At 39.5% G+C, this 126,067-nt stretch overlaps 2 protein-coding genes across 5 annotated transcripts; both read left to right on the plus strand.

Annotated features, from left to right (window-relative positions):
- The first annotated feature begins 217 nt into the window (after positions 1–217).
- On the plus strand, positions 218–95,069 carry gbe1b (glucan (1,4-alpha-), branching enzyme 1b). The gene is made up of 16 exons (XM_083914358.1): positions 218–355; positions 22,013–22,182; positions 24,704–24,819; positions 27,066–27,191; positions 28,171–28,306; positions 30,770–30,860; positions 32,040–32,249; positions 41,887–42,002; positions 44,542–44,669; positions 44,961–45,059; positions 54,139–54,249; positions 54,341–54,512; positions 67,683–67,867; positions 71,886–72,016; positions 82,407–82,524; positions 93,121–95,069. The coding sequence occupies exons 1-16, from the start codon at positions 258–260 to the stop codon at positions 93,181–93,183; spliced, it is 2,070 nt and encodes a 689-aa protein (XP_083770484.1). The 5' UTR covers positions 218–257; the 3' UTR covers positions 93,184–95,069.
- An 8,516-nt stretch (positions 95,070–103,585) lies between these two features.
- Positions 103,586–119,946, plus strand: LOC310947028 (high affinity cationic amino acid transporter 1-like). Of its 4 annotated transcripts, XM_083913652.1 has the most exons (13): positions 103,589–103,726; positions 103,827–103,999; positions 110,543–110,957; positions 111,043–111,201; positions 111,306–111,477; positions 111,571–111,704; positions 111,786–112,008; positions 113,561–113,700; positions 114,384–114,486; positions 115,067–115,263; positions 115,370–115,521; positions 117,032–117,140; positions 117,237–119,946. In XM_083913652.1, exons 3-13 carry the CDS (start codon positions 110,588–110,590, stop codon positions 117,410–117,412), a joined length of 1,935 nt encoding a protein of 644 aa, XP_083769778.1. In that variant the 5' UTR covers positions 103,589–103,726; positions 103,827–103,999; positions 110,543–110,587; the 3' UTR covers positions 117,413–119,946. The 4 variants fall into 4 exon arrangements, with proteins under 4 accessions (XP_083769777.1, XP_083769780.1, XP_083769778.1 ...); XM_083913651.1 differs by lacking the exon at positions 103,827–103,999 and having other exon boundaries at positions 103,586–103,726; XM_083913654.1 differs by lacking the exons at positions 103,827–103,999; positions 113,561–113,700 and adding an exon at positions 114,009–114,145 and having other exon boundaries at positions 103,586–103,726.
- The last annotated feature ends 6,121 nt before the right edge of the window (positions 119,947–126,067 follow it).

Below are 126,067 nucleotides of genomic sequence, written 5' to 3' on the forward strand. Positions count from 1 at the left end.
GACGCGCCAGATGCTTCCTCTGCTGTCATCTTAAAGTTACACTGTATCCGTGCACGGCACAGCACCGCACGGCTCTGCTCTCATCTCTGACCCGCTGCAAACACAGCGTGTTATGATGGGACGGGCTTGGCAGAAAGCAGCCTGATTCGTTGTCCTCTCCGGATACTAAAAAAATCTCGCACACAGTACATGCCTTTCCTCTGTTCATGTCATTGTCAGCAGCAGTCGGTGCTCGATTGCTCTCGCCTGGAGCAACGATGGCAGACCCAGAGGATAATGTTACAATTCCTGAGTTCAACAGCCTTCTCCAAATGGATCCCTATCTCAAAGCGTACGAGAAGGACTTCAAGAGGAGGTAAAATACGGCTTAAACGACGCTTATGTGCGCAGCTTGTCGCCAAAAAACAGTCCCCGGTGAAGCGGGCAGAAGCCAGGTTTACGCTGGCATCCGTGTCTTGAAATAAAAACACACAACTATTAGTTAAAAAGCGATGTTTGCAACACACCAGACAGTCGCCCTCTGTGTGACATGTAGCCTGTGAGTGGAGGTCGCACAGAGCTGCGTCCCCCCCCCTCACACATAGCAGCTATCTTTGTTTTCCCTCTTCTCGGTGTGCTGAATAACAGCGTTAAGAGGACATTCGGCTCATGTTAAATTAATGAACCGCTACCATTTTATGTGAGACGTTGCTGGAGAAGGCACGTCGTGTCTCAACTTCCCATGTTTGACAGTTCAAGAGAAGGCATGTGTTTCGCAGTCAGGTGACGTTCACGTCGCGTCGTGAGGTGGTGCTTTGAGCTGAAACGCTGTCTGATCCTCGCCCGTTGTTTTCTGCTGCTGTGGTGCGGCGCATCACTGGGGTCCAGCATCACAACAGCTTTCGCTTTCTGCAGGCATTGGTCCTCATTATAATGAGTTTTCTTTTCGTTGTGTCTGGTTGTTATCGAGGCATCAGTTATCCTAAAAAGTGTATTAAATGTGGATTTAAATCCAGAGTGGACCCTACATACCCTAGGCTACAGTTGTTGATTGGTTTGTTTTGGGGTTTTTTTCAGTGTGAAAGGCACTGGAACACAAATAACCACTCAGACATTAATTGACTATATGCTGCACTCATACCCTGCATGATTTTCTCCTTCAGCCCTGATTTGGCCTCCATACAAATGAATGATTAGGGTGGAAGTCTTAAGTAGCCGGCTTTGTATGTTTGTGTTACCAGTGATTGTGCAGAGTTTGGGGGCCAGTGCATTTATTAATCTGGGATTATGTCCAGCAAAAAGTCCAAACACATTGTTGTGCACTTGCCAAAGTGATGATGGTTGATGCTATCAAACTACACATAGAAGTAGACGCCACAATTTTATGACCCAACTAGAAATGTTTCCATGATGCATCTTCTTAATTGAGGCATATATTTATGCCAGTAATGCACAAACCAATGCGGGAAGTTCTGATAAATAATAAAACAGCCTTGTTATTATTGTCAGTGAGAGCTGCATAGGGTCTGAATGAACCAGAATCCTACTTCCGATGATAACCGCTGTGATCAAAACATTTCCTGGACTGCAAAGTATCAGATGTTGTATCAGATCTATGCACTTTACATATAGATTGGTCATTATTTTTTGCAAATTGTCTTAGTTCCATGTAATAGGATTTTGAGGAGTTTACCAAACCTATTCACTTGCCATGATTATGCTTAAATAAACTCACCCAGGAGAGAAACATATTTTAATAGACTAGGAAAGTTTAATTAACTGGACTTGAAGTTCATAAACATCTGTTTTGCTAATTATTCAATATCCATGTCATGTTTGTCACAAAATAATAGGAAATTATTGAGTGAATATTTGCTTATTGTGAACACTGAAACACATTTTTATTACAAATGTGCTTGAATCAGTGCATCACCCTGTAGTGTCCTGAAAAGACCAGACATGTCCTTCAGTGGTAAATGCATTGCCCTTGTGTCTACACTAATCTCCAAAAGTAAATAGACATCACCTAAGTCAATAGACAGCAGTCTCATACTTTTTCAGACTTTACTTTATGTTCATGTTGTTGGTTCATGTTGCAGCCAGATAAACAGGCAATATTGAAACGAAGGGGTGCGCTTTAAAAAAAATAATTGCGTAATTTAATGTAAAGTAGCAATGTAGACATGTTCTAGTCGCAATGTTAATGTCAATCATTTATTTTTCTTTAAGAGGATCCTGTTGGCTTATTTCTTGATGGGAGGCCTTATTGCTCAGAAAATGACAGTGTGGTGCTTTAAAGATTTTTTAGAAGTGTGGTTGTATGAGGTATTCAGCCATAGTCAGTGCATTACCTACAGTAGATGACGGTTAGCACACCCCCGGTGTGGAGAAGCATGTACAGGTTAGTTTTCTTGTCTTATTGTCCGACTTTGGGATTTTAAAGGGTTAGAAACTAACAAAACTAACTAACCGATCAAGACAGCAACTCCCATGTTCTGTGAGTTAAAATGACTGTTTTTGTCCATGAAGTCTGGTGGCTATGACAAGAGCATGGAAGGATTTCAGTTCTTAAGCTGAGAATATTTTGAGGTGGGCATTTTTTTAGGTGGATAACAAAACAGTTAGCTAACAAAACAGTTAGTTGCTGCCGCCCATCCACAGCAGTACATTTTTGAGCTTCTGTGTCTGTACGCGTTTTTCTACTTACCAGCAGACAGTGATAGTGATCTACAGCTCACATTGCTACGGTATCTGCTCACTTTTGGGTCATCCCCAAAACTAGGCCTTAAAACTGTGCTCAGGAGCCGTATAGTTTTATCCATTTCCATTACCATGTCAGATCTTGTCTCTAATGTAGCAGGAAAGGGACCACCTGCTTTGTATTTGAGGCATGTGAGTGCGGCTCTAGTCTTGCAGAGAGATGAGCGTGTCAGTTCCATCTCAGACACAGCTTGGGATTGCTAGGTTTCACAGAGCCCTAGATGTGTCTCAAACACCTGTCACACCAAGGAACGTTTCACATAAATTATTTTACATATAAGAGCACTGCGGTGTGAAGGTTAATTCTTGATAACCCCCTGGTGTCCTAAGCCCCAGAGCCCAAACACCACACCAAGAACACAGTCGGAGAAATCCAGAGCTCTTTCAGGCTGCTGTGTCATGCTGTGTTTCTTTACCAAGCTGAACATTGCTAGGAATTCAGCTGGCTTATCAGAAAGAGACCTATGACCACAGACTAATTCTTTAGATTTCACCACCATATCATGGCTCAAGGCTGCGGACAACTTCGGGGTGGTTGAACTTTGGTTCACACTAGATACAGCCAGTATGGGCAGACAGCTAAAGTTATTCCTGCAGGCCTCCCGTTCTGATGAGTTATTCTGGGGTTGTAGGCAGCTCTTATTTAATTTCATCAGGATGCTAGTTTCAGGATGAATGTGAAAACAACCGTTGATGGTGCATGCATGTTACAGCCCCAAGGAGCAGTGCTCTGTTGGCATGCTTCATTATTCCCCCTTCCTGTTGTGCAAGTCTGCAGGAAGCGCTGCTAGGATTTTGCAGCTTGTGGCACCATGTATCTCCTAAATTGGACCAAACGAAAGTAGGGAGCATTGGGGCTGCTGCTTATTAAGGCAAAGAGTTTTTGTAAAGATTTGAGTATGTCATCACAACTCATTTCAAACTGAAAATACAGCATTAATAAATGCAGTACTTAAAGCAGACCTAATAATCGACTTTGACGTGTTGACTACTGATCCAAGTGCTCTAACTGAAGTTAAAATACAGGAATTAAAGATAAGTGGAAAGAAGGCAATTTACAGTTCCTTTATTAATAGGAACTATAAAAATGACTGGTTTACATTTTTGAAACTACCTGTTGTATTACAGTTGTACTTCATAAGATTTTCATCTATTCAATCGCCTTTTAAGTTACTATCCATCAAAGAGTGAGTTAAAACAATGGTGATTGATTACATGACCCACTATTGAAAGCAATTCTTCTTGCCTTTTTCTGAGTATTCCAATCTGAGTGGCTGTGGCAATACTACCTCGCTAGATGTAAATAGGCCGCCATGTTAGTGACGCTGCTGACCGTGGTTGGTCTGCCGGCCCAGATGGTCAACAACACTTATGCAACATTCACGTGTAATCAGAAATCGTGAGGCTTGAAGTAAGGGCAGAAGTAGGGCTGAACAATTTGGGGAAATAATCTAATTGCAATTTTCTCCCCAATTTTGCAACTGAAATTGATTATGCGATTTAAAAAAAACTTGACTTGATCTGGTTTTTCTTTTGTTTTTTTCTTCTCCAAAAATAATCATTTTAATATGACCATCACTATATGCAACATATTTATAATTAAAGTTTATTTCCCGAAGGCTGTGCCTATTTGTTATAATTTAATTAAGAGATGCATGATTTGAGATAACACATTTATTTAACTGCTCATTACATGTTTAACTTCCACCCTTGTACAAATGTAGTAATTATAACAACTATACAACAAACAAATAAGGCTGCTGTTAAGATTAATTCTCAAATCTGAAACAAATCACACGGACAAAAGTGGCTTTTAAACAAGGTCATTGTAAGAAAAATGTGAAGTATAAACATATGGCATGTACTTTTTAAACACTGCAGAAAAAGTAACTTGAAGTGTAATTCTGGTGCAAAATCCTCCCATGGTCTTTTTGGCATTTATATACATCAAAAAAGCCATCGAGACAGTTTTTTCCAACCATCACCATCAACCATTAACGGAGAAATCCCGGAGAGTCGCTAACAGTCTGACGTGGCTAACACTAATTAGCCCAGAGTTTATTAAGAGTGTTTTGAAAGACTTACCAACTGGCCCCGGTACCAGCTCCTCTCGTAGTTAAGTCCATTCAAGTCGATTGACAAATGCAATCCAAAAGGAAGGAGTCCATTGATGATTTATTAAGTTTGTAGTATATCGGTCACCTCTTCCAGTTTATTTTGGGGACATGTAAAAAAGTGGTGGTTGATGAGGGATGGGGAATCCTCCATAGCAGTCACCGGGCGTGTTGTGGTATTCAATGGTTCCAGGTCACAGCGAAAAATGTCACTCTGTTGGCAACATAAACATTCTTCTTTGGTGCCCATGGGCTCAAAATACCCATAGGCACACCAAAAAATTGCCCCCACGACAAGACTGATAATGTTTCCTCTAGCTGTAGCCCCTTCCGGCAACACACGCCCCCACCCGCTTGCGTGATATTTTGGTGCTGCAGGGAAAGTTGCTGTCTTAGACTTTTCCTAACCTTTTACCATATATTATTTACTTATATTTCACCAAACCCCCACAAACTACAAAGTTGACATTTTTTGCTGGAATAAATCATCATTGGACTCCTTCCTTTTGGATCGCAGTTGGTAATCGACTTGAATGGACTTTACTACGAGAGGAGCTGGTACCGGGGCCAGTTGGTAAGTCTTTCTTAACACTCTTTTAAAAGAATCCAGGTTCACTAAATATGTTGTTGGTGCTTTGTTTTATGTTTAGGGACTCCTATCATTCTGCTGCAGAGGTTTGGTGTTATTTTGATCAATATTAGTGGTTTAATAGCTCACTGTACTGCCCAGAGCTAATCATTGTTAGCCACATCCAGCTGTCAGCTACTCACCTGGATTTCTCCGTTAATAGTTGATAAATGAAAAGAAAAACTGTCTCGTTGGCTTATTTAATGTATATAAGTGCTGAAAAAGACTATGGGATGATTTTGCGCTGGAAGTACACTTTTATGAATTATATATAGGCCAATCTTACTGACCCACACACACACGTTCCTCTCTCTCTCTCTGCCTCTCTCTCACTCTCTCTATCTCTCTCTATCTCTCTCTATCTCTCACACACACACACACACACACACACACACACACACACACACACACACACACACAGACACACAGACACACAGACACACAAACACACCCTCACCCATTCCCCTGTTTTGAATTGCGTTCATATGGAGTGACACTTTCCAACATTTCTATCAATGATACTTGTCTGGGGGGATTTGGCTTGCCTGGCACACCGGGTTATTGGCATTTTATTCATACAACTGTCGTACATGGCTTTCTGGTGTTTTTTTTTAGTGCTGATACAGGTTTGTAGTGTTGCCCCATAAAGTAGCAACAGTAGCACGGTATGTTCTGCACAATACCTGACGCTGCACAGCATCGTTCTTTTCAAAACCAAGGTAGTTCCACACATCTGATGTGTTGTTCCTCTTTGAGACACAGTGCTTTGAGTCTTTGCTGTATCAGTTTCCAAATGTTCTGTCGAACTTGAGGCCATTGCGCAGCAGATTAAAGTGCAGTGTGACTGATGCTTGTTGTTGGAACCGAGCGCTCCACTCGATCGTGTATAACGTGACCTGTGCGATCATGCCTTTTGTGGTTAGAAAATTGCGATTTATCATATTGCGATATTATTGCATATGCAATTAATCGCTCAGCCCTAGGCAGAAGTATAATACGAACATATACGTATTGATCTAAAAGGGTAACATATAGGGGATGGACTGGAAGTAGAGAGGTGTATGAGTTTCAATACAGTTTACTAAGAAAAAAAAGTCAACACATAGTGAACGTGATCAGGGGCCTGTTTCACAAAGCAGGTTCAAAAAACTCTGAGTCTAACCCGGAACTCTGAGTTGATCTACTCTGAGATAGGAAACTCTGAGTTTTCGGTTCCAGAACAGCAGATTTGCGTTAGGTTGATCAACTCAGAGTAGTTTGACCTGGAGTTAAGCGCGTGCACCACAAGTAAAAAAAGACAGCATCAATGGAGCCCTGATTCGACGAGTCACCATGGCAACGGGGAAGCGAAGGGCTACGCTACAACTGGAATTGGAAATATTAATGCGCTCATACAGTGAGTTTGAGCAGGTTTACACCGCTGCAGCAGCAAAAGAGAGAGAGACGGTGCGGGAGAACATTGCGGCTCGGGTCAGTGCATACGTTTAAATGTAGTCCAGTTGCAATCACAGTAATATCACAGGGGGAACTGCATGAGTGGGAGCCTATTAGTTTATTTCATTTAAGTGCAACCCCGCGGGGGCGAAGCGCAGCTTAAGATGAAACATAAAAACATTTTTCAAACAGGTAAAACCTCAGCACAGTCTCATGGTGACGCCTCATTTTGAGCATGTTTTACATCGTTAAGTAAATATTACCGTAAGTGGCTGTTTTTTATACAACATATCGATGTTGTATAAAAAACTCCCATTTGCAAAAAAAACGCAGCGCAACACACAATATCTGCTGTGATATGAGAGCATTACTGGTTGTTAATGTTGGAAATGTAAGGAGGGATGCGATGGACTGTGACATGAAAGGGTGTTGTGTGTATTCAGCCCCCTCGCATTATAGGTGATATTCTGGATCAGAAGGCTGTATAGGAGTAGTTTATATACCGGTAACCACATTAAAAGCACACACTTTTGAACCTATGAATTGCAAGAAAAGCTGGAATTATATTTAGAAACGCTAAGTCAAATACATTCAACTTGCTCAAAAGATCCATTTCATTCATTTTGTAATTATGGCTGCAGTATATTAAGGACGTCTATGCGCGGTCTGATAATCCTCTCCCGACGAATATTTAATTCTCTTTGCGAAATGCGTCACCTTCATTCACGGGATCGTTATCAAAAGGACATGCCATGGTAGTGTAAATATTCACCACTTAATATAAGTTCTAATGTAGGCCTACTGAATGATTTTTATACGTTGTATACAAAAACTCCCGTTTGCAAAAAAACGCAGCGCAACACAGAATATCTGCTGTGATATGAAACGGTACCGCTCAAAAAGAGAATTGCCTGGAAATGCAAGCACATCTATAATCAATAGTTTGATAATCATCTCCCGACGAATATTTAATTCTCTGCGCAGTAATGCTGCAGCTTCATCCACGGGATTGTTATCAGAAGGACACGCCATGGTAGTGAAATAGTCACCACCTAATATAACTTCTAATGACTGATTTTTGCAGTGATTTTCTGAAAAACAGACGGAACTATACTACGCCAAAACTCGCCCGCTGACTGAATGAATGAGGAAATCAAACACCGTGTGTGGCTGAAAGAGGGCGGAGACAGAGAGAAACTCAAGGTTTTCTGAGAAAAACCTGGTCCCGACCAGGTTAGTTTCAGAGAGCATGTTACCATGGTAACTGACCGAGAGTTTAAGTTACCTCTCTTTGTGAAACAGGCTAGAGTTACCCCTCTGTCTCTGGTTTGAGTTACCTCCCTTTGTGAAACGGAAAACTCCGAGTTTCCCTCATTTCAGGGTTAACATACTCAGAGTTTTCACTAAACCTGCTTTGTGAAACAGGCCCCAGAACAGGCTCGCTACAATAACATCTTACTGCCAAAGAGGCCACCAAAAGGAACTTATCTAAATTCTACAACTTATATGAGTTGATGTTTAAATGCACCTCCTTTTTTAAAGGTATCCTTGGCAAAGGTTATTTTCCTGTGACCTTGCTTGAGGGTTAACAAAGGTATGAGGCTAGCAAGGATATTTAGCTTTCATCAATCAGCCCATGTTCTTCTTCTTCTTTAACCTCATTAATGCACTGAAAAGAGAACATGAATGTATGGCAAGCCCTTTTGACATGTAATCAATAGGGTGGACTAGTAGTGATATAGTGTTCACTAGTTGAGATGATTTAATTTTTTTTTTTGTTTATTTCAAACATGTAACAAAATAAAAACAAACAACAAAACAATTTTGTACACATAAAGCAAACTCAATGGAAAAATTCTCATAAACAGCAAAAACAAATATTGCATGTCCAAAAAGGAAACATGTTTATGCAGTCTTAAAATTTACTAGCTTGAAGGGTGCTTTTGTAAATGTTACCCCATATCTCCACACCGTAACTCAGATATGGTAATACAAGTGAACAATACAGTGTAGAATGCTTTATTATGTTTTGCTTGCACATACTTAATGTGAAGTTCCCAGCAGATTTTGTGGTCCAATATCACATCCAGAAATGTATTTTCATATACTCTTTCTCTACAGTAGCATAGCATTATCAATCATAACTTGTATGTGAGTTTATTTTTCAGTTTCCAACAGCATCTGAGATCTCATTCAAAAGCTGCTGCAAGCTCTCCACAGAACATATAGTATTAGTGTCATCTGCGAACAAAACTAATTTCACTATGTGTAATACCATGCATATGTATATCAATAATGTACAAAATGAACAGTTTTGTCCTGGGGGACTCTACAAGTAATATTCAAACATGTAGATTTACAGTAAATGCACCTACTGTATCTTCACAAATTGTTTTAGAAATGACATTTCAACACTTTAAAAATGTTATTTTGACCAGTGACAATGTTGATTTAAGATGTATGTAAAGCATTTTTGGCATGTTACAGATATATATATCTTTATGTGTGTAAAATTGTCCAGTCAAAACCGATTTACAGATATAGTGAAGCGACAGTGCTAACCACCACATCACCGTGCCGCCCTATGTTTTCCACTGGTAAGAAATGTATTGTTGATATCAAGAGTTAACATTTTGATCAGTGAGAAATTAATTGTAGATGTCTTTTCTAATTAGATTTGCTACTAGTCAAAATTGAATCATGTTGGCTTGGATTCCTAACTAGACAAAAAGCAATTGTTGATAGCTGCTATGGATGTTAAAAAAGTTTGCCATAGTTGATAACAATATTTGAAAGTCACCTTGCTGCTGGGCCATTTAGAGGCCCTGTTGGTAAGCTGAGATCTGGAAGAGAAAAGCTTTTGTTCTCCAGGCTGCTGTAGAATGTCCTGACACCTGTGTGCTTCAGCTGTCACCATCAGTCATACACAATGCAACAGACCTGAACACTCACTCTAAATTTAGACGACCGATGCTCTAACATTGAGTGTATGAACAGGCTGCAAAGCTTGCTTTTTAAAAAGTGGATTATAATCATGACTAAACATTTTAAATTGTTACTGTAATTTAATTGAGATCAGACATCAAAAAAGAGCTAAATGTAGGTGTAGGTATCATTTAAATACTTCACATGGCCTTACTGTATCTAATACCAGTGTTTAAAGTTTTGGTGGAGGTTTTATTCCGACTGTTATAAACTAATTACAAATTTAGAATTAGGGCTGAAACAATTACTGGAGTAACTCGATTACAAAAATGTATCGAGGCAGAGATTGTTTTTTTCCCCCCTCTTACGCTTTCTGCTGCCCGTTCAGCGCAGGGATCATTGTTCCACACGGACCGTTTTTGCGGATGCACACCACTACATCCGTAAATTCACAGAATAAGTTTGGGATCATTTCACACTTAAAAAAGATGCCACAACAGTACGTCATTGATAATTCAGCGTCTGAGCCGAAAGCATCCTGTTAACACCAGTTCACCGAGCGCCGCTGTTCCGGTTTAAAGAGGGGGGTTGCCATTGTAGTTACGAATTCATTTTTTAAATAAATCAATTTTTCTTTGAAACCTGTTTGAGTAAACACGTGTGTCAGGTAGAGTTTTATGAACTACTTTGAAATGTTAGGTTACCGCACCAAATAGGCCTACCCCAGACACTGTTTTTTTGCAAAACAACGCAAATTATAATATATTTGATTATTCGATTAATCGGTAAAAATACTGCATTCGGTAGAATATTCTATTACAAAAAGATTTGATAGCTGCAGCCCTACTTAGACTTGATGAACTCTGCTTTCTCTCCCCTCACATCATGTCTGTCAAATCCAGAGCTTGTTCTGGGAGGTCAGAACGATTCTTGTGACTTACTTTATTTCTCCTCGCATTCATTCTCTTGTTGTAATTCAACCAGTTTTTTTGACTAATTGGGTCACCCAGAAACTATAACATTTCTAAAAACTTTGGAATTTGCACTATTGACAGTGACCTTAAAATGACTGTAGAACTCTCTTTTGTCGATCTCTTAATCCCCAAGTCTTTTGCACACCCCAACCAAATTATTTGGAGAATCAAATAATTAAAGGGGTTGTACACCACATTCAGAGCACTTATATAGAAGCAAACAAATACTTGCTATGTAGCAATATAGTGGAGTAATGGCTTCCTGAGCCGAGAATTAAGTTTTCAGTATTTCTTGTATAGCCCCTTTAATTATAAACATACCCCAACTCTTTTTAACAGTTCAGAATAAAGCCATCACAAAGATATTTTTCACACATGCTGCAGATTACAGCAACGTTGCAGAATGGGAAGCGAAAAGTTCCTCTTTTGCTGGAGTTAGAGTGACATCCAAAAGAATTGGCTAAAATTGACCAGACCATATTCTTAGAACTTGTGTTGACCTCAGGGAAGTTTGTTGATATGTAAAGTTTTGCAGTGGATGAAAACCGAGTTGGAGTTCCAACTATTGGTGTAGTGACACAGAAAACAAAAGACAAACATATTACAGCTCAACAGTGACTTGTTTATAATAGTCAGTTATAGGGCTTCCCCCGACTAAGAATGTTTGTGGTCGACAAGTAGTTGTGAAAATTTAAAAAATACCCCCCCAATCAGTCAACCAATAATTAAAAAAAAAATAACGGCAAAATGGGACCGGTAGTGACACAATTCACTGGAATCCCGGGTCCCGATGAGCAATGAACGTGTCGAACAACCAGCAAGGGAAAAATAACGTTTTGTTGATTTTCAAAACAAAACAATGACATCTTGTAACGGGTTTGGTTGGGACCCAATAGCAGCACAAATACAGGCAGGTATCGTTGGTAACAAACTTTATTGGTTTGATGCAGGGAATAATCAGAGTCACGCCGCTGCAGGTAGCCACAGAGGAGACTTAAGTTACACTCACTCTGAAGAGCTGAACCAGGTAACCACCAGTTAGCCACAGGAGCCGACAGGCAGAATCCAGAAGGGGACAGGCGAGGATCGTGGTCAGGGACGGAAGGCTGAGGTGGTTTCCAGGAGATCAGTCAGGCAGGATAGTCAGAGGCAGGCTGGGTCGAAACCGGGAGATCAGGCAGAGTAACGCTGGAGAGTCTGGTGCAAGCATCGAGAACAATCTGGCAATGAGTGAGTGTGGAGTTGGGGCTTAAATGCAGCCAGAGCAGAGAGCCCAGGTGAGTGGAGTTTGCTTGATGAGGGGGGTGTGTCTGATGTGCAGAGTGTGAGGCAGAGATGAACTGTGACACATATTATAAACTTCGTTCTGTGTCTGTCCTTTCAGATTAAATTACCACAGGGTCAAACTGTATACTGTAGGTTTTGATTTATTTTGAAAAGGCAGGATGCAGTTCCTAATAAAGTTTATAATTTTTTTTTCTTTTTTTGACCAAGCGACTAATGAACTCTGGTCTGACCAATGAGATTTCTGAGACTAACATTTGGTCAACTATAAGGGGGCAGCCCTAGTTAGTAATGCCGTACAGCAAGTCAATGTTCGCTCCACTTTTTGTCTCCAAACCATCCAGCCTGGACATCATGTTGCTCTGCTTCTTTTCACACTGCAGTTCTGTCTCCTGCAGGGTTTGTGTGACCTCATCTGTGACCGTCAGAAGGGAGATCTTCTTCTGTGTCTGCAGATGATCAATCTTCTGCTGCTCCTCACCATGCTTCAGAGCTGAAGTCAAGTCTCTCCAGCTGTTTCTGAGCCTCATTTCTCTGATTCAGGAGAGTGTCCCCCAGCTGTTCTGCTGTCTTAAGAACCCTCTGAGCCTCAGCTTTCTCATTAATGAGATCTTTATAAACCCACCTTCTGCAGCCCCTCCCAAACCCTAGCTTTGATTTTAATGAGAGGGTACACTAACTGATTAGCTTTCTCTTAGCTCTTCTCTTGTAGGAGAGCTTTCGTCACAGGTACCACTTTCAGTGCCTTCATATCAGTTTCAACTTCGGGTCAAACAATATTTCTACTTGTTTGTGAGTATCAACATGATCCAATTTGAATGCTAAGTCCGACTTAAGTTTTAGGGAATATTGGGCTCACTTGATAGTTTGAGAATAAGCAAAAATGTATCCCACACTGAACTGAAGGTTTTTGACCAGAGGTTGATGTCTGTCCCTTACAATTTAGCTGTAGGCAATAATATCTCAGTTGGGCAGTATGATTTTTTTTCTGCAGCATTTTTATTGATAAAGAGCAGTCACCTAAACCAAGAGATACTGTAAGAGAGCAAGGACGGCAATCTGTGACTCACATCTATAATCTCTTGCTGCTCTATTATCACAGAATAGGGTACACGACAAAACTCTTGCAATTTGTTGCTACAGGGATTAGTAGGGTATCTCTTAGCATACTACCTGACAATGAGCAGCAGTGTTTTGAGTGAAACTGAAATATTGCTTTTTTCCATTGAGCAGGGCCGGATCATGGTCCAGTGAGGCCTCTGTGCTCATGTCTTTTGGAGCCCCACCTCCCTTTTCTGGTTCTAATCTCAATGCAGAACGGCTTTTTTGACAGCTCCACACATATTTTTTGCTCAAGTAGAAACATTTCAACTTGTGCAGACACATATTCACGCCTACATGTTGCTGTGTTAGGCCTAATATTTAGTCTCTAAAACATTTAATTGTAGCAGGGTTCAAATAAGCATGTGTTGAATTGTATGTTGACACTTCCGCAGTATGCCAGTTGTGTTCGGTGACTACATTATAGTGTTTACTTGGGAAAATGAACAGCTAGCTAAAATAAAGGCATAGCCAGCTAACTGACTTGTTGGTGAATATTGTAACATGTCACAGCATATTGTAGCGTGCCAACCCGTGGCACAGTTATACAGCATTTTACACTCCGGAAGTCTTCTGGGGCCTTACATTGCACTGAGTGGTGTGTGGGCAGAATTGTTGAGCTCATATGTGAAACACCAAAGGTCATTAGGAGCCCTCATATTGTAAGTTTTGATGTGTCTGGGGGGCCCTAGTGGTTAACGCACGCTATAAGCACTCAGGGGCCTAGTGGTCAGCTTGTGCTGTGTGCACTGAGGGCTCTGGCATTCAACTTCCTTCAGAAGTCACAGACTGACCCCCTGGCAATCCAAAGCCCTGGGGTACTGGACCTACTGGCCATGCCACTGAGAATTGACAGTCAGTCTCTTTTCTTGGGTACAGTAAAGGCATGTATCATATATTATCGTTGAATGATTCTTTTTTTAAGCTGTCTTAATCAAGATTTTATATTAACAATGGATCACGTGACTATGTATGTAATAGAAGTAGCTTGTAGTGATGTTCTGGAGTGTTTCGTTATGTTTTATCTTATTCTTTTAGTTTCATAGCCGCAACCCTACTGTTCTGGTTCACTCACTGGTCTAATCAGTGCTGTTTTTAGCCACAGCAGGGCAGTTTTTTTCAGCAAAATGCTCTGATAAACCCATTGTAGGCTTCCTGCCCAACTCCAAACACCAGACAGACACAGTTAGCAACCAGCTGGTGAAGATAGTGGAGCATTTAGCAGCTGAAGAGCCAAATATTTTGTTGAGGAGTTGGCGGAGAGCAAAACAGAGCTAAAAGTGGAGTGAATGTTGGAATTTCATTAGTCAGTTGGACAGAGACATGACTCCAAATGAATGCTAATGTTGCTCCATGTCTGTTGGGTGTGTAAATAAGCATTTTTTTTGCTAACAAGTTTGCCATATCAACTTGTGTTGAACTGTCAACAAGTAGTAAAACAAATCATTAATGCAGCTGTTTGTTATTATAGAGAATGGCGAGAACTAATGTATTATAATGCAGGTGATTATTTTTAACTATGATTAAATTCAATATGCATCCAACACAGAAGTATCATGTCAGGAACAATTGATTCTCGGATGAGATTTAAGTTTCCTGTATCTTTCAGAAAAAAAGCTTTAAGAATATTTCTATAATCTTAACAGATTTTAACATTTTAGTGCTATTTAGTGGTATTCTCAATAAAGGCACTGGGACTGACAAGAATACACACAAACAAATCTCATCTCATCTCATCTCATCTTCAACCGCTTATCCGGGGTCGGGTCGCAGGGGCAGCAGCTTTAGCAGGGGACCCCAAACTTCCCTCTCCCGGGCCACATTTACCAGCTCTAACTGGGGGATCCCGAGGCGTTCCCAGGCCAGTGTGGAGATATAATCTCTCCCACTGGTCCTGGGTCTTCCCGAGGCCTCCTCCCAGCTGGACGTGCCTGGAACACCTCCCTAGGGAGGCGTCCAGGGGGCATCCTTACTAGATGCCTGAACCACCTCAACTGGCTCCTTTCAATGCAAAGGAGCAGGTGCTCTACTCCTAGTTCCTCACGGATGGCTGAACTTCTCACCCTATCTCTAAGGGAGACTCCAGCCACCCTCCTGAGAAAACCCATTTCGGCCGCTCTTACCCGCGACCCAAACAAATACTTAGAGTAACATCTGCTTTGATTTCAGAGGCATTAGTGTTGATGCTGCCTCCAATGAGCTGACATGAATACAAGTTCGTCTGGTGAGCAATGGTCTCAAAGATGTCCTCGTCAAAGAATTTGGAGAAGTTTGTTAGTGGAGTGGATAGCTCATCTGGTGCACTGAAACAACTTGGTGTAGCAGTAGACTGGTGCTCAAATTTCGTTTTTCTCCACCTATTGAAAAGGAAAAAAAATATCTGAAAAAACAGGCACACCCTTCCCCCAATCACCAATACAAACCACCAAACTATTTCTAATTTTAAACACACTACACGTCCATGAGCTAAGCTATTAGGGTGCAATACTGAACTGGATACCACAAACCTCGTTACCCAAGGTAAAAGACACAACATTTACATTTACATATAACATTTACTCTAGAATACTGAAATGTTTCTATCCAGGTATGGATCTTTTATGTATTTTGTTATTTATAAATGTGTCTTGTATTTCTGTTTTCTGCTGCTTTACACGTCTGGACCACTCAACCGTATTTAGGATGGAAGGTTATCCTCTTTACTCCAGTACATTTTTCTTACAGCTATAGTTACTTTACACATTTAACTGAATGACCTGAACATCCTCCCTCTTTTACTGTGGTTTGCTCCCTCTTCTGCCTCATCATCACTTGAGCTATCACTAAACTGGTCGCTGCTGCTGCTGCTGTTCTGACACTGGCCCTCTGTATACAATTCATCTTCCTCATCTTCACTCGTGCCCTCATCTGAATCAGATGAACCATCCGGTGGCAACACAACAGATGCCTACTCTCTCTTTCTTGTACCATAGAAAGTACTGGTAGAAATTCCCTGAGAACATATGTACACTGGTGAATTAATCAGTAATACACATTTAAGAGTAAAATGAAGTGTAATCAATATTAAACCCCTTTATATTTTTGATTATCTGTAGAGTATAGGCTTCAAAATATAAGTTTATCTGAGAGTGATTATGCCTGTTTTTATACCCCTATCTGGACAACGTATCTCCTAGGATACAGACATTCAGTGCCTGTTTATCAAAGTTCTGTTCATTATTTTTCAACAAGAATACATAAAATGATCCTTAAAGAACAATATTCTCAAAAACAAATCCCCCCCAAAACATAATTAACAAGAAAAATAACAATGCTTACCTCATGGCCAGTGTCTCTGTCCACGTAGGCTGCCATTTTGAAATTTTGACATAAAAGTATCAATTTAGTTTTGAATGCTGCCATAAAGTCACATGACCTGGGTACTTGACCCATCCCCCTGAAGACTTTTTCATGATATTCAGTGCAGATACTTAATGCCCCCCCCCCCCCCTGCAGCCTGCCAAATGTCTGTATAATCCCAAAAGAATCCTCTACATTTTAGCTTCAAGTCATAGACAAAATAGATGCTCAATATAACATAATTGGACATTACTATCAAGAGATCAGTTATTTTCCTCATGTATGTACATATTGGCCACAAAGATTGTATTTGTAGTGTCGCACTCTAAAATGCTTGTATTTCAATATTTTTTGTTTTTGTAAATGTTACATTAGTCAGCTATCATTTTAGCCAATAGCTTTCAAAATCCATCATAACCTACTAAGAAATGGGATAGTTTTACCTGAAGACAGGACGACAACAGTTATGAATTGAGCTTTAGTTCTGCTATTCTAACTCTGACTAACCCTTTATCATGAATTAAGGATAAAAAAAAGCTTGCCATATGTGATGAAATGCTCACACTCCTGAGACTTTGCAACTTGAGTTCTTTGCAGCTTGATGGGAGTGTGAGTGTTTTACGGCCAAATGTTGTCCGTGGATAACGTGCAGTCCTGTGCTAGATATTGTTGTGAACTGTAGAAAAACGGAGGGCGAGGTAGGACTTCAAATCATAATCCGAGACATCGTGATTTTTATTTATTTATTTCATTTTCTTTAACCAGGAAAGTCTCATTGAGATTAAAAATCGCTTTTACAAGAGAGTCCTGGCCAAGACAGGCAGCTGCACAGTTCTATTAGTATACAGACAATAATTTAAAATCAACAGAGAACATATAAACAGCCCCAGTCATCAAACATTAAACAAAGCATATGCAGACAGAAGAGCCCACTTCAACATCATTAAGAAGGGATTTAAATCTGTTTAGAGAAACCAGCTCCTTAAGTTTCAGTTCATTCTGCAGCCTGTTCCATGTGAAGGGAGCAGTATAACTAAAAGCCCTTTTCCCCAGTTCAGTAGGGACTTTAGGTACAGTTAGTAAGAACAAATCCTCAGAGCGGAGCTGATAAGTTCCTGTGCTTTTTCAAGTTACATACTTCTGCAGGTATGAAGGAAGAATGCAGAGGATAGACTTATAAGGATATGCCAGTGATGGAGTGTGCGGGTGTGTCACACGGTGTGTGAGGCTTTAAATCTCAGTCCACCGTGGTAGACCCTGTCAAAGACTGTAGGCATTTTGAAGATGTATTCATATATAAGACATCACCATAGTCAAACACAGACATAGACATATGCACCAACTAGTCTTTTTTGGCTTCAAAAGAAAAACAAGATTTGTTTCTAAAGTAACTAATTTTATCTTTAGTTTTTCCACAAGTTGCTGGATAGGAGGTTTAAAAGAGAGAGAGAATCATCAATTACAATTCCCAGTAATTTTTATTGAGAGACAGATTCAATCACAGAGCCCTGCAAAGTGGTAATAGGAGGGAGGTCAGAGGGCTTTGATTTAGCTTTAGTGAACAGCATGAACTTTGTCTTGTCAGAATTTAAAACGAAAATATTTAAATAACACAGGTTATGTTGCACAGTGTTAAAAGCAGTTTGGAGCTGACAGAGAGCCTCATTTGGGGTAGACAGAGTAATATATCACTGTGTTGTCAGCGTAAAAGTGAAATTTGTGTTCGGAGCTTTATGATCTAGACTTTTTATATAAATAGTAAATAATAAAGGTCCTAAAACTGATTCCTGCTAGAAGTAATACCTTCTGTTCACACACACTGGGATCTGCCTGATAGATAGTTTTTTCTGTATTGTCCATCAATAGGACGAGGTAAAAGAAGATAGATGTGGCAAGTGCCTGCATGGAGTAAAAGAAGATTGAATTGTATTGTATAAACTATATTTAAACATACTATATTATCACTATGCAACTAAACAACTATATTTCTCCTCTTAATACACAAAAACATCACTACCCAGGATTGATAACTTCATCAAATTCAAATGAAGTCACAGAGGACACCAGGCGTGGTTTCAGACAGCGTCTGTCTGATTATCAATAACAGAAAAACAATCAAACTTTTGATATTACCTATCGCTATAACTCTGTTAATGACTTTCTGAAATGAATTCTTTCTTTATTCTTTATAGGGCACAATTCATGTAATGTGTGGCCTCATCTCACCTCCTTGCTGCAATCTCAACTGTAAACCGACACAAGAGATGTGCGGTGAATACAGCAACTATACAGGATTTTGGCTTACTATTTCCTCTTGGCTAACGTTACAACCTTCTGTAACTCATTTGTTATAATCATAGGCATGCCTTTCATGCCTATTAATATTGTGGCAGAGGAGCTCTGCCCTTATGTGAATCCTCCCTTTGTCCTTCATTTCAGCATATTCTTGAAATGGTGACAAAGTGGCAAAGTAGGCATGTGGCATCATTGGTTGGACTTTAAAGGTTTATATTTGGCAAGTACTGTCTGTATCCACTATGCTCAACACAGGGAGCAGCTGCTGAGAAATCGTGCTGTTACTTCAGCCCATCATCACTAGCCCCAGGGCATTCACAGGCCAGTCTGAGCTTGGCTTCAGGGCTATAGGGGAGAGAGTGCACTTAACTCAGCAGGCTGAAAGAGGCTTTCTGTACTGGGGGGAATCTGATATGGACACCAGCTGGCTGCAGGAACTTAAGTGAGATAAATTGCAAAGTAGTTAGTCTATCCTTCTCAGTTGAAGGTAACATGCAGAGGTTTATCGCTCAAGATATGCCTGTAGCCAGACATTCTTGAGGGAATGAGGCAGGTTTGCATCCTGAGGTAGGACCTCAAAGAGATAACGTTAGCACGGAAACATTAAGATGCAGCACTGTGCACTGTTACACCGCATGTGCTGCTATATTTTAGCTAAGTTGTAAATTTGTGTAAAGTAAGAAACATTTTCAAACCCTTTCATATAGTACACAAATATTTAAATTTGGCTTAACACAAAAGGTAATTTAAAACTGACTGTTAGTAGAATGACAAGAAAAGTACTAAATATATTCTGTAAGCTTGTATTGTAACTTGATTCATTAAGCTTAGAATGCTTGTGTTTGTGAATGTTTCCATTCATCATCATTCAAAGAATTGTGATTGATCATTAGCAGGTCCTATACCTGCCTAAAATGAAAACTCCACTGCAAAATTTAACGACTATTTGAAAAACAAAGCTTGTAAACCTGTTATATTTAAGGGGAGACACTACAGGTGGGTAAAAAATGGAAAGCTTTTCAACTAACAGGTGTCACCATAGACTCCCCCCTTTGTTATTAAGACAAACTTTCTTCTGACAAAAGTCTTCTGAGATGTTGTGTTTTAGTATGCAAATAAGATATTATCTTATAAAATACGTGCTAATTTGTATACCTTTCCTGAACATATATCTGAACATTGGATAAAGCAAGGTTCAAAAGGCTCTTTTTCATTTTGTTGACGTATAGTGTCAAAGGTTTTACAGAGGAGATTTTGGATATCTCTTTATCACTCCATCAGAAAATACTGACAACAACCTAAAAAATGAATCCATTTTCACCATGTTTTTAGTAATAAATTGATCTATGAATCAGGCTATGAATGATATATGAACAAACCCCTTTGTAAAATAATTCGGAATATATATAGAAAAAAATGGAATTTTTGGTGACTATAAGTGCTACTGAAGTGGAGATGTCTGGCTTAGAAAATACCCATTTTGAGAAAATGGCCTTTAAAGATACATATTGTAAAATTCCATGCATTTTTGAAGGCACTACAGATGAATAGGGTAAAGACAATTGTTAACCATGAAACCTATCGAACTGATTACTGACATTAAGACATTTATTTTTTTGTGTTACAAGTTTTCAGAAATTTAATCTTGAATTATGCAAACAAGGCTTTATCGAATGAATACCTCCGGTATAGTCAGGAGAAACCTACAGGTAGAAATAAACATCTAAATGTGTCTTTTCGATGTTCTCTTTCTACTAGCCTAAAAGAAGATATGTTAAGAGAGCTAAATAACCCAAAACCTCAAAATTGACCAGTGCATGAAAAAATGATTTTTTTGCCTGTAGGGTCTCTCCTTCAGACACAGAAATGAGTGGAAATAATTCATTACTCTGTGAAATAGATTTCTGATTGCATTGGAACGACATGTGAGTATGACCAATGATTTTGGAAATTGCTTTCACCACTAACTGTATTGTTATAAATAGTTGTTAATGGGTGATAATTGATAACACTGACAGGGTACAATAGATGGGCTGCTTCTTCCACTAATGTTAGCATTAGTGGTAATTACTGATGAATATCTTCTTCCCCAGTCATTTTAATTTGATGACTAGTGTGTGTGTGTGTGTGTGTGTGTGTGTGTGTGTGTCTGTGTGTGTGTGTGTGTCTGTGTGTGTGTGTGTGGTGTGCGTGTGCGTGTGTGTGTGTGTGTGTGGAAGCCTGACCAGTATGGTATTTCTAAGACCAATACCGGGGGGTGGGGGGAAAAATCACAGATGACCTATATGGTGGCTGATGTAATGAATATTTAGTTGGAATATACCCTTTTCTATGTAGATTGTGAACCAATTTTGTATCAATATGATTATGTAAACGTACTCAGAAGGCTGTTTTCTTAAAGAAATAACTTTATTAAAGAATGTATAACATTAGTATACATTATGCATACAATGTATTACATTGTCAACCGATTCTGGAAATGCATAAATAAAGAATAAATAAAAATGAAATAAATGGCTAAATAAACATCATGGTCAGTATCTGCCAATTGCTGACCATTAAAGAACTACGTAATGACACAATTTCTAAACCACCCAATCATTGTTTTATTCATGTGATGTCTGTAAACAAAGTTTTCATACTGGCATATATCGGACAACCCACTAAACTACTAAACTCCTTGATTGGTACTACTACTAATACCAATCAAGACCAATATTGGACGACTGATATATCAGTCGAGGTCTACATAAATAATAATATCAATTCTAATTTGGTGGAGTCCAGTATCCATTTTGAAATGAAGACATGGTTTACCATATCTTATATTAAAAATATCACACCACATGAATATTTCACATTAATAATTCATCTTAACAAAATAGTTAAGCAGGTCTTGTGTCAATAAATCAAATCCAGTGTTTACGCTGACATTCAGCAGTCAGAAGAGAGAGATCATCAGAGAGCTGGAGAAATGGTTGTCTGAGTGCTATTGTCATTTCACCCTCCACCCACATGTAACAGCAAGACCTGAATGCAATTAATGTTCTTCAGGGGGTTGACGAAAAGCAAATACCTGCTACATCACAAACATTGCATACAGCTAACATGTTGTGTATTCATTGGTGGATTTTCCATTAAATTCATACAGTTTTGTGTGTGTTCCTTGTGGTTTGCAGGTATGAGCTGCTACAGAAGCAGCTTTTTCAGCTGGAAGAGACGGAAGGAGGCTTTGACCAGTTCACACGCAGCTACAAGACCTTCGGTGTACAGCGACAGCCTGACAACAGCCTGTCTTTTATTGAGTGGGCTCCTGCTGCAGAGGCCCTCTTCCTCACCGGTGACTTCAGTAAGTAGCCTGAGGAGAACTGTCAGCTCCTGAACAACATTTCAGCAGTGTGATGTACAGGTTGTTTCCCTAAAACTTCCACTGTGTTTTATTATCCATGCATGCATGTTCTGTGTTTAAGGGGTCACAGTTTTTACAAAATGTACCCAGTATGGATATGAACACCCTCAAATTAAAGCTAAAACTTGCCACTTTAAACCCAATAGTTATTTTTTTTTATCAGTTAATTTTAACATAATAGTGAGTATTTTTTGTTAGGAAATCTTCATTTGTTTTTGGCGCAGTAGACGTCCTCATTGTGTTTAAAAGAAGCGTGCAGCAAGCTGATAGATGAAACTATGCTTCATTCCAGTTGCATTATCACAATCAATTTGCAATGACAAATCGGATAACTAAAAAGGAAATGACACTTTAATATTGTGTTGCATACACTATTGGGACCAACAAGGAAAAAGAGATTTCACTGCTAACAGGAAGGTTGCATATCTTCAATGTGCATTAAATAAGAAATGCAACATTTCTGCACTCCTGAACACAAAGGAGACAGAAATTAAGAGAAAACGGAGAAAACTGCAGTACAAGGATATCAGCCCTTTTGATCAACCAACCTGGGAGTAGGAAATGTGGAAAATATTGATTACACTGGATAAACTTGCATACTGAAGGGGGTTCTTTTGAATGTGGTAGTGTTTGTTAATAATTTAGTAGCTGGTTATTTCATCATCGCCTGCAAAGTTGTTGAGAGAGTGCAACCTCTGTGTTTGCACTGAAATCTCTATTCCCTCTGGTCCCAACTTTGAAAGTAGTTTCAGGTTAAAGGATTTTAAGTCTTATTTTCAGTTAATATGGGCTGTTAGAGTGCAGCAAGATTATTTATTTTTGTCATTAACAAGATGAAATGAGATTTTCTCTCATCTATCAAATAGATATACAAGGTAATGCAGGCTCCCAGTGCCATTGTCTTTCCTTTATCAAATATATTAATGTATCTATTAAACATGCCAGAAGTAATATTTTACTCTCAATGGACAAGATGTAATAATAGAAAAAAATGAATAACACGAAGGATGGTGAAATAATTCAGACCTATCAACATAACTCAGATAGTATTTCCCATGCTACCACAGCACAAACACTTACCTCTATGCCACAGCCATCCTGAAGTGACACCCTGCAGGTAATGATATAGGAAAGCAAATGCTAATAGTAATACCTTCAGATTGATACTGTGTGCAAAACCGGAGATTTGCCAATTTGTTTATTGTCCCTACACATTTTTTTGTGCTAGTTAGTTCTGTTGCTGCCATTCCCTCTTTCCATATTTCTCCTGTTACTTTTCCTTTTTTAATTATCTTCCCGGGACCTTGGGCAGAAGCTCAATTCCAACATTCAATTCTGTAAGAGATTACATTTTGACACAGCTCAGTCATATTATTTGATTTCAATTTCATAGTAAATGTGGAAGCAGCCCAGCAGCCCTAGTCATGAATATGGTGCAGTTTTTTTTTTGAGGAGTTTAAGCAAAGGGAGATAAATAAATTGTGAAAAAATATGACTTGGCCTGCCTGTGAACAGTGCTGGTGTTGTGCCCGGTCACTTCTGGAGCATCTTCTGTGATTCATTTTCTATCCTGACGTTGTTTTTGCTCATGAATAGCAAGCAGATATGGATTACTGAATAAAACCGACGCCCTAAATTGACATGCCAAGGTGGCTGCTTTATAATAAATGTTTTGTGTCCCGTCAGTCAATGACAACTGGTAATGTGGTATCAGCAGGTTATGAATGCAACGCTTCTGCGTTGTTCTCTCAGAGATATAATCCATTGAGCAGTGAAGTGGCATTTTATCAGTTTTTCTTTTAGATGAGTGAGCCTGCTGCTTTTGTCACTGTTGCAAGTCACACTGGATACAAAAATAACGAGAGTGAGACAGACAGGTGTTAAAATAGTCTTTGAGAAAATAATGCGTTTTTTGAACATTAAAGCATGGAAACATGTTCTAGTAAATACCCAAAATACAAGTGTGAAACTGATAAGGAGCATGACATTGGACCTTTAAATAAAAAATATTAACAAGCATGCACAGTTGTAGTAGGGAAATCAGTCAGCATAGTACATTAAAACTATGCCAGGCTAATTTGCACATTAACAATTGTCAAGTCAAGTAAAGTCAGTTTTATTCGCATAGCCCAATACTACATATTTGCCTCAGGCAGCTTCACAGTCTTTACAGCATCGCCAAACAAGTACAAAATGTGGACATTTAAATTTCTACTTGGGGAGAGATAGAAAAAAATAATTTTTGCGACACAAATTATGTAATTTTTTTAGACTTTTCCCTAATCTTCTCATCCGTGATCACTTCATACCAGAGGATACCAAAGGGAGGAGAGATTCATGTGCCTCCCTGTCGCATCTAGGATAATGTCTTTCTTTGATCAGTGTACAGCTAATCAGAATCGATGTTATTCTGACGTGATTGAATGTATTTCCCTCTCCCTTTCCCTGTGTTTCCCTTTAGATGGCTGGGACAAATTCTCCCACCCCTATACCAAGAAAGAATTTGGCAAGTGGGAACTGATTCTACCGCCCAAGCATGACAAGACTCCAGCGGTGGATCATAACACCAAACTCAAGGTAGTGAACAAAACATCTTCATGTAGGTGTCATCTTGCTGTGGTTGTAAGGGAACTAGTCACTGTAATGTGTGAGGGAGATTCCCTGTCATGTGTGGTGTCTTTTGAACCAAGCATAATCCTGGCATGCTGCCGTCAACAACATGTCATAGTCCCAGCATGCAGAAGGTAGATTACTGTATGTACACAATCTGCACAGTAGAGGGTAGATATACCTGAGGAGCCCAACTGATAGCTTTTATTTCAGCTCCTGTCTGCAGCAGGTATCCCTCAGGACATTGTGTTGTGTTTGTCTGGTGCAAAACACACCCTGCAGTGGGTGTACATGATTGGTTTTTAGCTCTAGTAAATAATTAATCAGGGTTAAATGCAAAAGACACCCCCCCCCCTTATGCATTGTCTCCCAAGCAAACAGTGTGGATGAGACATAATTCCGCAATGAGATACGAGGTAGGGATTGGATGGCATCATGGCACCACTCTCCTTGGGACCGGGTCATCGTTGGCAGACTCCTGCGCCCTGGACAGGCTGCCCAGCTCCCATTGTCAGCGGAGGTCAGTCTAAGGACGATAAGAAGCAGATGGAAAAGCTGGCACCTGGCCTTTCCTTGTGCACCCCTGCTGCCTATGAATGGCTGTCTTGCTGTGAGCTCCACTTTAGAATTAGTTCCACAGCACTCCCTCGTGGAAGCACAAGCCTAGCTCAAATCACTCTCATGTAGCGCAGCTTGCCCTTCTATCCCCTTTGTTCAGGGCCTAATTTGTCTCCACAAAAAAGAAGTGTCCTTTTGTGGGTACAGTATACACAATAAGCTCTTCATGTTGAGAGTGTGCAAGACTTTAGAGAAGTGAACCGAGGAGTTATCTAAGAAATCAAACGCCAACTTTATTTATCCACACCTCACTTCTCGCATTTTGCCTGGCTTTCAGTTGTTTTTCCTGTTCATGCACCCCCTAAGCCTGCCTAGCACTCTGATTTTACTTTAATATTCCTAATGCTGGCCAATTTGTCTAAAGGACCGCCACTCTGTCAGCCTTTATGCCAGTCCATTTATCCAACTATCTTTTCCTAATCCTATAAACTGTGAAGCATGTCATAAGGGGAGCCAGGCAACTAACCCTCAGGTGGCCTGGCCATAATGAAAAAAGCTCAGAGGGGGGTCTGGCCAATGGCTTATAGGCAGGTGGCATTGGAACAGTCATTACTTCACAACAGTAGCTAGAATTAGTTGGGTGCTAATGCCTGTTTCTGCAGAGGACAAAACAGGGTGAACACATACTGTGGGTAACACTACAGGATCGATTTCTTGGTGGGTTTTTCCCCCCACTGTCACACCGGCTTTATCTTTTCCTATTTGACTGATGGAGGCAAAGTAACTTTTCAGTTAGATGTCCAAACTACACTTATTTGACCCCCTTCTAATCCTGAATAGCAGACATAATAGATGAGAGGCAAAGGATAATGATTTCGATTTCCTATTTTTCTAAATTGCTCCCTGGCTCAAATCCCTTCTCAAGAAGATCCAGCAAGTGGTTGTGTTAAAACCACCAGAAAAAAATATAATTACCTTTGAATCTAGATTCAACATAACAAGGATTCTGGTCAATGCTGTAGCTTTTTGTCCTCTACACCATATTACAGTGTCTACAGTGCTCTCTGGGATCACAGCATGATATGTTTAATGCTGTTAGTCTTGCATTGGCGGGCAGGGAGCTGCTTTCTGGGAGAGGGGTGGTTTTTACATTGAAACAGTGAAAAATGTTTGTCTTATTGGTTGAACAATCTGCTCCCATCTTTTCTGTGTAATGGATGTGGGGTAACAGCACAGTTGTATGATGTAAGCATTTCATGGCTGGAAGATGTAAATAAATGCTGACTTTCAAATCACCCAACCTCCAGAGTCAGAAACCTGCACATCACAGATGACCTTGAAGCCTCCATGTTATTTCTATTTTGTTATTTCTGACGAATTGTTTTCCTTTTTTTTGCAATGATGTGTTCACTTTCGCATCACTTTTTTCCATTTTACTGTAGTTTGCATACTATTATTCTTTATCCCTCCTTTCTGTAGGTTTCTAAATGAGATTTCCAATGCTACAGTGTGTGACGTGATCCATATACTGTCTGCTTATCTACTCAACATAAGTCCCCTTCCTGTCAACATATGAACAGTGACTATAGGATCCTTTTAATGTCCACTCTCGATGTCATTGTTTAAGTGCTCTTACCACTCACTTTGTTTCCCAGGTGGTAGTTCACACCAAGGAGGATGAGCGGCTGTACCGGATCTCGCCTTGGGCAAAATATGTGACAAGGGAGGATAAATCTGTCATCTATGACTGGGTTCACTGGGATCCCCCTCAGCCCTACATTGTAAGTTATCATTTTAATGTTTTAAAATCATTTTTTTTCCCCACAGTGTTTATATTCTGTTTTACTTTTTATTGATTTATTTGTCAGTTTTTATTTCAAAACAGGGAAACTCGGGGTTGTAATGTTAAGTCTGGCACCCCCATTTGAAATGGTCTAGAACCGCCACTGGGCAATGATCTGTGTGTTTCTGCAGAACCAAATGCAACAAATGGTTGGACCAATCTTTTTTTTTTGTTTGCGTGAAAACACTGAGACTTAATTTTAAAAACGTCATCTCTACTTTCCTGGTTTGATGGTTAAAAAAAGATGCAATTGATTCAAAGAAAATGTTTTATCAAGCTAATCTCCTCCGTTACGTCACTGAAACGTAATATATACTGTACATAAAATAAATTTTTATTGTTGAATGTGTGAAGTGCAGTGTGCATTGAAAGCAGCCTTACATCTCATATCCACAACTGTTTTGATCATTCTTAATGTGGGTGATTGATGCTGAGAGGGTGTGAATGTGTCTCAATGCTACATGATGCCCTCAGCACAAGTGTGTGCACAAGCAAAACAATAAGACTATTATAACCACCTTGCTTTCGTTATCGCTTGTTATTTGGCACCATTTAATTAGAAGGGCCCTCTTAGTGGCAGTATATTTGCTTTATTTACAAGTGGCTCAATCATGTTCTTCAAATAGTGGGCCCTTAAAGCCTGGTGGGTAGCCATCAGGAAATTAGTTTTATGTATGAAACAAATTTCTTTCCCATCATGTAAAACTGACAGTGTGAGTCATAGATTGCTTAATGTTTAACATGTGCAGAACCATTATCAGCATATGGGGTAAGATATTGATTTAGAGACCCAGTAAACCGACACTATGCCTTTGACCTAAAGTCTCATAATTCCCACATGTACAAATGTATTTTTAGCAATTTTTTATGGAAAAGTACTGTCATGATTTTCTATCTAATTTTGATTTCCTCTCAAGCAAATCCACCCTCGGCCAAAGAAGCCCAGGAGCCTGAGAATATACGAGGCCCATGTTGGCATCGCTTCACCTGAGGGAAAGATTGCCTCATACACCAACTTTACGACCAACGTGCTGCCTCACATAAAAGACCTGGGTAAGACATGAGACTACATAATATTATTCTCTTCCCTTTTGGTGTCCCGCTTACTGTATTTTAAGTCTGTAAGAAGTGCACAGCAATCGTCTAACTGTCAGTGAGAGCATTTGTTGACTATCTTCTCTCTCCAAGAAGAGAGAGGAAGTGTGGCATTTGTATCCACCTCCCTACACATCAAATCGGAGCCAGCAGTGTGGTTGGAAAAACAGTAGTTGAGGAGCTCAAGAGCCGTTTTTTTATGTGTCCTGTGCCATCTGTGTCAACACTGGTCCTTAACTGTTCTTCGAATAGTGGTATTTCCAGTGGCAGACCTGTCACACTCCCTGTGCACAAAGCCACATCAGCAAGTCAAGATCCTGTTTACTGGCATGACCTGAATGGATCATTGACTGTTGGACAGTGTTTTATAAAGAGGGCTCCATAGCACAAGTCACACACCGTACAGCAGTTTTGACTCCAAAACGGACAACTTCTTTCCATGATCTTGACTCAGGCAGCCAATAGAGAGAAGCTGTCTTCCTGCATGTTTTATCATTCAATAAAGCTGACACTGTACAGACTTGTACTGAGGACTAGATGATATGATGTCAAATGGATTTCATGATAAATTGTCACAATTTATTTGTTATCCATAAATTGAACCTTAAATATTCTTTATACAGCACTATCATACTGACTCACTCCTTCATTTGGATACGTTCATAACCCTCAGATATTTGGGCTTGACTCTGGGCTTATTGACTGATTGAACCTCTGGTTAAATGTCACTGTTCTGGTTAAACGGCTGTTGCAGCTATTCTCAGTTTAACTGTGAGGAGACAGTGCTAACCACCACAGCACCTTGTCGCCTTGTCGCTATTAATCGAACTGTCTTTTTTGAGAAACCGTTGTTTTCAAGACAGACTGAAAAAGATTTAACTTTTCAACAAAAAAGAAAAAACAAATGAATATGGACAAAAAAAATATGTTTTTAATTCAATCATCACTTTTTAAAAAATGATTTTGCGTCACAAATAAATTGATTGCGTGAAATACTGTACATCTTCCCCTTTATTACTGCATTTCAGGACTGGAGGACGGTGTCCATTTTGCTGTTTGTAGCTATGATTAAGATTAGTTATACTCTAATAAATATAAGTGTGCTCTAACTTGTGAGCCGCATCTTACATGTATGATACTGTGTAGCATTAACTGCGATGTAGAATTCATTTTCATAATAACTGGACTCATAATAAAGAGTTAGATTCAGATTTGACTTTTGCCTTAAGGGACAGATCCCTGTCATGGTTTGCAGTTCTGCTCACGTGAGATGTGGCATTATTTTGCATACAAATACAGCCTGATGCACCAACATTATTAAAAGGCACAGATATGACTGGCACAGCATACCAGGAGCAATCTGATAAATGCTGTTTCCTTGGTTGTGTCATCCCCTTTAGTGGGAAAGGAAACTGCCAGAGTAAATGCTGTCAAAGAATCTACCTGCTGCAGCTTAGGGTATCTGCACAATAGGATTCTCCGGGAGGCTAAACTCTACCGTCTCTTGCGACGGCTGCCTTTGCTTGCCATTTTATTTTCTTGACTGTGGAGATAGGGTATTTATAAATATAAAAAAGAGGAACTTCCTCTCACCCCAGTGCTTTGTCACACCCCTTCAGAAGCCAATGTTGTTTTTCTCTCCTTCTTGCCTAAAAAGAAGCTGCGATATAAATAAATAAATGTCATCCACACAACACTGAAAAACCACAAGGCTGCTCTCTGGAGTGCTCAGTGGCAGTTTAAAAGCCTGGTGTTCTCTTATTCATAGAAGCAGTTTTCGTGGGTCGTTTTGAAATGTTGTACATGACCCCATGACTCTGATAGCTGGTGATTCCCTGTAGCCTCAGGTTGTCTTTAGGATACCAGCGCTTGTGTCAAAAAGGAAATGCCTGGAGCTCACATATACAGTGTGACTGACATGGGTCAAATAGTATTGAGCCCTAATATTTCCAGACACTTGCTGTACCACATAAATGTGTCCAAACACACCAGAACAGTAGAGACTTATTCAAAACTTCTTGTGTCCAACAAACGAGACACATTTTTATTACTTGCGTTTTTAATTGAAGTTTGGAATATGATCTAAGCAGCTGGTGTTATTTTAAGAGGAATCATAAGAACTCTGAGAAGGTGGTAAGAATATTATTCCGTCAAATTATGACAGAAAAATGAGTCCATCCAAATAGACATGATGTAATGCTCTCAATAACAAAGAAACACCAGGATGTCAAGCTATTCTGTATCATGCTGCCTAACAAATTAAACATGCACTTGCTGATCTTACATAATGTAGTGGTTTACCCACACTAATATCAGAAATATCAGAAGTATTTACACCAGGTAGACAAGATTAGTTCATTAACTTAGCCTTGAACACTTGACATTGAGAAGAATCTTTGAAATATCTCCCTCTGTGTGCAGGCTACAACTGTATTCAGATGATGGCGATCATGGAGCACGCCTACTATGCAAGCTTTGGATATCAGATTACAAGTTTTTTTGCTGCTTCCAGGTAAATACACACTTGCTTGTTCAGTTCAAAGTATGATACAAAATGATTGCAAATCCGTTGTGTTAAAAAAGAAAAATTTTTTGCAGTCTCACATTATTTACACCGCTTTACCTGTCACTTGCGGTATCTGCCCTTTAATCCAAATAGTTTCAGAGTTTATTTGGAGGGCTGAATGAGTCACTTCACCCCATCATGAGGACAAAAGTGAGCGAGCAACTTCCCACTTTATAGAAATAGTCACCTCAAATCAAGGTTAGGAAGTCAGACACCAGCAATAATCTCTCTGTAAATACATTTGCTGTTAATCCAGAGAGTGGAGGGAGTCATAGATAAAGGCGTACTAGTCAGGAGTATTTATCTCCTCTCAGAGATTCCTCCTTCCCTGCTTAGAGTAGAGCCTAAACCCAAAGTGTAATGTATATAGTGTAATTTCACCCATGATTGATCTCTCAGTGTCATTTAAAACCTGAGCGGTCCACTACCGGGAAGTGCGGTAATACTGTCGCTATGTGTCCTGTTTTGCAAGGAAGCAGATATAATGATAGCTGGAAGGACAGACAGGACATTTTTGGACAATCTGAGGAATGTACACAATGATATGTGTGCTTGTATTTGGAGGTGTGTATACATACATACATTTTTACATACTGTGGAGTGTCAACAATGGTATTAAAGGACTGTAGAAGAGTTATAAAATTACAGAAAATCTATCAAATTACTCAATCCGACAGTGTGGTTAGAATGGATAAGGGATGGGAGATTATATACTGAAAAATATACTGCTCAAGACTTGTATTTATTTGAACCCCAAACACATTCGAGGAAAATTAAAAAATATATATTCAATGTGTGCTTTGCTCTTTCTCTTTAATCCTAGGCCTGTTGTCACTGTGATACTAATTTAAGGTAAACAAACTCAAAGCCAAGGACATTTTTGTTATTCATCACCTTGCACCGGTGACAAACCAGGTTTATTTTTGTGGGAGGGAGCAAGTAAAGGTCTATTATTTTGGTACGACATTAGAAATAGACCGAGAGGTTTATTGTTATAAGGACATTCTTCCTCTAAGGATAATTTTGACGTAAGGATTTATATTAGGGTATGTTTGAGTTACGTTTAGGCCCTGACATGGAAAGGGTTTAGGACAAATACCAATCTGTCTATGTGTGTATTTGCAGTCGGTACGGTACCCCAGAGGAGCTGAAGCAGATGATTGATGTGGCTCATTCAATGGGCATTGTGGTGCTGCTGGATGTCGTTCACAGCCATGCCTCCAAGAACACTGAGGACGGCCTGAACAGATTTGATGGCTCCGACTCATGTTTCTTCCACTCTCCTCCCAGAGGGGAGCACAGCCTTTGGGACAGCCGCCTCTTCAACTACTCCAGGTACTCACTGTCTGGTTTCACTGTTAATTTCTGTAAGCCATTTTCATGTTTTTATAAATGCACCTCTCTGCAGAATAAGAAAGATAGATTAGATACGGGATATGTTTATCAAGATTGAATGAGAAATCATGATTTATGCTACCACCTACAATTGCCTACCTCACATCAAGATGCATAATGCACATGGGAGAAGTTGGCCTTCAGGGCTTTCTGCCAGAAATCTCGTAGGTTTAGGCAGACAAAAGATAGTGGTTTGGGTTAAAATAAACCCTTTCTGGTACAAAGTACTGGTGTCTAACTTCTCACACGTATAAACAACATGGGAGTTTTCTTCTTTGTATAAAATTTCACCATTAAGTTTATTGGCTTCAAAATATGTAGATGTGTATTGATGCATATAGTTTAACGCATGATGTTCAAGTCAGTTTGATTCATTAGTTTTGCAAACCTTCATTTACATTTTCTGTTTCAAGGCGGTGGGAAAAAAACATGCTTAGTGAACACTAACAACTGCAACAACATGCAATGCCTCCACTGCAATTGTCTCCCAATCAACTGGTAGAGCAGTGGCATAGCCACAGCGGATATTCTATCAAATTCTGTCAGTATTTCAGAATAGATCAAGTATTAAAAATTTGTTTTCTAATTTTGATCTTAAATGTCATTCAGATAGCTGCATAGTGTAATGAAACCATGCTGCAATTAGTTACCAATTTACAGGAGAAGAGCAAATGTATTTGCTCTTTTCTTTGCGTTATTAACAGGGGATCTGAATTATGCTAGCACAATGTGACTCCTTTGCTTTTCTCTGTGACTTTATAGTAGGCTACTTTAGTTTTATTTAATTAAATCTGACATTCTGTTTTTTTCTGAACCTTTTAACGCTGGCCACGATAAAAAAAGAAAGTAACTGCCTACTGATTACGGCAATTTCAACTTCACATTCCGCTCAAGCTGTGGATATTAAATGCTGCTTTAAATGTAAACCTATGATATAAACTCTGTGAAAGAGATTTAAAAGGCTGCATTGAAGTATATTCATGTTTACCTTTAAAAAAATAGGCTGATAAATGAGTTCTGTGAATTTAGGGGTTCAGAATTTCCAAGCTAAATCTATAAGCAACATATGATGAAATTGATGAATGAGGCCACATGGGAGCTGCCATACCACTCTTTATATTCTCTCAGACTATCTGATACAGCGTGACGTGTTGAAGGTCAAAAGCAAGACATGATCTTAAAATGACAGATTACATCTCTTTCCAAAATGGCCATGCAGTCAGGTTCACTGTTAATCTGATATTCCTAAGGCATAGAATGGTCTATTAATGGTCAATGTAAGTTTCCTCTAATGCTCTTGATCTTTTGCCTTTTACTCATTTGGACAGACATGTGTTGAATTGTAATGCATTATGAGTAATTATTTGATGTTTCAACATTAGCAGGCTTTGGTAATATTTATATTTTCAGCGATGAGATGAAGATGAGATGAGACAAAAGTGTGAAGTGTGTAAAAACATGACGGCTGGCTCAGCTGTCACTACAAGTGTACACCAAAACTATTGATTGGTGCTGTAGGCCCTGTTAATTAAGTGTCTCTCCTCTTGCCTCTGTACCCCAAAAAATGATCCCAGTGCACATTAAAGAGGAACATGCACTGTTGAGTCTATCAAATGCCTTTTTTTAACTGGCTTTTAATAAGTGTGTGTTGGTGTGGAGCAGTTTCCAATACATTATACAATGTTTAGTGTCAGGCATGGGGCCTATAATAAGAGAACAAGCTTCTTCTTTCATTACTTATTGAACCCTCCACATATTTGAAGCACTCATTAGACACGGTGCAGACATATGCCACTACTGGGAGGCATATGAGGAGTCATTTGTAAAAGCCCAAAGGGGCTCCGCAATGTCATAGCGAGTTCATTTGTCTTCTCTGCCTCTCACAGGTTGTTTGGACGTGTCGTTTGTGTCAAGCTTTTCTGCTACTCCCTTTGGAAGGAAATGAAGCTCAGAGGCTAGCCGTGATCCTAGTGTGAATTACAGCCTGTTTTTAATCAAGCAGCCCTGCTATCAGCCATCACACTCCAACCATGATGTTCTTATTAAGCTGACAGAAGCTGACTAATATTGGCTATCGGAGCTGAAGATAAATTTTTCTTGTTTGCTGCCTCTTCTGCTCCACTTCCACTTCTGCATCTTTATCAAAGAGCACTTTTTTTTTTTTAATTTGTATATGTTTTTCTCCAGCTTTTCCTCATAAAGCATTCAGCTCATTCTGGAGAGAATGCTGTTTATTGCTGCCTGCTATCCAGTTGCTTGAGTTGCTTGCTCTGAGGCAGGTGCATCTGATTTTGAGGACACATAATGCAGATGTATACCCTTGCTGACACTATAGTTGTTGTATGTCAGGAGGTTCTTGGTATGTCTTTATTGAGACTAGCTTGTACTTTTGCTTACTTTATAATTTAGTTCAGCTGCATTCTCATGAACCCCAGACAATGTCTGACTAATCAGCTCTTTCCCCCATGTAGCAGACCACAGGAGTTTGTCCGTATCAGACACAATCTCGAAACTGGGAATACTGTGTTTGGTTACGGCAAGGGGTGGCACTTGGGCTGAGCTTGCAGGAGACAGGACATGACGCGGATTACACAGTGGTCACATAGCCAGTTTATAATTTGACCATAGAGAACGGACTCTCTTATTGTTCCTTTAGTTTATCTGATGTGGTTTGGCGTCAGCCCTTACCGATAGAAGTTCCTGAATCTCATTGTTCGCGTCTTTGTGTAAATAACCCTTCTCCATCCTTAATTGTTTGTTTTCTTCCATTATTGCGTGAGCTGTATGATAGAAACTACATCAACAAGCCCACTCACTTGCTGTGAATTCTCACCCATGGGCTCAATCGGATATTACACAGATTTTGTATCAGGGAGCTGGCAGGGTTGTCCATTTGATGTCTGATCAGACTTTCTTTAAAGGTAATAAATAATTTTGTTGAATCATCAGAGGATATTTTTATTTATCAGGATGGAAAGTTTAAATTAATGTATAAGGTGATGCACCAGACACTCAACTGCTCTTAATATGCTAAGCAGAAAGGGTATTTCTACATTATTTGTTAGCGGCTGTTTTCTTCATAAACCTTTTCAAAGAAGCCAAAGTCACCTTGAGACAGTGACCGAGTGAAAGGAGCCCATGGTTCGGTGTGTAGGGGGTTGGCAGCCAGAGAAGCAGATCAGGGCCTTCAGATGAGAGAGTTCTAAGAAGCTTGATGTGGGCTTGTTCTGTAATCCCCCCACCTCTCTCAGGATCATTTGCATCCATTTTTCAAAAATCTTTGTGTGAATTCTTAAGATATGAAAAATAGGCACAGAGCCAGGCTTTTGAAAACTCTTTTAACTCTTCATCGTGTTCTCATGCTGAGAGATCGGCCCTGTATTTGAGGACCATGGAGCAATAACTCGCTCTTTGACAAGATTATTATATGCGTGTCTTTTTTATTATGTTCAAATATTTGTTAATGATGTGTGGATGGGGCAATATAAATAGTAGAAATTTCTGTGCCTCTGTGCTGCCGTTGATCCTAAATGAATGAGGACAAAAGATAGCTTATACATTCACTAAATGAGATTAGCACCGCTTGGATTGTAAGTATATTCTATAGAGCTCAAACAAGGCAGAATCAAATAATGTAGTTTCTCTGATGTATAATACAGTGATAAATCCATTGATCAGAGTATGCTTCTTTAAAACCATCCATGTAACCCTATACTGTCACTTCCATAAAAATCAGCTTCTGCCGTATAAGTTATATTACTAAAAGCTACTGTCATGTATAATATTTAAGTCTTTGTTTCACAGCAGTTACGGATGCTGTTTTTTTTTTTTTAAGAAAATTTGTTCTATTAAAGCAAATTGTTAGAAATAATTGCAGATATTTTCTTCCTAGTCTTGCTTTTTGACAGTGTGAGATCTGTTTCCTTCTTTATCATTAGCTGTTGGACCTACAGTGTGCTAGCTTAACAGCCTTTAAATTGTGAAATTCTAAAATAACAGAGCTCTACATTAGGGAAGACCTGCTGTGAAGCAAAGAATCACCTGCTGATGAATGACAGGGGTTTATTTTAAAGAAGAGAGACTGAGAAGAAACCATCACATAAAGAAACCATAAAATTGATCTCTACCTTCCTTCAGGAATATTTATGTTTTTAGATTCTTGGGCCAACTTTGGGCTAGTTGGGACCTGGCTACTGTCGGGTCAATCAGTCAATAAACTCACATTTAAAATGTCAATTCAGTCCAAATTCAGTCATTTTCGTATTTAGGACCCATGAGCTATTTCCCTTGCTCCATCAAGTCACACAGCAAGGGGAAAAGCTGTTTTTCCCCTCTGGTGAGCTCCAGCTAATGAGTTCAGCTTAGCTGTGTGCATGGTGGCTGGTTGCAGCTGCCTGTAGTGCTTCCAGTAGGTGCTGGATCGAGTCAGTGGGTAGGAACATAGCAGCTCTGCACCTTCATGGCCCTCAGCCCCTTAAAACTATCTGACAAGTAGCTAAAGAGTACCATGGTACTAATATGTGCAAAGAGCTCTCTGTTAGCAGTCAGCCATTATATAATAATCTATCTCTTAAAGGAGATGTAGTCAACATTTAGAACATTTATATAGCAGCAAACTAAGATTAGCTATGTAAAGATATGGTGGAGTAATGACATCCTGAGAAGAAAATCAAGTCACTTTCCCTATGTGTGTGTTTGAGTCCAAGTTTGTCTAATTGTTTGTTCTGATAGGAGGTCATGTTTGCGTATGTGAGTGCCTTGTGCGTCAAAATTGAGAGCCTTATGCATTGTAGAGACCGCAGAGAAAATTCATTTTTAAGTGTTAAAGTGTGAAAATCAAATTGCTTAATGACACTGAATTTTTATGATGGCAGGAGATGTTTGTTAACCCTCTGAACTCCACAACCTGCCTTTGGGTTTGAAAGGCATATTTTCCATAAAATCTATCATAGCCAGAAACTATAAAAAACAGAAACTATTGTCAGATTTTCACGTTTACGTTTAGTTCAATATGTAAAGTATGTGGAGCCCCCATTTGTCCTCCCTAATATTGGTAACGCTTGTGGGAAAAATGTTGTGTGTATATAGCATAGAGTCTATGGTATATTGATTCCATTTTTTGTAAACTACATAATCAAAGAAATTCAACTTACTTTTTTTTTTCTAGAGTTATAGAATTATAACTCTTCTACTGCGCACAACCTTTTTTTAAGTTACTACTACTTCTAACCATGATTGTGCTCTTTTAGGACCAACAAATAGAAAAACGAGGCCACAGAAAGTAAAATGTGACTGTAGCATATAATGTCCCGAAACTGCTCTGGATTCAGCCGGTTAAGAGCCAAAATCAAGTCAGTCATTTACTCATTCAGAGTCAATGTTGCTCTTCTACATGATACTGATTATTCATTCAATATTTTGCTTGTGAATGTTTCATTTACGACTAAACTGAGCTAGCAAACCATTTTGTAACTGGAATTTCATACTAACCAATACAAATGAATTGGTGTCTGCTGTGGCTTGTTGCCCTTCTTCTACTCCACCAGCCCTGGGGACAGTTATTCCTTTACTTACACAAGACTGACTGCCAGGGGCTGGCTCATCTCAATTTGTAATCAACCGATGCCAAGTGGTTAGCGCATTGCAACACATGATAGTAATATTAGCTAGCTAGCAAACTTACTGTACAGCTATGATTCTGGAGACATGCCTATGATTTACATAATTTCTTTGTTAGTTCGGTCTTAGCACTTAAATAATTAAAGTGATTGTACATGTGAACACAGACCTTCAGAGAACTCCTGCTACTACTTAAATATGATCCACTGGAGAAAACTCCAATGCGGCAGAATTGGCCTGCCACATGGCTATTGAGTTCTGAAAGAAAGCAAGTACAAGGTGATACTAATTACAGGTTGCTAAACATACAAACTCTCACAGGCAGCAGAATGTCCCCACAGTATGCCAAGCAAAAGCAGCTACCGTAGCTGCCAGGCAGCCTGAAGAATGCCAGACAAATGGCAGGTATCTGACACAAAGCACAGCAATACAGGGGCAGTCTGTCAGGCAGCTAGATGAGAATTTACCCTGCGAGGCAGCCAGCATCACTAGACTGTCTGGAGGGCTGCTTAACAATGTGCTATACAGTATAAAGAGGTATGTCTTGTACGTTTCCAGCATAGAGCCCATATTTGCATTTTAAGACACGGGCATTGCTAATTGGCTAATTGAACCCTGTTTTACTGCACTGCGGCCAAATTGATGAATGAATGTGACAACTAAACATGATTGAAAATTCAACCTTCAGTCACAAAAGTAATAGAAGTCAGCAAGTCATATCCTTCAAGAATCTGTGGCACATATGTGTATTTAATGTACCCACAAGCAGGATGAATTATTCCATGATTGAATAAATAAATTGATCAAACCTCAACCAAGAAATGTGAATTTATTACAGGTGTCACTGCTGTCAGTTTCTCTGTCCTGGATGCATTAATGGCTTCAGGGATCAGAGAAAAAGTTTGAAATGCGTTAAATGAGGCACCTTTTTTGTCCTTTTTAGTCCGAACAAATGTACACCATCCATCAGGCTGTCGAGCATCGTTGTTTGAGCATCACACTTCTTGTGGAATGACCTGTCAGCTTCTTAAATTTATTTGGTCTTATCTGCAGCTTACCTGTGATGTTGTGAAAACAGGGACTTAAATCATTCTTTCTGCCATCATGACAAGTTGCCTTGACCCCCTATGTAAAATTGACTTCTTAAAACAGAGCATGTTTCGATATCTGCTCTGCTTGGACCAGAACACAAATACTATAATATATGTCACAGTCACGTACAGCTGGAGGAGGAAATAGGCTTTGATAAGGAGCTGCTAAGGATGAAACTGATGTGAAAGAAAGTTTATTTGAATTGACTTGTATATTGTATCAGTTTGTTCTTGCAGGTAAAACAACACTATGATAAATGACCTTACCGCACTCTACAAGCAGCAATATTAGAGCTTTACTCTATTATTGCTCCCTAACCAGGTTTCACTGTCATGGCTAATCTTTAGCATGAGGACAGTGTAATATGCAATTTGCTTTTGTATTAACACCGCAGGCCGAGTAATAACTTCATTGAACTGCATAGATAAGCAGTCCATTGCATCGGGTATAGAGATCTAACTTTCCCATTGTAATTGGACTTGATGATGAATGGCATTGTGGGTCCTAATGTGGCAGTATGGTTTCATCTTGGGCCTCTGGCTCTCACTGGCTATTATCTCCATCCCGTGAGGATACATTGTGTCTGAGCCTTTGTTGGCTCTGCGCAGTGGAGTGGAGGACCTAATCTATTTATCACAGGGTCTGCGTGACCACCCAGCCTGGCTGCTATATCGGATCATACCAGGCTCCCTTGTGCTCCTCAAGGGATGGAGGAAGTGCCGATGTAACATGCAGCTTCACACCTGTCAAACAGTGCTGAGGTGGGCATCCCTGAGGAATGGAGCACGGAAGACAGCACTTTTAAATGTATTTTTTGTGTCATGGCTTACTTAGCCAAAAATGTCTGGGATTTTGTCTTTAACATATAGAATGTAATCCTCAACATTTAGTGTTAGAACATTTAGGGGATAAATCAATTATATGATTTAAAAAGGAGGTATTATTGGTAACATGCATGGTTTATGTTAAAAAGAATTTCTGTAGTTTGAGATGTTATTGAAGCATCGTTGAAGCATGGATCTGGGACTCCTCACTGCCTCGCCAAGTTTTTGACGTGATGAAATTGCATCATAAAGCAAAAAATGTTCAACTGCCCCTCAGTGTGGTGTCACAACTGACAAAATAACTAAATGAAATTCAGTGTTTAACTTTAGACAACAGGGTCTGTCAGGTTCCGGTTTGTAAACTGCGTTTGTAGATCCTAAGGGAAGTTCCAGAAGTAAGATAACCTCATTCAGTGTCACATTTTTCATTTTTTCAAATAAGCACTTCACTCCATTTGTCTTGACAGGGACGGTAAATGTTTCTGTTTTTAGTGCATTTGATGTACACAATTTCCCACACACCCAGGCGTTGATTGATTTAAATAATAATTGCCAACTATTCTGATTATCATTAATTGTAAAAAGTAATTTCTTGTGCAAAAATGGCAGAAAATCATAGGAGCATGTTATCAGCATCACAAATATGGAGGTTTTCTGCTTTTCTATTTTATATGATATTTAACTGAATATGTTTGAGTTTTAAAATGAATCATCACCTTGGACTTTGAGAAACTGGGGTGGACAATTTTTTCTCAATTTTTTTTGACATTTATAAACGTCCACCAGGTGCCATCTAGCGACTACTCAAAACTATTTCAAGACTTCTCCACTACATTTTGATGCGATATGTTATATTCTATTGTATGCAATTGTCTGTAGACAAATTCAATATCTTGTTGAAATCATGAAAACTCCAGTATATAATAGCAAGTGCTATAGTAGATAGACTAATGACATACAGTATGAGTTCTAGGTATGGTTACATCCAGGTACACTAGACACAGTACACTAGACACATATTATTAAAGCCATTGTTAAAGCTGAGTGTACAGAGAGCATCTGAATTGTGAATTTCAGCCTAAGGAGAGGCAGCAATTCACATTTAATCACTGTCATGAATGTGTCATTCACCTCACATCCACTGCACTTTACTGCTGCCTCTGAGCATGGCATCCATGTGTACAGTGTTTGATTTGGTGCTCATTACACACACCTGTTAGAGACAACCAAATCTTGAGTTTCACTGACGTTTCCATGGCAACATGCCACTGAATAGGACGAGGTGAGGTGCGTAGTGTACTTTGCCTTGAGTGGCTGCTGTGATCCAGATGACTTTCCCAACGCTCAGTCGGAAACAGGCGCTGGGGCCATTTCTGGAATCCACCTCCTTCAGTCTGCCCCAATACAGTCCAGACAACAGGCGCAGAGAACATTTGCATGCTTTGTAGTACACCATGGGCAACAAAACCCAGCCAATTTAAACTTTTATATACAGATTATTTGTTGGTTTCACCCATTTCTTTCTGAAATATAGAGGATGGGACAGAGGAGGACACAGGAGCTTGTCATACATTGAAGATGGAAACCATAGCTAGTAGAAGCGTGTGATTTATTTCATCCTCAGGAGAGGGAACTCAATTCCCCTCATGGTGTTTGTTTACTCAACTGTAGCATGAAATCCTATCAGTTCAAATACACAGGGATGGGCCTGGCTATACCAAACGCTTGCCCAGTGGTCATGCAAGTGGTCTGATGGAAATCAGAAAACTCTGCTGTGAACTGTAAGCCACTGATTTCTCATCCTGACAACAGGGTATGTGAAAGTCAGCGTCCCCTCTGTAGTGTAGTTAATGAAAACACCATCTCCTGTCACCTACACTACATCCGCAACATAATGATGTTTTGGTTATCAATATGTGAATGCCTTGTAGCGGTGAAAATGAATCCCTGGTGCCTAAAGTGTATGATGAGATGTGTGAATAATTCACAGCTTCTTGTTTATCTGACCTTGACTGTGTTTCTGCTTGTGCGTGTTTTGCTAGCTGGGAAGTGCTGCGGTTCCTACTGTCAAACCTGCGCTGGTGGATGGAGGAGTACCGCTTTGACGGCTTCCGATTTGATGGCATTACCTCTATGCTGTACCATCACCATGGCATCGGTAAAGCTGGTTTGTGTTTGTCTCATATTTCAGGACTGGGTAGAGTGCGTAAAGCATGTCATCCTCCTCTCCTTTGAAACCCACAGTGCAGTATGAACCACAGACTCCAGAAGCTCAAAGAACAAGACAAGTAGGAGTTTTGTTGAGAGGTCTGACTGATCCCAGCCATCATGTGGTGACATTTCGGATCTAAAAAGCTTGTTTCAATCAAAAAACATAAGGCCACATAACTGCTTAATTAACATGTGTCTAAACACCCTCTGTATGATTTTTCCAAACTAGAAAAGTGCACTCAGTAGATTACAGAGCTCCACCAGGTGTGTCTCCTTCTCACCTCCCAAACAAGCAAATAAAAAAGAGTTGAATCTCACTCAATCATCCGTGTCAGCGTCACACACACACACACACACACACACACACACACACACACACACACACACACACACACACACACACACACACACACACACACACACACACACACACACACACACACACACACACACACACACACACACACACACACACACACACACACACACACACACACATACATATACACACATACACACACACACTGTCAGAGCTGCTCTAAAATCAAGATGGCAGTGAAGTTAACAAAAACATGAATATATTCATATTGTGTATTTTCTAAACTTTAGTGAATCATAACATCTATTGAATGAATATGCAGATGCTCAGTCCCAATGAGACCAAACTTTCCCATGAATGTCAGTTTTTAAGCCATGACAAAGGCTAAAATGAGGCCTGCAACAGACAGGGTAAGGCTTGTTTTTAGCCAAGAGGCTTGTCAGAAATGCCTTTTACTGAAGCAGTCATTGAGCATTGGTGGCCTCTTTTCCAGCCACTTAAGAGGAGTGAGGAGAATACATTCATGGTGACGAGTCAGCAGTCAATGACTAGATAAAACAGTCAATAAAATAGATTTTCCAAAAGTTGTGAAGCAATACAAACACGAGAGGACCTTGAGAACACAGACATATATGTGCACAAAAACAAGAACTGTGGACAGAAACACACACACACACGTGATCGAACACCCTATCTCCGCTTGGCAGAAATAATGATGTTTTATAAATAAATGGAGTTGAGTGAAACAAACTTTTTTTTTTTAAATGATTAATTAAAAATGAAGAACTTACAGGCAGAACATTGACTATATTCAAGCATGATTGGTTGACAAAACATGTTCCTCTTCAGCATTTGAATGAATAAAAGTGTGCAATTTTACATGCCACAATGTTGTCTGATTGGATAGATTTGAGTAATTATTCAGTGAAGAGAGCTATTTAAATAAAGCAATGATTTCATGCTTTTCAATGGATCAACAGTTATTAGTTGTAATGCCTTAAGACACATAGCAACACACCAGCAAATGTGGGATAGAGGAAGACCTCTTGTTAATGTTACCACAGCCTTAAACATATTAAACATTTGGCTTTGCAATTGTTTTATGAGCACAGAAAAGCACTCAACACATATTTTCAATTTAATAAAACATTCAAGAAAGCAATCACAAATGTATATTAAAAAGAAAATACTGTGATACTAATTCAGGGCCCAAAGATAGAACAAAGAAAGAAACAATAGCAATCTTTAATGTTTAATGTTTTAATCAGTAGGGCTGACCAATTATTTATTTAGTTTTCACTAGTGGAAGTAAAATATCTTGAAACAGTTTTGACATTTTAGAAATATATTTTCACAAGTAGAAATTATATTTCCACTATTGAAAATATACTGATATTTTTAACTTATAAAAAAACATAGTTCCTTTTTAACTAATAAGGATGATGCTTAAAGATATCTACAATTGAGTGTCCACATGTTGTTCTTTCGGAAATGTACATACGTCAGTGAAGATATCTGCAGTGACATTTTCATTGGTGTAAATTCATTTTTCACTAGGGACAATTAGTTTGTAGATATTGTTAATTAAAATTGCAACTACTCAAAATTACATTATGAATATGTCAACTTGGAATTATAACACGTCAAATTGAATCATAGATCTCTTTAATTGAGTTTGAATAGAGGTCAATGGTGAAGTTGACTAGGTTTATTCAAGTAACAGATATCTACTGTAAACATTTCCACTAGTAAGAAATTAATACGAATTAACATTTGGACATTTTTTTTGATTAATTGTAGATATCTGTAATCATATATGCTATGTCGATATTTTGGCTTGGAAATGTAACTAGTCAAAAAGCAATTTTTGGTATTTTTAAGTGTTATTGCTGTTACTGAGGGCTTGCCATAACTACTTAACAAGTGGCATCTTACTGTGTAGCTTACGTACCTGTGAGAAGATAATAAATCAATGACAGCTGTCTCAGAACTAACTTCTGAGCTGAATGAAAATGGAAAAAAAAATACATTAATGTCTTACAGTTAAGGACTGTTCAGAAAAAAGACATAAACAGAAGCAGTACTTAATATACTGAGAAATGAAGGATTTTAAAAGTATGGATGGAAAACATGATAAGTGTTGACTGTGTGGGTGTTTACTCCGCAGGCGCGGGCTTCTCAGGGGACTACAGTGAGTACTTTGGCCTACAGGTGGATGAAGACTCTTTGGTGTACCTGATGCTTGCCAATCACATCCTTCATACCCTTTATCCTGACTGCATCACTGTTGCAGAGGTAAAAACACATTCTACAACACACCTTCAGCATCCACTTACTTTGCACTGACACTGCCCACAGCTATTATTAATTAAAAAGACCTATTAGTTAGACACAGCTTACTTACATATTCATTGGTTTAATTAAGAAGTAATGCAAAAGGAAATGGGATGTTACTCTTTTTTGGCCTGTGGTATAGGATTTTCAGCCTTTAATATGTGAGCTGCGGAGTGGTATTGATGTGATCTCGGCTGAAGAAACCTGTGATCACAAAAGGAGAATGTGATATGAAGTAATGTTTCTCTGCAGGATGTGTCAGGGATGCCTGCTCTCTGCAGAGGAGTGGAGGAGGGAGGACTTGGTTTTGATTACCGACTGGCTATGGCCGTTCCTGACAAGTGGATTCAGGTAGGATGATTTACATCAGTTTAATCTACCTCCTTTTTGTGCCCTCTGTGTTTTTATTCTCTCCAGAAACTTTTATAGACACTGCAGGCCTCTGCTCACACAGAAACTTATATATGGGCCACAAATACAGTAGAGGGAAAACTGAAAGCAGCTCAAAACGGGGATGAAATACAAAGGGAGTTACAAGGCATGTTAGGAGGCATCAAAAACTCTTGTTCTATATTACAGCTCTTGCTAAGGTGTTGAGCCTTTTAAGATGCTTTCGAGTGTAAAACTTAGAACAATAAGTTGTGTAACAATATAGGATCCTGGACTAACCTGTGGACTGATGTGCATCAAGTAAGTGGTGTTTTTGCATTAGATTGCACTATAATTAAAAGGTGTTTGGACTACACGTTATGAATTAATTTACAGATTGATATTTTTCCACATGCATTGCTTGCTGTGATCAAATTAATTCATTGTTTCACTATTGTCCCACAATATATACATTTTTTTTCTTGTGGAACTCTGCTATTCTAATATAGGAAACTTTAATTTCCCTGCACCTTCCTTACTGAAGCTTAACATAAAATACAATAAAACAGAGTAGAATACATATTTTAAGCAAAGCTCCAAATGTACTACTGACTATCAGGACAGGGAAGTATTAAAGTGATGATAAAATGTGTTTTCTTTACATTCACGGCGAGACATATTCACAAATGTCGGGTCACATGAATTGTTTGACCTCTTTTGTCTCTTTTGTTTTCCCCTTTTCTCCATCAAACTGAGAAGGGTCTTTGTTCTTTTTCTAAAGCAGTGCTAATGTATTTTTCTTTTTACCTTCCTTAATCCTGCCTTGGGAAGGTCGTTATTTCAAAGACAGCTATGAATAAATGATGGGATAGACATAATTGTTATTAAACAAAGCAATAATAGAAAAAGAAACAAGCTTTAATACTGTTGGCTAAAAGGTCATCTAGTTTCTGATCCAAGCTGAAATCTCTTTTGTACTGTTTTTATTCTTGAGTGGATCATTTGAAGGACGGCAGTCACCTTTGATTCATTATTCAGTCTGTTCCCAACTTTATCTCTGTCCTTACATGATGCTAAAGCAAAGGTTATTTTTGTGTTTGAACTTGGGGCTATGTTAATTTTTCCCAACCAGTTAGACAATTTTAATAGTTGATGTTCAGATATATTACTTTCCAACAAACCGTTGACCCACTAGGTTTATCATACTCCACTCATTCACAAGTACAGAGCATAATTTCAGCCATAATGAATTCAAGAATAAAAAGATCAATTATTTTCACTTCACACTAGGAACAGTAAGCCATGATGAAATATAGAAAATAGAGTTTTAAATTGAAATGATTGGAATTTCCATGAATAAATTTCATGAAATGGCAAGAGAGCTCGACAGTTTAGAGCCCTTAAAATTCAGACACTTATTGAGCAGCAAGTTCCCTCGCCAGCTCTCTGTTGCTGTGTCAAGCAAAGCAAGTTTTGCTAAACTAATTGAAGTGTGTGTGTGTGTGTGTGTGTGTGTGTGTGTGTGTGTGTGTGTGTGTGTGTGTGTGTGTGTGTGTGTGTGTGTGTGTGTGTGTGTGTGTGTGTGTGTGTGTGTGTGTGTGTGTGTGTGTGTGTGTGTGTGTGTGTGTGTGTGTGTGTGTGTGTGTGTGTGTGTGTGTGTGTGTGTGTGTGTGTGTGTGTGTGTGTGTGTGTGTGTGTGTGTCAGGACATTAAAAGCAAGAGAAAAAAATAGCCATGTGTAAAGCTGTTCACACAGACTGTTAAACTGATGGGACAGATTCTGTGTTTTCTGCACAGCAGCGCTGAAGTGGACCAGAGAACCCCAAAGATTTTAAAGCTTCTAATTTTGATATTATAACTTATGACAACACATGGGTAAGGTTCTTAGGGGTTCGACTGTTGGTAGTTGTAATCGGTTTTGTTCAAAAGGGCTGAATTTTATCTTAATGGCTTGTTGTTGTTGGGAAGACAGCGTCAGCTTGTACTTATTGCCTTAGACACGGTAAACATTTAGGTAATGTTAGTGGACTATGCTTTTTGATATACTAAAAGCTAGGATTTCTCATGAAGGGTTAGCCATATTTACAATGTAGCTTGAGCCCTCTTCCCCAGGCATGAAATCTGGCATTCTTTGACAAAACCTATTACTATTAGCAATATACAGACCCATTAGAACTGTAACTGATCAGTTATTTTGCCAAAGTTAGATGGCCATTTCCACTAGTCTTCAGTAGCCTACGTAGTGCTGGCATATGATACTTAAGCAATGTGAAAAAGCTCAATCATTTGAACACAACCATACAGCCAGACTACCATAATAGAAAATGTAATGCTTCGGTGAAAATTATGTTAAATAATATCAGTAAATGGTGGCTAATTCTCACGTGTTAAGCTTTTTGCCTAACACTAACAATCGTAAACGGCAACTTCCGGTCCAAGAATCAGAAAAAAAACGCCATTTTTTTCATTTCTGTCTTCTTGTGATTTTAACAACAATTAACAATTCCATTGAAAATCATGACAATTCGGATTGGAGTTGTGTCACGTCAGTCTATCGTCCAGTAATGAGACATCATTACTCTACTTAAAGATGAAATAGGACTTTGCAAACCTAAAGTCGAAATGGACAAGCTTAAACTAAAAACAGTATGTGAAGATGAAAAAGAAAAACAATGTTGAAATTGGGGTAGAAAGGGTGCCTTGCTTTATTTTTTTACTCTTAAAAAACGACCTGGCCTTCATGTTTCATTAGTCCTGCTATAATGCTATACTGTACTGAAGAAATGCTTGTTTGGAAGAGTGAAGGTTTGTGGGCAATTGTACTTTTGGGCAGAGAAGTTTTTTTGCTTTGTTTCCTCTAGGTTACCATCAGTCATGCCAGACATCCTAAGCTGCAGCTCTATGCTTTGCTCTATTCCAGACCAAATGTGGTTAATGTGTACACGCTCACACTCAAACACTAAACCATTACAAAAAACATTGTTTACAGATTTTAAGTGTTCTTATGTACTATATATTTTGAATATGCTGAAAATGTTAAAATCACACAAAATCTTGCTATCGTATGTATGACCTGCAGAAATGATTACAAAGTGAGATAAACATGCTTAGGAAAAAACTCTCAAATAGCTTAGAATTGCTGTCTTGATAACATTTCATTTAAATATTCAGAAACCATTTTAATATGTGTGAATAAACAGCACTACAGCATTTAGGGGAAAACCTTGCTCTTTGTATTTAAGTCTTAAATCAAACACAAAATTGACACCAACATTGTATTTTGACAAACATGGTGGACTTGGAACAGTCTGAATTATGGAGGATGACATTTCCCACCTTTAAATCTCACATTATGATTTTCACTAATAGACTTAGATTATGTATGACCTATGGAGCTGTGAATTTGAGTTTTCACACCAGATTTAGAATATAAAATACATCATTATCTGGGCCAAGAAATTGTGAGAAAATGGACTGAAGGTTAACTTTAAGGGGACATATTATGGAAAACTCCCATTTTCAGTGCACTGCACATACTGGTAGCTGGAGTGCCGACTAACCCACAAACTGTGAAATAAAACCATCCAATAATTTTTAAACATGGGATTCAACAAGTCCTTCAGATTTGGCTCCCCTTCCTATTTCACATGCAGGCTTATTACCACCACCATATCTGCACCCACAGCTTGAAAACTTTGCATAGGTGTTCCACATTTTAATTCCAAGCCAATCTAAGCAGACTGGGCTTTTTGGGTTAAAAGACTTAAAGAGAAAGGTGCTAAAACTTAATGTTTTAGACAGAGGGTGAGTACAGGTATATTCAGACAGACAGTATGATTTAAAAAAAAGTCTTAAACATTTAATATCACTGCTAAAATTATTTAATATCACTGCTAAAATGATATGGCTGATCATAAACAGCAAACGTAATAACACCATCGAGTGATGTGTTACCACCCAGTGCTGCTTCAGACTAGATGGGAAATTCTGGGCTCCAAATATTCTCCACAACAACTGTTGAAGCACCCTTTAGCTCGCCACTTCAGCCCAAACTGCCACTGTGAAAGTACTTAATAGCCCACAATGGGAAAACATTGTTTAGAACTGTGCAGCCATCAGGTATGAAAGTCCATAACTGCATAATGTTGAAGCAAAGTAGCACTAGGGAAAGTGCATGCATAATCAGCTGTCCATCCGGAGATAAATAAAGGTTGTTATATATTTAGTTTTCTGAAAGTTGCTGTCCTGATGGCACCAACACCCTGCCGCGTATGTGCATACTTGCTCTCAGAAAGCTTCTTTCAACCTTGTTTTGGAGCATTGTTTGCTTGTTCTGGAGGACGTGGATAGATTTACTGCACTGTGGATCAGTACATAACTCATAATTTATTTTCTTGATCCCCTCTGTATTTCTTCAAAGACTGTATTAGTACAAATGCCACCCATTCATCGTCAGTTTGCCACATTGTTTTATGAAATCAACAAATATTACTTTAGAGATACAGGAAAGCAGACAAGCAGCAGGTTATCTCTGGGGATGTGTCTGTCTGTTTATCTTGGCTGGAATGTGGATTGTTTTGTGTCTTGCTTTTGTGTGTGTATGTTTAGAGCATGTAGAGGACTTTTCTTGTTTGATATTCAAGGGGGAAATGCTGTTTGCACGATGCCTAAAGAGGTTATCTGTTGTAAGATAAATGTAAATATGTGCTTTTTTTATCCATTGGCCCACACTGAAACTTATATATGCTCTTGTTTTAGTGAAAAAGCAAAGCAGAATGTGTGACCTCAGCGCCACATGCATCCTCTTGCACTATAGTTTCTTGTGTTTCTCGCCGGGGTAAGTCTATGCATCGTTAATCAAGTCTGTCTCTCACAGCGGTGGGTTTTACTCAGTAGCAGGGATGGAGGGAGGAGAAACGAGGGGCAGAGAAAGGGAAGGAGGGAGAGAGAGATAGTCCCAGACTTGACCTTCGTCAGCATTGCATGCAATAGCTATGTGGCAGGCAGTGCTGCACCGCTGAGATGCAGCCTCCTCCAGGGTAACCAACGGTTTCACAGGATTATCCTTGGGATGCCTCTGGAGAGGGTGTCGCTGCTTTAACTTTTCAAACAATATTGCTTGCAATGCAATTTCGTTTTGATACTTCTTTTGGTTGCATTTTTTCAATTACATTGTTGCATTTCCGAGGGGACTTGACGTCACGTGAATCGTAAAGCTGGAAGGGGCGAGCGAGCAGCGAAATTCATGTATTTCTGTGCAGGGAAGCATTCATATGAACATGCCTTGGTGTAGTCAGTGAAGTGCACTCAGGGCTAGCCTTGCCTCTTCTCACAGAGTGTCAATTAGGGAGGGATTTGAATGGGCTGAAGTGGAGCCTCCAGTGAGGAGTGTGTTGCAGAGAAGGAGACATGGAGCGGGGCGGGCAGGAAGACAGAGAGACAGATAGACAGACAGGAAGAAACAGAAGGAAAGAGAGACAGAGAATGAGCAACATTGCTGTGAGCTTATTTATAGATTCCCATGTGTGCACCAATGAATTTCTACTGGTTCCTCGAGCGGGGCCTCACGCTGTGTTTCGTCCTCGGCATGACTGATTGATATGACTGGTTGCAGAAGGCTGTTAGGACCAACAGGCTGTGAAAAATTAAGATATCCTAATGAGGACCTGATAAGGCGCACAGCACAAGTTTTGATGATTCGATCTGATTATGACCATAAAATGCTGTCACTCCTAATGGATAATGTTACAAAAGCCCTCTAATTTAACAAGCACCCTTCCCTCCAGCTACAATGGATTGAGATGTAATTGAAACAATTAGAGGCGGGGGAGGTAGAGGGCTCGCTGGTCACATCTAGGAAAAGAGAAGGCGATGCAGAGAAGTCTCTGGCATCCCTCTGCTTTCTCTCAGCTCTTCAACTTGAATGACCTCCGAGTCAATTGTCCCGATTTGTGTTTCTGTTCCTCCATTTATTTTAATTGAATGAAAATATCAGTCTGCACAGCTCTCTACTTATTAGTTTCAGGGGGAAAATCCATTTCTGGTCCACACACTTTGCTCTGTCCATCATACTGGAAACACTTTTAATTAACATGACTTAATAAAATTCAGGCTGCTGGCAAGCAATGATGGACTCCAGCTTGTTTATGTAAACATGTCAGCGGCTTCATTGCCAGCCTTTAAGGAGCGCCCACTCTCTTTGACCCCCTCAGACGAAGTCACCCTCCACTCACCTCGTTTAACGTCAGCATTTCAGCTCCATCCTGTTTTATTTTATTAGCTAACTGCACTCAGAGGCCTCCCTTGTATGGCAGTGCAGGATTTAGACGATATCTTCTACAGCAAACTGTGAGGTGAATGAAAGGGTGCCTTACAGCTGAGTTACACCTCTGGCTGAAACATGTGCGTGGGCAGAATGTTCATAAATTTCCAAATAAAAAGTAAAAAAGTAAATATAGGGGGGCATTATCTTTATCCATGTGCTTGAGGGCTGCATAGCAACTCAAACACAGCACCACTATTTGTGTTAGCAAAGACAGAAGAAGCAGGATGCTCGGACCAGCCACCAAATGTCGAACAAGAGCTTTACTCTGAACACATCCGAGTCCATCCCACCACCATGTGATGTTGGTAGAGAGGCTCTTGAATCCGTCACAGCATGTTAGTGGTAGTGAGATGACCTCATCCTGCACTGCTAGATTTTTCCTAATTTTATTTCTGGCTCTGCCTAATTAATCTGGGCACTCTGGTTGGCTCCTGACAGCAGGCTTGTAAAGTAAGATTTGTGCACTGCTCATTATCATTGATGAAGTGGAGTGTCAGTGGTGCCAGGAAGCTCGGCTGGTCGGGGCTGATGTGGGTGAGCTGGTGGTAGGGAAGTCATCAACCCAGTCACTCCTGTCTCCGCTCCGACAGACTCACTCCCAGATTAATTGCTCCCAGACCACTTTTGCGGTTGAATTGAATTGTAATGATGATAAGGAAGTGTAAAGTGTCTGATTGTATGTGGATGTGGAGGCGGCCGGCATGATCTCCAGGGTATGTCCTGCAGATTCAGTTGTTTGGCTTTTATAATGGAACTGGTGGAAAAAAAGAAGGCAGCATTTAGAGGATCCGGAATTTTGTATTGTTATGTTGTGCTTAATGCTACAGTTATAACAAAAACCTTTAAAAGATGGTTTTAATTGAGAAGTGTCTTGATAATAGAAACCTGGCAACTATGATCCATCTGCCTTGATTACTATGTTTTGATGTAATTCATTAACTATTCATACTGTGAATAGTTTTCACACTTGTGGTCATGTGTATGTTTACATAACCTACTGGATGTCAGGCCCTACGCTATCTATTTTGCCACGGCACTGTCCACTTGGTTAAAGAAATACAAACAAGTCAGAGTGTAGCTGTCCTTATGACCGACAAATTTGACCCCCCACAGAGCCAGGGTGTTTTTTTAAGGAGGAAGAAGGTCTACCCCTCATTCATAGACTAAAGTCCATTCTGTTGGCCTTAGTTCTCCATATAAAATAGATAGATACATACAATAGATACAACAAAAAAATAAATATTTTGTACATCTTTTGAACACTTTGTATTCAAATAAGATCACATTTTTTACTGTCATGTCTCTCAAAAAAAGTCCATTGCTCTGTAATATATATGTCCTGGACTATTTTTATCCATTCAGGTATTGTTGAATGCGCTTTACCCAGCCATTTCCTGGTTATTGCTTTTTTGCTACCTTCTAGTAGTATTTGTTCCAAATATCTGCCTTGCTTTTCAACCCTGTTGGCGCATTTCCCAAATACATAAAGCTAAAATTAGAATCAAACTTTGAGTTGATTATTGTTACCACATCCACCCAATAAAAGGAAATGGTAGAACAAACCTAGCTGGGGTGTGTCAAAGCCTTCTTGTTTACTTGTGATTTAAAATGTAATTTAAGAAATGATACTGATGTTTGTTCCAAGGTATAAGGTCCTCAGCATCAGGGGCCTGGTTTGCCTCAAGGATCTGAAGCAATTCACTAAGCTCAGGGGGAGTTAAAAGGTCTTAGATTTTGTAGTACATGTACATGACAAGTGCTTCAATGAGGTTTTCTAGTGGCATTGGCAATGACTAATATGGCCACACAAGGCTAAGGTGAAGAAGAGGGAATGTGAACAGATGGTGAAATATAGAGTGGGATAGCCTCTATTTAGGTAGACCAGCCAGTTCATCTCAGACATATTGATCGACACAATTTACTTTCTTTACTCAGAGGATTATGGCTCTGTAGAGTAATATAAAGGTTTCCTGACATGTCAATCAGCTGTCACAGCAAATTCCACCGAGCAGACTTCAGCCTGTCACTGAGATGCGCTCTCCAACTCCCCCACCAATCAGACAGGCTGCATGTCTATCACCAAGGGTTCTTGGAGGGCATAAACTCTCCTTTTTCCATTTTGGAATGATATTGATACTGTGGCTTTCTAACATCTCTCTTGTTATTAAATCATCTCTGTGCCCACTGCAGTTTATGTGGTTATCTTCTACTCTGCCCTGTGCTCTTGTTTGCTTGTGTAACTTTGAGTGATTAGGGCTGTATAGCAGCACTGTGTGGGCACATTTGCTCGAGATGCCTGTTTTGGTGGCCCTCTGTTTCTTTCTGACCTGGAAAAGGACTCCTTTGGCAGGAAGTGTGCATGTAGGCAGGCCAGAGGCAAAGCATTGATTCCATGTTTGGATTTATTGTTGAATCCCTCCGTTTGGATGAGAGGCTTTGACCTTGCCCATCTCAGGTGTGGAGAGCTGAAGCCTTACTACCCATGGGCGGTTGTGAAGTTATTAAAAACTCAATTACGGCCATTCAAAGGTAGACATAACTCAAAGTTCGGATATAGAGATGTCAAAACAGAGATTGATTTGAGAAAGAAGTGTAACCCAGAGAAAACTTAAGAAAGGTAGAAAGAGTGCCAGAACTGAAATACCGAGCTTTAGACATCAGTCAGAGCTCGAATGGAACTCTTAGCTACACATCTATCAAACTGTTTTTCAATAACCCTTCTCTGTCACTGTGTAGATCCTGAAGGAGTTAAAGGATGAAGACTGGGACATGGGCAATATCGTCCACACACTGACCAACAGGCGCTATGGAGAGAAATGCATAGCCTATGCAGAAAGTCATGATCAGGTAGGCTATTTTCTACAAGATCCCACTTCATAGTGGCAAGAGGATCCGGATTATCTTTATCTGGGTCATAAAACATAATCCACCTGTCCAGGCTCTGGTTGGGGATAAGACTCTGGCCTTCTGGTTGATGGACAAGGAGATGTACACCAACATGAGCTCAATGATTCCCATGACACCCGTCATTGACCGGGGCATACAGCTGCATAAGATGATTCGCCTCCTCACTCATGGACTGGGTGGAGAAGGCTACCTTAACTTCATAGGTGAGTGATCATGGTAACAGACAGAAAATATTATTCTACAGTTACCAGAGATATGATACTGTATACTAGAACACATAATATTTAGCACTCAGAAATATGGTATTACCTTTGTTCTGTGCATCCGATTAGATCTACAACAATTATGATACTCCATGACTAATTTGAATCACCTGGTAAGCAAAATGGTAAACATTCCTTTGTTTTTCTCAAGTGTAAGAATGTTCTACCTTTATCTGCAGAATAACATTGGAAATATGTTAAATATGGTTTTTTTTTTTTAACCATTAGCCGGACAGAACAAGCTACATCACGTTTGGCTTTAAGATTTTGTTTCCTGAGATCTCACACTGTACTGCATATATATATTTTGTACGTATGTTTGTATGGATTAATTTCATTTACACACATTCAAATTCAAAATTTAGGATTAAAGTGATCAAGTTTAGTTCACAATGTGCATACTGTATAATCATGTTCAGCTCTCACGTAATGCAACACATCACGTATCAAATTTAGTACCATATGTAATAAAATCATATGTTCAGATCATATTACTGTAATAAATCATTGTACATGACGTTGGACAGTCAAGAGACAATCAATGTCACGATTATGAGGCAGTGTCCTTCCTTGTGGTTGAGCCGAGGGGACTCATTTCAGATCTATCTCTGTATTCTTCCTGAATTTGATCCTCTCCCCTTGGGCAGACGCAACAATCCCTAGGTGTTCAACGAACAGATGTAAATGCACATGTATTCTCCTGTCAGTCCAAATCCTCCACGGGTAACAGGAAGACACACGATTCTCTATACATTTTTAATGGATGAGCTATCCCCACTGCGTTCATTTGCACTTCTTTTAGGGGTGTCATTTAATGCTTTAGCATGGGTGTTAAACTCATTTTAGTTCATAAGTCACATACAGTACAGACTTATTTGATCTCAAGTGGGCCAGACCAGAAAAACACACTGAGTTTTTTGTGCTGCAGAGTTTTTCATTAGGCTGATATTGGCAAAAGCCTGTCGCTTGTCGGGTTGCTCGAACAGCAGTTGACTTTATTGAAAAAATGTATTTAATTACACCTCTGTGATTCATACTTTGTGAAGTCGTCTGGTTCTGGCCCGCATGCCCTATGTTTGACAACCCTTTGCTTTAGCATAATTTATTTTCATACCTATTATGTCGTAGTGTGTGTTTTTTTTAGCTGCCGGATACTCACAGGTTTCACCCTTGCAATAATAAAGATATCCTGATTCATAAAGGCTTGGAATGGCTTGAAGTAGCCCTTGTCAATTATTTTCAATTTGGGATAAAGTGCTCAGTTATTATATTTGTTATATTTCTTTCATGGATATATCTCTGGAGTAGCTTGCTACAGTACCAATGAGTCAAGGCTGATAATAAGGATCAAAGGAACCTTTTACAGCGGGATTGACATTATTACTCACTTCCCAGAGCTAATGGTGAAATACAGGACAAAAGCTGTCTAAGATAAGATAGGTTTCTCCTTTTTAAATTGATTCCGATTCTCAGTCACTGTTGAGATGCTTCTCATTTTCAACACGCCATCTGAGCTGTGCCATACTTTATCAAGACCTGCTGGTAAAGATAATAAAGTGATAATTAATGATGTTGGAAGTTGACCTTGGTTGAAGGGAATGTGTTTCCTTGCATGAGCTGCTCTCTGGCTTAATGTAAATACAGCCTACACTTGTGATCCACGGCATTTTAGCTCCACCTGGTGACTAGGTGATCCGGTCAAACTCTGAGTCCAAACAATTTAAGGTTTTCTACAATGCCTGGGCTGTGTCTGTAGATTCATTATCACTCAGTATTCACTATGATGTCCAGTCTTACTCAATAAAAGTGAGTGGAACACCCTGTGAATTTCTGCTCAGTGGACTGATGTGTGTGAGGGAAAAGAAGTCCAATCAAAGCAGCTGTTCTCAATGGACAGTCATAACAGGGCAGCTCATAAAGAGCAGGATGTCAGAGAACTGAACCCATGTGGGCGGTGGAAGGACAGTTGATAGTGATTATATCCGATTCTCTGGCTAAAACTATAGCAAGAAGGCACACTCTGTTGTGCTCTTGGTGCTTTGTCTCTAATGGACTTTTGGTGCCACATTTACTCTCAGCCATTCAGTGCTGCACCAGAATCATCATGAGCTGATATAGTGACTGAAAAATATGCTTGAAATGTCGATTTGACATATCGTTTGTAACTTCACTTGTCATCCTAGTCTTAACCCATACATTTTCATCTTTTTATCGCATACTATTACAAATTCCATAATCATATACGTAACAAAAACACTATCTTTTGAGTTTCTTCTTTCTAATCATGATTCCCATTGGCCTCCGCCTTGTAATTCATTTTATTCACAAAGTTAGAACTGCTAAAATGATAGACGCTGGTATTTGGGTTTCATTAATACATACTGTTCTCCAAACAGCCAAACTCAAAATGTGTCTGTAAATTACCTCATAGTCCTTCACCTGTCTTAACACAGTCTATATAGAAACATGTCCCTCATTGGCTTGTAAAATCTTCCTGTAATGGTGATCTTGCTTCTCCTCCCTCTGGCTGTGAGCAGTTTTTAACCTCCAGATCGAAGATAATTCCTCTTGCTAATGCAGTTTTCCCCGGTCTGGACTGCAAGCCTTTTATTACATATTTTACTGCAGGAACGTGTAGATGCCACTGTCTTCTACACCATCAGTGATTATAATTTCTTCAAAGAGGGTATGAGGACCTAGAAGGCTCTTTATTGTGAACAGTTATATAATCCAATCATAATCCTTATTCAAACAATTGTGATTTTTCCATTTCTGCTTTTTCCATTTCTGCTTTTATAAAAATCTTATATGCATCAGCTATTTTTTCACTTTTTGTTTGTCGATGTTGTATCATAGAAGGACACACTCTTCTGTAGTATTAACAGAGCTGTTTTAGATTACATAAAAAGTCCCCAAATACAGTAAAATGAAATCCTCCTTTTCAAAATGATTACCAGTGCTTAACAATTATACTTAATTGTGCTCCATTCACCTAAAATCAGAGTTGGCAGAATTACTCAGACACATAAGGCAAACTCGCAATTCAAACTTTGATTTACCCCATTGTGTCAAGTAATGCTCAGTGATTTGAATAGCAGAGATATGGAAAGGAGACCGGTTTTAAGAGGCAGAAAAATGTCTCTTTTCAGAACTGCTGTCTGGCTGACTAAAAGAATGCTGCCATCATCTTTTGATACCTTTGTAATAATGGATGAAAGTTAAAAGGGGTTTTTTCAGTTTTTCTGAAGAACATTAAATCAGGGAACTGAAAAAAAAAGTTTCTAAATCTATAAAGACACATTGCTCTGAAGTTCTCCAAAGTTTAGCCCATCAGGCAAGCATTAGGGAAAAAACAAAATCAAGTAGATCTGAGATGACGTGCCGTGTCAATGGATCAATGACGACAGAGTCATTTAGTCAGTGCTGAGCAAGAGCAAATTGTTTGAGCAAGCAAATCAATTTAAAGTGCCTAGCTTAGAAAAACGTATTTATTTACTCATGACCAATAGCAAACACCACACAGCAAGAGGACAGAGGGAGCATCCGTATTGGAGATGCTGAGAGACGGATACTGTAAAGGATGTTGGAGTGTCAATGACATTAAAGCGCCAAGTGGCAATAATGAAACGCTTCAGTGGTTTTATCATTACATCAGCAGGGACAGAATGGAAGTCTTCGCACTTTCTGACTTTCAGGGCTCACAGAGACTTAAGATAACCTTGCAGATTTACGGTCTAAATTATTAAGTTAAAAACTTCTCCCAGCACTCCGTATTCATGGAGTGCTACAATACAACAGGCAACCATTATGCTGCAGCCTTGAACGGTGAATTGAAAACCAGCGCTTCATCCTCATACATTTCAAACAGATAATCTCACTGAGAACTAACTGTGCTTCCAGGCTTATAGTTTTGGAAGAACAAGTTATTCCCATCACTGCTGTCGGACCAGTAATACTTATTTGATGTGCAAACCGGGAGTGTGCGTGTACATTAACACAGGAACAGGAAATCAATCTAGCAAGTGCAAATAATCATTGCATCATGTTTGCAGCTTTTTTTTTTCCTTTTCTTGCACTGCATCTGAAACCTGTGACTCTTGCCTTCCTATTTCCTCTGATTCCCTCATTGATCTTCCTTTGCCAGAATCCCTCCGTTGGAAAACACATTGATCCTTGGCTCCTTCTTGTGCTGCTAATTACTGAGGGGACTGTGTCACTGTCAGGCCCTTATCTGATGCAGGGCTGTGTAGAGGAGTAATGGGATGTGCCAGCTAAAAAGCTGTCTGACCTAACCTTGTGTAAACATGGTTGCCCCCCGTTAATCATATCATTATTGGAACCAGAATAAATTTACACATCAACATTATATAACAAACTTTTAGTTATCTTTTTCAACCTTTAGCAAAGGTGTGAATTCTTACTGCAACTTTTTAAGGTAATTACTTTTTCTTACTTTGGTGTATTATTGGTTATAACATTTATCTCAACAAAAAAATATCACCAAAGTCATTCATCCTCCGAAGACCATAAATGTTGGTACCAAATTTCATGGTATCCATCCAATATTTATTTAGACATTTCAGTCTGGACCAAGTGGTGGATTGACTCACCAACACTGCCATTGGAGGCATGCCGCTAGCATGACAAAACCACTCTTAAAGCATAACTTTGGTCTATTCACAATTTGTATTTGTATTTGAACTTCTGTAGTATTGGCCATTAATCCTCAGTAAGAATTGAACCTCACCAAGTACATTTCTGAGATTAAAGCAGAAACATCAGTAAAAGCCTTTATGTTTGAGGTGGACATCCTAATTTACAGACCACATTTCTGGGTCAACTGTGACCTACTTGTCACTTTACTACTTCTGCATTACTATTGCATTTTACCTGCAAATAAAGTTTTTTAGATAATGTAGTTGGTTTGTTTAACACCTGATGAACAGTGTAAAAAACTGCAATTATCCTTGAACGACCGTGTGAAAAACAATCCACCAAAACACCTCACAGTATTTTATCTTAGATAACAGTCCCCCAGATATATTATGAGACTCAAATGACGATTTTATTCATGTGTGTATTGTGGTGAGAATCCATCATATTTCAGCCTTGTTACAGAATGTGCTATCTGCCTTATTTCAGCTGTGAGGAGGCAGAGGAAGGTTATTATCATGGTGATTAATGCAGGCATATGGGAGGAACATTTCTGCGTTATCATAGAGGAGAGAGAAATGATTACCTAATGGAGGTGTGTCCAATGTGTTTCTTTAAAGCTGAAATGAAAAGAAGAGTCATAGGCTTCAACAGGGCACTGAATCAACCTGTACAGGAAATCAATCATCTCCACTAGACTATATAAAATAATAACATTAGGAAAGTGAAAGTAAATACAGGAAAAAGTGGCTGGTGCTCATGCACGGTTAATGAAGTGTAGCTCTTTTGAGAGCTTCTATCAAAGCCTGTGGCTGGGCGTGCTGTCTCTGACAGATTAGGCAGATTGCATTTTTTCTCCCTCTAACCCCTGTCTTTGTGAATGTGTGTCTATTTGTGTATGTTGGTGTGTACATGCCCTCCCTGCCCCCATATGCTACAAACACTCTCACAAAGCAAGGGAACGATAAGGAATAGTTTATTAATAGGAAAAAAAAGTCTACACTGAAACATTTTCATGTTTCAAGTAAAATACTTTGCATTTCTGGGTACAGTTTGCTGTGTGGTGGAGTTTATATCTGTGCAGGTCAACTGTGAGCCAGTAGTTGAAGTCACATCATGTTGAAATATTTCAAATGCAGTGTGGAGTAACAGTTCCTTTATATGTTCATTATTTTTGCCCCGGCTGTGTTCACGTCTATTGTTCAGTTCACTCAGTCTAAACCAAAGAAAAAAATGATCCATTGTTTTCTTTTGGTTCTAGTCCATTTAGGGTTCACACTGACTTATGACAAATAAACCAAGAGTTGTTAACATAAAGTCACATGGACTGACAGCTAACTCATTCATTGAACAGTTTTGGAGATCTATAATGCATCATCAGCGCTACATGGGCCCTCGGGGAAAATCGAAACAAAAAATATATCTCAGTGACCGACAGTGTGCTCGTGGGCGCTTGAAGTCTTTACTTATTTCCCCCGGTGGTCACAAAAAGTTGACAGAAAGAGAAACAGATGATCATGAGCAGCAGTTCAGACTGCAGCATGACGGAGGAGTGGAGACAGCAGACAGAAATGAGCCAACTCATACTACAGTGGGATTGGATGAAATTGTTGCCATAATCAGCAGACAAATGGTCCAAATTGTTTGTTTAGTTTTTGAATGTATGCCCATATCCATGACCAGTGAGGCTACAGACTCAGACCAACAGAAACCTTTTTTGCTTGTCCCAGTGCGTTGGTTTGGTGAATGAAATACTATAAAGATGTGATCACATATGGACTCCAGACAATGTTAAAGAATCAGGTTTTCTTTTTCACACCCAACAAGGGATTCTCTGTGTGAGACTCGTTCTCACTCACTGGAAATACTCACGCATGCAGGAGGCAGGACATGGTGCAGATTACGCTATTGTTATGTATACAGTTTGTATTTTGGTCATAAACAAACGACTCTCTTGCCGTTTATTGAATTTGTCTGGAGATTTCGGTGTCAGACCTTACCAACGGAAGTTCCTGTATGTCCTCGTCTCTCCAGTTTGACGGTATTGTTGCTGTCTTTGTGTAAATCATACTTCTTTTTAACCCTCAGGGGTTTGTTTTCTTCTGGGGTTGGCGAACAGCAGGCGCCCACTCGCTCGCTGTGAATACTCCACACAATAAGCGGTTCTATTCGCACATGTGCTAAATAGGAGATTACACAGCTTTTGTACTAGGGAGCATGGAGGGTAAATTCCGTTTGAAGTCCGATCCAACTGTTTTGGACATTTTGTTATTCTCCCATGCAGCTCCACAGAGTAATGTCTAGATAATTTCAGGTTTGCAGTGCTTGTGTGAAGTGTTTTCACCTTTTTAATTGAACAAGACCAAATGGGCAAACACATCAGAGTTTGTTTAAATAAGAACAAACAACTTAACATCCTAAAAAATCTCACATGGAGAATCTATTGTACAGTAGTGTAGGTATACGAATGTCTAACCTCCGGGGCTATCATGTGTCATGGATGGTTAAATGCTAGTTTGAGTCCCAATGAGCCCATTTTGACTGTCCAATTTCAACCAGAGAGTAGGAACTAATCAGGGAAATCACCTGGTGCATTTTTGGCTGGAAAAACTGAGCTCCCATAAGCCGAAGCCAAATCACATACTAATTGCACAGAGCATGCAATATGCAGTATGCAAGAAATCACATTACTTTTCCATTTTTACTCGGAGGCGATACAGGACGTTGGCTGACAGATGTCAATTAAACTTCAGCTTTAGAAAACTGCTGCTCATTAAACTTCAAGAGAAAGCAAATGGGTTCTCCTGTTTTGTGTTTGTTTGTTTTTTTGTTAGGTTTTTAGCTGAGCTTTTTTTAAAATCACCATCCACAGTTTGTAAAAACAAATTTGCAGCTGTGAGTACCTGCACCATTTCCTCTTGTGCATTGATTTAGCTACAACCGTCCATGAACAGAACACTCATAAAGCAAGCAGATTTAGTTTTCCCATACAAATGCACTGTGTCTTCAAAACCTACTTAGAATTAGTAGTGCATGGAATTGGGACTCAGCCCTCATATACATGACACATAGCTGAACACCTGTGTAATGCATTTGTGGCTTGCATCTTCAAAGATCTTTTGTCAGTGGTACTGTATATGAAGTACAACAACCACTTTGATGGCCTTTGCAGTCTGGACAGTGCATTTCACACATCAATCATTTTCTTCAGCATAAAATGTTTAATACTACTGTGGTTGTTCTCACTCACACCATCTACATGCACTGTATGCAATGCAGTGCAACACAGAGAGCTCATTTCTCTAGGGTGTGTCGAAAGTCATTCTGGGAAATGAAGGACCTCAAAACTACTGTAGATGCTGTCAAGTAAGACTGAGGGTGGATACACCAAAATAGTAAATTATGCATTGATCATAACATATTGATGCCTGACAGTGAAAGTGTATCTGAGTGTGGATTTTTTTTTTCTCCTTGAGAATGTGCTCACCCAGGTAATCATGGGGCTTATTCCTTAGGTGCTACTTAAAGGGAGGAGCCTCTAGCACAGTGTTTGAGAGTATTATTTTATGCCATTGCACCCTCTTGACAGGTCTTGACATCATATGAATGCTATCTGAAGTCAGAGAATGCTTTGCTTACTGTGACTGCCTTTTCAAAACAAGAAAGAAAGAAATCATACTGTAGCATGTCCTTGACATCTTTCATTCAGTACAATCCTTTCATACTTGCCTTTTCAAGTGGGGGTGAGAATGTATCTCGTTTTCTGTTGTAACTAGTTCTTTGAGTGGTGCAAATTAAGCTACCTAGGCTTTGCTGCTCATTTTCCCCACACTCTGCCGAATGTATGTATACGCTCGGCCAACCAGAAAGAGGTTATTCAACCCTAAAGGGATGCCCTTACGTAGGGTAGCATTGATGCAACTCCTCATCAAATACAGGTTTATGGTGGGGGACTTCTTACCAAATCATATTGTCAGCTAGCAACTAGTTATAATGATGAACTGTTTATGCTCACCCCATAAGCCCATATAGGAGGTCAACTAAAAACAATCTGCCACGCCGCACCAGTTTATGCAATAAAACAGAGGAAAGGGGACAACCAGACCCCACTGTGTCCTTTAAACTCTGATTGACTATAGGCTATTATACAATATATCAGGCAGGAAGGGGTACCTGCCAAAATGAAGAGGACCTGTGAAACAAGCAGTCTGTCAGTAATGTTAAACTGTCACATAGTAGGTCTCCAAACTCCCGCTGGAGAAAACCTCCAATTGCCTACAAGGTCAGTTAGAAACAAGAAATACAGTACCGTTTATTGGGTTTCTGTTAATCTCCGGGTGAAGGGGATCAGATTTCTTAGTGTTCAAAATCAGGTTACTGCAGAAAGCTGAAATAAACCTACAGTAGTGACCTAGGTGTATGGAAAGCAGTATCACTTTAAAGGGTGGATTGTGCATCTGCATCTTGTATGCTCTGCACAACAGCTGTTATCAGTTCTTTGCACACCCGTTTGTCCCTGTCAGGATCCAGGCTGGCCAATTGTGTCTGTCCGGCCAGCAACAATTTCCTCCAGTGCCTGGGGTTGTCCATCAGAGCGCCGCCTGCACCTGAGTCATTTCCACATACCCTAGTGCTGTTCCAAAGCTAGGATTGACCTGGGGTAGTTAATATCTACCGTATAACCGTACATGGTTAATGTGCAGTACAAAGCTTTCAGTTCGATAAACATTAGTGAACAAAACAATACAACAATTGTTTTGTTCAAAATCTGTTGAACTGTATAGTGGCCATAATAGCCATTATATCCAATGGGAGGCTCGTTCATGTGTTTCAGGAGGGAAGAAATTATTTGTAACATAGGTCAGTATGTCAAAGGAGTCACAGGATTGTTTTTACTGATTTGCTGCTGCGGCCGGTATTCTCTGGCCACACTTTACTTTACTTTATCCCCAACTTCGAGAATAAAATGGCCACAGCTTGGAGCAGGTGCCCCAACTTTCCATAGCCATAGCATGGCAACTCGCTGCAGGCATCACTTCACTGCTGCTTGGTGTGTTTTTGCCATTACTCACCTGACTTAGCAACATCCCAGAATGAGAAGGACATGAAGGCATTGTCTTAAGTCCTGCCAAAAAGAGGAATTCATTTGTTAAGGGAGGACACAGCAGCACGGATCAATAAAGGGGAAAGACGGTGGTCTTGCATAACTGCTGCCACACTACAGTACAGTATGCCTCACTGTGATTGCACTGGAAATTCATCTTTGGTGAATGTAGGAAGTAATTATAGCACTGCTGTCTTCTTGTCATCCGATGACAAAGACCTTGTGGTGGTCCATACATTCTGGCTGGTTGTTGATCTCAGTGGCAGCATGCTTGGCACTAAGGTGACACTGGTGAGCAAACCTAGACAGGAGTGAAGAAAAGTAAATGAGGAGCAGCATTCTCACAGAAGCTCCAATAGGGTTGGATAGACTTATTCCAATTGTCTGAGCACACTCAAAATGCAGTGACTATTTCTAGGAATAGGGAATGAAGCCTGTCTGAAACAGAACTGCAGTACATTCGCTGATCTTCTTATTCACCGTACACCGTGCTGTATTTTCCCGAAAATTAGTTCTAACACCGATGTGCACAAATGTGCTATTTCTGCAATGGGGTACTCCTCCCTCAAAGGATTTTGTTATAGCTTTCATTCCTGTTTTGTGATTGTGACCATCATATTTAAAAAATGAACGGCCAACTCAGTGTAAAATTTATTGTCGAGTCACGCTCCCACGAAGAAGAAACCTAATGATCTTAGTGATCTTTTGACCTTCTCTCTTGTAGTACAGTAAAGTCAAACTTTTAATGGGCAACATATCTCAAAAACAAATCTATATAACTTTGCTACAATCAGGAGAGACAAGACATGGAAAAACACAAGTATTTATTATTTATTGCAGATTATATGAGATAGAAGCAACAGAAAGTCTAGTATTTAAGGTTAGTAATCATTGGGTGACTGCCCATCTAGTGGTGGTGGTGGCTGATTGGTGGGGCTGAAGAAATGATGAAGCTGCTGATGACTGGAGGAGGGTGAGTGTAGAGGTAGGGAGAGAATCATATTCATATAGAGACAGCATAAAAATTATAGGATACCCATGTAGGTGTGACGCTGTGCTGTTGGATAGATGATATTAGCTGATGTGAACAGCTCATGACATGATTGACATCCCCAAACAACGACAACAAGGAAAACATTGAATGAGCAGGCAAGGGATGAGATAAAGGTAGGATGTGTGAGAAATAGATTTGGGCTTTAGCATGCAAATGATAGTCTTCCTGAGTCCTGACTGAACTTATGCTATAGCTTAATGAACTTTACTGAAACACCAGTTCCACCATTACAGGAAACGTCTTATCTCTGCTACTAACACAGCCACAAAATATGCTGCTCTTACTAATTATCTGATGATTTCAGACAGATCAGTTACCTATTTGCAATGGCATATCTCGATAAACTTAGTCTTTATTAATTTGAGAAAAGGTAAGAAAAGTGTTAATGAGGGGGCCACTGTGATGATCATGAGCTCAGTGGGACGATAGTCTGGGAGAAACCAACATAACAGAAATCAGAACTTTGTCAGTTGGAATTTCAGTTGATTATTGAACAAATTATCCTCCACAGATACATGGCTACAGCTACTCGGTCTAATGCACTGTATGAATGCCATGTTGCCTATTAAAAAAGTACAGATTTAACAGAAAAGGACATTTTTAATGTGCCACATGGAGGCAACTTTTTCTTCAGTATTTCGAGTAGACCACCTTTAACATTTAGCCCTACAATATATGTCATGTAGGCACTCTGGAGTTTGTCCTTTCTGTAGAAACTGTTAGAAATTCAAATTATTCACCTTTTCATGAGGTGTAATTAAAGGTATGCGTGGTACACTTTTTTTCACAAATGTCTAAAAGTGTAGACCCTGTTCTTGATGAGATTATTTGCATGATAAATATCAATATATAATTGCAGATGCATAGTGAATGTTAACAGTAGTGCACATATTCCTCTTGTTGGAGTACAGGGGGAAAAAAGTCTGCCTTTGACTGCCAGTGTTGCAAGTCTGAGGTGTAATTTTCTCCCTTACATTTCAAGTTCAGCTGTGTGGGAGGCTTGTTATTCATGCAGATGTCACAAGAAAAGGCTCTCTCTCTCTCTCTCTCTCTCTCTCTCTCTCTCTCTCTCTCTCTCTCTCTCTCTCTCTCTCTCTCTCTCTCTCTCTCCCCCTCTCCGCTTGTCTTTGCTGCCCTAATTCCTAGGCAAGTGCTGCAGTGGGCTTGTTCCGTTGGCAGTCGATGCCTTATTGTTATTTACTTCTTTAACACCTACATAATGTATTTCATTAGAATCTGCTGTCATTCCTGTCTGTTCCATTTCATCCTATCACTCTGATTTTTTTTTTTTTAAGGAGGCGGGAGCTCTTAACACCAAATAAACAACTAGCCTGTATTTTCTTCTTCTTCTTGTTGTCATGCATCTTCCTCTGTCTTTTGTCTGTGTGTTTCTTCCTCTGCCGGGAATTCAATTATCCTGGCTGTTGTTTTATGATGTTGTGGTGACACCAGATGACGGATTCATTATCTCATCCCCTGGCGTGACAGCATTGTAGCAACCGCTGTTTCCCACACTTTGGCAGTATGAATTCAGCTTTACATCTGGACTGTGTCTCTCTTTCTCTATCAATGCTGCTTGTCTGAAGTTTTTCTACTCTAGCCCTTGCTGGCTTTCTCTCTCAATTTAAAGATGTTAAGGAAAATAGTTCATTAAAAGCACAGTAGTTCTGGTGGTTGTGAGGTTACAGAATAATTCACAAATGTAGTTAATGTTCGAATAAGTAAGTATGAATTAATCAACAGTGTGATAAAGAGAGATCTCCTGGAGAATTTTCTCTTTTTGTGCTTATTTATGTCAGACTTATGAATAGTTCTTTGCAGTTTCTTCTCATTTCAAGCACCGACTTGAAGTTTACTCTCCATTATGGGGAAATAATATATAAATATATCCTGGTGAATTATTTTTGCATATATTTGTTGAAAAAGTGAGACTCAAATGAAAGCTATGGGGTTTATTTGCAATGTTTTCACTTGTGTTGGCGGTTTTTATTTAAAGTTTTATTCATGAAAGGGCATCGTCCTGGGTGATAGGGAGGTTGGCACGCTGCAGTTGGTGAAAATGTGGAGACCATCGTGTCTCTGTTTTAATATGGAAAGTACTAACCTCTGCTGGGGTTAGAAGAAGGTCACAGACTGTCGCTGACTCTGGTCTCTTTGATCTCTGTCTTTTTTTTTGTCTTGTTAAAATTTGCACAAAACCTGAAAAGAAGTACGGCACAGTAGAGTATGCTAATTCACAGAGACTGTGTGTCTTTCCATTCATTATGAACATTCTTTAATAACACTCTCTGTGTTGCAGGGAATGAGTTTGGTCATCCTGAGTGGCTGGATTTCCCAAGAGAGGGGAACAATCAGAGTTACCACTATGCCCGGCGGCAGTTTAACCTATTGGATAAGGATCACCTCCGCTACCATCAGCTCTACTCCTTTGATCGGGACATGAACCGTACTGAAGACAAGTACGGCTGGCTGGCTTCCCCACCTGTAAGGACATAACATACTCGCTGTACAGTAGGCTTTGTGCAGACACTCTCAATGACAAAATCACATGAAAATATAATGTCACAGTGCCACCTTTAGTCGCATACAGACATTGTATAACTTCTAGCTTTCCAACCAATTGTTCATAAATGATTTAGCACATAGGAGACTAGTTTTCCAAGAATAAATGTATTTGCTAGCCACCATCTTTACACATTTTCCCTGTTTCCACATCGGGGAGAAGTCATGCAGGTGGAGATAAATGCCCAATAAAGAGAGTTGTGTTTCTCTGGCTGCTGTCAAGGTGAACAGTAATAGATTTCATTTACATCCTGCAGCCTCTCTCTTTGCCTACATTTTGAAGCCTATAGGAGAAAAAAAAGGTTTTTCTCTTGAGGGGCCGGTAGCAAAGTAATGGGATAATGCAAATGAAGAGTGAGGCTAAATTGACAGGGATTAGTACTGAGTCTCTGTAATTGATTCAAAAATACCCTCCCTCACATCCAGGGGAATCAGCCCTCAGATTAGAGCTACTTCACCTTGCTGCATTACACTCTGACCTGCATATTTCTCCTCGACAGACAGACAACTGCAGCGGAGAAGGAAATGCATCAAAGAGCATAATTAGACACATGTCTGGTTCACAAGTATAATTTCTGTATATTGGTCTATCAATCAGAAGCATGTTCTGCCTTACTGGAGCCTCTGACACCCTTTACAAGTGGATGAAACAGAGCGTTGGAGGTAAGGCAAAGGGAAAGCAGAGCCTGGCTGATTTGCTGATCCCAAAGGATGCTTCTGGCAGGGAAGATGCATACATTTGGCACCTGTACTGACCTACTACACACTGGGTGCTGTTTTTCTGGGTTGTTTCTATACGTTTAGTACATGGAAGCATATAGTAGATGACAGCTCTACAATGAAGACATCATCTAATTTTGTTCTTTCTTTGATTTATTTCCTCAAATCATGTGTAAAATGATTCTCTTGGATGATATGGTAGTCTGAAGGCTGTCATTATGTGTAAAGCTCTGGGCAGCTGGGATGTGTAGGGGAAGGAATCACAAGGATCGTTCTTGAATATTGGGCTGTATTTCAGACACCTCTAAGAACAAGTTTACTGTTTTGAAGTGTCCCTGAGCATAACACCAAATTACGGCAGTGGATACATCTTATGGAGTGCCAGAGTGGATGTGCATGTAATTAGTTAACATGTTTTCTTTTATCGTGATGTAATGCATTTGATCCCACATGAGACAAAGTATATCCATAATATTAAGCTACCATATATAAACATATATCTAATACAGAGGATTTTGATCAATCAATACACAGCGGTTAGAAAACATACAATACCGCACAAAGACATGATGCCTTAAATTGTTTGTACCACTGGTATTAAAATACCTTAATATTTTTCGAATTCTTAAGTGGCAAAGGAGAAGACTGAATAGACACATTAAACAAAACCTGCATTATGTAAAACTTAATCAGACTAAAGCAATAGATAATACATCAATTTCTGTGGTTGACCCTGCACTCCGACAGTGCTCTGGAGCTGAGACAAAAATGGCTTTTTCAGGGATTGATATAATATCACAAAAAGACTTTGTAGAACATCACTCACAGATAACGCCAATAACTGCGCAGAGCTTGTGCTGTAATAACCAGATGAGTCAGAATCCTCTGTACAGCTTATCAATGACATTGCCAAGGTAATCGTGCTTAGTGGGAATATTCTATAGCTCAGTTCAATATTTCACTGTGGTGGGAGGATCCAAGGGCATTTTGTAGTTAAAATGAGAAGCAGAAGAGGATCTGTCAGCAGCTCTCACTGTTGTCCCAGGTGTAAGTGAACTAAGCAGAAATGGAAACACGCAGGGACTTTGCTTAAAAGCATGATTTGTGCTCACCTCTTTGAAGATGTACAGCTGTGAGCTTCAAAAGACCAAACTCGGGACAGGAACTGAACAGCTCCTGTTAGTGCACAGATAGCATCATGTGAGGTGTTACACTATGATGAAGTGTAAATCAAAAGAACACACTAAAGCAGATTATAGCATCCAAAGTAGTTTGTGTTCTACCTAGACAAGTATTATGGGATGCAAACCATTACAGTTACCTGTAAGCTTTCATTTACTGGTATTATAACTGATATCTATATTTATTTATAATAGTAAAAGTAGTCTGTGAATCCTAACATATAGATTTTTGTTTGCATTAAAAAAGATAAAGGTCATTGATTGTAACACTATGATTCAGTCTCATAGCATTCCCTAAGTCACTTTTTTGACGACCCCCGCCCCATGTGTCTGTTTTGACAGTTATTGGACACAGGCGAACCTTGCAGTAAACTGCTAAGTGGTAGTTATCATGGGCATTTACGGGAATTATCAAGCATCCATGGGGCCGATAATCTGGTTTTTCAAACAAAACTAACATTAGATTAGGTTTAGGCAACAAAATACATTATGCAAAGATTATGGCTCTTATTCAAATATGTTCCTGAGTTAAGAATGTCACATACAAAAGTTGACTTTTGGTTTCACATGGGATACAAGCACCGGTCTTCAATGTGAAAAAGTTTGTTTGACCCCTCCACCATCCCAACCTTCTTTCCTAAGGCAGACTTTTTGGTCACCTTAAAGAGCCATCCACTATTGTCGTGGATGGTTCATTCAGCTTACCAACAGATGATAATGGTCTATTGAGCCAACTAGGAGGTAGAGTAGGACCATACCGGCTCATGTCTATGGAGGTGTAACAATGATAATGATAACGCCTATTCAATCCGCTCATAACGTCTGAATCTGGTGATTTCTTTTTTTTTTTACCTCTTATCCAACAGCTGGCTATATCTTCAAATCTTTTTTCAATTTATCTTGTCTCCCCTGATACATGAAATCCTTGCCCGGGTGAAACCAAAGTTTAAATCCAGTTATTCCACTAACTGTGCAGCCTGCATCTGCACCTGACTTAACTCACGTTCCAGCAAAGAGAAGGAGCAGAAAGGAGGTAGCAGTTTGTGGAAGTATTGAATTTGAACAGTGGTTTTGCAAAAAGAATTTCATTTAGGGTGCTCAGTTCACAATATGGCTTCTTTAGGGATTTACCCTGCTCTCATTGTCAGTCTATGTTTCACCTACAGTAAAAGTGATGTTTCAGTTCAGAATGATGCTGCAGGCAGAGAGAGAAATAGAAACGTAACATTTTAGACCTAATGTCAAACTAAAATATGTTGCTTGGATATGTCTGTATCTTGGGAGATAATTTTTTTGGTGCACCATTATTTGTTAGATTATGATTTGGATTTTTCCAACAAACAACAACAGATTCTGAATATAATCAAACAAATTTTTTGATCACCACCAGGTCTGTTGATTGCATTTACATGTATTTATTTATAAGTAAGAATGCACATTTACTGCACTTGCTTGCATCAGGTCACAACTCTATGGATGCAGGTTATATGTGTTAGATGCTAATGCAGTTATAGCCAGCCATAGGAGCTTGGAATTATTCCAAATTTGTGGACTTCTCATGTAGAAATGGACTTGGTAAAAGACTCCAGACTGTCAGCTCATTCCTTAACCTCCGTCCTCTCTGCCAGTCCAGTTGCAGGGGTGCTTATCTTCTCGTTCAGCCGTGAATATGCTGCCCTGAAATTGGCTTGGGGAACATGGCACTAAAAATAGGAGTTTGGGTGACATTGATAATCTCTGCTAATGACACGTTAACAGTAGCTTGCTCCACAGGAGAGTGGTGGCTTTATCATATGCAGCTGTCTAAAGCTGACAGTGTGTGTCTCACACTATCCTGGCCCGCTGCTTTCTGCTGATGAGTGCCACCTGAAATTTGTGGGAATGTTACTCAGCCTATTTGGAAATGTGTAGTCCACTGATATTATGTGCCCCATTATAACTCTCTGAACCCACAATGAGAATAATGACTAGCAATGACTATTCATGAAGAAAAATTGTATTAGCTTTTTTTTTTCTCTCTCTCTCTTTTCTCCCTCCAGGCCTTCGTCAGTGCGAAGCATGAAGAGGACAAGGTCATTGTGTTTGACAGAGCACATGTGCTCTTTATCTTCAACTTCCACCCCAGTAAGAGCTTCCAGGACTACAGGGTGGCTGTAGAAGTTGCAGGAAAGTATCCTATTTAGCTCTCATCTGTCATGTCACTGCTTGTTTCTTTAAAATTGGCTTTTCTTCTGTTACACCACAGTGTACACTCGCAGTGCCCGACAGAGTAATGATGTCTTTATTAGTTACTTATTTCATACAATGTGACTAATCTTTGGAGCTTGACAAAATTACTAACTGTTGATATTTCAACAAATTCTCTCAAATTGAGAGATGGGGATTACATGAACCATGTGCGTATTAACACTTTTGAAGCTCACAGAGACATCAGAGACATCACATCTGTACTTTCTAACATTATGGTGCCACTAGTGTCGCTTTAATAGATATTTAAAGCATAAGTCTTTCAATACTTTCCTACTTCCCCAGCGAAATGGGGACCTGACCCACACATTTTGAATGAATATGTTAATCTTGAAAAACAGGTCATGAATATGTAGGGTGTTTTTTAAAAAGAGGCTCAGTATTTTCATAGGCTTTGGGGAATTTCCTCTGTATTGTGTTTTAACAAAGTTGCATTTGTTGTGGATTATTTTCAGGTATGGATTTGGGGTGCTAACCCAGTCACCATTCTTACTAACGAAGGAGCATGTCACAACATGTGCAAAGGCGTGGCTCACGGATTTTTTTTTCAGAGTTTTTGGAAAACAATGTTTCCATATGGCACAAAGGAATAAGATATTTAAGCCCTTGACTGCTACAATTTTATGAGAGCTGCTGCATGTTGCACTCCTGTTATATCATGTTATTTTAAGATAATCTTACTTGCACACCATCAGTGTGAGCACGAAGCTCATTCCACCCCAAATAAAAACAAGGCAGTAAAAGAGTAAAAAACTTAAAAGTAAAAAATGTAAAATCTTTTATTTTGAAGGACCACTAGAACATCACTCGGGTGCGGTATGCAACCTCAAAAGACAATAAATGAAATTAGCATGTCAAAAGCTACAAACACAGCCCCAAATAATAATAATAATAATAAGTAAAAGGCCAAATCATAGTCTGTCTACTACAGAAATGATGTCATAATATTGCAAAACTGCAATGTTTCAAGTATAAAGTCATGATAGAATAGATTCCTTCAAGTCATATTATTAGATTTTTATACTTACAACTGTCACCTGTGTTTTTCTTTACGTAAATAAAAACATTTCCACCATATTTGTTACATAAAAATCCCCCTGAATGCAGGAAATAATGTGTGTGATGGTCTGAACCTTCGAGGGAGACCCCCAACAACCGTCAAGGAAATCTGCCCCCTTGCCGACTAGACTACTTGAAGTGAATGTTTATGTTTCAGCCATGTATGCATTACTTTTAGCTATTCCAATTGTTTCCATATTCCTTTTAGCTACCTATTTTACTATTTAGCCAGTCCTTTAAGCTAATATTTTTAATTGTTTATCCATTAAGTATAGCTAACTATTTTAAACATCTGTTTCTTATCCTTAGATAACATTTGTATTATTCCTAGAATTGATTTGTTACTTTTAGCTACCTGCTAACTTCTGTGCTTAGTGCAACACAGGATTCAGGTGTTAGAGATAATATATTATTTTAATTCAATCATAATTGCATTTTAGTTTTTCAAATTAGTTGAGCTGCTCCACAACTCATCACTCATTCATCTTCACTACTAACTGTTGCTATGAGTTTGAATGCTGGACATGGTCAAAATTAATCCACTAATACATTTGTTACAGCATTGAAGATGCTAAAAATCATCTCTGAGGAGATGCACTCCTCTTCATCTAAACACTCTCCGAAATGTTTAAGTACAGTACCGTAAATGTGACTTGTAAAGATCGGCAATTTTAATGGCAGTACTTTCTCCTAGGCTAATATTTTTGTGAAATCATTTTAGCAGTCACTGTTGAGAGAAACATGAGTCAGTTGTTTATGGTTGTTGTTGTGCTATTAGAGAGAAATAATAGCAGAGCCCAGTGATTCAGAAAGCGCTCTCTTTAGTGGCATTTGCTGTCTGTCTTCCCAGCAAGCAGCGCAGAGGAATTTAATGAGTCCCACAGTTGTGATTACAACAAGCTTAATGATCAGGGATGTGAAGGGGGACAGAAAGCTGACAGATTTGTATTTATTATAGCGGACACCACTCTCTTATGGGGCCCACTGAAGCCACCGCCAACAGTTTCCTGGATGGATACGAAGCTGTGTTGCTTTTTCAGCCATGACTTAAATAATGTGATGGTGAATCAGAACACAGACTGAGTTTGTTAGGTTTTTTTGGGATGCCAGCGGTTCAAATCACTTCACATGAGCAATTCAGTCTCTCAGTCAATAGAGGTGATTCGATTGGTTGACAGTGAGGCTGTTAAACAGCAGTTGTTTTTGTTTCATTTAGATGGATAAGTGGATGCTTCTTGCTAAGAAATAATAAAATTGTCTGAATGTAATGACATATTCTAAATGAAATCAAGTTTTAATACAGTATCAGCCTGAGGATATGTTAAGTAACAGGCAGTATGACTTACAAGGAGATTTTCATTGCATTTGGCCAGGTTATTATATTATCTGGCAAGAATTGTAGTTTCTAATGTCAGTGACAGCTGGGGTAGAATTATTGTTACAGTGGATGAAAAACATTACATAAATCTCTACTCCTAGTGTTAATCAAGATCTTAAAAAATAAAGATAAGATTAATAAACCTGTTGTTAAATTTGTATATTAAGACAAAACAATAATCAAGTTTATTTGATGATTAAAGAAACAAGTACCCCCTAATCTCTTAATACCATGTGTTAATTGTAAACTTGTTTGATGTGCGGTAATTGTACTTTCTGCCTCATGTTTTCGGCTCTGCCTTGATTGGGTGGATCTTGGGCACCTCACTAATAGCCTGACTCTGCAGTGCCTTTAACACCGTTTTTGAGGGTTTATTTTCATTTAGATGCAACAACATCTTTTCCTCCTGGTTCTTCTTTTGATGTTTAAGAAGCGGCCTCAGACACTGGGTGGGTTGAGAGGAAATGCAAATAAATGTGAGGGCAAAGCTCTGGCTGTCATTATACAGAGAAGCAGTAAACACATAAAGGCAAATGTGCTGTGTGTGTGAGGAAGGTAAATGTGCCGTGTGTATGAGGAGATGCAGATCCTCCGATGGGAATGTGTGCAGAGGATCCAATTAGGGGAGAAGACAGATGAAAGTGCCACTCAGAGGCAGAGGAGGTAAACAAGACAAGCTCAAAGAGTCCAAAAGTGCTTTTTCATTACACTCAGCTGTCATATACTTAAACTTTCTTCTACCTGTGTGGGTCAGGGATGTCACAGTGAAGCCCTGCACCACTGGTGAATCTGGGAATAATAGCTAGATGAAGCTGACCATGCTGTGCACCACTGAAAATGGATCTGATACAGGGTGTTATTTCCTTTGGTAATATGGCAGGTTTGGTATTATATCAGAGGGCATCCCTCTCCAGCAAAAAACACCATTTAGTTACTTTTTTTGCCTTCCGTCACATGCTGGATGACTGCATGTTGATAGGTGTTAAGGTGGTTTCTCTGTTTGCTTGTTATATCATTTTCGTAGTTATGTTACTGCTAAACTAAAAAAATAAGCAGAATATTGCCCAATTGCAGAACTGTTTGAAAATGCATCCAGTTCTGCATAACGCCCGAGTGTTTATTATAATACATTATTTTACACATTTACATTAAATGATAAACACTTACAGACAAAGTTTTCAATAATACCGTGAATATGTGTCCGATGTGTTACAGCCAAATAACTGCTGTGGTTGTAGTGTCAGGGATGTAATGTAAAAGTCTGCTTTCTTAACTTTAAGATAAATAAATAAAAACTCAGCTGCAATATATAATCATCCCTCAGTACCAGTCCTTAGTTGAAGCACAGTGACTGTTTGGCCTTTTCTTATCTTTAGACAAGCTTTTCTTTTGCTTCTCATTGTCTTCCTCTAAATGTGTTTTTTTTTCTCGGCACGAGAAACAGGAGAGAAAGTGAAGTGATGCACCTAACCGAAAATGTTGGCCATTAAAATGCAGTCAACGGCAGCTTTTCGACAGGCACTCAAACCATCAGTGTTTTTTATTATTTTCTCTCTGACTCGTGGTGGACACATTCTTCAGGCTCTTTGCTTTATCTGGCTGGTTAGAGTATTTGAAATCCCAGTTGGATCCAGTCATGAAAGCTGTACCTGTCAGGGCAGATTGGTCTTTGATTTACACTGTGCCAATAGGCAGTTGAGATTGTGTCAGGTCATCATTCTCCTTTTCTGTCTGAGCCGTTCCTTAAATGCCGTTTGGAATAATTCAACCACAGGTGCAGTGACACTAGCTAAGTAGAATAAAATACACACAGCCATGCATAGGTGACAATAATTTACTCTGATATTATCTAGGATGTACCAGATAAGGATTCTAAAAATGAAAAATATCCATCCATTTTTTTTTTTTTTTTTACCACAGCGTTCTGTAAGCTGTATCAAGATGGATTGCATAAACAAAGTTGCATTACTTTTCTCTGCGGGTTGTAACTCTACTCGATATCATCCACAAACATCTTCATCAATCCGGAGGTGAAAACTGAAATCCAAATTTTATCGTATTCAAAATGTTGTAGACAAATAGAGGAGTTGTGTTTATTTTAGACATTAAAGGGAAATTCCATACCTTGGATCTTATTTTGTAGTTATGGCCATCATTTCTCATTATAACATACTCAGGAATGAATTAGTCATGGTGAACACACGTGACATTATGTGGAGCAAATAAACCCCTCAAGAAATCAAGGGATTGGGATGTAAACGAGCCAACAGTTTAAAGGTAAAACCTCATGCCACGACAACTCTATTAACATCTTTAAAGCCTAGTTAGGACCATCAGTCCTGCATTTTTGATGGATGGTGTCAAGGCAGGAGGTTCCTAAATATGCCACAACCATTTTAGACCTCGTCTCCAATAACAATACAACACACTGAACAGGTGAATGAAGCTGTTATCTGCTACACAGACAATCTGCAGCTCAGCACACCCGAACCTCCTGAATTAATAATTTACTTTAGGGTATAAACCACACCACAAAAACACCATACTTATCAATAATAATACCAGATCCATCTAAGCACCAGCCTCTGCAACAGATGGAACATCAACACTGTACACATTGCCAAAAAAAGCTCAAAAGACTCTTCTTTCTTTGACAGCTCAATAAATTCAGAGTAAGACGAGAATTATTGCAGGTTTCAAAGGGAAAACTGCAATAATTCACATCATCTAACAGTCTGGTTCAGGAGATCAGACTATCAAACCCACAGAACATTTTTAATCAATCATTCCAAATCATCAGTAATCCCCTTGGATCAATAAAATCCCTCTCCAAAAACGAATTGCAAACAACACACAGAAATGTTGGCAAAAATCCCTCAATGCACAGGAAAACGGTTTGCAAACTACAATGGCAAGTGCAATAGGTCAAAGTTAATCCAGGAAGTCCGTCTGGAAACATGGATGTTTACAGCAGACAGTTTTGGTAATAAGTTGACCTTTTTCTCCTTCATTTTCTCTGCCAAATAAATTTGGCTAACCCTGCAGTTTGTGTAAAAACATGTCTGATCATTTTACTGCTTGTGCTTTTTGCTCCATCTGGAAATAGTTTGGCAAATGCAATGCTACAATTGCAGATAAGAAAGATGGCTAAATCTATGAAGTACGACCCATATTGTTGTCAACCAGTTTGAGCTCTCTAGAAGAGCATGTATTTTTCTCTACAAACTTTGAGTTTTTTTCATATGTAAGAATCATTTCAAAATAAAAGGATGCTCATGTCTTTTTATAAAAATCGTGACAAACAACAGCTTAGATCTCCCCAATCTTGTAATATCAAATCAATACACAAGAGGGTTATACTAAAGGCTGGGTCATGGTCTTTATACAAAGTGATTGATATCTATTTATTTTGAAATAAATAGTCTTACTATACATCAGTTAAAATGATTTTCAGCTGCGGGTTAGTTAGACGGTCCTCTAATTCCTCTGTGACAGATGCCGTTTCTACCACTGTGTCTTCCACTCTGATGTGACTTGCACTGGCTGAGCAAAACACAGAGAAAAGTCAACACTGAAAAGGCAAGATATAGTGTATATAAAGGTTTGCAAGGCCATGCCACATTCTTCAGATGTGCATGCACATTTGTTCACCCACACCAGGGTGCTATTACATTCATAAAGCCCGAAAAAAAAACGACAGGCTGATAGAGACAGTAAGTGGTGGCTCGGTCTGCAATCATGGTCATGGCCAGATTGTTTTCAGGTCATCAATGGATCTAATCATCAGCTTCGGACTGTCTTCTTTTCCTTCTGCTCATTGGGCAAAATTGATTGTGTTCTTAAATTATTCCCCTATATTCACAAAGGCTGTATTGATTTCAATACTTTACAGCTTGACTGCAAGCTGTTGTTGCAGCCGTCTGCATCCACTAACAAAGACCTAATCGCTCAAAGCTTCCAACTACCAATTTGTGCTGGTTCTCGCTTCCTTGCAGTGAAGTTTGCCAGGGAACTCTGAATTACTGCTCATTTCCAGAGCACTCTGGGCCACAGACATGAACGCTTACAGTAAACACATGCAATCCACAAGACTGGAAATGCACAACAAGCAGTGTGAAGGAGCAGTGCGGTGTTACTGTTACTTATGTTATTGGAAAATATTTACAGTTCACAAACATATTCAGTGCACTGTTTGAAATAGTTTATTTGAAAGGTTTTTATTGTTTGTATTAGGAGTTGGAATGGGAATCGATAAGATTTTATTGATGACAATCGATTCTCCTAATCGGCCCAATTCTTTATCGAGTACCTTATGCATTCCTGATCAGTTTTGTGCGTGGAAAATTAGTCGGCCTACTCAGGATTTCAGTGTCAACACAACTGTTTTACCTGAACACAGTGTAGATGAAATTAGAGAATATTTGAACAGAATTCGTTTTCTTTTAGGTTTTGGAAGTATAAGAAAGAAAAAATGAATAAGCCTGCCTGTGTGCGGCAATGTTATCACAACAGGGCATCTATCCTCAGTAAAAATCGTGCTTCTTGGTTGGTAAGCAGTGGCAGTCATGGGTAGAGAGTCAAATAGAATTTTCTAAAACCATGTTCGGTAGAAAGATGTTTCAGGATATTACTGACTTTACAGACATTACCAGCTGCAGCACTGTTGTCTCCTTTCTTAATGAAATGAAGCCATGCTTTGGACCGTTTCTTCCTCTCTGCCATGACTCCTTCTTGTTACAAGTGTTCAGCAGCATAGATGCATACGTTTGACGCCATTGTTTTTTTAATGTGCACCTGTCAGAAAAGCTAGCCGGCATTGATAAAAGGAATTGATAAGCTTGGAGGCATAAGATTCCAGTGGATCTGAAGATTTGTCATTCCTATCCCTAATTAGGAGGATTAACCTTTAAAATCACATATATCCACAGATTTTCAGAAGCATTATAACCCCGTAGAGAATATTTCCATATTCTTCTCATGGTTATTGTAAAGCCTTCAGAGCAAAACAAGCTTGCTCTGTCAATAAAACACCATAACAGTGAGTGGAGTAGTGGAGGTGTGGAGGAGGGGATCTTCCCCCTTTATGAGAAAAAATGCACAGAGCAGCACTTCTTTTTAATCATCTCTATCAAAGCAGACAAGCAGGCACCAAAAGCCGAATTTCCCCTGCTCTGGGGCAGAAGAGAATGAGGCAGTGTTTGAGGATCACATTCAAACTTCACAATATCGCCTATGGGGAGGTAAGGTGATTATTCAGCTAACCAATTAGGAGGCTGTTTACATGTCCGCTCCTCTCTCCTGGTGTTTGTTACAGTACCACCTCCTTACGGCTCCCATCCCTGAGAGACGGGAGTAAATAATGCACTACACAAATGTTCATGTGTATTTACATTATACACGGACATTGGGGGTGCTACGAAGCATTTCTGACTGACACGACACGAGCGAGGCAAAACTTAGCCAGGAGAAGTTTTCAGATACAAATGCACATACTTGTCAAATTGCACTTTCTTGCATTTTGAATCAGGCTTTTAAAATGTCTTCAATATTTCCTTTGGCTTTAATAACGGCCTTGTAACTGATTCCAACATCCATCCTTCTTTTTGTCAAGCAGTGAGATGGGAACCATATTAATGTCAAGCAGTTCAGGAAAGGGAGGTGTTTTCTAAAGGTCTCACTGTAAAATAGTTTCTTCAGACAGACTTTGGGAGCTCTTTCCTTACAATTTAGACATCACATTAGTCAGTATACCTGCTGAAGGACATAATTCAACGTGTCATCGATTTGATCCGGCACTCAAAAAATGTGAATATGTGTTAAAGCCCTCACCGGAGCATATGACATGATTTACATATTATATTTCATGCAATCTCTCTCCATCTCGGATCCTCTTCAAGAACGCACATATTTTATGAAACTGTGTTAACCTTATTATGGAAGCTGCCATCAGTCAGCTCTTCAGTGTCTCCTCAGCATCCTTGTTCAAAAGCACAGCACACCCCTCTCCCCACACGCTTTCTTAACATGATCGAAGGCAGTTGCAGGTTGTTGTTTTTTTAACAATTTTTATACTACTTTTTTGACAATGAACAACTTATAAAAAAAATGTTTAAATTTTCTTTAATTGCAAAGTTAAAAAAAATCTTGTATGAGAAATAGACAGTTTATGTCACATAAAGTGCATTTTTAGATGCAAATATGAGTGACGGCAGTGTCCTTGAGCTATAAAGCTAACGCAGTGTGTTAGGTCAGTATCAGACCAAAAGCCAGAGTCTGTTGGTGCATCTTCTAATTTAACTTGAGTGGGATTAATACTTTGGCAGTCATTTATGTGTCATTTTGTACTTGGTTAAGGTCCATTTGTAGTGATTTGCTTTCACTTTGACATTACTGAGTCAGTTTTCTGTCTTTGTCAAAAAAAGTTTAAAAGGATAGTTTGGATACTTTGAAGTGGGGTTGCATGAGGGTACTTATCCATCCTCAGTCTATTATCTACAGTAGATGAAGCCCCCAGTTTGGAAAAACAGACATAGAAGCACAACAATGCACCACTGTTTATTTTAGCCATTTAAAAAACAATATCAGTTTAATGCTGTATTTAGAATATTTTCAATGCTTTACCTTACCTTGCTGTCTGAATATATACATCCCATTCCCGTGAATGTGATCTCTCAGGAACCCCTGGAGGTCAAAGGTCAAGGTCACTTTGACCTCACAAAATCAATTTTTGGCCATAACTAATAAAAATAATGAATATATAAACAAATAACAAAGAGTTCCTACACTAATTATGTCGTCATTTCATCCAAAAGGAGTGCACGGTGGTGCGGTGGTTAGCACTGTCGTTGCACAGCGAGGGTTCAGGCCAGAGGGCCAGAGGGTTCCTGGTTCAAATCTAGAGTTTGCATGTTCTCCCTGTGTCTGCATGGGTTCTCTCTGGGTTCTCTGGTTCTCTGGCTCTTTCTGTCTCTTTGTGCCATGTGATAGACTAGCATCCTTTCCAGGGTGTACTCCACCTCATGCCCAATGTCAGCTGGGATCGGCTCCAGTGACCCTATTGATGACAAGCGGTTGACCATGACGGATGGTTGGACTTATATCCAAAAGATATAAGGTCAACTTGACATCATAATGTTCTATTCAAAGATGCATTATTCAACAACATAACTCAGGAACAGGTTGGTTGGATGCTGAATTAGTGACACAAATTTTGTTGTGAGTTTTTTTTTTGTTGTCAGTTTGTGTGAAGTGATGTTTTCTTTTGGTGGTGAAGATTTCTTTTGCTACTGCCCCCATCCAAAGCAGCACATCTTCCATGTCTGCTTCTCCAAACTGGGGCATGCTGTCTGCCATCTACTGTAGGTAATACACTGACTATGGATAAGTACCTTATACAGCACCACTCAAAAAATATGCACTAAGCCTTTAATTATTCCACTGTGATAAAAACTAAAACATGAAAGAAGTCCCAGAGGAGTGGATACTTTTTTCATACAATGTGTTTTGTTTATTTGTTGCCACTCATATGGATCTCTTTTTTGATTACATTCATTATTTATGCAGTGAATTGGATAAATTAGACAGGCAGGCAGGATAGCTGAGCCATGGCTGAATCACTTTTGTATTTATGTTAATTTCAGGCACCGTTCTCTCTCTGTCTGTTAGGGCTCCGCTCTGTCACTTTGTAGTGCTGCGTAGGGGAGATGAATGCTGATGGATGTGAGGATTTCAATGAATATAAACCAGCTGAGCACTGCTAAACCAACTCTGAACACCAAAAGCACTGGTGATAAAACCTTCTCTTGTGCTTTTTATGTCTTAGATCTTATAATCTAGTTTCCCACTGCTATTGCACCTTAACGCCAGTCTTCGTCAGATACAAAATCAAGCTGGATTCAGATGAGGTTCTGTATGGAGGTCACGGACGGCTGGACCACAACACAGAGTTCTGCTCAGAGGCCCAGCCCTTCAATGGTCGCCCCAACTCCATGAAGGTAATAATTTTTTGACTCATCATAGTCCTGTGCCATTGTTGTCAAGTCCAGTCTCTAGACCACTTCTCTAATAACCAATGTCGTATCACCATCCCACTCTGCATACTAATTCCAACATGGTTCGAGGACGCTGTACATTAACACTGAAAAAGTGACAAAATTAAGTGTACTCAAAAATGTCAGTATCCATACTAAATTATTTTTGGAGTGTGCTGTTGGACACCATTGTCCCACAATGCAGTGCACATATACAGTATAATGGAGGAGCTGCTTACGAATGAAAAATATCAAATCCCAGAATATAAAACCTTGGACAAAAAAATTCTCTTGTTTTGTTGTGTCCAAATGTATTTTTCCTGTATGGTTACCAAGTCACATTTCTGCCATCATTTTCTATTATTATACGTACAAAGTACAAATGGTGCATTCATTTCTTGTGTACTACCTGAATTAATACTGATCGTATTGGCATACTGTTTAGATTTTTGATCATGCATACCTATTTTAGGCATTTACCGGAATGTCACACGATTCACTAACCAGTCAAATACGGATACTTTGTCACGGCCTTAGGCATCTGATACCGAAGCACAAAGCACTTACATTGACGCATGTCGGGACCAGCTTTCAAAACAAACTGAGAAATTCAAATTAAAGAACACACAGTGACTTCAGACTCTGCTCAGGTCGTCATTACTCAATTATATCTTTACATAGCAAGTATGTTTGCTGCTATATTAATCTTCTGAATGTCAAGTACTGCACATTTAACAATGACTATTTTCCATTGAAGTGTCCCAGTAAACCACACCAGTGAGTACCTGGATTCTAACACTGGTCAGCATATTCTCACTCCCAACACGCCACTTTGTAAGGACCCCTTTTTTAACGTCTGGATAACCAGACTTGGTGTAATTTTTCAATGTGCAGCGTATGGTTACAAAACTACTTGGTTAGGTTTAGGTAAAGATCATGGTTTGGTTAAAATAACTACTTAAGTTAAGTATGTCCTTCTCATCAACAGGTTTGTAGGATATCGTACTAAAAGTTCTGCACATTTACGTGATAGCTTACAAAACGGTGAATGGAAGTCAAGCAAGATGTCGACGTATCAGAAGTGAACCGCCACGGTTGCTTTTGATTTTGTTTAGGTTTAGGCACCAAAACTACCGTTATGTTTTGGGGTTTTTGTTTTTGTTTTCTACTTCAAAGCAGACGCTGTGACGCAGTATGCACTTGTTGTACCTTTCTTTGTCTGCAAAAATTTAATAAAGAAATTTGGAAAGAAAAAAATATATAATTATGTACGTTTAGCCTGAAAAAGGTGATGGTTAGAATTAGAAAACAGGTTGTGATTTGGCTTAGTACGTCTGGGACATGAACAGCACCGGGACATGGATGGAAACAGGAAATGGACCCCACTCTCCCGGGGAAAATCCTGTATTTTGGGGACCCATCCACCAACCCCCGACCTGTCTCCTTAACGGAGATTTGCTGTCTTATACAATGTCTCCTACTTTCAATATGTGGAATACACACTAAATAAATACATGGAATACACACAGATTACAGTGCATTGCTTTCTTCAGTAACAAAACCTCGGAATCCACAAGAAATAAATATGTGTAAAACACATCTTAACACCGCATATTACTTTTTGTTGTTATATGTATGTAAAATGCATGAGAACAGCCTGTACATACAAAACTTAGATTATGTAGGTTAGGTACATAAATTACAATAGGTCAAAAGCGATCTCCTGGGTGAAAGCCCTGTGTTTGCTTGATCCTACTGGACTTTGTCGCTTTTCCTTATTATCCGTCCTACACTGACTTATTCTACATCATCTGAGCAGTGGAAAGCCCTCAGACCTTTAACATAGATGCTAAAGGGTTCTGTGCGTCGATATCAGATGATAAGGGAAACTGACCAAGTTGCCATGATTGACGAGTTGTTTGTGAGCACGGGTCACACTGGTACTCTAAAACCTAATGACCTTATGAATGCTATTAGTTTCCAAACCTAAGGCTCATTATATAAGTGCGTATCTGGAGGATTAATATGTATATCCACTAGTCAATAGATTAGGGAAAAATCATCTGTGGTCCACACCAGAATAGCTTTCTTGAGGACTTCCACAATTTAAACATTAATAAACATTAGACGGTTATTATGCTGACTTTACGTCACATCCTGATATTCCCAGCATTCATGGGATTAATCGTATCTTGCGGAGGCATAGCTTAAATTTGTAAGGGCGCATATAAACTAAGCTCTGTAGAAATGCAGGATAAACAGTACATTGTAGTCATGATGATATTGTGAAGGCAGTGTTGAAAGCAAGTATATTAGTGGCTTAAATGGAACAGAGCCATCATTAATGCTATTAGTTACACATGTGTAAATAAATCTCCATTTGGTTCATATGATGATATTTTCTTTGCAGCACTGCCAACATTATTTAACATGTAATGTTCCTCAAACTCCCCAGTTTCTTTGCATTAATCAGGTGTATATATTGATGGTTTTACAGTGATTTAGTGTTTTTCTTTATCCAGGGAGAGAGGTACACTCAACCTGCTTGTAGCAATTACAAAATATGATGAAATAGCTGTCAGGGTTTTAATGTTCTGTCCTTTTATGTTTCCTGTTTGATTTCACAAATCAATTTAATTAGCTTGAACTGGAGTTTGTAGGAAGAGGATCCTTTCGAGCCATTCTAATGAGGTTTAAGTGTGTTGTCAGGAAAGAGGGCTGCCTGTTCTGGCAAAGAGCCACCATCTCCCTGGTCTGGCCCTCTCAGCTTAAGCGCTGCTCTATAATTTAGTGTCTTCCTTATTAATATGATTAGCTTTTAATGCAGAATCCAGATAGTGATCAAATATTCAAAAGAAAAAGGCTAGATATGTCTATCTGGGGATGGTATCCATTGTTTATGAATATCATATTTGGCTTCTGTGCATTTGACTCATGCTGGCAGTTATCCTGGAGTCATTGAATCTAATGTCTACAGCTCTTTCAGACAGATTCTAAGGCAAACAATGTGCATTATTCATGGTGTTAGAACTTACCTTTTCATGTGCATGCCTCCTAAACTCACACGGCATCACAGAGGGGAGAATGAGATCTGGGAGAATGAACCACTAGGCTTCCATCATGGAGACTGCTTTGGGCTAATAGCATGAAAAAGGTTGGCCCTTGAAATATATAAAGAAACCCTGTGCAGCATTTTAAGCAGAATGCTCAAAGATCTACACCATGTTTGCCTCATTTTTTCCTGATGTGATTTTTCCCTGATTAAAAGCTGAAAGGCAATAAGATGTTTATGAATAAGGTCAGGGATAAATTAGTGAGGATCAGCACTTCAACTGTAACTCGGCTGATTGCATGTGTTAGATCTTATGTTAATGAATCCAATTAATGCGTGAGGACAGTGATGTCTGTGAAGTGGTCTGCACAGTCCTCTGCTCCCTCTGGTTTTTAAAGTTTGTTTAGTCAAATAATGAATATCTTGAGGCAGAACACTTAAGCTGTTTCAGTTAGTACCAGAGTTGACATAGCACCTGAGAAGGTTTTGTTTATCTGAACTCAGCTTGAACCTCCTCAGATCAATACTGAAAGTATTGCAATTAATGGATAGAGGGTATTTCTCTACATGTATATAGCGTATGATGAAGCACTTTAATGTATCACAAATGTGTTTAGTAAAACTGCTATTCAGAGCATAATTTCAACATGATTTAACCTTAAAAAGCCTCTTCCTCTTTCACGCAGACAGCAATCCTCTATCGTATTAGCTTAGGTTTCATCAGATAAAGGACTCAAATTCCACATTCTCTTAAATCTCTTATTAATTCAAACACCACTGCTTCACTCACGTCCCTCTTGGCCAAAATGGGAAGTTTAGTTAACAAGTCATCTGCTAATGTTGGCACCATCATGGATTAATGGGGAATGAAAGGGGGTGAGAGAAATGTGGCCAACAGGGAGTAAGCAGGGTGGGGACCCTTCTGCACATACTGTATCTCCTTTAGGCACCCTCGGAGAGATTGCACAGGGAGACTGCAGTCTTGCATAAAGATGCTTCTTCTCCTCCTCTTCCTCCTCCTCTTCTTCACACCTACCTGGTTATGACAAGAAAAATCAGACAAGAGCCTCTTCGGGGGCTGGGAAAGGTCCATCGTCCATGTTTAATTTAACTGTTTTTTTCAAGGTCTGCGTAAACTTCTTCCCCCCTGTCTTTTTAATGGGTCCGCCAATTCTCCAGCTTCCTCGTTACTGAGCGATAATAAACTCTCATATCCTCCAAGAATGCATCACTCCCCAGTCTGCGAATGCACATAATTGGATAAAGCCGGCAGAGTCGAGAGCATCCCGTTGGCTCGGTAGGCTGTGGCGAACATCATGTAACAGTAACGCCCCATGTATACAAATGTGACCCTGCACTGTTGCTATGTGACATCTCTTGAGCTCTTACAGCCATGTCTTTTTCTCCATTCTAAAAAAAATAAGTCAATAAAGAACCAAAATGCCCCCCACCCCCAAAAAATAAACAAACAAACAAAAACCAGAAGAACCGGTTAAATGTGAATCCGATGGTAAACAAGTTCAACAGTGCAAACAGAGGAATGCTGCATATTGTGGTAGGTGTTAGTAGGCTGTGTCAGTGTTATGATGTTTGAGCCTCAAAAGTAATATTTCTAATATATTAAAGAGATATTAGACTTTTACATTCCGGTCTGTAACATGTTTTACTAAAACGACATACACTTTGTTTCTCAGTTAACAAGTCTAATAAGTCAACATGGTTTATTAGTTGTAAATAATGGATTTATTATAGGTTAATAAAACATGAATTAGTTCATTGATTAATCTATTAGTCAATACCTATGAATCCTTTATAAAAGGAAGTACCAAAAAAATCTATTAGTATCAAATTATCCACATTTTAATTTGTTTTAATGGTTAGGTACTAACAATAGTTAAAGGTAGCATCTACACCTATCTATGCCCTTTTTCAGAAAAATAGTGAGTGCTGTCTGAGTAAGTAAAATTTTGACACTGCGCTCCAAGAGATACTGCTACATCTCAGCCCTCAACGCAGTTTGACTGGACTGACTCTTTGTTTGGATTGTTTGTCCTTGAATATAAGCTCATTTTAATTTCAAAGAAATTAAGATTTTTAAATTGTATCAGTAAATCCACCTGTTGGTCTTTATTCTGAGTGATTGAGTATGGGCCTATATTATGTGACATAAAGCTAATAATGTACAGTGACAATGGGAAAACAATGTAATAATGTCAAAGGTTCATCATGTAACCCAAAAAAGGTCACGCAAATCTGCAGCTCCCTGTGCGTAAGGTAAAGTTTTTACTCACTTTTGCCACTCTTTACCAGCATTGTTGTTGTTGTTGTTGTTGTTGTTGTTGTTGTTGTTGTTGTTGTTGTTGTCTTTTTTAAGTAGGGTTTGCTAGCAATAACAAAGAATCAGCACTAGGCCATATTTCATCCCTAGTAATATGAAGAGAGCGAATGTTTGAACAGCTTGCCATGAAGTGGAGTAGAAAAGATAAAAAAATGTGCTCCTCTCTTTATTCAAATAAAAAATGTTGCAGCTAAGCCTTTATCTGAGTGAACTGACAGGTTGATATACTCAGCAGGGCATTGCATAAGGATGTCACACATAAAGAACTAAGACTACTGCTATTGAACGATTACAATTTATTCATTTAGCAAGACGAAAACGATGTGAAGTCAGGGACTACAACCCTTCAAGTGAGAAAATTTATTTTAGGTTTAACCTCTTCGGGTGTTCGTCACATTTACAGTCTTTAGAGCGTTATAATGTCAAAGACCTAATGCTAAGAAACACTGATGATAATTAGCTGCTTCAAAACCTTTTGATTAACTTGGATGCATCCAAGGGGTTTTCTCCTTTGACAGTTTCACAAAAAGAAATGAAACTGTGTGGAAGTAAGGGAGAAAAAGAAAGTGAGGGGAACAAAGCAGGCTTGTAGCAAATGATCAAAAGATGTACATTTCCATCAGACACATGTAAGGCTGATGTTGACATGTGAACTTGCAGAGTCAAACTCTAGGACCTGCTCATACAAATATAGAAAACAACTAAGCCATCTTATACATACATACTGTGTATACTGTAACAGGAATAATACAATAAGATAACATAGACATTATTCAATAGCCTAAACAATCAAAATAAATAAATAGTAGAGAATTACAAATAATTCAAAATGAATTAAATAAATATAAGAATAATATTATGTGTACAATGGTTTTTGAGTCCTAACAATTAATTGCAAAGCTGGTATACCAAAAGAATCTTTACACTTTCCGGTCACATCTTTCTTATCAACTTCAAGGTCATACCTAATTATGTTCCAATAAATATATAAACTTCCCCGATATTTTGTAAATGGCATTAAGCTTTCCTTTAATAGCAAAGATTGGCAAGACATTAAGAGAGGTTTTTTAACCACTGAATGATTTTTCTGTTTTTGTTCTTTAAAAAGATATATGTACGTTTAGTTTGAAGAAGAGAGAAAACAATTATTCCATTTTTGGTGTTATTAAGCCGTGGGATTTCAGGCAACAGGCCGAGAATACAAATGTTTTGAAATTCAGGTAGTTTGGTACTTTCCAACGTTATCTTATTTTAACATTTATTTTCCATAATGTTTGACTATTAGTACATACAGCATAACCCAATACATTAAGTGCGGATCTGTGAGCATGATGATATTGCTGCAGCAGACAAACCAAACAACAAAACTACAAAAATAAGAACCCAGGCTGTAAACGGAAACAGATAATATCCTTTAATTGAGTGTGGGCTCAGTTAACCATCCAAGTCAGGTTTGTGTTGTGACCCAGTCAGATCCTTGGCCTGCCTAAAGTACAACCTAAATGCACAGGAGTGCTTACAGGGAGGTGATGCTTGTTAAGTGGGTAATGGATCCAAACAGAGACATGTCTGGAGACTTTAAGAGCACAAATAGTCAGGGCATGCTCTTGACAGCAGCCTGGGTCAGGGTACAGAAACCTAGTGCATGATATGTGAAGCACCTCATGAATCCTTTATCAGTGTGTTTGAACATTGATCATATTGAGTATTAGCCAGGAGGCTGAACTCTGCTCTTGAAGTAAGTAGTGAACCCAATTCTCACAGGAGAGTGTGGAGGAGGCTGTACAAGAGCATCCGTAAGACAAAATAAGTTAAGAAAAAAGCCCGGCCTTGGCTAACATTCTACAAGTACAATACAGTACATACACCTGACATTCTTTTGTTTTTCTTTGAGGTCATGTTGTGTCTCTTTGTAGTTATTTTGTGTCTCTGTGGTCGTGTTGTGTCTCTTTGTAGTTATTTTGTGTCTCTGTGGTCGTGTTGTGTCTCTTTGTAGTTATTTTGTGTCTGTGTGGTCGTTTTGTGTCTCTTTGTAGTTATTTTGTGTCTGTGTGGTCGTTTTGTGTCTCTTTGTAGTTATTTTGTGTCTGTGTGGTCGTTTTTTGGCTCTTTGTAGTTATTTTGTGTCTTTTTGGTCGTTGTGTGTCTCTTTGTAGTTATTTTGTGTCTGTGTGGTCGTTTTTTGGCTCTTTGTAGTTATTTTGTGTCTTTTTGGTCGTTGTGTGTCTCTTTGTAGTTATTTTGTGTCTGTGTGGTCGTTTTGTGTCTCTTTGTAGTTATTTTGTGTCTGTGTGGTCGTTTTTTGGCTCTTTGTAGTTATTTTGTGTCTTTTTGGTCGTTGTGTGTCTCTTTGTAGTTAGTTTGTGTCTCTGTGGTCGTTTTGTGTCTCTTTGTAGTTATTTTGTGTCTGTGTGGTCGTTTTGTGTCTGTAGTTATTTTGTGTTTCTTTTGTGGTCGTTTTATGACTCTTTGTTGCAGTTTTGTGTCTCTTTGTGGTTGTTCTGCATACCTCTGTGGTTTTTCTGTATCTCTATATCTCTTTGTTATTTTGTCTCTCTGTGGTTGTTTTGTAACTCTTTGTTACTGTTTTGCCTGTCTTTGCACTCTTTCTGCATCTCTTTGTCAGTATTTTGTGTCTCATTGTGGTCGTTGTGCATCTCTTTGTGGGTGTTTTGTTTCTCTTTCTGGTTGTTCTGTCTCTCCGTGGTCATTCTGCATCTCTTCAAAGTTGTTTTGTGTCTCTTTGTAATCCTTTGACTTTCCATCAAAAAAATTTAACAGTCACCTCATATAGAGGTCCTGGGCCAGGACCTCTATATGAGGTGACTGGATGCCCACTAGGTTAACCACTGGGAACCTTTTTCTCTTCACCTCCACCTACTTGCAAGTGCAGTTACATTTGTAAGCAATAAAACAAATGTTTGCTCAATTCACTACATTTGAGAGTTTGGCTGTTACAGCTTTACATTGGTCTGGTATGACCATCAGCTCATGGTGGCTAATGTTAGCAAGCTTTAGGGGACATATTGCTGTATAACAAATACTGAGTCAATTCACACACTTGCGACTACTTGTTACACTGTGTGTTAGTCTTTAGCATTATCTCATGTCACCTGTCCACAGTAGTTTCTGTTCCGCAAAAGTTACATAGGCATGCTTTAAACTTACTGCATTACCACAAAATGATGACGTGGCATCAAACAATCATCAACATCAACAAAATGGTTGCAAACATGATGTGCACTGTGATTGATTACCCACCTCAAACATTTCAGGGGTCTGCCAGATTTTAAGAAGTGACATGAATATGTTAACATTTCTAAGACTCAGCAGAATAGTTTTCAAAATGGTTACCTGTAATATAAAGTCATTTAAATAGTCTGAAATGTGCAAAAGCACCAGTAAATCCATACTTTTGTATCTATATCTATGATACACCAGGAAGCTGAATTTTAACCATCTATTTATTTTCATGTGTGATCAGAACTGTGCCATTGGCTCAATTTGCTTTTGTTTTAGCTCAGGTCAATATAAGTTGTTACTCTGATACTTTGATGATAATGTTTCTGATTAATGTAACATAATGGAAATAGATTGAATGTGTTCTAAACACGCTTTAGTCTGAATTATTAGTGTTAGTGATTACTAGGTAATTTGCAGCATGTAGAGCATATACTGTATGTATCTAATTCATAACACCTTAATATTGTGAGGAGGTTAATTAGAATGTCTTCCACCGACTGCTTAAAATCTGCTGCTCCTCGTTCACAGATTGGTCACTATTGTTATCTATTTGGTAGAATAAAAGCTGTTGACATATTCCAGGTTAGGCGCAGTGGTAGCTCTTGTCTAAACAGGTGCAATGATTCATTCTGCCTTCCCCTCTCTGCGGTGCATCTGCATTGAGACTCTCCCACTGTGACTGTTTAATTAGTCACCAATGTCTGTGTCAATGTTTCAGCGCCGTGCTGCTCAACTCCCTCGGTGACAAACTGTTGCCAAAGAAACACATCCACAGCGAGCTGAGATCCGCTGATGCCGAGGGGCAGATTGAAGAGTTCAGGGGGTGATTGAATTGTTTACAGTCCTGCGCTCTTTTTCAGTTTTCTGTTGGGAAATATAGCATCATTTATGTCTGCCTGGCTTTTCCTTTGGCATAAATCTGAAGTGACTAATGGCAGACAGCGTCTCCTTGCCTCCAAACGACACTGTGAATATCAAAAGGATTGATCAAAGGCTTTATTAGCTACACCACTCCAAACGAACACCCTCACTAAGATTTCTTTGTACTGTTTATATAGGAATCTGACATTTTCAGGCTTGGCTCCTTTTTTTCTTGTTGTGCTTATTTTTTTGCTGACAGGTTTTTTTCTTCAGTCCACCAAAACTCGGGAGATTCTTTTAGCTCAGCTCATGCCCTCTGGCAGATTGTATCTTTGCAGAATTTCAAGTTTACAGTTGATGCACAGCCAATATATGGAGATGATGAAACACACAGTAATTGCATTGATTGGAGAGTTCAGAATTGAAAATTATGATTATTTTTTTTGCCCCCACATTAAGCACGATTGCTCATTTGGGGATTGTTCACTTGAATGCACAAGCTTTGAATGAAGCAATGTTAATGAATTTGAGACAGATTAAGTCACTGATCACCAACTACGCCAGGATGCATATCCTCCAAAGCTCAAAGCTTAAAATGAAATCCTACAGAACCCGCTCACAGGCACAACTTTAAGCTGCAGATCTGCTGACTCCAGTGCCACCCAGAGGTCTTAATGTAGCTGCAACTCTGTCACACTTTGATTATACCTCTCTAACCTTGACGGTGCTCTTCCATCAAAACTGTGCTGTTTGTGTCTTCTGAAGAGTGTTTTTTTCTGTACAGATCTGAATATCCCTCTAAATACACTCCCCTCCCCCTTCTTCACTTCTCTCGTCTTTTCCCCTCCTTCTCCCCTCCATGCTGCCGTCATGTTGACCTTGATTGTGAGATTTACGCCTGATCATCAAGGCACCAAGTGCCTCCGTGTCTGACTTTTAAAAAGGATGAACATGGAGATTCAATAATCTCCAAAATCGTTGATCTTGTTAGCATCATTAATCTTAAATTGTCAACTCACTTTTCTCCCTTCTTTCTTTCCTCCCTTTGTCTCTCTTTCTCTCTCAGGTCTACATCCCCTGCAGAACTGCTATTGTCCTGGCCAACGAGGAGATAGATTACTGTTATTAGAGGATGATTGTCTCCACAGAGGCCAGCATCGAGAATGGATTCCAACCTCAAACTGAGTGTTAACAATCACCTTCATCTTAAAGTGTCAACCTTGCACACCACCCAAATCCACTTTTTGTGTTTGAGTCTTTTTCTAAATGGGGGAGGGAAAGCATTGTGAGCTTGTAGGCTTTCAAACACCATCTGCAACCTGAGATGCTGTGTAACCCCATTTACTACAGATTGGTCCATTTGGGAAGCGTCCAACCTAACCAGCAGCTAGATGCTAAAACTTAAAACCCTGCCGAGTCCATCCACCACTAGCCAGCAGCCATTTATAGGCTCTGTTGAATTTGGCGTGTCATCTGAAACACATGACTGTATCTGAGGGAAGCAGAACAACAAACGTTCAAACATGATAAAAGCTCAGACAAAATAATAATATTTCAGATGCTCAAATAAATTTTACCTGATTTAATTGTTTTGTATTTAAATACGGATAACATTATGTCACAGACACAAAGAGATTTACAATATTACCAGCACTTGAAAATCAAAAGACCCAAGTATTTAATCATTTGTTAATTTGCATTTTGGGACATTGTATCTATACAAATATTGCAATTTGCACAAAGTAATAAGCTGCTTTGAATTATTATACTTTTAATTGGTATCTTACACAGTTGTGTTGTAATGTTTGAATTTATGTCGCTACTGGGAACATTTATGTGGTTATTTATGGCCTCGTTATAAAGCCAGTAATTTGCTGCTAAAGCAAAGTGATAAAAAATGTCCTAATTTGGATTGTTCACAATATGTTGCATCATACCTAAGTAACATTTTTAGATGAATTACACGTTTTTTTCCCCATTTAACAAAAATGAATTCATGGTTTTGTCCTACAGTAAATTCTATTAAAGTAGTTAGTTTCTGAAATGAGTTGATCCGGATGATCAACACATTGCTTGTGTGGGTTTTTTCCAGATGCAGCAATGACTCACTTGTCTACTTTTAGATACCATAATTTATGTGCACCATGCTCACTGTACTGTAGCATTCCCCTGAGATTATTGCAGACGTCCCAGAAAAACACAAGGCCTAAATTCACTTGGAGAATGACTCTCACAATTATCTCTGACTTTTTCTCAACACATGTGATGTTTGAACACCTCAATGAACATCTGCAGTGATCATCGTGTGTTCCTCATAGCTGTTACGTAAGAACGTATTGATTAATCAAAATGTGTATGAAGTGAGGAACAGCACTGATGACATCTGACTGCTTTTGTGACTGCTGAACTTGCTCACTCAGGCAACATGTCATTAAAATGGTCTTTCATGCAAGAGGTCTCATTTTTTGAGGTTATGTTCTGCTAATGACAGCATTTTAGTTCTCTTAGCTTCTCCCTTGTCGTGTGAATGGATGTCTTTTGGACCATTCTCTGCACGTTTTATCTAAAAAGTGTAACGAGATGATTTGGGGCATCCTAGATGAAAGCTAATGACTGGATTTACTACCATGGATACTGTAATTCTGTGATCCATACCTTCCGCATTAGTGCAGATTCTCAGCCATTTAAGATGTGTATTGTAGCATATGGCAGGTTTTGATCTGCCTCCCCTGCAGCTGAACAAAACAAATTTACATTCAGGACCATCATCTTGTGCTTAGCCGAAAGTATCATGAACATGTCATGTCTTTTTGTGTAACGCCAAAGCATTCAAAAATGCCTTTCTACACCTCTTGAAAAGCATAGAGGATCACTCTACATAAATTTCAAGCAAAGAGGTTGTGAGACTGAAGTGGAGTGTTTAATCATCCCTCGTCTGACCCAATGTCATTGTAGTTTTACCGCTGCCAAAATGAATTGTCTGCATTTGTTCTCAAAAGTAAAATTGACGTCTGATACACAGTAACTAGTGCTGCATATTTCTTTCATTATTACTAATGATAATAAATCAGTGCCTGTCGAGCCACAAGAAAAATGTGGATGAACTGGATGCGCCGTCTGCCTGCTGATTATGTCCCATAACACACTTATGGATATGTAGGAGCTTCAGCATCCTCCATAATAACCAAGTACTTGATACAAAAACCGTTATTTGTGTTCTTGTCAGAGAATGCATACAAATTTTGGATGTTCTCGGTTGTCTCCTGTCTATCAATTCAATCCATCAGTGGAAGTTGCACATACGTATGAGGCTGCCTGTATCCAACAAGAAGAGATTTGTCAGTCACCTAAAATATTATGCTGTAGGGTTTATGCTTGACCAGAAAAAAACACACTGAAGGTTAATTGTCTTAAATGAGCAGTAATTATGTGTGTGTTACTTCTTAGTGTTCGTTTCATTTGGACAGCACTTTTAGGGGAGTCAGGTCCTAAAAGAAAGTTTTTAATTTTATTTAGATTTTTGCCACTGGGCATATTACTTTAGTTTTGTTGGTGAAAATTTCAGATACTGAGTCCGTTTTATTTTGAAACAAAAGTCTTTCTCATACAGAGTGTAGGTAGTTCTTATAGGATTCCTTTTAATTTGTCAGTTATCTGCACAATAATAATACATTTTGACAATTTGTTTGCGATTTTTATTATTTATTTTTACCTCACTTTTATTTACTATAAAACATGACACGGAATAAACACAATGTTAATAGTGTAATCATACAATGGTGAGCAATCTCAAGGAAACAATACAGTATATCAAAAACCTACTGTTGCCTTTGAGAGCACCTTTAAACCTTCTTGAAATGCCTGTGAACTGTGGGCAGGAGAGTACCAGATCAGACTTCAACAAGGAAAGCCCTCAAGTCTTTTGGGACAACAAAAGAAGGAATCTACCTTGCGCTCTGCACTCCAGACCATAACGTTTCAGTTTCCATTTGGTGACCAGGGAGGCTGTGAAATAATTTGGGACTCTACAGAGCAACCGCCCCAGTGGTTCCTAAAACATGATGTAAGGGGGGTGAAAGACAACTCACCAGATCATAATACTTAAATTTCCATTTCCTTCATCCATCCTCACTTTGGGCTATTTACACTAAATGGGTCTTTGTGTGTTAACATCGATACAGGCAGCTTCTTAATAGCAGCTGCACACTGAAAAGCAGTTTGGGAAGATCACAATGAAGCTTTTGTCTGGGCTGTTTCACAAAGGTGCTGATTCAATTCTGTGGTCATTTTTGAGGCTGCATTTTTGTGGGTTTTTTTAAAAAAATGTATCTTTTACTGGTTGACAGACATGCTGTACATTTTCATTGACTGGTTCCTGGGCGGCTCACTTGGTCTATGGTGCCTGTTTTTGAAGCTGCATGACTCATGCAACTTTTCAGTCTCTTCAAAGACAAGTATCAAATAAAGTAAATGCCTAAAACAAATAATCCCTCACCCCTCAAAAAGCCCTGTGGCCTTAAGTTAACTTAGTTACTTCATGAGTATTCATATGCTACCTCAGGGGATGACTTCTATAATATAATGCAATTCAATCCAATTGCAAGGCACATTTTTAACCTACAGTAGACAAAATAACAGAAACACCATACCATTATGCAACTATTACTGTTCCAAGTGCAGTTTATTTATTATACCTATTTAAATACACATAGCAATTCAACCAGTTCTCTCATTCTTCTCCTTTCCATATATATAGTTTCTCTCCATTCCCCTATTTACCCATGTATATAGCTTATTTATTGTTGTATTGTAGTATTTTGTACCCCTTTTTTTAACTTTCTTTAATTGTATTGTTTCTAATGCACCAAATGGAGTTACACTCCTAATTCCAAAGTAATGCAATTACAATGATAATAAAATGCTATTCTATTCTAATCTATGTATTTAGAACTTGCAAATAAATCAACACCTTTCAGAAACAGTTGCAACAAACTGAAGCAAGCAAGCATCACAATAATAGATGACTTTACAGGTATAATGTTGTTGAGTGCAATCCCTGCAGATATACTACTAGAGATATGACTGCCATTAGATATCCATGACATATATGATGTACTGTACATGAGAAGATTTCATAAGTAACCCTGAAAGAACAGAGTGTATTGTGTGTTGTAACAGTTTGTCTGTTTGTATTTATCATGGGCTCAAAGATGCCTAGAGGGAAGATCCTGGAGAATGGAATATTGTCAGAGTAAGAACTGGGGGTCTGACATGCACAAAGACTATGTTTTCAAAGTCTGACCCAGGGGACTGCACATGTCGGAAAGGGATTTCACCATGTACGCTGTTGAAGCTTTCATACAAAATGCCTGCAAATCCATTCTGTTACTTGAGCTTCCCATATAAATTTTGCCTTAGGTCTTGACAAACACTGTAGAAAAGTCATCTCATCTCATCTTCAACCGCTTATCCCTTATCCCAGCTGGATGTTCCTGGAACACCTCCCTAGGGAGGCGCCCAGAGGGCATCCTTACTAGATGCCCGAACCACCTCAACGGGCTCCTCTCGCAAAGGAGCAGCGGCTCTACTCCGAGTTTCTCACGGAACTTGCCTGAACTTCTCACCCTATCTCTAAGGGAGACTCCAGCCACCCTCCTGAGAAAACCCATTTCGGCCGCTTGTACCCGCGACCTCGTTCTTTCGGTGAGGGTAGGAAGATTGACAGGTAGATTGAGAGCTTTGCCTTCCGGCTCAGCTCTCTTTTCGTCACAACGGTGCGGTAAAGCGACTGCAATACCGCCCCCGCTGCTCCGATTCTCCAGCCAAACTCACGCTCCATCGTACCCTCACTCGTGAACAAGATCCCGAGGTACTTGAACTCCTTCACTTGGGGTAAGGACTCATTCCCTACCTGGATTAAGCAATCCACCGGTTTCCTGCTGAGAGCCATGGCCTCAGACTTAGAGGTGCTGATCCTCATCCCAGCCGTTTCACACTCTGCTGCGAACCGATCCAGTGAGTGCTGAAGGTCACTGACCGATGATGCCATCATGACCACATCATCTGCAAAAAGCAGCGAGGAGATCCTCAGCCCACCAAACTGCAACCCCTACCACGGCTACGCATCGATTTCCTGTCCGTGAAAATCACGAACAGGATTGGTGACAAAGCGCACCCCTGGCGGAGGCTAACCCCCACCGGGAACAAATCTGACTTACTGCCGAAGATCCGGACACAGTATCCGACCATATGCCTTCTCCAGATCCACAAAGCACATGTAGACTGGATGGGCATACACCCAGCGATCCTCGATTATCGACCTTTGGCCTAGGGTGCTCTGGCACCACGTACACTTATGAGTATCCTTATGTTCGAACATGGTGTAAGTTATAGAGTCTAATAACAGACGGCCGCTCGGATTTAGATCAGGGAGGCCGTTCCTCCCAATCACGCCTCTCCAGGTGTCTCCATCATTGCCCACGTGGGCGTTGAAGTCTCCCAGCAGAACTATGGAGTCCCCTACTGGAGCCCCATGCAGGACTCCATTCAGGGTCTCCAAGAAGGCCGAATACTTTGAACTGCTGTTCGGTGCATATGCACAAATAACAGTCAGAATTTTCCCCCCTAACACCCGCAGGCGTAAGGAGGCGACTCTCTTGTCCACCGGGGTAAACTCCAGCACCGCAGTGCTCAGCCGGGGGTTTGTGAGCATCCCCACACCTGTCCGGCACCTCACACCCTGGGCAACTCCAGAGAAGAATAGGGTCCAACCCCTATCCAGGAGTACGGTTCCAGAACTGAGACTGTGCGTGGAGGTAAGCCCCACCAGGTCTAACTGGTAGCGTTCCACCTCCCGTACAAGCTCCAGCTCCTTCCCCCACAGAGAGGTGACATTCCACGTCCCCAGAGCCAGCCTCTGCTGCCTGTGTAGTGCACCCGAGCAGCGCACCCGACCCAAGTGGTTCCTCCTGCGAGTGGTGGGCCCACAGGATGGAGAGGGGGGAGGTGCCATGTCTATTTTTTGGGCTGTGCCCGGCCGGGCTCTGTGGCAAACCCCGCCACCAGGCGCTCGCCGGCAAGCCCTCAGTCTGGGCCTTTCTCCAGACGGGAGCCCCGGGCTTCCTCCAGGCAGGGTCTGTCTTCCTCTTCCTCATTGTTCCATAGAGTCTTTGTGAACCATCTCTCTGACATGGGAGACCCTACCAGGAGCACCAGGCTCCAGACAACACAGTTGAATGTAGTCTGAATAGCAAATGTCATTAAATCCCATAATAAAAAAGAGACTACACTGTGTAGTATAGTGTCTGATGACTTGTCTTTCTTTCAGTATGTTAGTATTCAAACAGCAGAGAAAACAATACCGGAAAAAAACAGTTTAAACACCATGTACCCAGAGAATTTCTGAAAGGCAATGCTGTCCAATCCTGTATGTAATTTTTAGGAGACAGGGCAGTTTTTTCAAACCACTACTTGTCTGGTCTGGTTAAATGTTATGTGTGTTGTCCATTCAACAATGCATTATTAATGTCAAGAACAAAGAGGTTTATACTGTACAGTATATTGTCATTGTTCATCTGTACTTTTAGCACATATTGTACTGTGAGTGGTAAAGTTCAGCTTACATATAAGAGTGCTTGTTCTTTTCTCTTGTGAAAATGTGGAGCAGTGAAGAAAAGCACATGTACTCTTCATCGTTGTTTTTGAAGCGAGATAGCCTGTGGTTTTTAGGAACTGGCAGGTACGAGCGCCTGGGGCACACAATATGGAACCTGATGCTTTTTAGAACAGCTAGCTGTTTTTTTCTATAATGGTAAAACTATATCCTCCATAACTTTAGTTTCCTTTGGAGCGGCTGTGGCTTGGTGGCAGAGTGGGTCGTCCTCTGATCGAGAGATTGGTGGTTCGATCCCCATCTCCTCCCGGTCCACATGTCGAAGTGTCCTTGAGCAAGACACTGAACCCCAAATTGCTCCCTGTGCTGCGCATGGGTGTGTGAATGTGATGTGAATGGTTAGATCAGATTTAGCCACTGCCATCAGCGTGAATGACTGTGTGGGGATTAAGATGGGACAAATCGTGGATAATTCTAAAAAAACAACATAAAACAAAACAAATCATAACTCACAGCCACTAAAAAAATCAAGTTGTCCATCCATCTTCAACCGCTTGTCCCTATCGGGGTCGCGGGGGGCTGGAGCGGATCCCAGCTGACATCGGGCATGAGACGGGGTACACCCTGGACAGGACGCCAGTCTTTCTCAGGGCACATAGAGACAAACAGAGACAGACAACCATTCACACTCACACACCTACGGGCAATTTAGAGTCATTAATTAACCAATTAACCTAACATGTAGACACAGGGAAAACATGCCAACTACGGACTGAAAGGCCCCAGCCCAGATTCAGATCGGATGAGGCCACAGTACTACGCACTATGAGGCCACAGTACTACGCACCACACCACTGTGCCACCCCCTTACATCAAGATGTAAATAAGATAAACCCATGTTTCTACCTCTTTTGTATTACCATTACAATATTATTATTATTATTATTATTATTATTGTTGTTGTTGTTGTTAATAAGATAATAAAATATAGACAAATATAACTTGTGAACATGTCATTTGGCTACCATCTTTGTTTGTATTAGGACACAAATTGAAAGGGTTAATATATATATATATTTAATCCAGATGGTTAGAAGAGTCTTTGGGGGATTCAGTTTTTTCAAGGATCACTGGGTATTTATTTATTTTATTTATTTCTGGAAAAAGAAAGCTTGTCTCTGTGACTCCAATGTAAATGTAATACATGAGAGGTAAAAACTGGGCCTCATTTAGAGTTTTTTTGTAGAGTCTGCTTTTTATTATGACAGAGGCTATGCTGTCTTGCAGATGCTGCTTTAGGCAAGCTAAACAAGCTATCTCTTTATTGAAAGCATGAAGATAAAAAGTATACCTCTTTTCTCATTGGAGTATCAGTATCAAACACTTGAGAATGAGGAATCTTTTTTCTGTTGGATCTTCAGTTTTATTGGGATTGATATGATTGTAAAGATCATTGATGGTTAGGGAGAAGAGAAAGGACAGGGCAGAATGTGCTTATATATTTCTCATTGCAGTCATCTGCATGCAACAGATGATTGGTTCCAATGGAGATCTTTTTGACCCAAAGTGAGTGTTTTTTATATTTGACATGGTCCTTAAATGCATTATCCTGGTATCATGTGTTCTTTACTACTCATTAAACAGTTTGAATAAAAGATTATGTGAAACACTGGAAGAAACTGCATTAGTGCAGAATCCAGAAGACTTCATGAGGTGGGAAATGAGCCACCAGAATTGTACAGATACTGTATCAGAAGTAGCAAAATGCATTGATATCTGGTGAGGGGGAGCATGCAAGTATTTCTTATGAAGTACTTTCTTCTCTGAGTCCCACAGGAACTGCATTACTTCAAAAGCACCTAAGAGCACTGACTACCATTCATCAAGGCGATCCACAATTGGTCCACAGGGTGAGCAGCAGTCAACCATAAATCTAGAAATGTCAGATAAGGCAGCATAGACCACACGTCTTCTTCCAATTACATCTTAGTAAGCTTTGATACATGTAGTAGTTATGGTCAAAGCAAAGAAGGGAATCATGAAACAGCCCCAACATCCAACTGATCTCAACTCAACATCCTGTTTTTCGAACCAGGTAGTTCCAGCGGGGCCTAAAACTTTCTGATCTGGTTGGAAGAAATCTCTCCATCCCAGGCTAGATGGAAGAAGCTTAGTCATGACTGGTGTGGCTTCCTTTTTGTATGCTGAGCAGTCTGTAAGGAACCCCTTGCATTGATAATTCCAAATCCTGCTGTATATTTTGGGCCTATATATAAAGGTTCGAGCTGAAATAAGAGGATCACGACATGGTACTGCTCCACAGCCACAGCAGGAAACTGAGAATGAAACATAACAGATTTGTTTCCCCGCTGAGACTTTTGCAACTTCACAAGAATTCCACAATCACCCTTGATACGATTGTATGCAACCATGAAAGGAATGAGGAGCAGGGAAAGATGTCAACATATGCATATTGACATAGGCAAGGACTTTTCCAAAGTGGTGGGCCACCCCTTTAAGATTCATTGGGCCTGGGCAGTGATGCCGTCTCTGCCGACATCACTGCCTTTTAGAGGCTGTAGGCTCGGTTTTGAAGACAGTCACTATATGAAACTAGATGACCTTGAATGTCCAAGAAGCCATTGGTAGGATGGAGGAGGTGAGCTGAATAACACTCCAAATGTAGGCAAAATGTTGGTGAGGGAATGACTTGCATGGCCATTTTCAAGGGTACACCTATACTAAAGTGGTGTATTTGAACATTTTTGCATAGTGAGGTCCCTAAACAGTCTTTAATTGTATAAATCGGGTATGACTAGAAATGTCTCCATAACAGCCATTTCATTATTGTGAGAACATTTTTTGAAACTTAAGCTCACTGTATAAATTGAGCTGCTCAAACTAGAGAGCTAGGGCATTCAGAGATGACTTCGCTGGGTAAATTGACAACAAGGTGGTTTCTGTGCTGTTTCCAGAATAGAAATGGGCCAATCAAAATCTCCAAATGTCAAAAATCTTTGATACCAAATCACAGCATGGAGTTTTCTTGTGTTCCTTGAGGTTATAATGTGGTATTTTGGAGGGCTTTTTGGTCGTTTTCATCAATTCTCAAATTGTTGAATTTTGCGCCAAATATGTGAAACAAATGGTAGGCTATTTGAGGTGCTTGTACATTACTTTAGTCTTTTTTCTTTACTATAAATGTTGTACTTTTTTACTCAACTATATGTATCTGACAGTTTTAGTTTTAGTTACTAGTTACATTACAATTTAGGATTTTTGCACAGAAAACATAGGGAGAATTTTAAAATACAATAAACTTTATGAGAATTCTTTTTATAAACAGTTCATGGTTCTCAAATTCTCAGATGTGAAGATTTGCTGATTTATTGTGTGTGTGCGTGTGTAATTTGAGTGAGTTTCGGAAAACAATTAAAACAGTAAAATCCTGCTTTCCTATTAATGCATGAGTAATAATAATAATCTATTGATATCTATCTAATCTATTTCACGATCATACTTACATACTTTAAGTCAATCAATAGTTTCAATGTAGGCCTTTTACTGGTAACAGAGTTTTGTATACATTATTACATTTGCTACCTACATTAAGCAGTTTTGATGCTAATATCTTTGTACTTTTACCAAATTGAATACAGGACTTATAACAGTACTATGTCTACTTTTTGCTGCTACTTTTATCTGAGCCCTCCACTGGTCACCATCCAGGATGCCTGAGAGAACCACAGGAGTTGGAGGGGCATTCGCTTGTAAAGAGTGCTATCTGGTGGATGCAGGCGGTGTTCGCAGCAAGAGGAATAATTAGAATCAGATATCGGTTTAATAATCGGGTGGAGCCACAGAGAGCTGGGCGGACCCCACACCACGGTTGGTCGGACCTCCGTACACGCACGCGTGTGTGTACGTGTGTCTTTTCTCTAAAAAGCATCTGTCAGTAGTTTGATCAGATGAAAGAGTTGCGCGCAACGATTGTCAGGAGTTGAGTCGCGCAAACGGGAAGAGGCAGCAGCTGTTTGTGATCGGCGTCTTCTCAAACAAGGTAAGACTTCCAAAGTTTAGTATTTTGGACTTTTCCCTCTGCCGTTAAAGTTGTTTCTCAACAGTGGCCACGTTTAATAAGCTGCGGTTGTTTGTAAAAGGAGGGAAAGCGACAGCGCGGTTCCACCCCAGCCGTGCGCCTCCTGCTGTAGTCCGTAAGGAAGCGGTGCACATGGTCTGAGAGAGAAGGGAAGCCCCGGGAAGGATCCATCCGGCTGATGCAACACAACCCGGGGGCTCTTTTCTCTTCATCTGCAAACTTTAAAGTGGTCGAGTGAGTCGAGAGATCTTTCCTAATGATTCATAGAATAATAGAAGTGAAACAGAAGTCGTTTCTTTTGGATGTTTGTACTTTGAATAGACTGAGCTGTGCGCGCGAGGGCAGACATTGCCTTTTATAGCGAGTCCTATTTTGCCCCAGTGGTGTGGGTGAATTCATGTAGCCTGCCCACACTGTAAATGAATGGCATTCTTGCACACGTTTCATCAGTGTTACTAAGTTTTATATGCCTTAATAAGACTACTTGAATCACGACAACGCGATGGACATGTTAAAGTAGGTCGAAAATGAAGACTTCGACCAAACCCATGTTTGACAAATGCATGTCATTTTGTCACTTCAGTATTCGAATCTGCATGTTTTATTAACCTACATTTGATATCTAATTGCTCCAAGTATCTGTTTGATCACATTTTTGAACACCTGCCTCTGTGTGGAATGATACGTTTTGCATGAATCAATCATACATAGTTAAAACCAAACTAAATCAAAAGAAAATCCAACATCAGTTATTCAAAAGAATAATCAGCTGTGTATCAATTCATTTTGCCCTCCTCCTACATCATCATAATATCAATACTAATGTTGCAATTAGTAATCTACTGTATACTCTTAAATACCTGGACACTTCTTCTTTTTTGTGCAATAACTTTATCAACAACTTAAGTGCAATTATGTAATCGTACTGCTCATTTCTGTCATATACAGTCATACATATTTGATCTTATACATTTCCTCTACATTTAACTTATCTGATTTAACTTTCTGTGAACATTATTTGACCTGTATTCTTTTATCGCTTAAGAGTTTATTGCTTATTTATTGTTTTTTTTTATACTTTCTGTATTTATTTAGCGAGAGTTTATTGGTTATCCTTTACTGCTTTTTTATACCTCCCTCGTGTTTTTGTAAGCTGCTGGACATTTTATTTCCTTGCGGGACTCATCCAAAAGGGATCAATAAAGAGAAGTCTAAGTCTAAAGAGGCCAACTGTATTTGATGAGTATGATTCCTTTGTGCTTTAGAATAGCCAATTGTGAGGGTTCAGTGTGGCTTCACTATTTTCCTATAAAAGTACAAACATAATGTACGAGTGTTATTGGTTGCTGTATCAGTAGGGATGGGCGTTGTGATCAAAATCATTTGTCCTAGTGTAGGTAATTTCATATCTCTTAATAACAATATATATGACAAGCATGTTTTCTCGTAACCAGTAAATAAATGGTTTATATAAAATAACCACATGGTTTGTATACTCCTGTGTGAATGAAAAACGTGACAAAAGAAAAGTAGAGTAGTATATTTTCCAATTTAATTTAGAACTTTAATCCAAAATGAACCTAACTTGCCTGCATCAGAGCATACAGCATTTAAGCCAAAGAAACAATATTGAAAAAAATATAAACCATAGACATTTTTATATTGTTTTGATGATACATCATGGTTATATCCTCCAGCTTTACTGGAGAGAGATCCCTTTGTGATTGCAATGTAAAGCCCCATTCACACAGCCTGTTTGTTGCAGGACTGTTGCACCTTTATTTCAGCCTGCTTTCTGTGTGACACAGAGACAGAATGGGGAGCAGATCTGTTGCTCCTCTGAGTCACAGAGCTACGACAGCTCCGAGCCTACCTCTATGTAAGAAAGCAGGCAGGGCAGAATGATACATAGTAGTGATGCACCAGTCAACCCACAGGCAGGACAAAAAGTGACAGAGCAGCATTCAGAGTAGCCCAAGATAATAAACTTATTGAAACATTGCATGGGGTAGTCCACCATCTCTTCCCCTCTCAAAGCCAACCAAAGCAAGTTTATTTGTATAGCACAATTTAACAACAAGGTTATTCAAAGTGCTTTACATAAAACATTAAAAGCATTGGAAATAAAAGCATATAAAATGACATTTAAAAACATTGGACAAGAAAAAATTCTTAAAATTTTTAAAAAGTGTTTTTAAACATATAAAATGACATTTGAGTAAAATAAGTAAAAGATTATTGCAACGTATGTTATGGAAGTTAAAGTGCAGTGCAAGCAGTTAAAAAAAAAGTTAGATAAAAGTTATTGCGTATGTTGTATTTGGTGTCACGGTGACATTAATGATATTGCATGAAGTCACAGAGTACAACAGTGAGGAAGGTACAGAATGTAAACACTGTATCAGTGAAAAGCCTGCAAGGTCATGTCAGTTGAGCCCTAACACAGGGCCACACTGTTTTTGAGACTGCACCTGGCTTCAAACAAGGGTGCCAACATCGGTGTGTGTGTGTGTTTCACATTCAGGCATTAAACTGATAACAATTTAGATCTGCAGATCTTCAGGCTGTCTTGATTATTTATGTCATTGAAGGGATCCTTTTAGTTCTAAGTCTGAGTGGTTTTGAACATTCATTTATTTATTTTTCTTCCTTCAACAAGGGCAAGAAACATTCAGTGTGCTCAAGACTCACTTTAAGGCTTCCATCTGTGAAGGTATAAACATATCAGCAAAACTCAGAAGACAGTAAAAACTGCAGTTCCTTTCCTAATGGCTGGGTCTTGTTTTCTGTTCTTCATAGCTTTAATGTTACAAGGTCAGTGTGGCCCTAGAGACACTAAGGCTGTCTGTTTATGATCACGCTCACATGGCACTTTTGTTTGCTCCATCCCCAGTTACACAACACGGGCAGGTGGGCTTTTTGTAGTGCTGCTAAATACCCTTCACGTGCCAAGTGGGACATCAGTGGTGTCTGATTTAGCTTTTAAAATTCATCCAGGGAAAATTGTAATTAAAGACAGTCAGAAGCTTTTCTCAAATTCACGCAATGTTATCTTACACATTCATTTATATGTGGAAAGTCGGTGGAAGATATATATATATATATATCACATCACAATATATATATATATATACATATATATATATATATATATATATATTATATTGAAGTTTAGTTTGACATGTTATGTCTTCTCCATGTGTATAAACAGTGCCACAGCTCACATAAGAGACATTTGAAGGAGCAGAAGCATTTTGCCTTAGCCAAATAGTGAAGCGCATGTGACTGACCATTCCAAATTCACCCGCATGCCCCCTGTGCGTCACGAGCAGGTGTTGAGTTAGGTGATTGGTTGAGAGGAGGGCAGGGTTCTATACTGCCCACGCTCCTTTTTTAGCCCAGCCGCTGCGTGTCACATCTTGTGCATGCTACAGTAAGGCCTTTGTGGTGAGCCACTAGCTGTTTTTTGCCCCTTTTGCCCGGCCTGCGATGTAGCAAATGCTATCTCTTGTGCAACATATAAGCAAGGTTATAAAAGTTTTAAATTTTCAAAATGTTTTCTTTTTTTATTTTAGATGAGTATTTACACTATATATTATCAAAATGTCTATTATTGTTTTCTTTATAATATCTATTGCAATATCAATAAACCAGCACCCGAGCTGGCAATAACGTCGTTTGATGTTTTACATTCGAATCCTTGTACGTTAGGTTCATTTGCACTAAAGTTTTAATAAAATGCAAAAATACTCAGTACTTTTTAGTTGTCATGTATTTAATTCCCACAGAAGTATACAAAATAGGCTTATCCATGTGGTACAATGTAGTAGACTATTTGTTACCGGAAAAAAACATGATATATATATATATATATAGCATGTTTCAGCTTTATGTACAATCACCTGGGTTGTTGTGGCCTTTTTTTTAACTGATTGCACTGCACTTCAACTTCCATAACATATCTTGCAATAATCTTTTACTTATTTTACGCAAATGTCATTTTATATGTTTTCCAACACTGTTCTTAAAATTTTAATAATTTTACTTGTCCAACGTTTTTAAATGTCATTTTATATGCGTTTCTTTACAGCACTTTGAATTACCTTGTTGTTTAATTGATGTACAATCACCTGGGTTGTTGTGGCCTCTGCATGTTGGTCAAATCTGTTAACCCAATGAAATATGTGGTTCTAACTGTTCAGGTCATCATAACCTAGACACAGACAACACAAAGCTCTTCTGCTCTTGTGTCATTTAGTCCTTGAATCATGTCTTCTTCTTTTGGAAGCATGTTCCACACACACATATGTAGTGGAAATAAATACCCACTTGTGCATCTGCATATTCACAGAGCATGTGATTGATGTGGTCTTATTAAATTGTAATTAGAATATGTAAGACGCACCCTATGTCTTAGTCTGTATTTATTTTATTAGAAAAGATGGCATTACTGCTGTAAGAAGGTAAAAGAGTAAAAACAATTCATATATGTCATGACTTTATTATAATGAATAAAGCCTGCCAGTCAGCTGTCTTACACAGTGGGGAATATGGCTGTCGTCACAGCTGCTCTGAGTCTTTCGCTCAGAGGCCATGTGATTTGTCACTGTTCTATTTGTGAGCCAGACACCTGAATGGTTTGTACACTAAGAGGCGTCTGTGTCACGTGTCAAAACCAGCGCATGTAAACGTCTCTCTCAGCTCTATTCATCCTTAGCTGACTGGAAATAAGTCTACAGCTACACGCTGGAGAAAGCGGTTGAGTGGATTTATAAACTGAAAGAAGAGTAACTGTATATCAGTGAAGATAGAAGATCCTGTTTTGTATTGAGCTGTGGAAGTGAGTACTTGTCTGCATTGTTGGTCAGATCTATACCGGTCTCTGCTGTGCTGTTTTAGAAGAGCTTTGAAATTGGATCTTGGACTGTCAGGATTATGCCCTGCACAGATGTCTGGTAACATCAGGATTTAGGATTTATTTTAGAAATTTTGTCTTTCTGATTTGTCATTGCATCTGAATCAGATATAAAATGTGTCAGTTACTGCTCACTTTGTAATGTTGATTTCACATTGTTCATCTACAGTGTAGAATCTAATTCAATTCAAATTCATTCATTCGATCCACTGCTTTTCTATGCTCTGAACAGAGGCATCAGGTTATTTTCCTCAGCCAAATCCCACTATTGGCTAGTCCGCCTCATGCACCGCACAAAACACACACTGATCATAGCAAACTGCAAGCAGTGACGAGGATTTCTCATCCTATCCTGTTTGATTCAGAGAGTAGCGGGAAGTCATGACTAACAACATGCAAGCGTTATACTATCATGACGCCACAACGCTCTCTATCCACACTTATTTATAGATATGTCAAATGTGTGGAACAAGCTGTAAAATATGCCCTTGGAAAACTGTTATATGTCCCGTGCACCAGCAAACTACTAAAGTGTTTAACAAGCAGGCAGCGCTGTCACTTCACAGAGGCCGCCTTCTGCCCAAACCTGCTACACCGCACCAGCAGAGGAAATGGGTAGCTTTAGCTAGCTTTTGGTTAAATGTCCATTGTACTTGGCACAAGTTTGCAAAATTGCACAAACTGATTAAAAAATGTTCAGAAAGGTTCTTTGGCCTAAGCTCTGTTAAATATTTTCTCTTTTAGGTCGCTGTTTTTACATGGCGAATACTTTGGTTGCACTGGTCAGTAAGTTGCAAAATCAGTGTAAAAAAACATGATAAAATCGTGATCGTAATTTTTTTTGATATATCACCCTCCCCTACAAGGGTATGTCCAGTCAGAAAAAGCGGTGTCATATTTGACTATGTAAGTAAAGTCACAAATACAAGACAAATAAGACTCATCTAATGTAAGTATGCAGATTCTCACTCAAGTTATTTGTGAAAAAATATGAAAAACACCTAAAAGTTTAAATGTGCAGTATAGTTTTAGTAGTTTAGCAGTTTATTCAAACCAAAAAGGTTTGCAAAGTTACATCTTGTACTAATATTATACAGTGTTAGGTATTCAGAACAAGCTATTTATATGTACTGTACTAACTCATCCAAGAATGTTCCCACTGATCTTTTATATCAGTGTAAAAATGTTACCATGAACGTGTTAGAAACATATTTGATTTTTGGGGGAATGACAAAGAATTATGGGACAATTTTGATTGCGTACAGACCAATACTTAATACAGCTCCATACTTAATATTTTTTCCTGAATGTGTTGCATTCATGCCCAGACTTTTCTAATTGTACATTAGCTTTCGTCACACTTTAGGAGACTGCTATTGGCAGGGCTCTACAACAAGTTGCTAAGGAGCGAGCCAGTCTTGCTTCTTTCTCATCTCACTCTCAATTGCACATGCACAGTACCATCTGGGCACTCGCGAGGAAAGGGGGGCCAGTAAAGACAAAGTTTATGAGCTACAGTACAAGCAAGCATTTCTATTATCCTGGATACAGGACTGTTGGGGCAAAACTTCAACTTTTAATTTGATTTTTTATAATAGTTTGATATAGTTATAACCTGTACACTCACTAACAAGCCCATCTCTGGAGGGAAAGAGGGGGATTGTCACACCATTTTTAATATGCAGTGATGTTTTTTGCCACTCATCTCTTGTATGACACCTGGTGTACTGATTAATTTACTTAAATAAGGAATAAACATGACAATTAACTTTAGTCCTTGCTGTTATTTGATAGGTTTTTGTTCTTTACCTTTGTCTAAGTGCATTGTAATCTCAATGATCTGTTATTCCTGTCTCATTCAGTCAACAGGTAAATTATCTTCTGAAGAGCTTTTAATTCCGGCCAGCATGATTCTGGCAACGTTAAAGGGCATTGGAAAGCAGCTCCTGCGGGTGAAGGTTGTGGACTGTAACACAGAGGACTCCCGCTTGTGTCGATGCCTCAACACTTTTGACCTTGTGGCCCTGGGCGTTGGCAGCACTCTGGGTGCCGGAGTCTATGTCCTAGCGGGTGCTGTAGCCCGGGACAGCTCTGGCCCAGCCATCGTCCTCTCCTTCCTCATCGCCGCTGCCGCCTCAGTCCTGGCTGGTCTGTGCTACGCCGAGTTCGGGGCCCGTGTCCCCAAAACCGGCTCAGCTTACCTCTATAGCTATGTGACGGTTGGAGAACTGTGGGCCTTTATCACAGGCTGGAACCTCATCCTCTCTTATGTCATCGGTGAGACACTTTAAATAAGGAAGGAAAGGAGTTGGCTGCTACAGCAGATATTTTTCAGTTCACAGAAATACTTTCATCCACACAGGAACTTCAAGTGTAGCCAGAGCATGGAGTGCAACCTTTGATGAGCTGATTGGAAGGCATATTGAGGAATTCTGCAGACGTTACATGACCATGAATGCCCCGGGCATCCTGGCAGAGTATCCAGACATATTTGCCGTCTTCATCATAATCACTCTGACAGGTGAGAAGCCGCTTGGATATATCTATGTTTTATCTCACTTTTTTTTTTTTTTTTTTTCATCCTGGGCTTCAATATTTCACATTGTCTTTTTTAAATGCCTGCAGGACTGCTCGCTTTCGGAGTGAAGGAGTCGGCCCTGGTAAATAAAGTGTTCACCTGCATCAATGTACTGGTGCTGCTGTTTATGATCATCTCTGGGTTGGTCAAAGGAACCCAAAAAAACTGGAACTTGAACCCTGAAGAAATCCTCAATGGCACCAGCAACTCTAGCCATAAGTGAGTGAAAGGAATACCTTATTCCCAAAAAGTGTAAAATGTGTTTCTTTGTTGTGTTTAAAATTAAGCACATTATTTTTCTTTTACTTCCAGTATGTCTGAGACCTTACCATCAAAAGAAAGTCTCGGTGAAGGCGGCTTCATGCCTTTTGGCATGACTGGAGTCCTCTCTGGGGCCGCCACCTGTTTTTATGCATTCGTAGGGTTTGACTGCATTGCCACTACAGGTGAGAGGAAATACATTAAATTGATAAGCAACACTCATGACCCCCTATCCTCTCACATCTCCAGTTATGTGTCCTCCCCAGGAGAAGAAGTGAAGAATCCTCAGAGGGCCATTCCTATCGGGATTGTGGCCTCGCTCCTTATTTGTTTTGTGGCATACTTCGGTGTGTCCGCAGCCCTCACTTTGATGATGCCTTACTACATGCTGGACAAGAACAGCCCTCTGCCAGTGGCCTTTAAGTATGTGGGCTGGGAGGGAGCCACTTATGCAGTGGCCATTGGCTCTTTATGTGCCTTGTCGACCAGGTAAGATGCTCTACTACTGTCTCTCTGCATGAGAATTTGTGAGGATTTGTAAATGTTTGCATGTTTTTATCTTTTTTTTTTAGGAATTAATCATTCATGTCTTAATCACAAGCGTCTTTGAGTACTGAGAAAAGCTCTATATACAGTAAAATTGATCTATTATTATTATTATTATTATTATTATTATTATTATTATTATTATGTCCAGTACACTGAATTTAGAATTGCATGTATTCTTTTATTGAGTTAAGTACTACTAACTTGTTGTAGTATATTTGCGATCATTTCTCTAAGGGCGTGATCACACTGTCCTCCCGGACCGAGACCCGGACTTTAGGGTACTTGTCCCCCCTCCCTCTCCCCCCCGCGCCCCAGCCCCGTTTGTACTCACACTACCAGGGCCTCGGCCAATGCTTCTTGCTGTCCACACGCCATCAAGCCGTAACACGTCACACGCATTGATCGCGTGTGTGGCTTTGTTTACAAATCTTTCCATAGACCTCGGAGTTTTTGTGCGTCTTGTCGACTGTTTTTGAATATTTTCATCCGACCAAATCTGCAGTAAACACTCCACCTCCGCACCACACCAACGTGAACCTTTCACCGCCATTGTTGTTGTAGTTAAATGTCCGCGCATGGTCCGTCCTTCTATTTACATGTCAGAACAGGCGGACATAACGCTACTGCCGTAGGGCTCGTGCGCGTGCACGTGCGCACGCTCGTGCTCGTACATGTGCAAACGGCTCCGCTAAAGCCCACCTCTTTCAAGCGGGCCGTGGCGGCCCAGCTGGCCGCAGTTGAGCGCGGAGCGGGTGCGCTCACATTACTTAAAGGTACTAGACTTTAGCTGAAAAACCGGTTTTGGCCGCGGCCAAAAGGACAGTGTGAGCACGCTGTAAAGGAGCTGGTTACGTACATGACCTTTGTATTTCAACTTAATTAAAGGTTCCCTGTGGAGTTTTCTTCTAAACAAACAAAGTTTCAGTTTGTATTCAGGTTTACTCTTACTAACATATCCTCAAGGTCTAACAAAAGTGTTCGACATTTCTACATACATTTCTTTCCTTATTTGCAAAGCGAGATTTGGTTTGAAACCAGTTTGAAACCTGCACTGTTCATGGTTAAATGACTGCAGGTGTTTGTGACCTGTAAGTCAATGGAGTAGCTTAAAGCCATTGACAGGAATGCAAATTGTGTCACCTGCGTGCAAAAACTCCACAGGGTATCTTTTTAATTCAGCTTCACTTACTTTTTTAGTCTAATTGTAATCCCCAAAACCTTGTAATTGTTTGTTATGTGTTCTCTATTTATATTTTATTAATAGGTAGATAGTATTTACCTAATATTAAATAGCCTAATCTAGTTTGCAATGTTCATCCTTAGATGGTCTTTTGTTATGTGGACATCCCTGTATTATTTTTGGTCTGGGGCGTTTTTTTTTTATGTTTTGGGCCCCGTTTTAGAGAATGCTCTAACCTTGTGTTAACAGTCCTGTCAAATTTTCTAACTGTGTGCATTCACTTGCATTGCATGCTTTTCTCTCCCTTACTAGTTTACTAGGCTCCATGTTCCCAATGCCCAGAGTGATCTGGGCCATGGCACAAGATGGACTGCTCTTCAAAAGTTTGGCCAAAATCAGCCCACGAACCAAAACCCCTCTAACAGCTACAGTAACATCAGGTGTTGTGGCAGGTGAGGTCATGACCTAAACCTACTAACTGGTTGGGGTTCCTAATCACCCTGTAACCCTACAAGACACTTTTGGTACACATGGCCTCAACACAAGCAATCGACCAAAAAAAAAGATGGTCATACAGCATAAAGACAGCAAATGTAATATTTCTTCAATAATTATTGACACGAGAACATCCTGAGAACAGCATCATGTGTTGTTTATCAATACGTCGTAGCTGCAGTTGAGGCCCTTATGTGAAACCAGAGTTCCCAAACATATTCTTTAAGTTTAAAATGTCTGCCTCCTTCCTTCATCCTTGGATTAGTCTCCTTGGCTCCATGTTTCCACTCCCACGCATTATCTTTGCTATGGCTCGCGATGGTCTGCTCTTCTCGTTTCTGGCACGTGTCAGCGAGAGGAAGACGCCCACCATCTCCACCGTGGTGGCAGGTTTTATGTCTGGTAGGTAGCTGAGAGGAGGCCAAGGGCAACTTTTTGGGGAAGGAGGATGGTGGAAAAAATCACATAAGGTTTCCAGATAAATGGAGCTGTACAGTTATAGTTTGGCAATTTGTATGCATTACAATATCTGCATTATATCGTGGTGAATTTGTTTTGTGCATTTTTTAAAGATTTTGGATTAGTTTGAAGACATCTATCGACTTGCTGACATTGTGTATTTTTCTCCTGTGCCCTGCAGCTGTGATGGCTTTCCTGTTTGACTTGAAGGACCTGGTTGACCTCATGTCCATCGGTACTCTGCTGGCCTATACTCTTGTGGCTGCCTGTGTACTGGTCCTCAGGTAGGCCTCATCTCTGTTGACAGATCTCTTAACAGTCTTGACAGGATGCTAGATTACCAGGTTGAATAAAACTGTATTTGTACATCCTCTCACTGTAAGGGCATTCCCCATTTAGAGGCTAGTCGGGCCACATGTGTGCAAGTGTTTGAAACGCTCACAGTTTCAGTTGCAGTTTGATACTAGATGACTGATCTAAGCTGCACTCTTCAAACACAGGGATGCGAGTCTTTGGGGATGAGGATAGCCACTGAGGGTTATCAAAGTTAAAAGATAATGTAAAGGATACTAAACCTACTGACCCCAGCCTTACTGTATTCTATGCATATTTGATGATAGTAATGAATCATCTTAATCATTTGAAGCATATTCACTACAGAGAAACATCCGTTGTACCCTTTATAATAGAATATAAATACTTTATTGGTCCCAAGCTGGGAAATTGCAGTATGCAGAATGTGATGCAGCATGTTTTTAAATTTGGCTAGTATTTTTTTTTTTTAAAAACCTTCTGTTGTGTCCTTAGCCTAATTGAACAGCAGTTTCCAAGTGTGGTTTTGACCGTCTGTTTTGCCATGTGAAGGTACCAGCCTGAGCAGCCCAGTCAGGCTTATGAGATGGCCAACACTCAGGATGAACCGGAAGGGACTGACGATGGGAGCACTGACATACTGCCACAACCAGAGGATCGCTTCACCATCAAGAATCTACTCTTCCCTTCAAACCCAGAGCCGTCCCCTCTGTCCGGGTTCGCTGTCAACATTTGCACCAGCGTACTCGGTGAGACACAGACATATACAAAGCCCAGAGAAACTGGATGATTTCCCCTGGTTACTGATACAACACATCAACTGATCACCTCTCACTGTCTTATTCTTCCCTCCAGGTGCCTTGGTGTGTGTCTTCAGTGTTGTAGCTGTTCACGGAGGGCTGGCAGCCTGGTCATTATCTGTCCTCTGTGTTATCGTGGTGGTTTGTCTGATTATCACTTTCATTGTCTGGAGACAGCCACAGAGCAAGGCCAAGCTTGCCTTCAAGGTAGAGTGTGTTCTTTTATCCAAAGAGTTTTCCTTCACTATTTCATAGTCACAGCACAAGATGACACTGTCACAATGTGATAAGCATGATGTTTATATTATTCTGCTAATCTCATAACCCCCTCTGTAGTCTTGAAGGCTTCATAAAAAGCTGTTTGAAAGCAAGGTTTTATCGTAGTTTAACTGCTGTAAAATACAGTGAACAGAGCAAACAGTCAAGTTGCTCCTAACTATCCTCCTAAATGACTATATACACATCTATTAGCCCGGCAAATGCAAATTTTGTGTATTTAACAGTTTGCCGACTATTTACAAAGCACACCATCTGTTGTTAAATCGATTGCAAATGCTTAATTTCAGTTCCTACTTAAAATGAACTTGCCAAATTTGTGAAAGAAGTGATAGAAGAAAAATTGTGAACATCTCATCACTTATATTTCATTGCAGTCAGACTCAAGCTTAATGGGAGACAATGCCGACCTGGAAAATATGAAATAACCTTAGTTTTATGGCAGACTTTTGGCAGAAATGTGAATTTGTTGTTCATTTTTTAAGCCCATCAACTTAACAACGGACACCAGGCTGATTTTGGGGGGAAATGGAAACACAATATGCTGTAGCTTTTTAAGAGAGAGAGAGAGTTTTAAAAAGCAGTGGATGCATACAACAAATAAATATTGGGAATATATGTGATGATGATGTCAGACTATATAGAGAAAGGCTTCTTTTACTTTATATCTGCTTTTGCATTAATGTGTATAGGGGGTTAATGGACTAAAACATCTAAAACCACTGGCAATGTCATTCAAGGTTATTGGATTAAAATTCATAGAGTTGTTATGTAATCTTCATTTCAATTCTTCTGGCACGTCAAATAATTAGGAATTATATTATCTATCAGAAAATATACAGCTGTTGTGTTTAAGAGGAGAGTTTATTCATTCTGTTTGTTTCCTCGGGAAAGGTGTTTTAGACTTAAAGGAGCAGTGTAAAGGATTTAGTGACATCTAGCGGTGAGGTTACAGTTTGCAACCAACCGAATGCCCCTTCCTTCACCCATCCCTTTCCAAGCATGTAGGAGAACCAATGATGGCCTTCAGGTAATGTAAAACCTTGCAAGGCATGCAGAATAGGCTAAAAAACAGCCTACCAGGGCAGATTACTGGCAATGGTGCGGGACACACCACAAAAACTAGGGCGACGCTCATTCTCAGTCAGCTTAGTGTGTCCCTGCCTTTTAGTTTCAGGTGATTATACACCAGTGAAAACATAATTATAAATATTATGTCCCATTCTTCCAATAGATCCCCTAAGTCCTACACACTGCTCCCTCCCTGTAGGGTGCTGAATATATCTTAAATAATTACTCTTTTTCTGTGTTGTTTAGAACTGATTGTCAGATTTTCCAGCAACATTACCCACTTAGCCATTGTTAGTAAGGCCCATGTCACACATTTCTACATTCTTTGAGTGTATCTTTTTATATTTACGGTTGGTATGTAACCTCACAGGTTCCCCTGCTGCCCTTTGTCCCAGTCATTAGTATGTTTATCAACGTCTATCTGATGATGCAGCTTGACAGAGGAACATGGATGCGGTTTGCCATTTGGATGGTTCTAGGTACTGCCAATTTTTGGACAACAATGTCAAATATTATCTCTGCTGTTGGGGAAATGAATTAATGCATTTGCCATCATGTTTCTACACCATTTCTAGGTTTCTTTATCTACTTTGGTTATGGTATTCGCAACAGTGCTGAGGCAGTGTTAACCAGGTCCAACAACTACACACCAGCCTGCACAATAAAGGGAGAGCCCATGGCCACAGAGAAGGAAGCCTTCCTACATGACACACAAACTGCTAACGGAGATGATGATGATGAAGATTCCTGAGGAAACCGGAGGTTAACTAATTCACTCTATTTCTGTTCTGTTCAATTCTCAGAAATATGTAAATCCAGGAGACTTTTATGCACCCCTCCAATAAGAGCATGGAGTTGTTCCCGTACTCTGGCCAATTGTTTTAATATGGTAAAAAGGCAAATTAGATGCAAGGATAAGTAAAAACTTTTAAAAAGACAAGATGTCTGCAAACATCTGAAAGCCATTTTTTTTTTCAGAAAACTTTTTATTTTGTGGTTCAAAGTAATATTTGTATGTTTTGCACGACTAACTCTGTGGAACTAAAGCAACCAAAGGCAAAGTACAAGTAGTTTAAACAAAGTTTGTTCAAGGCATCTGCTGTACATATATCTATGATAATACTTTTTCCGGTTCCTTTAATCCGCAGGATATCAGAATAAGGCCATTCTTTTTTTTCCTGTAATCTGCATCTTTTAACTATTTTTGAGAGTTCAGCTTTTGTAACTCTTCTAGCTTGACATTTGTAGCTATGTTGTCTGTTTACAGAAAATATATCATGGATTTCAAAAGCATTGTGATGAAAATGAATGAAGCTCATCCATTTTTTTTTAAAAACAAAACGTTTTTTTTCAAAGCAAATATGCATGCGTTTGGCAGATTTCCTGGTAAATGTCTGTCATTCCTCTTGCTGTATTAGAAAGACACAGTGCCGGCTACTGTGTCCAAATCCCATGGAGGTTATTTTAGAGTCCACATCCTTTAATTTCACACCTTAATTAATTGTAATAATTAAGAATCAGCAAGCAAGTCTTCTCAAACTCAGAATTTCAAAGTGCCTTTTTTGTGTTGTAAGTTTACCTCAAAGGCACAACTTATTTATGCCGATATTTCACTCCTGAGAAAATGTACTGTATAGAAAGCACAACTCTCTACCTGTGTTTTACGTTTTACAGAATAACTCAGAATAATGCACCACGGTGCTCTGAATAATCTGATACAGTACTTTGTGATCAGTATATCTCAGCGTGAAAGTGTTCTAGCTGATTGATGGTCTCCTCACGACACACATTTACCAGAGATCAAATACACCAGTGTTGTCTCCATTGGGAACTTCCATCTTGTTTAACTAGCCAAAGAAAGAAAGGAAAAGCTGCTAATGTTATCAGATACCTTGGAGGATGTATTTTCAGTGCCTATTACCCAAATGAATGTTACACCTTTTAAAAGGTATGATATCTATCACCAGCTAAAGCAATTAACTATGTATATCGTCTGTATATAATGTACACTTTGGATTTTTGAAATCAAATATTTATAATATATAAGAGAAATTTCACCTGTGTACCTTTTCACTTTTTAGTTCACATACATCTGAATGGGATGAAGTACCGGTAGTATCAGTTGGTGATATTGAACACCTTTCCGTTTCCATGGTGATGTTCATGCTGTTTATTCAGAAACACTACTACACCAACACTTATAGCGGAAAGCATCTGAAAGTGCCTCTGCCAGTCAGGCATTATTTAATGATCGTGAGTGTGTGCAGATTCCCAGGGCAGCTAAAAACTGAGCGCAACACATTAGAGTATGTGTGTTCACTAAAGACTGACAAAGGTGAAACACTGAGTCCCTTTTTAAATGAACACTAGGGTTTAATGTGTTCTTTTCCTGCTATTTATGTTTCATTGAGAAAAACTATTGATTGTACCAGAAGCCAAATTCTGTTGCATTTAATTGGATAATGCATCAAAAAAATGTTGCAATTCATTGTCAGAGTTGCTGTAGATTTTTTAACGATGACGTTGAAAACAGCCTGCAAGTTTAAAATACTAAATAGCTTTGTAAATATGTACTGTGTTACTTTGTTGCATTTCTGAGACATTGAAGCAGCCTTGCCACATAATACTGTGCTGCAGAAAGTTACTTTTTCCTGTCCGTCCTATAAGCTTTTATTGAAACTGGGAGATGTTTAAATCAGTGGGACATGATCGTATACATTTTGATAACATTACGTGAAGCGCTACCTTTGTTAGAAATGCAAATTTCAAACATTTGATGTCTGTTTTTGTAAATAGCGTTTTGATTTGACTTAAACGTTACTACCCATATTCCAACTTTCACTTGTCCGTCACCCCACAGCTTTAATCTGTACGATCTTTAGTTGCAAGCTTTATGTAAAGTAAATATCTAAAACAAATTGTGCCAACAATGATGTAGCTGCTCATAAATAGATGGAATATATTTGTTTGAAAGAACACATTATCCATTGGGTGAATATGATCTCTCTTTTGGGTTGGATGTGATACATGCAGCCCTAGTTTCACTGACATTCTTGTTACATTAAAACTCATGTGCTGCTTCATCTATGCTATTGAAACTGCAAGTACACTGTCTGTTTTATGTAAACATTTGCATGCTGCACTATTTCAGAATGTTATGAAGCTTGAAAAAGATTTATATTTTACAGTACTGCTAAGTTATAAATGTGTTTACAGTGTATCAGAGTGGTGAAGGTCAGATGTTCAGCATGTGTTGTCTTGATACTGGTTGCGGTTTGTAAAGTTACTGCTGTAAATAAATAATGCTGAAAGTTAAACCCCAAAGTTTGTCTGCATTTATTTATTTATTTATATGTTTTCATGCATGTTACAAAATGGTTTGCCTGACAAAGCTAATTGTGTTCTTGGTTATTCCCGTTTTTACTCTTTTTTAGTGTTTGTTTTATCCTTAGAAAGACATTTTGTTTTTTAATTTTTACATTTGTTTCCTGCTGGACACAAGCCCATTCTTGGTTTGTGTGCACTGGCAACTTCAAGAGTCTACATCATACTTGTATAAGTTCAATAATGGATCAGGATTGACTTCTAAACTACTGAACTTAACTCGCAAAAGTAGGGCCGGTACGATAAAAAAAAAAAATTCCTTAAAGCAAGCAAAGGTGCATTTGGGGGTTCTGAGTAATGTTAATGTTACAAGTTAGCATTAGTTTAACCGTAGTGATCGTAAATGTATTTTCTCAGTCACTGTATGTCTAGCTTTGAGTGGTACCACTATTATTTTTTGAGCTGTATTACTGACTTTATTAGTTTTATTGTTGCTTTAATGTTTGCTTTCTTCTGTTTTGTTCTTCCCTTTCGTACCTTCAAACTCTGCACATCCAACTGTTGTAACAAAAGGAAACACATTTTTAGTTGAGGGGCCTGTGTATGATAAAATAATGACACAACCCACTTTGGAATAATGATACGAATATCATCCATCTATATAATCTATGTCTCTAAAAACGTACGCTATAATATGCATTCAGCTTGAAATCACACTTGATTGATCCCCTCCTACACAACACACGCCCCCTCTGCCCCTCACTCACCTTCACCCTCCCCCTCCTACATTACACACGCCCCCTCTGCCCCTCACTCACCTTCACCCTCCCCCTCCTACACAACACACGCCCCCTCTGCCCCTCACTCACCTTCACCCTCCCCCTCCTACATTACACACGCCCCCTGTTCAGTTTCACCTGAGTCACAGAACAACATCCACACCATCAAAACCAGAATCTCACACAGACAAACTACACCCAGGACTGTTTTTAGACCACGCTGTGTTTTGAAGATTCCTTTAGTAAGACATGATGAGCGCACGTTCAGCACAGACATTAAAATGGCTGTGCTGAACGTGCGCTCTCTTTTAAACAAATCCTTCATCATTAACGATGTCATTTTAGATAACAACCTAGACAGCATTCTCCTTACAGAGACATGGCTTGGCACTGATGCACCTGTTGTTCTCACGGAGGCTTCCCCACCAAATTTTAACTTTTTATTTTCTACTAGAGGGGGACAAAGAGGAGGCGGAACTGCGTCAATCACCAAAGACACCATGTTGTCAAATGAAGTCTTTTTTAACAAATATTTATCATTTGAGTAGCATGCCTTTGTTTTTAGCAGCCCCCCCATCCAGACCATCCCGCTATTCCACCTCTTTTAACAGTGAATTCTCAGAGCTACTGTCAATAACACCTACTTACTTTATTCTTGTTGTTAGGTTAAAATGGTTTGTATAGTTGCACTGTCGTTATTTGCTGCTCTGTGTGCCCTGAATTGCCCCCCGGGGACAAATAAAGTTTTTTGAATTGAATTGAATTGAATAGCATGTATAACAGAATACTAATAACCGGTGATTTTAATTTACACATAGATAATTCCTCAGATCCTATGTCGAGAGAATTTTTAAACCTTCTCCATCGCCTTGATTTTAATCAACATGTCACGCAGCCGACCCACAGCAGGGGGCGCACCTTGGACCTGGTCATAACCTATGGCCTGTCCATTGGTACGCCCTCTGTTGTGGACCTGGCTGTGTCTGACCATTTTTGTGTTTTTTACAATCACCAGTTTTAACCAGCAGGAGGCCCCAGTGAGAACAGTGAGGAAACGCTACCTAACTTCTGAAGTGGCTGCAAATTTTATCCAGATTTTACAGAGAACTCCTGCAGAAATTTTACCAGCACCATGTGATTTTATTGTTGACAATTTTAACCATAAAATAAAATCAACGCTGGACTTGGTGGCTCCACTCTCAATAAAAAGAAATATGACAAGACTGACACCCCCGTGGAGAAATGCAGAAACTAAAAAACTAAAGAGAGACTGCAGGAGTGCTGAGAGGAGATGGAGAAAAACAAAACTGACAGTTCACTATGAAATTTTACGTGAACATCTCAAAACATACAATAACGCAATCAAACAGTCAAGAATCTCCCATTTCCATAAACTAATCAACGAACATAAAAACAACCACAAATTCCTCTTCTCCACAATTGACCTTTTAACAAACAAAAATTTTAATAGATCCTCCAAAACACCAACTGACGCCCTCTGTGAGGACTTTGCAGACCACTTCAGAAATAAAATCAATGACATCAGATCGAGTCTTTTACCCCAACAGATTTCCAATGTTGACAAACCTGGATCATTGATTTTACCCGAGGAAACACCGGTGAGATTTGCCCTGGTTGATGCAGGGACACTTGGTCGAGTCCATATTTTAACCCTTTGCTGTTTTAGGCAACAGTTTTTAATCTCCAATGTTTCCTCAGGGGGCCTGCCAGTTTGGGAGTTGTCTCTGGTCTGGCCGTGGGGGGTGCTGTCCCGTGGACGGTTCCGGCACGGGCAGCTAGAGGGCTCTGCACTTTGGTGCTGAGGCTCCTGTCTGCCCGGGTCGGGGTGGTCTCTGTGGCGGTGCTCCCTGTGACCTTGGACTGGGACCTCTCCTAGTGTGGTTGGCCCCCCAAAGGTAGCTTCCTCTAGACTCCTCTGTACCTCAGGTCTCGCTGCCCGGCCATGTCTCTGTAGTGACAGCTAGTGTTTGTGAAGGTGTGAGTCTGTGTGTCTGTGTGTCAGCGTGGCTGTGTGTGTGTTTATGTGAATGTGTGAATGAACGTATATACATTTGTGTATGTCTCTGTGCATGACTGTGGAAGGGTTGGGTTCTTTTAACTTTCTTCTCCTGATTTTATTTGATGTTTCTCTTTTTCTGTACATCTCTGTAAGGCACTTTGCGATACTTTTCTGTATGAAAAGCGCCAAATAAATAAAGGTTGATTTTATTTGAAATAATTTATTCATGTTCCGTTTTTTTGTGTCGTCACTTTAATGTGCACACGGTCTGATGCTACTGTACATGTCTGTATGTAGCTGTAAATATTTGATGAAGGGAGAATAAATGAAAAGTATGGCCTGCAGGGGGCGACGTGAGCCCACCTTGACAGGGGCGTCGAGTTTCTCCTCCTCCCGTCCCTGTTTTCCAGCGATGCTGCACTCTGTATCCTGCTCATCACGGCTAAAGCTGGATGTGTCCCTGCTGGTGCATCTTCTTGTCTTCACTGTCGAGCTCTCCTCCAGCGGATCACCTGAATCTAAACGGTAAGGAGTGCCATTTCACACCGGGGGCGGCAGGTGTTTCTCTCTCTCTCTCTCTCTCTCTCTCTCTCAATCTCAGATCAACGGCGGTGGTAATTGGATTCATTGACACTGCTGCATCTGATGGAAAGACTGCGGATGAGCCTGTTGTGGGTGCTGTATTAACGTTATTTAATAATGTTGATTTCAAGTCATTTCCTAATTGTTTACAAGGCTGCACATTCTAATAGCTGCATAGAATCAAGCTGAAAAACAGATAACCGCGGTATAGGTGGGCGCTCACCTTAGTGTCTGTGTGTGTGTGTGTGTGTGTGTGTGTGTGTGTGTGTGTGTGTGTCCGTGTCTGTGTGTGTGTGTGTATATAGTGGGGTCAGAACCTGGATTATGTGTTCTTTCAACTCTATCTCACGTTTGTTTTTAGTGTCTATTAATCTATTAAAGGCAGAAAAGCCTTCTCATTCCTTCCTGTTTAGGGATCATGTGTGTAGATGCACTTTATATTTAGAAGCTGCAAAAAGAGGAACAAGGCAGCATGAGCTGAATGAACATTGGTGGTAGTGAAGTGACAGACAGTCTACCGGTGTGGCTTGAGTGACTACAGTTCTCCAAAAGGCCGGATTTTTGATTGCATTATGTAAGATGTGACGTGAAGCACCAAGGCCTGAATTAATGGTGTAAGTGTGGTGATTATACTGATGATCATTTATCATGAAAGGTGCTGATGTTATATATTTGTGCATTTATTCAGGATTCATTTCCATTTGCATGCCACGTTTATGCTTTTACAACATGTCTCTTGCTGTTGCTCCAAGTGTGCCTTCACACTTCTGGCACTGTTTCAGTGTGCTGAAGTCACAGCCTTAGAAGTTCTTATTTGAGCTTTGCTTGGTTACACAAAGGAGTCAGGGCCACTGAAGCATTAAAATGGGAGGGAGACTGGTGCCTGCATTTTCATACATCCTCAATATTTCATGAGGATTCCAGTTTAAACATTAAGAGAGCTTGGTGGACAAATGAAGGCCTTGATCTCGTCTCTGCTTCACATACTGTATTTGACCGCCAAAACGGAATGAGCTTCTTGTTCACTGAGAAAAATAAGTGGTTTGAGCGCGCATACACAGAAGCACTCGCGCAAGGATGCACAGATTTCATAAGAGGCCCCGATGAAGATCTCACCATCATGCTGCATATCAGGAGGCAGGTGGCGGCAGGGTGAGATGCTGAACACTGGGGGGATGGGGAAACATGTTGTCATTACGAGCATACATTTCCTCAATCTCCGTCGTGCCAAGGCGGTAGGAACATTATCAGCTGTTGCAATCATAAGAGGAAAGGAAACTTAATTTAAAAGGGTGAAAAAAGGGTGTAAGTGACAAGGTCAATGCAGGAATGGCCCTAACAGAGTGACAGCCTGCATGTACTGTATAATAATATGAACTGTATGAGTGGAAATGGCTAAAGGGGTGGTAGAGGAAGTGAAGAATAACATTTCAGTCACTTATAGTAGTGCACTGCTCTTTCTTGCCCGGACTGTGGCTGTCAAGCTCTCCAGAGATTTGTGAAGAGAAAGAGGTTGAAATTAATTATAAAGTTTAATTATCTTTGTAATGCTTTCATTTCCTCTGGCATGGGAAGCAGAAAATTGTGAATTCCACAGTACGAACCATGTGAACTTAACTCGCAAAAGTAGGGCAGGTAGGATTAAAAAAAAAATTCCTTAAAGCAAGCAAGGGTGCATTTGGGGGTTCTGAGAGATGTTAATGTTACAAGTTAGCATTAGTGGCTAGTTAGCATAATGTGTGGGTACTTCGCTACTCGTCATTACTAGTTTTATTGTTGCTTTAATGTTTGTTTTCTTTTCTTTTGTTCTTCCCTTTTGAACAGTGGCCCCAAAGTGCAAATCAAAACAGCAAATAGAAAAACACAGCAGCAAATCATAAAACACAACAACAAATAGGAAAAAACAACAATAGATCACAAAACACGTCATTAACTTCTACCAGAAAAGGTAGCAGGAAATGAGTGCTCACCTACTAGCTTGCTAGACCAAATCTCTTCATTTGGCGCTAGACAAAATTGGTAAAGGATGTTGTTCATTTGTTTTTCACCTATTCTTGCTGTTGAAAGACACACAGTCCGTCTGTCCAATCAGGATGATCCTCTGATAGATCGGCGTTTCCTTTTCCAGTAGAAGTTAATGTAATTGGGTCATGTGATATGCTGTCTGTTTTTCTATTTGCACTTAAGGGCCACCGTATTTTTGCCGTGGATTTTAAATTACATATTTGTTCTACATTTTGATGTATAATTTACTAGTGTGGATCCCAGGAAGATCTTTGATATGGTTTTTAATTCTTCATACTCTCAAATTATGAAATAAAAAATTAAAAAACGTTTACTAGCAAGCCATATCCATCATGTCACCCCTTTTCTGATGAGTGTCATATCATGTACAGTACTGTTGTGTCTGTACAATTGTCTGCACTGCCTTGATTTGGAGTCGGAAATCAATTTAAGCAATCATGGCTGCAGATTACAAGATTGCAGCCTCTTTCTGAAACAGGACTTCATTTATCCAGTTTGCCATCTCTTCTCAGGCAATATGCTAAGAATCTTACAGTTTTTCTCAATCGCTAAAACACTAAATCCTGTTGTCTGAACCAATTCCTCCGTTGCCTGAACACACTGATTGAATCAATCACTCTTTTGACAAAACAATGAGCACTTTCCACCTGTTTAGACACAACTTACCAACACATTT

This window comes from Echiichthys vipera (genome assembly GCF_963691815.1).
Source record: "Echiichthys vipera genome assembly, chromosome: 5".
In the NCBI taxonomy this organism is placed as follows: domain Eukaryota; kingdom Metazoa; phylum Chordata; class Actinopteri; order Perciformes; family Trachinidae; genus Echiichthys; species Echiichthys vipera.

Bases quoted from the DNA above. Each gene is read 5' to 3' on its own strand.
- gbe1b (XM_083914358.1), top strand. From the start codon at position 258: ATGGCAGACCCAGAGGATAATGTTACAATTCCTGAGTTCAACAGCCTT. The intron at 22,183-24,703 runs GTAAGTAGCCTG...GTTTCCCTTTAG, and splicing joins CTTCCTCACCGGTGACTTCA to ATGGCTGGGACAAATTCTCC. The intron at 27,192-28,170 runs GTAAGTTATCAT...TTTCCTCTCAAG, and splicing joins ATCCCCCTCAGCCCTACATT to CAAATCCACCCTCGGCCAAA.
- LOC310947028 (XM_083913651.1), top strand. From the start codon at position 110,588: ATGATTCTGGCAACGTTAAAGGGCATTGGAAAGCAGCTCCTGCGGGTG. The intron at 110,958-111,042 runs GTGAGACACTTT...TCATCCACACAG, and splicing joins CATCCTCTCTTATGTCATCG to GAACTTCAAGTGTAGCCAGA. The intron at 115,264-115,369 runs GTGAGACACAGA...TCTTCCCTCCAG, and splicing joins CATTTGCACCAGCGTACTCG to GTGCCTTGGTGTGTGTCTTC.